At 34.0% G+C, this 122718-nt stretch overlaps 8 protein-coding genes and 2 long non-coding RNA genes across 14 annotated transcripts in view; 5 read left to right on the forward strand and 5 right to left on the reverse strand.

Moving 5' to 3' along the window:
- Positions 1 to 7691: 7691 nt before the first annotated feature.
- LOC126899215 (uncharacterized) lies at positions 7692 to 9023 on the reverse strand. The gene is made up of 2 exons (XM_050673819.1): positions 8100 to 9023; positions 7692 to 7868 (listed from the first exon to the last, which is right to left on the reverse strand). Exon 1 carries the CDS (start codon positions 8973 to 8975, stop codon positions 8112 to 8114), a length of 864 nt encoding a protein of 287 aa, XP_050529776.1. The 5' UTR covers positions 8976 to 9023; the 3' UTR covers positions 7692 to 7868; positions 8100 to 8111.
- Positions 9024 to 23747: 14724 nt separating this feature from the next.
- Positions 23748 to 26766, forward strand: LOC126899335 (uncharacterized). The gene is made up of 5 exons (XM_050674126.1): positions 23748 to 25412; positions 25478 to 25684; positions 25771 to 25873; positions 25950 to 26234; positions 26302 to 26766. Exons 1-5 carry the CDS (start codon positions 24246 to 24248, stop codon positions 26625 to 26627), a joined length of 2088 nt encoding a protein of 695 aa, XP_050530083.1. The 5' UTR covers positions 23748 to 24245; the 3' UTR covers positions 26628 to 26766.
- A 3768-nt stretch (positions 26767 to 30534) lies between these two features.
- On the reverse strand, positions 30535 to 39158 carry LOC126899339 (reticulocalbin-2-like). The gene is made up of 7 exons (XM_050674132.1): positions 38855 to 39158; positions 38387 to 38578; positions 34358 to 34505; positions 34053 to 34191; positions 33295 to 33493; positions 33064 to 33202; positions 30535 to 32187 (listed from the first exon to the last, which is right to left on the reverse strand). Coding segments are annotated over exons 1-7 (966 nt in total). The 5' UTR covers positions 38856 to 39158; the 3' UTR covers positions 30535 to 32039.
- A 146-nt stretch (positions 39159 to 39304) lies between these two features.
- Positions 39305 to 43783, forward strand: LOC126899340 (protein virilizer-like). Its single transcript, XM_050674133.1, has 4 exons — positions 39305 to 40232; positions 40512 to 40618; positions 41125 to 41260; positions 41795 to 43783. Exons 1-4 carry the CDS (start codon positions 40161 to 40163, stop codon positions 41993 to 41995), a joined length of 516 nt encoding a protein of 171 aa, XP_050530090.1. The 5' UTR covers positions 39305 to 40160; the 3' UTR covers positions 41996 to 43783.
- On the reverse strand, positions 43257 to 93801 carry LOC126899338 (uncharacterized). Of its 4 annotated transcripts, XR_007702554.1 has the most exons (10): positions 71589 to 71927; positions 64330 to 65338; positions 52546 to 53868; positions 51590 to 52266; positions 51087 to 51177; positions 48680 to 48764; positions 48356 to 48509; positions 47767 to 48187; positions 43586 to 47629; positions 43257 to 43512 (listed from the first exon to the last, which is right to left on the reverse strand). XR_007702554.1 is itself a non-coding variant. In XM_050674129.1 (9 exons), the coding sequence occupies exons 1-9, from the start codon at positions 93784 to 93786 to the stop codon at positions 44618 to 44620; spliced, it is 6891 nt and encodes a 2296-aa protein (XP_050530086.1). In that variant the 5' UTR covers positions 93787 to 93801; the 3' UTR covers positions 43257 to 44617. The 4 variants fall into 4 exon arrangements, 3 of the variants coding, with proteins under 3 accessions (XP_050530086.1, XP_050530085.1, XP_050530087.1); XM_050674129.1 differs by lacking the exon at positions 71589 to 71927 and adding an exon at positions 93668 to 93801 and having other exon boundaries at positions 43257 to 47629; XM_050674128.1 differs by having other exon boundaries at positions 43257 to 47629.
- Positions 62855 to 69495, forward strand: LOC126899341 (uncharacterized). 2 transcript variants are annotated; one of them, XR_007702556.1, is made up of 4 exons: positions 62855 to 63736; positions 63807 to 65537; positions 66339 to 66805; positions 66879 to 69495. It is a non-coding gene; the product is annotated as an uncharacterized LOC126899341 (long non-coding RNA). The 2 variants fall into 2 exon arrangements; XR_007702555.1 differs by having other exon boundaries at positions 62856 to 64000; positions 64092 to 65537.
- Positions 75462 to 93651, reverse strand: LOC126899342 (uncharacterized). Its single transcript, XR_007702557.1, has 2 exons — positions 92689 to 93651; positions 75462 to 75530 (listed from the first exon to the last, which is right to left on the reverse strand). It is a non-coding gene; the product is annotated as an uncharacterized LOC126899342 (long non-coding RNA).
- Positions 93802 to 111333: 17532 nt separating the features above from the next.
- Positions 111334 to 114827, forward strand: LOC126899412 (importin subunit alpha-3-like). Its single transcript, XM_050674352.1, has 9 exons — positions 111334 to 111448; positions 111520 to 111727; positions 112156 to 112316; positions 112899 to 113125; positions 113320 to 113445; positions 113517 to 113645; positions 113728 to 113832; positions 113943 to 114177; positions 114278 to 114827. Exons 1-9 carry the CDS (start codon positions 111352 to 111354, stop codon positions 114367 to 114369), a joined length of 1380 nt encoding a protein of 459 aa, XP_050530309.1. The 5' UTR covers positions 111334 to 111351; the 3' UTR covers positions 114370 to 114827.
- A 3369-nt stretch (positions 114828 to 118196) lies between these two features.
- The window catches only part of LOC126899413 (uncharacterized), a 34432-nt gene continuing 29910 nt past the window's right edge, over positions 118197 to 122718 (forward strand). The window contains exon 1 of the mRNA XM_050674365.1: positions 118197 to 118205. The gene's annotated coding sequence lies outside the window, so the exon portion shown is untranslated. The remainder of the gene's footprint in view (positions 118206 to 122718) is intronic.
- LOC126899402 (uncharacterized) overlaps positions 119241 to 122718 on the reverse strand; it is a 6483-nt gene continuing 3005 nt past the window's right edge. The window contains exon 2 of the mRNA XM_050674337.1: positions 119241 to 120306. Coding sequence (XP_050530294.1) covers positions 119424 to 120306 — 883 coding nt within the window. The 3' untranslated portion in view covers positions 119241 to 119423. The remainder of the gene's footprint in view (positions 120307 to 122718) is intronic.

The following is a 122718-nucleotide window of genomic DNA, read 5'->3' on the forward strand; positions in this document are numbered from 1 at the left end:
ACTTTTCGTAAATAAAATAGCTATTTAAAAATCTTGACTTAGCGCAATATTTTATTTTCACGGTGATCTCGAAATTTGTGTGTGTGTGTGTGTGCGCGGCTAGAGTCTAGGTTGGACTGCTGGTNTGTGTGTGTGTGTGTGTGTGCGGCTAGAGTCTAGGTTGGACTGCTGGTCCTTTAGTCAATCTTAATAATTAGTGTACGAGCTGGCTAGTGTTTGGGCTTAACCGTCCTTTAGTGGGTATAGTAAAAAGGTAGTTGTGCTGGTGGCTGACAAGGAGCCACCCTTCAGTCTGCTACTTTTGAGCTAGACCGTGCTGACGGGTCTAAACTCTACCCCTTTAGTGGTCCACTAATTAGAGAGATTGGGGCTGATCAGTTTATCCAACGGGAGGACTCGAGAAGAGCTCGAACGGCGAACTCATCGTCAATATATATATACATAAAACTTTAGTAAACCTTTGTGTCTACGTTGGGGTACTACCGACGTACGACAGTTCATTCTATAAAATCTTACATATTATTTATTACCTTAAGTCCATTACTATTACATATTGTTTATAATTTCCTGTGTTTTTCACATATAATTATGTTTTTTATAAAAATTACAATGATATATTCTTAAACATTTAAAAAGTATAATTATATAATAGCTTATTGTTATGTTGGTATATATGTCATGATATCTGATTTATTAATTAAATGTACTTAGTAACAATATACTATATATATCATAACATTATTTTATTACTAATATATTTTTCTAATTAGTTAATTATTTTACTAGAAACAGACAGTAATTCCAACATCCCTCCAGCTACACTACCAGTATTTTATGATTTTTTACAAAAAGGTAAATTATTTGTTGGTAATTTATAATACTGGCCCTGGAAACCAATTGTATGGCCCAGTATCATAAAAACTGCCAAAGTCATTTAATTTTTTTAAATTATTTGAATTTAATATCTACACAATTTTAGTATTGAACTTAATATATTAAGATTCTTTTTTTTGAGATACAAATTATGCTTGATACTAAAATTTTTAAAGATTAAACAAGAAAATTAAAAAATTAAAAATTAAAATTTTGGTAAAAAATTACTTAATGAATTAAACTATAAATTCTTCGACTACAAAAATGAAGATCTATAAATTAATCAATTAAAAGATACAATCATTAATTTAGTTATGGTGTATTATTAAATAAATTAGATTATTTAAAAATAAATTAAATAAAAAGTTTACAAAACTTTATTCAAACATTAAGACTACGGATTTATTTAGGACGTAATTAAAGGATATATCTACCAAAATATAATAATTAATTGGTCAGGTTATGTAAATTAAAGATTTAACTTTTAATAAGATCTTTTTAACTAATTACTGTATTTCATAATAACTGGCTATTTTTAACAATTCAAATATTCGAAAAAATATATACACTTATTATATGTAAGTATAATTTGTATATAATTTAAATAAAGTAACAAAAAATTAAAATTTTATGTAAAATTTATGTAACTCTAAAATAATTTTATTTCATCAGATTTAGTAGGTGATACAACAATGAATGAAGCATCTGAGTTGGAAATGGAAGACCTTTCTCAAAGAGTTACACGGAATTTTATAAAATATATTTAAATTATCTTTTCATTAATAATTATCGACATAAAATATTAATATAAAAAAATAGCATATTATATTTGTTGAACCTTAATAACAAAATAGTATTACATTTGAGCATACTTATTCTGGAGCTTATTTATTTGATATTTCGCCACTAATTTGGCAATATTATCTTATAGAAATTAAAAACTGAATAATAATTTTTTCTGCAATTATAAATTTTTAATATACTTATTTACCCTTACTTTGAGATATTTTATAAAAAAAAAAAATTGTTAATACTAAAATATGTGTAATTTATGTTTTATTTTATTTTATGACAATTATAAAATTGTTATTTATTGTAATTGTAGTTAATGTAAATATAAATGTAGTTATTGTACAATTATAATTATTATTTCAAGAAAAATTGAATGGCTTTCAATGGATTCAATCAGAGATCAGAGCAAAAATGCAATGTGGTACAGTGAACGAAAGAAACGCTGACTGTTCCTAATTATGGTAAAATATGTAAAATGCGATCCAACACAAGCTGCAGAAATGTAATTTATAATATTTTATACGCAATTGATGTCCAGTCAAAAGCATTGTAGCATGGAAAAATCATGGAAGCTAAAGCTTGAAAACAAGTTGAGCGGTTATTAAATAAAATTATCAACAATAGTGGATTGGTAGTAAATCCAGATTTTTCATATTTAGCCGGCAGACCAATCAATTAAATCGAATGTATTATTTGCTTTATGTTAGATTATTATAAAACGGCATAATTTTTTTTTATAATTAATTTTAACTTATGAATACATTATACATTATGAATGACAATCAACATAAGTAGTAAATATAATTTTTAATAATATTTACTATTTTAATAGCGTCCGGTACAAATATCATCATCAATAGTACAGTAAGAAACAATTATTTTTTACTTAATTAATTGTTACCAGAATATTGGTTTATTGACCTATGTAACCATGATAATATAATGTTTTTGAAATTTGAATTGTTGCATAAAAAATTGGAGCATTATTTTTGAGGCCAATTAGGACTGATTATAAAGTTAGAGGTACGGTTGCCAACCTTGACCCCCTCAAATGTCGTCCATTTATTCATTAGTAATTATTAGTAATTATTATTATTAATTAATAATTAGTATTAGTAATTATTCATTAGTAAAAAACAGTTTTTTTATTAGTTAATAATAACATCAAAAATTAAAAGTGATAGAAAAAGTCTAACTGCAAATTTGAAAACAGCGCGAAAGTTAAAAAAGAAAAATATATTTTTACCTCTGATGAAAATTTCTTGTAGTTCAGTGCATTTATTTATAGTAACAATCAGTTTTAATTGAAAAATATTGTATCAAGCCCTTTAAATGTTTATACACGTATTAGTGAAGCAATATACAACTACTTTATTATTTTTATTATTTCTCCGTATACATTACAATATTAAATTATTGAATATCATTTTCATACTAAATTTAATAATATTTATATATTTATTCATATATTAAATTTTTAAATCAAATAACTACTAATCAGAATATAAGTAAGGATATAGGAGATCATGTAGCTTCTGACTAATCCATTAATTTGTTAAAATTACACATTATCTACAGATTTGCATCGAAGCGTTTCTTATGATAGTGATTTTAATCACTGTCAGATATCATTATACTTGATCCAACTATGCCACGTCACCACTGTGCCGCGACTCCCCTGTGCTGGGTTTTTTTTTTTTTATATATATTGTAATAAGTCATTTCAACAGAAATTATAGTATCGTTTTACTATAAAACGGCATAATTTTTTTTTCAGAATTCATTTTAACTTGTATAAAATAAATTTATAGATAAAACTGATCGTATAACACGTTGAAATTTACATCGTTAAAACTTATAATACGTTTAAATACAAATAATAGAGAAGAAACGTCAAAAAACAAAATTTTTAAAAAAACAAAATTAGATAATAATATTGTAAACAAAAATATTGAAAATGAAATTATACCTCAAAATGAAAACGATCAATCCAACTTTACTCATTCACCTGTCACTGAAATAACCAATACAAGAGATTTTGGCAACTATGTTAATTTTACATTAAATAAAATAAAAGATGACGAACTTTGCAATGTTCTTTGTAATCTGTGTGTTCCATATGCAAATTTTCTTTTTCCTCTAATTTCTCAAGGAAATAAAAATCGTTCATTTAAACTTCACTGGATAAATGAGTATCCCTGGTTGTCTTATAATCAAAAACTTGGAGGAGCATTCTGTAGAATATGCGTTCTATTTGGTAGCGATGAGGGAGGTCGTAGTCGTGTGAAACTTGGAAAATAAGTTACAGTACCATTATCTCTTTACAAAAAATCCAAAGAAAATGTTAAGGTCCATCAAGATAATGACTACCATAAGAATTGTGTTTTTAAATCTCATAAGTGTTATGTCTGGAAAATACAAAATATAGAAACGGCATTAGATACTGCTATTATACGTAAAGTTGAACAATATAGGCAAAAATTAATCCCTATTATTGAAACCATACTATTTTGTGGTCTACAAAATATACCTTTGCGAGGGCATAGAGATGATGGCTCAATATTCTCTATTGATGGTAATATTCATAATCATAAAGGAAATTTCAAGGCTTTATTAGAATTTCGTATTTAAAGCTGGTGACCAAATTCTAAATGAGCATTTCAAAACTACAACAAAAAATACTACTTACATTAGTAAGACGACGCAAAATGATATGACTGATTGCTACGGAAATGTTATAAGTGAAAAATTAATTCAAAAAGTTCATATTTCAAAGTTTTATAATATTTTAGCTGATGAAACGACTAATGTAAGTATTTCTGAACAATTTTCTTTTCGTGTTCGATATTTTGATTCGGAGACATGATCAGTGCAAGAACATTTCCTTGGATTTAAAAAAGTTGAACACATAACTGGTGAATATTTAGCTGACACCATTATACAAATATTAAAAGAAAAAAATTGAGACCTTGCACTGCTTCGAGGACAAGGATATGATGGTGCCGCAAATATGAGTGGTGCGTTTAAAGGAATTCAATCTCGAATTGCAATTTTACAGCCTCTTGCATTTTATACTCATTGTGCTAACCATGGATTAAATTTAGTGTTCAGTAAAGCAAGCATGGTACCACCAATTCGTAACACAGTCGGAATTATAATAAATATTTATAACTTTTTGAAGGAATCTGCTTTAAGAAATCAACTTTTGAGTGAAAAAATTACAGAACTTTTACCATCCCAAAAAACAGTAAAAGTTAAAAAGCTGTGTGAAACACGTTGGGTTGAAAGACATGACGGGATTTTACATTTTTTGGAAATACTACCAGCTATAATAGTTACATTAGATGAATTAAGCTTTAGCAATCATACTAGAAGCAATGCACAATCTCTATCTGCAGCCATTTATAAATTTGAATTTTTGATTTCCTTAAAAATATTAACGAAATTTTTAGCCATAGCTATTCTACTATCAATACAGTTACAGAGTATTAATATTGACTATACACAATCTGTAGAAATTATCAATAATGTTAAAGATGTGTTTACTAAAATCAGACAAAATTTAAAAACATTTTGAAGAAACAAAATAATTGCAGAAAAAATAAATGTTGATGTAAAAATTCCAAGAGTAACAAAAACACAATGTAATCGTGCAAACGCTCAGCCACAATCAAACTGATTTATTTTCAACTGATTATTATACCACGTTAACTATGTTTTACCTTATTTGAATTATCTTTTGTCAGGATTATATTCATATTTTCATGAATATAATGATTCAGTTATTTCAAATTTGACATTAATTATTCCTAAATATTACTTTGCTTCTGAAACTATAGACGATAAAATTTTGACATATTTGGCGGCTATGACATATGAAACAAATTTGCCTTATAGTATTGAAGCACTACGTGGAGACTTAAATTTATAGAAAAAATTTTGGAAAAATATTTTTTCAATGGAAGCTTTTAAATATGCATCTATGTTCCCTAACATTAAATGCCTTTTAACAATTCTTAGTGTCATACCTATCACAACAGCAAGTCCTGTAAGGGCATTCAGTTCTTTAAAAAGGATTAAAACTTATCTACGATCGACAATGTACTTATACAAAAAAGTAAAGCATATATCAACGATATCAAAATTTGATATATTAAATTTAGAAATAAAAATAAAAAATTAATAATGTAACTTTAATTGTATATTAACATAAAATAATTGATAATTATTCGGCATTTTTAGATACAGCACAAAAACACTTAATTATATTTTAATCGGAAATTGTCAATACATTACACGATAGGAATTGATATTATGTAAATAACATTTCATTTAATATTATAATGACAATGTTCTTTTAATAAAAATAATTGATGAACTTATATTTTTATTTCTAATACTATATTCTGAGAAATTATGACATTCTCAATAGAAATAAATAATTTTAATCTTATAGATGGAAGACTTAAATCTAGAATGTGTTTGTATCGAACATTTTTGTTGTTACTGATTTGTCAATAATGTATAACTGATATTTTGGTACCATTGAATTAATATGTTTAAGAATAGAATTTGAAATTTGAAAGGTTATTCTTATATGCACCCAGAGAAAAACCTCGATCTGTATAATAAATTCATTGTTCAATTTGATAAATATATCATTACTATTGAATCTATGATATATTTATCAATATGATAATTTTTTTCTTGTCTTGAACAATAATTATTTATAAGAATAATTATTTTGTTCGTATTAATAAAACATTATCATAAACCCTTGATAAAATTTCTCTATCAAAATTGATTGAGGTTTTTCTTTGGGTGTGTTATGATTCAAGTTCTGTTAAAAATCTAATTTAGAAATATGACGTATCTGTTTTGGATTTAAAAAACGCCAATTAATTATTATAAGTAGAATCCAGATTTATAAGCAGTTGAATAAATAAATTTAATTTATGCGATAATATATAATATTTCATAGTAAGAGTACAGAAATATACTACGTTTCACAATTGTTTAAATATTTAACTATTAGTTTTTAGATGCTCCTGAAAAATCAATGAATCAGTTATGTGTTTTAGCCAAATAAGTAGCCAATGGCTACTAGCCATATATCATTTAAAAACGATTTGGTAAACGGCCTTAGAAGATAAGATCGGCGTACTACAGCTTTTCTATAGATGCTATAGATATGTTTATTTTTACTATTGTTATACGCTCCGTGCCGTTATATCTAATTAACTAACGTTACGACAGAGTATTATACACAAATCACAATATTTTCGAAACTACAAAATTTAATATGTATTCTGATGTATACTATGACTATTTTATACACACGTTTAAATATTTTCGAACAATAATTTTTACCAATCGGACTACGCTAAAATTGTCCTGGTTACGTCTAAGATTTTTATGAGTAGTGAAATTCTACTCTACAACACAATTCTCGCATTATTTGCTGCAGTTTCCCGTCTGACCGTATGGTACAATTTATAATATTCGTACAATTTATTTATCTACGCATCGGTAGCTTACCGACCAAAAAAAACTTGATCAAAGACACATTTTAATTAAAGTGGAAAATAATCAAAATCAACCGATATTATAGTGCTTTAAAATTACTTCACTATTGAATATTAATTAAAATGAAAGTTTGAGACTAAGGTACAATAATAATACGGGGTGGGTTAGTTGCATAAATTCAATGGACAAATTAATTTAGTAATAACATTAAATGAAAACAAAAAAGAAGAAGTAATTTCTACGTACATTAATCTCCGCACACTATCGATATTTCGTTTTATTAATTTGAAAACGTTCAGATGTTGTTCACAAAACCACTATTTTTAAGAGAATTTACGTTTATATATATATCATAACCCTTAAAAGCAGCGTTTTTATAGACAACATCTGAAACTTTTTTGAATCAATTAGTGGAACACTGATATAAGAACTTCGTTCTTATATCTACCTTTTATTCTAAGGACGAGCTATAGTAAAATGTAAAATTAAAAATGCCGTAATTATTTTAATTCTGATATATTTTCTAAATGATATAAGTGTTGCTTAATGATATTTAGGTTCAACTAAAAGCTATGTCATATTTTTACACGAATTCAAAAATAATTTAAATCAATGTTATAACTTTTGTGCATTTTTTTAGTATGGTCTTCCGTTTTCATCTTAAATTCTTCATTCATCTATTAAATAAAATAAGTGTTAAAATAAATTTTTCAAGTACAAATTTTTTTAGTTATATTTTAAATTATTTGGTGTAATTTATTAAACTCTAATAAAAAAAAAAATTAAAAATAATTTATAAAATTAAAATGTAAAATTAAAGAATAAAAAGGTTAAAGAAAAGCTATTTTTATAAGAAAAATAAACTATTTTACTAATTATATCATACAAATAGATTAACTTATACTTACAAATAAATGGTCTTATTCACTTTTAATGCGTGTTTCTCCTGTGTCCGAATTAAATTCAAAACCTAAATTAGTATAAGTGTTAATTTCGATAGTATTGAGTTTACTATTCATTAAGACAATTCCAGTATTTACAAATTCTACAATCTCTTTTTCTCCGTAATTATTCGTATATTCCGTATTCAATATTTTCAATATTTCTGTTTCAATATTCTCAATCTTAAAACGATCGATGTCATTTTTTATTACTTGATTAATTATGGATAATTTATTTCTCATGTTATATATTATATTTTTGTCGGTTTCCAAATCGTAGTTTTCCAATGCAGAATAAGGCGCTATTAGATTTTCTAAATCTATGAAACGCTCTAATGCAAATTTTAAAATCATAGGGCTTTTAGTACGAAGTTGCCATATAATAGAATGCATTATGTCTATAGCACACAAAGCTCCTTGCATTTTTTTTGCTAATAAAATTGCATTGGATATAAATTTTACTAGTTTTATAGTACAATCATGACTCTTTGATATGTGTAGTTCATTTTTTAATATTTTCGAACAACATACTCGAAGACATTCAATAGATTGTACTATGTCATTTAAAAAATATGCGTATGTGGCACCAAGGAAAACAGTTGTATGTCGTATTTTTGTATTACAATTATCTAATGTTACAGTCTCATTTAAAATACTCCAAATATTAATAATGTTGTTCTTTAAGTAAATTACTTTATTTACATACGTTAAATGTTGCCATCCGTTAAATTGTAACAGACAATTCATTATTTTAGTATTTTCGATTAAATTTCGGCGTGATTCTATGCATAATATCACACAAAGTAATAACAAACACTTTGAAACAATCTTTGAAGATGTCATATTTTAGAAAAATTTGAATACTTCTATTAAAATAATGATGATGACTATTACGGTAAGTTTTATATAAAATTCTAGTTCCAAATAAAGTTTTTACTCATAAAAAAACACCAGATGGTGTATTTGACAAAATATTTTTTATAATTTTAGCAATAGCTATTTATATCTGCCTTTAATTTTATATTGCCAATAATGATATTAACCGTTTTTCAAAATACCTGCTTCATGAAATTTTTAATAATAAAACTTTCTATAAACTTCAATAAAAATGATTTTACAGAAACCCAGGGACGTATTTGTAGTAATTTAGAAAACAATGTAACAATGTAGTAAAACAATGTAGTAAAATGATCTTTCTATGCCTAACGAAGTAAGTGGCGCATATTTAAAATATGAAAAATCGTTCCCATTAATTTCGTCAGGTAGATTTAAATCTTTTCTACCATTTAAAACATTAGAAATGTTACAAATAACATTATACCCAAGATTATTATCTAAAACATTTTTCAATTTGTATTGAATTTAAACACTGTCGCGACCTTCTAATCTCATAAATTTGTCTACAATTATTTTGACAATTTCAAGTCCTTCATTCAATGGGATACTTTGTTCTTGAAATCGTGTGATCGATATCGAGCCAGTATTTCGTGTGAGACAACTAATAGAAAAGTTTAGAGAAAAGAAGAAAAAGCTGTGTATGGTATTTATAGATTTGGAGAAAGCGTATGACAGAGTACCGAGAGAGGTTTTAAATTGGGCATTAATGAGAAAAGGAGTCCCGAAAAGGTACAGTAACGTACAGATTATTCGTCCTTCACCAACATTAGCATTTCAATATCACACTAGTGCCTGATCAGCACAAACGTCTCTACGACCTACTACAAGTATGCGGCACGCGCAGGTGTAAACAAAACCGATGATATTCTTCTTCATTAAATAAATATTAAGCGACAGTCAGTCGACATTTTACCACGCTCCCGGCTACTCATTTTTTGTTACAGATTATACTTTTATTACTACAACCTTATTCCGACAATATAATTTTAGCTTCGATGCGAAGCTGAGAAGGTATTGGTTTTACAATGATGTGTTTTTTTTTTGTGTCTGTTACCACTTTTTCTCAGCTCTCACCGAACGGATTTCTTTCAACGATACGTCAAAAGATCACAAATCGTATCTAGTCGAAGACATTACCCTTCAAAATTGAAAAAATTTCCCTCGTTTCCCGTAAATGGGGGAAACCTCCAAAAAAATTACAAATTTAAAAATCGCTAATTTTTTCAATTTTTTTTACTAAAAAGTGCCGTAACTTTTTCAAAAATAAACATATCAATATAATTTTTTTTATATAGATGCTTGATGTCTTTACCTATTATTTGGTATATTTTTTTTGTAAATTTGACTTTTTTTCTGCCCACACGGGGGGATTTAAAATGACAACTTTTTCACAAAAAATTTACTTTTTCAACATAACTTTTGAAAATGTTCCGGAAGGTCTGACACTTTTATATATATCTTAAATTAAAGCTAATGTAATATACTTTAATTTGAAAAAAAATTATGACCTCTGGACTTGTTTTCACGGCGAAAATGGCTACCGAATGCTATTTTCGTGTGAAAATTCTCGATTTTATTATTTATATAATATTTAACTTTATAATGCTATAACTTATTGAAAAGTTTATGTCCCCACACAATTTTTTTATGAGAAATAATATTTTTTAATAAACCCTTTTTCATTTGACATACTTTAATTTTATCGAGATATTAATAAGGAACCAATAGATTAAGTAGCTTTTGGAATAAAACACCAATTTTTTTTAAATTAAACACTATCTAAAGATTTGCATCGAAGCGTTTATTTTTGATAGTGATTTTAATCACTGTCAGATATCATTATACTTGATCCAACTATAACACGTCACAACTGTGCCGCGACCCCCCTGTGCTGGGTTTTTTACTATTCATTTAATTATTATAGCATTTATTTTATTAGGAGGTCGTGATCGGAGAGGTGGGGAGCTCTAAGTATTTAATGTCAGTTGTGCAAAAGAGTGGTGTTATTGACGAAGATATAAGACACAGAATTAAGTGTAATTGAGTGGAATACTTTGACAAGTTCTTCAATATTTAACAAAAATATTTCGCCGAGAAAACCATGCAAAAGTGTTCCCATTATTGTATTTACTATGTATCTTCCCTCAATAATTGTTGTCTCGTCTATAAATACCCATATTTTGCTAACGATCACGTTTTTCATGATCTCGTTCATTGTTTTGTTGTAGTATTGGTCAACATATCCCAAACGCAAAGTAGATTCAACAGAGGTATCTTTTCCAGGATACTTCTCGCGGAAACTTCTGAATTGTGAATTGGATAGTTTGTTTAGAGTAATATTAGTGGCTAGCATCGCTCTATTCAATATTGTATTCATTTTTTTTTTTCTGAAATGGTTGATGCGAGCAGCTAAATTTTTGTATTATCTTCACTTTTTTGTAAACGTTATACTGCGCGTTTACGTGTTGAAGCGATGTGTTGAGTTACACTAAAACATTTTTCACTTGATACATTTATTTTATTAGCACTTTATTTTCAGTTGATAATATATCTCTGCCGAAATCCGAAACAAAATTTTGCAAACGAGCTGGGCTCGTTAGTTATTCTTTTGGCATTGTTTTTTTTTGTTTTTGAGCGCTAGTTATGACAGTTAAGTTAATTATTTGTTTATATACTAGTAATATAAAGTACAGATTTAAAAATTTTCGTTAATAAATGTAAGATGCGTACATATATCAACAAAAAAATGCAAAGCTTTGGGCATATTACGACAGTTGTCAGTTAGGTTTAAGTTATCTTTTATATATTTTGTTCACCAGAAGTAAACTATTCCAAATTATATTTTTTTTGCAAATGAGTGAAACCATTTTCAAAAAAAAAATTGTTTTAGGATAATTTACATCCTGTAGTGTGTCGCGGTCTCATCGCACTTCCGGTATTAACACTGGATGGTAACCACAGCCCTTCCTCTTCACGGACGACAGGTCGTGGCTGTGGGGTAGCTGAAAGGCACCGTGAACCGGTCACGCTGATGGCGGCATTACGTTTTTCGTTATTGGTTTATTTTTTTGCACTGACTAATTAATATGTGATATATATATAAACAGAACTCTATTTTGATATACACCTTTATTATCACATAATTATTATTATTTTTATCGTGAACAATATTATCGTGAAATAAAATTCGTGGTCTTATTTATTACCTGTTAATTAATTACTTTAAACTACATAAATAAGTGTACAGCATTATTCTAGAGTTTTTAATACTCATAATACTCATAATACATAATCTAATCTTTAAATAATTTTTAAGTATTCCTAGTCTTGTGTTTTAGTCAACAAATAAAGAATACAATTTCTGTAGTTGCGGATGAGTTAAACTATATAATACAATATCATTTTTTTTTTTTTTTTTAATGAGTTCATTACGTTTAATATTTTATGAATAATAATTATTATAAGTATAAATTTGAATCTTAAACATTCAGTTAATGATTCAGTAATATAAAAATAATCAACCAAACAGTCAAGCAATTTTTGTTTTTCAGTTTTATAATAATTTATAGACAATTATATGATCTTGTTTCAAAAAACATTAGAGCCTTTAAAAATATTCTACAATACTTTTGTAAAGTAATAGTAGTTTAAATAAATAAAAATAAACATATAATGTTTGTACGTGTATTATATTTTTGACAATATTTTTTTTTTATTCAACTTTTTCTTAATTACATTTATTTTAATAACTTAGTACTGTGGTTTTAATATTTGAACAAATTTATTCGTATTAAATGTGAAAATGTTCATATTAATTATAAATTATATATCCTATAGATGTTTATCTTAAAATAGACCAGACCATAATAAAAATTGGTAGATTTGATTAAATAAATATATTATAAGAAATTTTCACTATACCAGTATAATAAGGATATGGGTTATTGTATTTATTCATAAAAATTATGATTTTATCCAAAAATAATTTTATAAATTAATCATAAAAGTAAAGCTTTAATAAATTATTATCCTTTGTCGCATGTAAAATTTTTTTAGAATTAAAATATTCGCGAATATTATGTGTATTGTTGTTAATTATTACACTAATGTGTCGTTAATAATTTACAATTTTTTTTTTAATGTTTGCTAATATAATAAATATTTCTGTGTAGTTGATTCAATTTTCTTTAGTTTTTTTTTTTTGTTTTATCATATCATTGATTTACTTTAATATCTCCTGTGTAAACAAAATTATATTTTATTGATTGATTTAGTATTGAGCCTATTTTAGCTTTGATGCGAAGCTGAGAAGGTATTAATTTTACTATGATGTGTTTTTTTTTTTTTTTATGTCTGTTGTCACTTTTTTTCTCAGCTCTCACTGGACCAATTTCTTTCAAAAATACGTCAAAAGATCACAAATCGTATCTAGTTGGAGACATTACTCTTAAAAATGAAAAAAAATTCCCTCGTTTCCCGCAAATGGGGAAAATATTCAAAAAAATTACAAATTTAAAAATCGCTAATTTTCGAAATTTTTTCACTTTTTTTTCTTAAAACTTCCATAACTTTTTGAAAAATGAACAAATCTACATAATTTTTTTTTATACTAAAAACTTAGATATTTTTCTTTCAGTTGATATAATTTTTTTTGAAAATTTAACACTTATTCTGCTCGCTGGGGGGGGATTTAAAATAGTAACTTTTTTACAAAAAATAACTTTTTCAACTTAATTTTTGGAAATGTTCCGGAAATACGACGTCTTTTAAACATATATCAAATTAAAGATTATTTTATGTACTATAAAATAAAAAAATTTGTCCCGACGGCCTATCTTCTATGCACAAATGGCTACCGTATTCAAAAATATGTTATTTTAACAAATTTTTTTTTTTTAAATTAAACACTAACTACAGATTTACGATGAAGCGTTTTTTATGACAATGATTTTAATCACTGTCAGATATCATCTATACTGGACCCAACTATGCCACTACCCCACTGTGCCGCCACCCATCTGTGCTGGGTTTTTTTTTTGTAATTTATTCGCAAAAAGGCATAATTAAATATTTAACATGTCGTCCACCAAAATGGATGAACGTGCATTTATGATTGAATGCATTAAATTATACAGATATTTACCTGCTCTTTTGGAAAGTAAAATCTAAAGACTAGTAATCGCAATAAAAAAAAATTAGCGATTTTTAAATTTGTAATTTTTTTGGAGGTTTCCCCCATTTACGGGGAACGAGGGAAATTTTTTCAATTTTTGAGGGTAATATCTTCAACTAGATACGAATTGTAGTCATTTGTCGTATCGTTGAAAAAAGTAGGTCAAGTTAGAGCAGAGAAAATAAATGATAGTCACAAAAAATTATCTTCTCAGCTTTGCATCGAAGCTAAAACTTAAAATATAGTAAAATAATTTTAATATGAATAAGAAATTTCTTCTTGCAAGGGGCGACTAAAGTGATGGGATCCTTGATCTTTATTGAAGTTATTCGATATACATGAAATAAAAATCAAAGCAGTTGAAAATTCATTCTAACTTAAAAGAATAAAGAAAAAATGCAAAAAATTAATTTGCAATACGCGGGTTGGAACCTCGTACCCCAAGCTTGTAAAACACAAATTTTACCGAAAAAATTGGCTATTTAAGCTAGTTCAAATTTCAAAGTTATTTTTCTCGACTTAAAAGAAGCAAACAAATTTAAATTAGTTTAACTTTCTATGCTATATTAATTTTTTATTTATATAATATTTATGAAAATCTGTACTCCCCTTGTCAGGTATTTTAAAATAAAATAAAATACAAAACCCAGAATTTTAACACAAAAATAGCAAATTTTTGAATACGGTAGTCATTTTTACCACGAAGACAAGTCCAGAGGTCAATTTTTTTTTTTCACATTAAAGTATATTACATAAGCTTTAATTTAAGATAAATATAAAAGTGTCAGTATTTCCGGAATACTTTCAAAAATTAAATTGAAAATATCTTAGTAACAATACGCATGTTTAAAGTTTTGACCACCCTTGTCAAAGGGGTATGATCCGATTTACAAAAAAAAGTACGGAAGTCATTTTTACCATGAAGATTTCTATAAATTTAATAAATAAAAACCAAATCTACATGTATAATATAATATAATAAGATAAATTTTAAAAAACTTTATCTTTAAACTAAAAAAATTTATTTTGCAAAATTATTTAATACACAAAATGAACATTGTCTAAAGAAAAAGTCAAGAAGGGTAACTGTCCTCTTTTTCCACCTGCAGATGCCAATGCATGTCATTATATTTAAATTTTTTAATACTTTCAATGAGAATACCTATTTTAATTATAGCTTTGTAAATAACTGTATAAATTGTAGTCAAATATAAAAAAAAAAATACTCGCTTATATTTTGCTTTTATCTCTATTTAAGTAAAATATTAATAAAATATATAGTAAAAAAAGAATACTTAAATATTATAAATACAAATTATTTAATTGATATGATCACTTCCAATAGAAAACTGACACAAGTAAGCAATTTTAAATTCTTAACTAAAGTAATAATGTCATATAAGGGAATAAAGAAGGGTAACTAACTTAACAATTATGGGAACAATAATATATAAAGAGGAATTGATATTTTTAATAAGAAACGTCTTGCTGCGAGTCACGAAACGTTTTAGCGTGTGAAAATTTATATTTCGAACGAATTACTTTATATTGTGATACATTATTGTACGAGGTGTGTTCAGAAAATAACGGGAATTTTCGTTTTTTGAAAAAAAATTATTTATTTTCTAAATTAATGTTATTGCCTTCAAAAATGTCCTCATTAGATATTGTGCTATTTTAAATCCCCACCTGTGAAAAGAATAAGTGTTAGATTTTCAAAAAAAATGATATCAAATGAAAGGAAATTACTTAAGGTTTCAATATAAAAAAATATTGTTTTGATTTTTGAAAAAGTTATGGCAGTTTTAAGTAAAAAATACCCAACCAGCACAAGTTTTATGTGTTTTTTTTTTCTGTGTCTGTTACCACTTTTTCTCAACTCTCACCGAATGGATTTCTTTCAACGATACGTCAAAAGATCGTATCGTAGCTAGTCGAAGACGTTCCCTCAAAAATTGAAAAAATTTCCCTCGTTCCCCGTAAATGAGAGAAACCTCCAAAAAATAACAAATTTAAAAATCGCTAATTTTCGAAATTTACTTTTTCAAAAATGACCAAATCATTATAATTTTTTTTTATAGATCTTTGATGTCTTTACCTATAATTTGGGGAGATTATCGTTTCCGCCAAAATTGACCGTATCGTTTCCACCAAGTATCGTTTCCGCCAAATCTGAATAAGGTCGCTTTTTCGTTTCCGCCAAACTAATCTTCTACCTGCCTATCTACTGAAAAATTTGAGAACCATTTAGTTTTATCCATGGTTCATCATGACGATCCAGTATCGCTTTTAACATACAGCCAGGTTAGATAGTGGCCAGTAACAAATTGTTTGGCTTTTGTTAAATGATATGTTTAGTATTTAATATTTTTGCGTGGGGTATTAATATTAATGAGCACAATAAAGTAATTTTTTGTCTTATCACTATCAAATGAAATTTGCCCACAAGAATTTTTGGCCCTCTTAACCACCTCTAAATATGGTCACGTTGTTTTGAATAATTACTTATTTTATCACATAGGCATAACTTTATAAAGAAAATATGACGTTTTACCTAAATAAATTCTAATAGATAATTATCTTAAGTATGTATATATATATATTTGTAATGAACAATAAAAATATAGTTAATAAGAAAATAAAAAGTCATCAAAACATTGAAATAAAATTCAAACATTAACAATAAGCTTAAAAAATGTCTAATACCAGTAATAATATAATAAAAAATAGATCTATACATTTTTCGATAGTTGTTGAAAACTAATTTCATAAATTCAAATCGGCTATTTCATTGTTGTTAAATTTATCACTTGTCTCTTTTGTTTTTCTGAAACGGATTTCAATTTTATTCCGTACACTTTTTGAGACTGCATTATCAAAACTATATATATTAATGTAATTATATGACTAAATATTTTAAATTAAAATTAAAAAAAAATTATTAATAAAAAGGTGCGTCTTAAAACATTGTTCATTAAAATGTGAATGAAATGATTCACTATTATCAGTGCACTGCTATCTAATAACAATAAAAAATAGTAAAAAGTTCGATTAAATGAATAGTAGATAATTATTATCGGATTATTTTGGCATATATTTTAACCAGTGGTTCTCAAGCTTCTAATTATAGACAGGTATATACTATCGGTTTGGCGGAAACGAAAAACCTACCCTAATCAGATTTGGCGGAAACGATGAACGCCCATAATTTGGTATATTTTTTTTATAAATCTGAACCTTTACCTGTCTACAGGGAGGGATTTAAAATGACAAATACTTGATTATTATGATAGTTGCAATTTATTATTCTACTTACATTTTTTTTAAATAAAAATAAATTTTATTATATATTTTTAATGTTAACTTATATTTAAGTTTTTTTACAGCTGTCTTATGTAAGAATAAATAGTAAATCAAATTTCAAAAATTATTCGGAAAATATACATTGGGATTCATTGTATTAGGGTGACTGGGGGAACTAAGATCAGTGGATAATACCGGTCACCTTATTATCAATAAACTCATACATCTAAAATTATGATCATATTTACAGATTAAGGATGATAAAAAACCTTATTCTTATAAGAACGTTATTATCAAAAACGTTTTCATTTTTAAATGTGTGAAATAGTATTCAACGTTTATTTATCTAAAAAATATTTTTTTAAGAAATTTAATTTTAGGTAAGCAAATTATTATATATTTATAATTTATATCAACTATATTTCAGTGATTTTTTTAAAAATAATTTTATCCATATCCGGGGCAGGGGGAATACCATTAATTTACATTAAAAATAAAATATATTTATATATATAAGATTATGTTTTAAAATCTGAGACTTTTGACATAATTTAGTCATATATTTATGCATCCATTTGTTGTAATAGCATAACATTTAGAGTCTTAGAACCAGAGCATAGATTAAATACATGTAAACCCAACCAAAGATATAACAATTTTTGCTAATGTGATTGTAGTTCCCCTAGTCACCTCTATGTTTCTTTACATTATACATTATAATGAACTATTTAGCTCAAAATAGTTATTTAGGTGTAGTTCTAATACATTTCATCTCATTATTTATTCAATTTAATACCACTTTTTAAATGTACTCTGTCTTACAATCATGGTTATTTTAATGATAGTTACACAATATTGATATTATCAAGTTTTTTTTTTTTTTTAATTATAAACAATTATTATTTACAATTGTCGTAACACAGTAAAAATGATAATGGTAGGTGTGTAAATGTGCAAACTATGTGTACGAAGATGAATATGAGGAGGTGGTGCCTGCTGTCAGGTATTCACGTGCGTGTTGTCGTACAGCAGTCACCGTGCTCGGCTGACACTCCGGGTTAGCTGTGGGTGTCGAAAGGCTATTGTTATAGGAAGGGAGAATAAGAGTAACACCTAGGTATGAGGTGCAGACGAAGTGCAAGACACAAGTACTCTGAAATGTCGAGGAAAAGAGTATATAGGTTAGAAAAGGAATAAACAAAGACTTTACTTTAAACAGTAAGCCGGACAGCGACAACCGAGTACTGAGACTGATGAATGACACAAGGCACTGGAGTCGACTGACAACAATGGTCAGGTCTATTGGGTTTTTATAATAATTACAACTATTGCCGATTTGGCAATAAATACTATTTGTTAATTCATCAGTCTCAGGCAGCGGATGTGCTGTCTGTATTTTATTAAAATAATTCTCACGATTATGAAAACGTGACACCATCACACAATCTAGTCGCTAAGTGAATGAATAAGTCTTTACATTAATTATTATTTTAAACACATTATTGTTAAAATTATTTCATTTATTTAGTAAGGCTTATATTATTTACCTAGTATGAGTACATGTGCTTTTAAAAATGTCCTATTTTTTAATATTTGTCTAGAACTATGATAAAAATACTACTGTAAAATAATTATTCATTTTTTGTTAAGTAAACGTTATAAGTTTATTTATAATTTTGAAAAATGTATATTAAATAGAAAATTTACACTAAATCATTAAATTTGTTTTTATTGGAAATATTAAAATAAATCAGCTACATTTAACTATTTAAAAATTAACTTGTATAAATTTTCATTAAAAAAACATTATTTTCTTATCGTCGTGAAGCTTACCATATTTTCTTTGCACATTGTCATGATAATAATTTGTTATATATTTATACACGAAATTGGAAAAAAATGTATTCAATGTTAAAGCAAAGGCTCTTTTTTTGTTAGTGTTTCAAGTATTTTCAAGGCTATAGCAGTGATAAATTTTGTTGAAACTAAAAATAGATACTACATATTTTGAGGGGCTTACGAAAATAGGATATAGAATGAGATAGATGAATATATTTAAACGTTTATATTTTAAAGTATAATATATTTGATAAAATCATATGTAGTATATTTTTTTAGAAACAAATACTATCATAACATTTGTTAGATTAATGTTATTTTAGATGAAAGCAAACAATTTTTCACGGTCTTACATGAACCATAATCTATTAACTCACTATTTTATAACACATGATGTTAAGCGCAAAATCATCGTAAATGAAAACAGAGCAAGCGTACCTAAATTTTTCCGGTTGCGCACAATACACCGGTAGATCTCATCAGTACACTAACTATTAATGTTAATGTATTTACCCGACTACTGTTTTATTTGTTAAATCCCCTAAACTTTAAACAGTGATATCTCTTTTAGACTTTATTAAAATTGATTTTTTTCATGCTAAACAAGATTAATAAAAAAAATTTGGTTGTATTTGAAAAACTAAACTTAATATTGATTTAAGGGTTAAAGAATGAAGATGAAATCATATTTTTACTTATTAAGTAGCTAAACAAAGATTTATAACAAATAAAATAATTACATATATGATAACACTAATATTTTTAAAGAAAAATCGTGTATAGTTATAGTAATATTATTATGAGGTTGCTTATTTTTAATCTTTTTCAAAAAGCACACTTAGTTATTCTTATGTCATATCTTGGGTTGTGGTAGTTTTGAACACCATGTTTGTTTCCACAAATAAAATAAATGTGTCTCCCTAAGGCATAACATATTACCATTTTTATAACATAACCTTAACCTTTGTTCAAAATAAAGTTCTCTTGTTTTTAGATTTGTTAAAGTTAAATAAAATGTTTTTTTAACCCAACTCACCTTCCGTTGCTGAAATGTTTAGAATTGTAACCTCTATGTTAAGTCTTTTTAAGATTTCACTGTCCGTGATTCCTCCTAAAACTACTATTTCTGAAATTTCTGAATTATTAAAAATTGTCTTTATATAATGTATAAAATAATAAGTAATAGTATTACTTATAGTTGATTTTATCAACTCTGTATTTTCATTATTTTGGAGGTGGTAACTGTACTAAAACTTCGTTTAATTCCTAATTTCTCACACACTAATACCACTTCCTTATTCCGAAATGAGGTCCCTCTGTCGCTAACAAAAACTGAAGAATATGTTATTATATGTAATAAACCAAAAAGAAAAAGAGATATATGAAAGCGGAATTTTAAATTTGTACTTACCTCGTATTCCACGTAATGTAATGCTTATTTTAAACAATCCAATGTTGATTATGAGTTCACATTGTATTTCACACGTTGTACACTACGAGTTCGACAGTAAATATGACCGTTTGAGAATAAAGCGTTTAATTATAAATAATGCGAAACCGTTACACAAAATCTATGACTGTATTATTATATGCAGGAGATTCTGATACATAGAGATACACTCTATGTTTTTTATAATTATAATCAAATAATGTATCCTTAGTTGACTTTGTAGAATGAGTATATTGTTTATGAGATTATATTTTATTGAGAGATCGATACCAATATTTCTTAAATTTTCCTCTGGCCTGGCCAAAACAAGATTCAGAAATATTTATATCTATGTAAAAGATTTGTCAAGGCGGAATTGTGGTGGCCCAATGTGTCCCGGCGGTATCGCCTTGAAAGGATGCGGCACAATAATCACCAAGACAAAAATTAAACACTATAACATATTTTCGTAAGTTTCTCTGTGCTGTCTGCCGGCGTGATGTTCGTTAGAACAAAGACACNGGCGCGATGTTCGTTAGAACAAAGACATTAAACCATAAATGACTAGCTACCCAATAAGTATAGAGTTGCAACACACTTAGTCATATAATAAATATTTACCATTAACTGAGAAAATTAGAGTTGATTCGGGTTTATAATATAGGGTCAGTCCATCCCAAATCATCCAGAAGTGGTTGCACGATCACCTCATATTTTTCTGAAATTTTCAGAGTTTATTCATTATGCTATATTAAAAAATTTTTTTTTTTTTATGATCTTCCCATTTTTATGGCTATTTCAATGTAAAAAAAGTTAAAAATAGCTAGATCGTTAAAAAACACACAGATTATTCAATTTCAACTCAATCGAATTAAAATTTTAGATTTGACCCTATTATAACTTAAAGTTTACATTAAAAAAAAAAAAATTATGTGAAATTCTAGACTTTAATGACTTTCAAAAAATGGCGCTTTTTTGTGAAAATTGGCGTTTTTGAGCTCACTTAAAACCATTAAGAAGTTATTATTTTATTGTGATTTTTACATGTGGTATTGTATAGTGTATAATCTATGTTTCAACTAAATTTCAAATATTTAAAACAATTATGTTGGGATTTAGAGGCCTACAAAGTTAGAAATTTTATAAAAATACGTGTATTCTAAGTACAATATCTCTGTGGGTAACCTAATTTCCAAAAAATTTTTTTTTAGTTTTGTAGATATATATCTGTTTTATACACCATAAAAATTTGAAGTTTTAGAAAAATGTGTAACATTAAAAATGTGTAAAATTTAGCATTAGAAAATCAATAAAAATCAAATAATTTAATGATAGTTTTTTGTTGTTTTCAAACCACATTTTTGTAATTTTTTTTGTATATCATTGTATATGTAATATATTATAATTCAATATATTATTAGACACGTTATAAATATTCAATTAATTATTTTAGTTCAAAAATAAAAAAAAAATAAATAAAATTATTGTTATTAATTGATAACAATAACTCTGAAAAATTCAGAAAAATATGAGGTCGTCGTGCAACCACTTCTGGATGATTTGGCATGGATTGACCCTATATATATAAAAAAAAAAATAATTTAAAAAAAATGTTTGAGGTTTAACATATCAATTGACATTTATTTCCACGATAAAATAAAATATTATTATTTAATGAACAAATTAAATTAAATTAAAAGATTCACCAAAACAAAATTCACTTTAAAATCTCTAAGTGTCATTTAGTTTTAAAGAAAAATATTCTAAGTCCAAATAAATTAAAAAATCGACCAAGTCCCAGAGAGTAAAAATCTTGAGTAGTGTCGCAGATTTTGTGTATTTTAAAATCGCCGAAAAAACTGATTTTAATAGGAAAAAATGGGTTTTTATAGTAGACGAGGGTCGTGTAGCGATCCCTAGTGTGATCTTAGAAATTGTAGATCTTAATTAATAGTTAAATGTGATTGGCTGGACCTAATTGAGAACCCACACATAGGCGTTATTTTGAATCTGTACGATAATCAGATTTAATTGCCTAATTTATTGATTATTTATGTTTTAAATAAGGAAACCCTGTTTTGGTGATCTTGTGAATTCATAATATATGACATACGTGTACATAATAACATAATATAATATTTTAATATTATAAATAATAATATATTATTACATATATCCACTTAAAAGTCTATTGTGACTGATCTATTAGCATTAGCTACTGCCTTTGCAAAAGCCATTTTTGTGGAATTGCAAGTTGCTACGATCAAGAATTTTTTCCCATTAAATATAGGTAAGGGATCTAGATAATCTACTACTGTGATCAAAAAGTAAGGTGAAATTGTTTATAAAATGAAAATTCTTTCAAATCTATTTCTTTCCCCTTCAAAGTAATCCCCGCTCAATAAAATGCACTTTTGCCAACGCTTTTTCCAGTCCTCAAAACAATCGAAATAGTCCATTTCCGGTATAGTCTTCAAGACCTTCTTCGATTCAGTTTTTATCTTCTCAATCGTATAAAAACGGTGTTCCCGCTGCGGCTTTTTTAATTTGCTGAATAGCCAATAGTCACATGGAGCCAAATCAGGCGAATACGGTGGTCGCGGAACGATACGAGTCGAGCTTTTGGCAAAAAAGTCGCCAGAACCAATACAGTATGAGATGGCGCATTATTGTGATGAAGGAACGAAGATTTGTTCACCTATAATTCCGGTCATTTCAAACGAATAGCTTCACGCAAACGACGCATAACACTCAACTAATACACTTTGTTGACAGTTTGGCGAGGCGCACAGTGTTCCAGAAAGTTGATTTAGGGGGACAAAATTAAATTTTTTTGTGTCACTTATTAAACTTAAAATAGCATTTAATTGAAAGATAGTAAGCTATTGATTAGATAATATGGGTTTTGAAACCCGTAGCCCACACCATGCAGTGTACAGAATAACCTAACGGTCTATGATAAGGCTTTAAATAACAAGCTAAATTGTTCTTGTGTATAGTGTATTATTTAGTTCATACTGTCCATTGAATAAAATTGTATGAAATATTTTTCTTCAAACAAATTTATACAGTCATGGAAGGTATGTATATTTTGTATTCTTTATTTTAAGCTAGTTTTTACTTGTATAATTAAAGTTATTATATATGAAAATATTAGATAATTTTTTTTTTTTTTTTATTAAAAGGTATGAAAAATAAGTAGATCATAGTAGAGGTTATGTATTAGTATTTTATTATAGCTTTATATGTCCTCTTAAAGAAATTATTTAGTTTTTTTGCGGTAATTTGCGGTTTATCATTTTAGAGCCTATATTAACATTGTTTTTGTACATAAATTGGAGAAAAATTGAATTTTAAAATAAATAAAACAAACCACAAAAATATTTTACTTTAAATAAAACATTTAACATATAATACATTTTACCTTGTTTTAGATAATAATATTTTAATTAAAAACCAAAATATTTTTGAAATGTTGAGAAATAAAAAAATAACAATTTCGAATTCAACCGATTGTCAGGAAGCAATTTTTTTATACATCCGTGAGATCATTGGTGATAAATGGGTCACGATGGAGCATGCGTTTAATGTAGCATTAAAACAAAGAATAAAAGGTTTTATTACCACCCTTATTAAAAAGTGGAGTAGTGCAGGTAGAAATTTAAAAACTTTTCAGTTAAAAAACAAAATCTGGCTTTCATTAAATTTTAATATATTTGGAGAAATTGAGACTAGAGAAAGTGTACAACAACCATCTACTAGTACTGGTCGGGGCCGTCCAAAAAAACTATTTTCGGAAAGTTGTGAACGTACTAAGAGAAGAAAAACTAAAAATTTGGCTACCGGAAGCACTACTCCAGAATTGTCATATGCAACTTGTACAAGACTTCATATGTCCGGAAAAAGAACAGCTGCTAATATAATTAAAGGAGCTATTGCATCATCACCAAACACCATACGCAGGGTAAAAAATTCTTATAAAACTGAAAAAAAAATCGAAAAATATACAGCAGAAGAAAGTTTGGCCATTTTAATCGACAACAAAATGAGTGTAAAACAATATAAAAATATTCGATTAGCGGCAAAAGAAAAAAAAGCGAATATTTTTGCACCGTATGACCACGTATTAAATGCAAAAAAAAATTGCTATCCAAAAAATATCCACATTACTGAAACATCATGTGAAGTGCCTTTGCAGGACTTATTAGATCACACAGTAATTCGAATCTTAAAAATTTCTAACATAAATATTCCCGTAAATATCTTTGATAATATTGAACTTATATGTAAATGGGGTTGTGATGGTAGTAGTGGCCATTCGCAATATAAACAAAAATTTAGTGAATCATCAACTACAACTGATTATGATCTATTCATGTTTTCAATGGTGCCATTACAATTACGGTTTACGGATGAATGTGGAGATAAACATATTATATGGAAAAATCCAAGATATTCTTCTACAAGGTTTTGTCGGCCGATTAAGTTTGAATTCAAAAAAGAATCCGTTATAAGTACACAAGAAGAAGTAGAAGCAGTAAAATCTGAAATTCTTAATTTACATCCCACTATTTACATGCATGGTACACAAGAAATCAAAATTAAACATACAATGATTTTTTCAATGATTGATGGAAAAGTAAATTTTTTTAAATAACTTTTATTTAAAATACCAGCTCATATTTATCATAATTACAATTTTAGGTAGCAAATTCTGTAACAAAAACATCAAGCCAAACATGTTTCATATGTGGCTGTACTCCCATACATATGAATAGACTTGAAAACATGGATAAATTTTCCGTTGACCCAGAAACATTTTCTTTTGGACTATCTACCCTACATGCATACATTCGATTTTTAGAATGTATATTACATATTGCATACAGATTAGAATTTAAAACATGGCAGGTACGGAGATAAATAAAAAAATAATAATACTGATGATAAAATGTAAATAATAATAATAATAATAATAATAATAAAATGATTTGCAGGTGAGATCGGTCGAAAATAAAGTTAAGTTTTCTGAAAGAAAAAGTATGATACAAAACAGATTTCGAACTGAAACCGGGCTATTAATTGATGTTGTTTTGGAAGGTAACCTACCGATAGATTTGTATAATAATTTTATAATAATGATCTTAAAAAATGACTCTTTATATTTTAAATACAGGTAAGGGAACGTCAAATGACGGAAACACTGCTCGTCGGTTTTTTAAAAATTGTGATAAAAGTGCAAATATTACGGGTGTTGATAAAAATCTAATTCAACGATTCGGAAATATCTTATTTGCTATGTCAAGTGGTCACGAAGTCAATGTACCAGAATTTAAAATGTATACTGCAGATACAGCAAAATTATTTATTTCTCTTTATCCTTGGTACAACATGCCTAGTAGTGTACATAAAATTCTTATACACGGAGCTGATGTAATAAATGCAGCACTCCTCCCTATAGGTAAAGTATAAAATCTTTAGTTATTTTAAAAGATTATAATACAAACAATTTTATTTTTTATATAAAGGACAGTTATCTGAAGAAGCAGCAGAAGCGAACAATAAAGAATACAAAAAGTTCAGAGAACACCATACTCGCAAAAATACACGTTATAATACAAATGAAGACCTAATACATATGCTATTAGTAGCCTCTGACCCATATTTATCTTCTATAAGAAAATTACCAAAAAAACCAATACGTGAGCTAACAGACGATGTAATGTCATTACTAATTTTACCAGATACTGAAATAGAAGAAGAAAATTACGAACCATCTGACGATGATGATGAAAATGATGGAGAAGATGGATTAGAAGAGGATAGTGTCAGTTCCAGTGATACAGATCTATAGAGTGAACTTTTCACATGTTAATTATATCATATTTATGTATATATTTTTACAGTTTGAAACATTTACGAAATTTAAATAGTAATATTTTTAATTTTTAAAATTAAATTTATTAAATAATTCATATATTCGGAAATCAATTTTTTTTTTTTTAAATTGATTAAATTTTTTTTTGATTTTATTTGATTTTATGAATGTACAATGTAAAATCTGAACCTAATATTGAAGTAAGTATCAAAATAAGTTGTATACAAAATAATTTTATACTTAAATAATTTTGTCCCCCTAAATCAACTTTCTGGAACACTGTGAGGCGGTAGGAATTCATAGTGCACCACACCACGATAATCAAAGAAAACTACAACATGACTTTGATTTTCGATTGACTTTGTCATGGTCTTTTCGGTCTTGCTTCACTTTTTGCACGATATTCGCTAGATTGGTCGGTAGTTTCAGGGTCGTATGCGTAAATCAAAGTTTCGTCTCCAGTAATGATGCATTTTAAGTGGTCCTGATAGTCGGACAATAAAGTTTCACACACACGCGCAATGCTTTTTTCCAAAAAATTGAGCGATTTTGGCACCAATCGAGACTTGACGCGTTTGAGACACAAAATATCCTTCAAAATGGTTTGGGCTGAACCAAATGATATGCTAACACTATCAGCGAGGTCCCTTATTGTTAATAGACGACTTTCAAGCACCAAAATTTTTTATTTCTTGGTCGTGGTCTTCGTTGGTAGACATTGATGATCGTCCAGAACGCGGTTTATCTTCAACGGGTTCGCGGCCCTCTTTGAACTCGTTGCACCACTTATAAATGTTTTTTTGTGCCATAGTTTGATCACCAAAGGCCTTCCGCAAACAAAATTTGATGCAAGTTTTTTGCTCAACAAAAACACCCATTATAAAAATCGAAAAATTCATTTTTGGATGTTTAAAAAAACGCGTATAACTTGGAGGTTATTAAAACTTTTGACAAACAGACGCTTGGCACATATCAAAAAGGAAGTCCTACCTACCTGTTGCCGCCTGGGCTGTTCTAAAAAAAAAAGATCCCAAATATAAATGGGAATTAGAACTTTGCCGTACGGATTAATATAGGGGCAACTATTAATCAACAAAAATTTCCTATACAATTTAGAATTTGTTTAAATACAAAATATTTTTTGTTTATCCGAAATAGGATTGGTTAACTTAATAAATATAAAGAAATAATTTAAATAACAACACTAATTTTTATTGTTGATGAATTAAATAATTAATAAATATAAACACCCATATTACTTACATTCAGTTTTTAATTTTGTTTGAATACCATGAATAAAATGAACTACCATTTATAAAGGTGATAAACCACCTGTAGCTTTATTGTAATAATGTTATAACCAATAAAAAATAAAACAGAATACAACTATACGAATTTACAATTATAATATGAAAGATATATTTTAAAACGAAAAATTGAGCAAAGTTTTTACTGATTAATACCAAAAAAACAATTACTTCAAATGAAAAAACAATGTAACTTAAAAACTAAAATGTATAATAATAACAACCGGTACACACTTCATTTTGAATAAAAAACCGACCGAACAACACGGTAATAAGCTGATAAGGCGTCTTAACAGGTAATAGCGCACAAGCACTACCAGCTGACTACACCCAATCAGTGCAGTTCTCACACTTGGCGCGAACACTACCTAAGAAAAAAATTTACCTGCCTTCATAATGCCTGGGAGTTTTAAATGATAATTTCACTTTACTTTTTGACCACAGTAGTATATTATACAGGGTGTTCAGTAAGTCAGGAAACGGGTTTCTATTGTTCTCATTGTTACAAACAATGAGAACAATAGAAACCCGTTTCCTGACTTACTGAACACCCTGTATAATATACTACTGTGGTCAAAAAGTAAAGTGAAATTATCATTTAAAACTCCCAGGCATTATGAAGGCAGGTAAATTTTTTTCTTAGGTAGTGTTCGCGCCAAGTGTGAGAACTGCACTGATTGGGTGTAGTCAGCTGGTAGTGCTTGTGCGCTATTACCTGTTAAGACGCCTTATCAGCTTATTACCGTGTTGTTCGGTCGGTTTTTTATTCAAAATNAGGTTCTCAAAGTTTTTTACAAATTTTACTTAATTTATTGATTCAATAAATATACATTTTTGGACACAATTACAAAGGTATAAATAAATAGTACATTTTTTAATATTTGAACACAATACATAAAAAATAATAATAACATAAATAATACTAAAAATAAAATAATTTATAATGAATATATAATTACAAATTTAAGTTATACAAACAGAAATTTAATTAAACAAAACCAGTCTTATATCTAATAATTAGCACTATTCAAGATTCAGAGTCCCGGGAAAACTTCGAGAATTAGGTTATTCCCGATTTTCGGAATTATGTAGAAATTTTCCCGACTCATGTTTATAAATTTTATTTTTTTAGTTATCAACGTGTTAAGGAAAAATCCCGTTTAAATAAATCTACAACCTCTTTGTTAATGAAACATTTTTTTAAGTAAAATTGTTTATAAGAACAAAAAATAGGTAAACCCCAACATATTCTAAAAAAAAATGTTAGGGATATAAAATCGTATATCTAACCTACATACATTCTTTAATCAGTTGCGAAATTATGTTTATAATATTTACTTTGTTTATGATTTTATCTATTTGTATACTAAAAATTGATAGTTATTTTATTTATTTTGATTTAAAACTTCGGGATAAGTTATTATTTTTAATTTAATTATCGTTTCAGATAAAAACTTGGATCAAATTATTTTACTCCAACGATTATTTTGACTAGTGAACCATTAGCCACAAAAAGAAAAAGTTTACTTGGATTTGGAACTATTTTAAAACACGAATAACATCAAAAAAGATGCAGAACATGTTTGAAGACATTGAGCACTAGATGATCATCTACTTACAAATTAATTCGTCATCTGGAATCTGAACACAAATTTAAATATACAGAATACATAACAATGAACGAAAAAAAAATTTTAATCAAAATCAGTCAAAAATACTAAATTAAATTGAAATTTTTGAAATACAAACATGGAAACCAACATAAGAAAAGTAAAAAGCAATAAAAAAAAAAATTGGTATATGGATAGCCGCAGGCCTAATGTTATTCAGCTCAGTTGAGCTTCTTAAGTCTTTAGATATGGTTAACCTTTTACAACCCAAATATAATGTGTCTAGTCATTTAAAATTTAGTCGCAGTATCATACCTAATTTAGCAAAAGAACATGCAAATAGAATCAAAGATATAATTATGAAGAATAATTATTCAAATTTATTTAGAATTTATCCGTATTTATTACATCAGACTTGCGGAAATCTACTGCAAATTCAAATTTTATTTCTTTAACAATGCATTTTGTTTCAGATAAATTTGAATTTGACAGTTTTGATTTGGATGACAAACATTTTTCAGGTGTACATTCCAGATTGTCAATAACTCAAAAGTTTTTTTTTGATTATGACTTTCATAATTTATTTTTCCAAAATACATATGTTATAACAGAAAATGGTCGTAACATGTTGTCAGGTGTAAGACAGTTGAATGTTATAGGATTATTATGCTTTGCTCATACCCTACAATTAATAATCTCGGAGGCAAGAAGGAAAACTCTCCACTTTACAGATAATTAAGAAAATCAAGAAAAATAGTAGGCTATTATAAACATAATGTCAGAGCCACAACAAAATTGCATGAAAAACATAAGTTTCTTGAATTGCCTATATTGGAGCTTGTGCAATACTGCAAAATAATATGGACTAGTGAATTTAAAATGCCAGATCGTCTCCTTGCAACAGAACAAGTCTTAAACGATGACTTAACTACTGAAGGAGAAATGGATACTTTCACTTTAAATAAATAAATAGAAGAATATTGAAATTTATGTAAAAGTTTTAGAATCATTAGATCATGCTACAACAAAGGTATGTACTGATCTTCCATAGTGCGTCCAATACTTTTTGTTATTCAATGGTTATTAGAAGAATACTTTACTAAGAACCCAATAATTGGTTTATTATTTGCCAAAAATCAATTTACAACATCAATAAATAAATTCGAAAATTTTCTTCAAACATTATTTACAGTTTTTTATGATAGAATTTAGATTTAAAGCAAAACAAAAAAATACTATTGGTTAATTAAACTGGTGAGATAATTAAAGAATTAAAACCAGATTTACCTGAAATTCATTCAGAAGTATTAAATGACAAAATAAGTTATGATCATGAAGCTCCATCTTTATAAAAAAATTTGCACAAATAAAAAAAAATCACACAAGTTCAAATACTCAACAAATAAATGAGGATCCAGTAGTTGAAATGTTATTAAATTATTTAAATGAAAAAAAAAACGATTGATCTCAGTATTATGATGAGTAAGTTCCATTATTATGATGGAAAAGTAATGTTCAAAGGTAAGAATATAAGGTTTGAGTAAGATTTAACTAAAGTTAAATTAAATTATACATTACTTCTTTAGATTTTATTTACTAAAAATCGCAGATAAACATTATTCTGGCATACGTGCAATAGAAACACCCAGTGAAAGAATATTATCTTCAAGAAGAAATATTTCTAATTGTAAAAGATCATGTCTATCAACAAAACATGTCAAGGAGTTCATATTTTTGCGTTAAAACAAAAATGATTAAAGAAATAATTGTTTATCATTTATAATTTTACAAATATAGAATATTGGATTGTAAAGAATAACTTGATGAATTTTATATATTACTCATTAATCTACAATTATGTTGCGTAATTTTCTTCTTTATAAGTATTTTATTTGTTTTTTTACCAATTCATTTAATAATTAAAGTTTATTTATTTAACTGTAACATTATAAAGATCAAATTTAAAATTATTACAAGTGAAATTTGTCGAGTAAAATAATGTAAAATTTTTTTTTTATATTTATTAATATAATTTATGTTTAGTAGATTAATAATTCATAATTCCGAGTAAAATCCGATTCCTAAATGAATTATATTAATTCCGATAAAATCCGATCAAAGAAAAAGTCAATTTGAACAGTACTACAAATAATTAATATTATTGTTATTCAATATTTATAATTTGCTAAGCACAAATTTATCTAAGTACTGTTTGAAAATTCAATAAACACTTAAATACTGTCAATATTTTTTTACACAAATATGTATATATATATACACGTCTACATGACATATAGATTAGTATTAATATTAATTATTTTAGTTATATTATGTCATGTTTTTATCAATTGATGCTAAACTTGAATAAGTAATGATCCCTTTAATTTTATTAAAAACATATAATAATTATAACAAACAATAATACGAATGAATTAACTAAAAAAATACAATATTTAATTCATTTTAAATAATCATAATTCATCTTTGAAATCATATGAATAATCACCTGCAGAAACGAACAACAAATAGTTATTCATTATCTCATCATAACTCAATATACCATCATCATTTTTGTCTGTTTGTTTAATAAGATCTTCTGCTTCAGAATTGGACATCATTCTGAAAATAAGTTGTAATTCATCATCAAAAATGTAAGTTTTATAGTTATTTAAAGATAAAAATCAATTAAACTAATTAAAAAAAAAAAAAATTATGAAAATTTTAAGTGATTTAGTACAAAATTCAAAGACAAATTTAATAAATAATACAATAAAAAAAAAAAATCTTTTAAAAAGTCACCATAACATAAATTATCTCATTTATCTTAAAATGGATAAATACATTTTTCTTTGACATACCCAAATCTATAGTTCAAAATATTTTTTCTATAATACAAAAATAAGAAATAAAAGTAATTTGGCTTATTAAATGTCACATATATAACTTGTAATGAAATTGTTTTCTCACTTACAGAACACCCCCTATATAAGATTCATTGTGTCAGTTTTGAACTCTCATAACATAAATAAATTTTATCCAATACTAAGGTACTTGTATGTTCTAGGGAGTAATGTTAGGGGTGGAAAATAATACTCTGTCGCTAATGTGTAACTTCATAATACCACCTGTGCATCTTCTATTTTATTGTGATCTGTTTTCTTATAGCATTGTGAGGTTCAATTTTTTCTTATCAGATAGAATTACTATATTTATTTGGAATAATGTTATAATATAAAAGCTATATGTCTCGAGTAATTGTAAGAATTGACTTTGTTTTGAATTGTGTAGAATTTAAAATTACTGTATTGGGTTGTTCACCTATGTGCATACAAAATTATACCTCTATTTGATGTCATGAAGTGGGTTAAAATTGGGTTTAAAGTTTTGTAGCATAACAGAAGACAGACAAAAAACATGATATTTCAAGTTATATAAAAGCTTTTGAAAACTAATTAAAATTTAAAAAAAAATATCATCTTAAATATTTTTACACACTTGTTATTGGGCATTAACCATAAAAGTATTTCTTCACCATCCAAAATTCCATCACCATTAATGTCATATTCTTGTTCAAACTTTATTTTTTCAACTCTAATCCATTCTTCATCATTTAGGAGTTTGGGGTCATTGCTACCTACAGAACCATTGAAACTTATTAAGAAGATTTTTTATAGAACCAATTTTCTATCTTTCACAAATAAAAACCAATAATTTTTCAGAATTTACCTCTATTATTAATGAATTCGTCAAAAGTGATCTTTTTGTCATCATCTAAGTCCACCTGGTTTATAACATCTTTCAGAACCAAAGGAGTCATATATTCATAATCTTCTGGTGTATAAAATATTCTGAACTCTTCTAGTGTCAAATACCCATCATTATTTTGATCAGCAGCATCAAAGAGAGCTTTTTCTTCAGTAGCTATCTATATTTATAAAAAGAAAAAATATATATACACTTATTTTAGGAAATTCTCTCTGACTTGTTTAATAACATGCAAGTTGAGTTTTATTTTTACTTCCCCCACATACAAAAAAAAAAAAATTAATAGTTTTTTACTAGTTAATTGTAAAACTATTGGTAAATATTAATTTGGTCAAGCTTAATATTTTTTTCTAATCAGTATAGATAATTTAAAAAATCAACTAATGCCAAATATTACATTTTTAAAATGATAAAAAATAAGTGTCATGTATATGTCAGAAAATAATAACTTTAATAAAATATTAACATTCATTTTTAGGTATCCAAATATAAAAGCCTTTTAATTTTGATATATCAAAAACAATTTTTTATAATAGATACAAAAAAATGTTTTTTTCTAATATTTCAAAGCATTTATAACAAAATTAAGGGTATAGGTAAAAATTTAAAACAATTAATACAAATATGCTTTGACTAAGGAAATATTCTCGGGAAAAAATTTTAACGTGAAAGTAATTTTTGTAGTGGGATAATATAATTGATTTGATTATAAGAGTTACATCATCTTCATTGGAAATAGGGATGTCTTCTTCACTGGGAGCATAAGTGTCAATAAGATATTCTTTCCAAGTCAATAAACCATCATTATTTGTATCACTGTCAACAAACTCTGAATCGGATTCTTCAGCAGACAATTGCCTATATTATTATAAATATTTTAATGAAAAAATGTCTGTAAATTATTTGAATTAAAGTCTATGGTTATAAAATTAACATCAATCATTTTTTAATAGTTTTATTTTTGTAACTTGTCTAAATTTTAAATGTATAAAGATTAAAGAATATTAAATTAAATTGGACCCACCTAAAGGTTTCTAATATTCTTTGAGCTAATTCTTTTTTGTCGATTTGTCCATCATGATTTTTGTCTATTTCTATGAGAATTGATTTTAGTTTAGCTTTTGCCTCATTTGGTGATAAATTTTTAAATTCTTCCAGTTCGGTGTCACTAGCTGAAATAAAAACAAATAATTTTTTAGCTACAACTTTGAAGCTTGATAAATCGTCAAATATATATGCAATTAATATAAAATATTAGTCAAAAGTACTTAAGTAAAATGTTTATATAGGAGATAGAAAATGACCTAACTGACAATTTTCATAACATTTGATATAATAAATTTATCTATTCTTACAATAAATTAAAATAATATTTTTTATTACTTATTTTTAATAGTAACCGATTTTTAAGAATTTGTTTACAATACATTTATAATTAATAAAACAAACAATTTTTTTATTTTTTCTAGTGTGTTTACCGAAGTTGAAAAGAAATTATTGATATTGTGTTGATGTACTTTTTTTTATATCTGCACATTTAATTTTTAGTTCTCACTAGACCAATTTTAATGATCAATACATAAAAAAAAGGCGATTTTAATTTAGTTGAATCTATCAACGCTAAAACTCAAAAATTTAGAAAAATAATTCAAAATTACTCTATTCCAATAAGTAGAATTTTCTGCTTTTTATAGTTGGTATAACATTTTTATTTTATAAAATACTAATATTAACGAAATTCTATTAGAAGTATACTGGAGACAAAAAGCTTTTTAAACATGAAGGATTTGAAGAGACTACACATGCATGTGAATTTTTTTGTTCCAAAATGACTGCGTTCTTTAAACATATAATATATTTTGATATATTATATCAAATCAAAGCTTTTAAACTACAATATTATTTTACAATAAAAAATTCAAAAGTTTTACAAAAAAATTTTTATATTGAATTAAGAAAATAATTTAATGAATATTGAATGTTTGAGTGAAATTTTAAAACATATATATTACAATTTATTGCGAATTTAAACAGATTCGCTTCTTTTTATGATAGTGATGTGAATCACTATCAACTATCAAATGTCATCTATACTTGTCCCCCCAGCTATTTCGTCACCGCATTCAAATAGTGGCGCAACTCCACTGTGTTGAGTTATTGTTATTAAAAACAAATAACAAAAAATATGATATGAACGTAATATAAGAATTAGTCTTATTGAATTACACGCATAAAAAAAATTACAACAAAATGTCAATTAAATTGAAAGTTATGAGTTACCCGTTAGATTTGCGCCACTTTGTATAAATGATATAACAAAAAATAAATAAAGTTCACCGTAATACTCACTTTATTAAATAAAATTAATCATAATGAATTTCGTTTCTCGTCATGAATAAAATTGTTATTTATGAAAAGAAACGTAATAATTTTTCCAACGCTAAAATCATTAAAAATAAAACAGCTGTAATCTTATAATTTTCATTATGTATATGAACTCTTGCAAATTATATTAAGTTTTCGAAATTCAAATTATATTATAGAAATTTAGATGCAAAAAAAAATGTTCTTAGGATCAGCGCATATAATAAAGGGGTATAAAAAAAATATTTTGAGGAGTAATTTTTTTCGATATATATGTTGTACATCATGTATAACCTTTTTTTTTTAAGGTCGTGGTGTAGCGGCAAAGTGGATCATTGAGTCGCCGCCTTAGCGTTTGTGTTCAGTTGCCGTTTTTGGTGTTCCCGTATGATCGAATGATCATACGGGAACTTTAACAGCAATACACACTTTGCCCGTACACTGGTTCTCCCTCAACCATAATGAGGTTAAGTCAGGTCGACACATGGTGTAAAATTCCATCAAATCGTTAAGGTAGAATCGACTACAAACGGTTACAATAAAGAAGCTATGATGATGATAGTTAAATATTTTTTACTAGTCAATTCAGTTTGCAAATCCCTTTTAAAAGCTGGACCTTATGTACGGCGTCACCTTACAACAAAACTCACCACATCTGCTTTCCATGTATATTCCACAAATTATCATTTTAAAAATGTACCAAAGGATTCGATTTTTAACGTTCTATAAAGTTACAAATTAAATCGTCGAGTAAATTTGAATAAGATGATTACATTTTTCCCACGAACAAAAATGGAGGAAAAGTACGACGCAGGAGAGACAGATGCTGTTTAACATAAAGTGGTGATACTTATGAATATTCGAAGGTACACGTGTGATAATATTACGAGTGCAGTAGTACAATCTCGGAATTAATAAAACGGAGAAATTATTGTATAAGGATTAAAGTAATAGATTTATGTAAGCACACGTTCTCTCATTCGATAGTGTCGGCAAATTTAGTATATTTCGAAGCTGTATTAATACAATTCTTCTTTATTAATTTTTTTTTTTTTATTAATTATAAAAGAATTAAAATTTTAAGTTGAGCAAAGTACTTACAAGCAAATAATTAAAATAAATGTTGAAATTAGAGAGATGAAAACCAGAGTTTAGAATAGAAGTGTGTGTATATACGAAATACAAAGGTGTTCATTAGGATAATGGTAAGTATTAGAAAGTAATACTCAATAATTCAGCAGAAAGAATTTAGCTATCAGTTTATTATTGAAATTATTATAGTAACATTTTTTTTGCTTCATTTACAGGCACAAATAATTCAAATTATTATAAAAAATCATTCAAATATACAACAATGTATATAGAAACCGCTCACAACAAAAAACTACTATACATTTTTTGAAAATTTTCCTTTAATTACAAACACATTAAACTTAACTTATACATTGAATACAATGAACAATAATGTACTTCAAAAAATCATCAAATTATAAATTATTATAATAAATATATATAATTCCTTACCTACAAGATTACTAATAATGTCATGTAATTGAAGTAGCTCATAGTTTTCCATAATTAAATAACTACTATATTACATTGTATTTATATACCATTTTTTATGTATATTTTTTATCATCCCAAAATTATATCATTTAAGAGAAGAGTAGATTCAACTATTCACTCAAAAAAAAAATATATTTATATTTATTGTTACAAAAAATATTTTTAAGGAGAGAGGAATAAATTTACCCCATCTTTATACCATCACTTCTCCTGATTATTACTTCACTTGAATTGTTTTTAGGTGGTACATAAGCTAAGTATTTGATTTTCGTTAAATTCTCAAGTAGTGCATGAGCACTATAGGTACTATATAATATAATTTTAATGAAAATATAAGAATTTTCAAGTAATATAAAAGATTTATGTAATACAGAAGGGAACATCAAGTAATGATTTACTCGCTTTTCTAAATAATATACATAGTAATTAGTAAAATAAAATTATTACTGAAGAACTTTTAATTTAGATTGGAAAAATATAATTTATTAGGCTCGTAACAATGGTATTGAGCTATATTGAACATAACTTCTATCTAAATATATTTTAATTATAAACATACAAATTATTATAAAAATACTAGTCTAATAATTTTATAGATAAATTTCTATTCATTGGAGGGTATAAAAATATTTTACTTTTTGATAAATAACATTAATATCTAATAATTATTTAATGATTATATAAATTTAAGCTCTAAAAAATAACTCATTTCATCATTTAAAAATAGTTAAGTTGTTTTGACAGTACAAATAATACGATTATTGAAAACAAAATCATCAGTTATTATGAATTTTCAATAGCTCCATAAAATAACTTTAAATAAACAAGAATTATTTTAGAAAGGAATTTAAAAAAAGCTATACTTGCTACAAGTCAAGAAATCAATTTCAAATATATATATATATATATATATGCTGTTACTTTATAACTTATCAGTGTACTACTATACACTTGACTATGACTGAACATCTAAGTGTCTCATAAGCATAAAATAAATGGAAAAATGATCTATTTCATTAAAAAAAATTTCAAAATTTGCTGCGTAAATGTTATCTTTTGGATTGGCCCCTGAAATATCTAGCGCCAACACTGCATTGAGTAAGTTAATTATTAAATTATTTACTTATTATTCCAGCGTGTGGAAAATCTGACCGGTGATCATGTTCAGATAAAGACTTGCGATGTGCGCTCAGTATATTTTCTTCAACTTCATGAGCATTTGTTAGATGACTACCAAACAATACTGCCGCTAACATTTGTTCCCACACAACTGCCATCAAAACAAACCATACACAAACATACTTCATGACATACACTGAAATAATTCCAGTTTTAATGAACAACCAATTACATAGTTATTTTAACAAAAAAAAATCTACATTATTGAGAAATATAAAACTGAAACTATTAGAGTAGTTAAATAATTCTAAAACTATACATTTTCATACAATAACAGATAATATTATATTATTTTACACATATATTTTCTGATACATTATATCAGAAAAAAATATAAAAATATATGTTTAACGTTAATGAAACAACAAAAATATACGTTCATTGTTTTTAGTACAATTTTCTAAGCACATACTTTGGATATTATTCAAGTCGCCTCTACAAGTACGCGACGACTGCTTCGATCGTCGATCAACTTACTGAAAGTAAATCATCCGGTAACGGTCTACCAAGTGAAACATTTGACACACACCGCAATGTAACGATCACCTCAATCGGATTACAACAACACGACAGTTACCGACGTCGTCGACAATTTACATAACAACATACATAGAATACAATATAGTGCGCACGGCGACACCCCAAAACGTATTTATTGCACTCGCTATTTATAAAGAGCAGCTACAATGATAACAACACACCGCATCCCGGTCGAGTTTTGAGAAGCGGCGAATCACTGTCGGTCTTATCAGTGATAAGGTAGTCTATGGTTACGTCATGCGGACGTTCGGCGCAATACCAAACACCTGATGCAACTCGGATCGCGTGATACCACCTCCCGGACATGATATCCTTTACAACTACTACGCATTAGCGTGTAACGTACCAGTCGTCGTGATCACACCGTTGTGTCCGTGTTATTATTCGAAGTCGTCTTGTGATATTTTACAATAAAAACAAACGATGTCGTACAATTATGTTGACTCTGTTACATGGCGCTAGATGACTTATCTCCTTCTTTCTATTGGCGATTAAAACAAAACTCGTCGTGATCAGGGTACGTTCGAGTCACGCCGAACCATCGCGATGTGATAAACCGAAAACAATAACGTTAATCCATGTGACATCTTATGATGGTAACCCCTCGGCCGTTTTACAGATATGTGTCAATCGTTGACATCCGTATTGGAAATGATTTGTCCTGTCCAGGGAAATCGTCCGATTTCCTCCGCCGCCGACCGTCTGTCACCACCGAACAAACCGATTGTCGATGAATGGATATAGTTTTTTCAGTGTATATGACCATTGCTAGATTGGAATAGTACACTTTGTATACACCGATAGTTAACTCGTCCGACAGTAATTGTTATCGTTTCCATTCATCCCGTCGCACCGATGATCGCTGTATGAAACATTAATTATTAAGCTCCAATATCGAAAAAATTATTGCTATTCGATCAAACTGTTGTGTTCGCGTTCGTTTAGGTCGATTTGCTGTTGTGCTTATCGTCCGATTTTTCTTATTTTTTTGTCGCGTTAAATTATAGTTACGTCGGTGTTGTTTTCAATATTATTATTGTAATTTCTATTAAAAAATAATTATTACAATTAAATAAACTTTTTATTCGTATGCCATCGTTACATGCTTACAATATATTATACATCAAATTAAATACACATAAGTAAAATAATTCGTCATATCATCTCAAATTGAAAAAATGAGCTTTTCGACAGAAACATTCGATTTCATCACGTTCGAAACTTTTTCACATGCTTACCCCAGATCCAATGTAAGTATTATGGCACCTCATTCGCCATTGTTCTAAAGTGATATGAGTATTAATTAGTGTTTACTAATTGGTAAACTTAATATAACGTTTGACTCTATACAAATCTTTAACATTATTATTATTATCACGTTAAATGTAACAACTCGAGTTCTAAACCACTACTCTCTTTTGTATATTTTTCTCAATATAACTGACTAAAAATGTTGAGTACAACTAAGATCAAAATTCGTATCAAATTACTTTTTTTGAAAATTAAATAACAATATTTTTGCTTTACAGGAAATATGCTATGACGTGATACGTTTTAAAATGCCAGTACAAGTAGCAGAAATAAGAATTGTGCCTTCATCAATGATGATAGACACAATGACCGGAATTAGAGATGGGTAATATACGGTTTTCATATGTTATTTGATTTTTTTTAATTTGCAAATCTGTACAAACTACATTAATAATTCTAACAGGTCATATATTGTATATAACAATGGATGTCTTAAAAGATTTTTTAAATAACAACATAATTAGTTTTTGTGAATACAAATAGGAAATTGTTTCAAAAATTGAATAATTAATTATAAATTTGACAATTATTGGATAAATTGTCAAATCCAGGATCTTGTTTAGGAATCGTGCTGGGTTACTTGATTCTTCTAGCCCAATGACTTTTTTATTTTACTCGTCAAAAAAATTATTCCCCTATTTCTATGCATCGCTATGTTTTACTTTTATTACTATTTGAAAAAAAAATCTTCAACTTTATAATTTATATTACTTATATTTTAGTATCACCCAGGGAAAACACATAGTACACCACCTTCCTCCTAATTTTGGCCTTGCATTTATCTTATTTTTCTTTTTACTTTGTCCTATTTAATTAATTGTTAAATTGCAGAAACACAAACCCTACAGAATTTTCGGTTCAGTTTTATATTAACAACATTAACGATGAAACAGCCACAACATTTGAAAACTTGGGAAGATTTGATTATGATGAGAAATACAACATTGATTACAAATGCAACAGCAAAGTAAAAAAACCTCATGGTTATGTTTTTAATTTATTCAGGATACAGTTCTAACTAATTAAGAGAGTCTGTATACTGGTTCACATAACTATTTCTACTCTAATGGTCATACATAGTATTTTAACTTTAATTAAATTGAATATAATCTAAATTATGTTAACAAATATTTTTAGTGAGGTTGGTTTAGTATATTCTGTAAAATGCTAACTGAACAAATTTAATAATTGTTAGATAAATAATTTTGGTGAGGATGGAATACCCCTATTTTGATACATTCTAAATATTAAATAATCTATTTAAATTTTCAATTAAAATAGAATATCAATAATTTAGGTTATGGAGAGTGTACTGTACGTATAATTCTTATAGATTAAATTTAGATTTACACCAAAAATATTTAATTGACTCAAAATTTCTATATTTCTTTTTTTACGCTTGCTGTTATTAGTAATGAAGACACTAAATACACAACTTATATGTGCAAATTGAAAAAAAAGTATTTAATTAATATATTTTTTTACATCTAAAAATTTTCAGATTTGGTCGGACAGATTAATAGTGAGTGGACCATATACCTCTATATCTATAGCAATTTTTGGATCAAAAAACTCTAAACATTTGGTATTCAACAACGAATCAGGCAAAGAAACAAATAAAGATCTACCACTAGACTTTGATCCCAATTCTGTTACCATAGATTTCTCTAAAATGAAATTGAGCTCACATCGTAATGTTTAATTGGTGTATTTTTAATCCAAAACTTCATTATAACTATTAAAATAGTAGATTAAAATGAGGAGTAACCCACACATTATTTTTATCTGTAATGTAAATAATTATCAGCAAAATTCTAATGTTAAACTTTCTTGCTTGTTTAAGATATTATTTTAAATTAGTATAGCGCTTGTTTCGCAGTTTGATTTTTTAAAATTTTGAATATAAAAAAATTGTTATTTTTGCTTAATATGTAATGTGTGTCTTATTGAAATGTTTGTTATAAATTTATATATAGCCAAATTATATAATTTAAATATTATACTATACTATTGTATTTGTGTATAAGTACAATTCATACACACTATTAATATTATTGTGTTATTAAAATGTGAATTTGACTGATGGAAAACTCAAAGATCTCATTAAACTAATTATATTATTTATGATATTGTATATTTTTCATGTTCAACTTAATATTTTTTAAATATTACTTTAATAACTTAAATAGTATGTTATGGTTGTGTATTTTCACAATTTTAAATTTAATGGTAAACAAATATATTGTTAAATTTATTTTTAAATATCTTGTCATTTGTACTTAATTTTTTTATTATTTTATCGATATTGTTTTAGATTATAACAATCGATATTATTTTACATAAATTAATAATGTAATTTATACTGTTATGTTATGATTTTTTCTTGGTTTTTATTAAATATTGATTATTATAAAGTGGTGTAAATTATCATCTATACCCTAAATTCCATTATCTATAATGACAAAAGTCGTTATTGTCATACTGTATGGTGCAACTATTTCTGTATCTTGGGTTGAGAATGGCCCGTCTAGAAGAGTAAAAAAAAAAAAAAAAATTACTATTACTAAAAAATTTGGGTGATAAATAGTAATAGTTATGTGGTAAATCATCCGAGTTAAGTCTTAAAGACGAACTGTCATTCTATTAAAAAAAAATTATTTCGTGTTGCTGACATACTAAGAATTCATATAGTAGTAATATTTGAAAAAACAAAAAAAAAAAATATATTTTCCATTTTAGTAGATTTTGGGCCTTATTCGAACCAGAGTATAGATTTGATAATTAACAATATAATTGAAACAAATTACAGTTTACAACCAAGGGGAGAATATTATACTTTTAATCGTATAATTTGTCATACTAACAATATTTAAATTTAAACAAGTTAAACGACGACGACTTTGATTTAAATTTTAAAATGGGTAAAATGAATGAAATTAAATCAATAATAAAAAGCAAACAAATTCAACAACATACATAATAATTTATTAATTTGTTTTCATCTAAAATAATAATGCTACCTGGTGAGTACATAAAACCAAAAAAATATATACATTTACAACGTGTATTTTTTATATAACATCATATAATGTATTTTTTATACTAGTGATACACATGTACAGTGCAATATAAATAAAGTTACCCTTGTGTCAAACCAATACGAATATGCATATAATTCGAAACTGCTATATCTGTACAAATATTGAGAATATATTCGTGCTGTTTAATATAACAAACATTAAACATTACAATAAATTAATACCATATACAATTTATATATTAATAAACATACCTATAAATATATACGTGTAAGTTGTATGTGAATAATTAGGAGAATTTTAGCTTGACAATAAGTAATGTACATTCCCATTAAGTTATCAGCTATAAATAATGGCACAGGCACATGTACTTGCATGTTTTTTATATTTACTTATGAGACACACAAAACACATCCGTATGCGATAATTTTAAGGTACTTGTACTAATCAACTTGTAAACAACAAATAAATAAATTAAATAGTCCACCTACTTGAATACATTTTTTTTGTATATAAAATAACGTATAATATACGCCCTATAATGACATAACAATTATAAATTACAAAAAAAAAAATACTACTTTATATATTTACAATAACAAAAAGTATATATAATAATAAAACTTGTGCGCCTTAATCGAGTGTCTTGATAATGATAATAATAATAATTAATTTTTAAAACCAAATTAAAGGGTTATAAGTTTAAATAAAGTATGTTAAGTATTGTTAAAACTACTATCCCAATGTAAATATTAGAAAAGAATAAAATTGTCATTGTTCTAGTTTGTCTAGTCTACGAGCTATAAACCCCTCAAAGTCTGTTGACAAGTAGACTAACGATAATGTGATTACCTAACGACTATTGGCAAATACACAAGTAAATAAAAATAAATAAATAGAATAAGTTAAACGGAATAATTAATTGTGATAGTTAAATAAATGGTATAAGTAAAATGGTGTGGTACTTGAAAAAATTTAAAATTAACGCCCAACTCGACGATTAACATTATTAATACAAAAAAAATTCAATTATGCTATACAATTGTCGAGTACTGTTGGTGGTGAATTGTGTACAATTTGTACACACAAATATTTTGAATGTAACAACTAGAACTAAAAAAAATAATAATAATAATAAAAATAAAAGTCAACAAAAAGAACAACAAATATTTAACGGATGAAGGTGGTGGTCACGCGAAACTTGTCATTGTGGTCCAGGATTGTAGTATAGTCTTGTCAATACTTTGGTGTATTTTGGCATTTTTCTTATATGGGATCTTTGTTTTTTACTTTTTCTTTTTCTTCTTACCTCCTCCGTCAACCAACTCTACACGCCCGGCCGTTAACATCTTGACAAAAGCCGGTTTGGCTGCGGTTTCCTCTCCTCGTGGCCCCCCCGTCATTGTCGTGCTGTTGTCGTTGTAGTCGATGCATATTGGCTCACATTGAGGTTGGAACCTGATGCTGCCGTCGAACCGATCGTCGCCAAACACGAAAAACGGTTCCTCTTCGCCGTTTTCTTCGCTTCGTCCATCGTCTTTACGGTCGCCTCCTCCTCCCTCTCTGGCCGGGTACACCCGTTTACCGTAGTACTCGATTTGTCCGTTTTCGTTTTCAGCACGGTGGACAAAGTCCGCCGTGGTGTCTGACGGCCGGGCGAAATGCACGCGCAAGTGGTCGGACAGATCGCTTTCGGTCTGCGTCACGTAAGTGCAGAACGGGCACAACCGTTTCCAGCGTTTGGACGAATGGTGAACGGAGTGCTTGTCCAGCTCCGTACGGCCGCCGCATTCGAACGGACATTCGGCGCACTTGTAAACTTCGGCGTAGGCGGCGTTCAGTTCGTAGGCAGTCTGTTCGTCGGATATCTCGTTGCGGAACATCTGACGTCTGTCCACGGTTGGAGTCACCGGCGTCGCTGCTCCGTCGCAACACCGACGGAGACTTCGGTTTGCGTCAGCGGCCCGTTTACTGTTGATCGTTTCAATGCATTTCGTATGTTCTCTGTCTGAGCGACTCCTGCCGTCTTTCCCAGAGTCTTCTTCGCCGCAATCTTCTCCGGACACGACTGTGGCCGCCCCTTCTTTGTCCGCATCTCCTTCCAGCATTTCTTCTTTTATTTCCACTTGGTTTTCAATGGCCGCGCCGCCGTCTACCAGCCCGTTACACGCCGTTGTTTTGGCCGCCGCCACCGCGGCGCTTCGCAATTCTGCGTCCAACGCGTGCTTCCGTTGGTGTTGCACGTAGTTAGCCGTGTACTTGACCGAATAATCGCATTTGTCGCACTTGTACTTGTCGTCGGCTCCGTGCAGCGTCAGGTGCACCTTGTACTGGTCGCGCTTGTCAAAAGCCGACGGACACTTTGCGCATTTGTATCGTTTCTGTTTGGCCACACCGTTTTTAACCGTGGTCGGATAGTAGAAATTCGGATGGCCCAACATTTGCACGCCGAATTCGGCATCGGGACTACCCGACGACGCTTCGGGGCTCCTATTCGCCGAGTTGGCACTTTTGGTCGTTTTGTAGCTGCCAGTCGTGTTAGGACTTCCGACGATTTCGTCATCGTCTTCGAGATACTCGTCGTCGTCGTCGTCGTCGTCGTCGGTTGTCGTTGTGGTGGTGGTGATGGTAACTCTACTCGAGTCCCCCGTCGGAGACATGCCGCCGTCGTCTTGTGACAAAGGTATTGTGGGCGGTGGCGGCGGTAACGCAGCATAACCGCTTTTCGCGGCGACGCCCGTCGCGACAGCGCGGACGGTCTTAGGACGCACCGTCTTTTCACGGGCCGGCAAGTCTTCGTGCACAGATTCGTGTCGTACCAGGTTACCGTACGTGCTGACGGCATAGTCACATCGCCTGCACTTGTGTTTACCCGGACCGCCGTGCAGCGTCAAGTGATATTGTAGCGCGGCCGTCTTGAAGAACCGTCCGGGGCACCGATCGCACGTAAACTGTTTGACGTATCCTTTGGCGGAACTGGTTACGAGAGTCTTGGAAACTGATGATATTGGCGTCACTGTAGTTTTTTCGTTAGCGGAGTCTTCTGAGCTCACAGAACGTCTGGCGGATTCCCGTCGGTTGGACGTTGTTTTTGCCGCAGCATACTCGTCACCGCCGTTCTCTCTGTTGCGCTGCACTTTTTCTTCTTCTCGTCCAACAACAGCACCTCTTTCCACGCACTCTTCTTCCATCTTTATCGTTGACCGAGGAGATTTCAATTCGACCACCGCCGCCGCCGATATATCGACTTTGTCATCGTACTCATCCGGTTTCGGGTATCGTTGGCTGACACCGTGTTTTTCCAACAGCCGAACCGTAACGGATTCGTACTCGGGCCCGTGCACCGGCTTGTGTTGGTCGACAAACTGTCGGGTGCGAGCTGAAAACGAACATTGGTCACAAGTCCACGACCATCGGTACCGATGGTACCGACTGTGGCACGACAAGTCGTCTGCGTTCAGGAATCGAGCCGGGCACCGCCGACAAAACTTTACGGTACCGGACTCGGAGCCCGCGTCAACGGAACTCTTCTTTGTTTCTCCTTCGATTGTATCGTCTCCGTCATCATTAGTAGTTGAGCACACAGTGTCCAATCGGGATTCTAACTCTATCACATACTCGAGCGCTTTGGTTTGCACTAGATCACGAACGGTGGTGTCCACAAAGCCCACGGCGACACCGTAATCTTCAGAATGGACCTTGAGGTGCGAAGAAAGTACACCAGCATTGTTGCACATATAAGTGCACCGTTTACAAGGATGCATGGGCGAATTTTCCAAAACGCTAGTGTTCGAAGAGCTATGCAAGGCATTCGACGAGTCGCCGTCGGCTTGCGTCGCTTCTTGTTTTGGTTGTTGTTGTTGCGGATGATCCGAATGCATCTTCTCGTGTTCCATCGTGTTGTGACGTCTCTGGTTTGTGTGCGGGCAATAACGACATTTGTACACCTTGCCGAACGTTCCATCCTTGTACGACCACAGCAACGGTGGCGTGTCATCCACGTCAACCCCGTCGTCGCCGTTTTCACCGCCACCAACCTCTCCGTTTTTGGCAAACATTTCGTTGCGACTCGTTCGGATAACCGCTTCCTCCGGGTATAACTTTTGCGGTTCTTCGACCATGTGTGCGCACCTGTAGTGTTCGTAGAGTAGACTCAATTTGGTAACGTTGTACACACACCGGTCGCAGTTGTAAAGAGCACCGCGGCGAACGTGCAGCTGCTTATGAGCGGCCATATCACTCTTGGAAGTCGAATAATACCAGCACACATTACAAGGAATGCAGCGATCGGCGGAAGCCTAAATAATGAACATAAGTGGTGTCAGTAATAGTAAAAATGAAACGAATGGAAAACAAAAATAATTAAAAATCAATAAGCGATATAAATAGAATATATTACAAGCAATATACGTAGTGTAAAATGAATATTACTTACTTTAAGTCCTAAGCCATGGGGTATTTCCGTGTGTTCGTCATCGTCGTCGTCGTCGAATTGACCGTCGTCAAGGAAAATACTCCTCCTCTTTTCGGCCGTCAATGGTATTCTAGGTTTTACGCCGGAATCGTAAATAGGCGGCAAAGGAATCGTCGTCGTCGCCGCTGCCCAGTTACTGTTGGCGACTTCGATTTCTTTTCTTTCCTCATCATTATCTTCTCGATCATCTTGTTCGTCTTCATCCATTGGTTCGTCTTTAACTTCTGTATCGTCGAAACCGCGTTCAAAGTCGTCCATCAAAGTTTCCTCGGAGCTTCGAACGGACGTCACCGCCAGACTATCGTTTTGCTCTCCAACACCACAACCGCCGTTGTTGCCATTGTCCATTTCGTGGGCATACTTCATGTGGTCTAACATGGCTCTGAAGAAAAAATACAATAAAAATTAATTTGTGAATGTGTAAAACAGAGTTAATGCTTTTTGTTGTTAATGATATTTTTACTATCCATTGCATTCCTACGAAAAGTACAAATAACTGATAAATAATACAAATAAATCATTCATATTAATACAATTAAATCGCAATTACTTTTTCTTTTCACACCAAAACGGACAATATTCGCATCGATATTTGGTCTCTTCTGGTATTTGATGAGTCAGCATATGTGCTTTAAGTTCCGTAACGTTTTTGACAGTTTCGTCGCACATGGTACAGTGTTTTACATTTTGATCGACAATATTATCTAAGAAAAAATGACGAGTTGTGATAACAAAGATGCAATATAACAACGTTTCACATTATCATTAATTCAACAACGCAATGTGATGATTTAACGTCATTAAACTGAGCAACTAGCATTATAAATCGTATAAAAGACACGCATTGTATTTTCACTTTCACATTTGTTCTCACCTGTAGTCCTAAACGGTTTTGTTTTAATTTTGATGCTGATGGGCTCTCTCCTGTTTTGGTCAGCACCGCAGTTGTTGACGTCCACCTAGAATTATAGTTTTTATTTTAAATATGCCATATTAATAGTATTGTCATTCAATCCTATGACAACGTTACAGTGACAATATTATTATTATAAACCATTACACGATATTATTACAACGTAATAATAAATCAAGTGTAATAATAATGTTGTTTTAGCATTCTGTATGAAAGAACAATACTAGTTTGATGTGACAAATTTATATTAATTCAGCATTTCAGAAATTACTGCGTACATGTTAACTTATACACTGTTGTAATTCGTTTTTAAAATTAGTTTGTAACTTTTTCATTTTGAAGCGTTGTTCTAAATTTAATTGATTTTGATAGATTAATTAAAGTTCATTAATTATGGTCTGATAGCGTTAAATACAACAAATTACGATTTATTTTCGAAATCCAAAAGAGATTTTTCTATCATCAACTTGTGAACGCTCTATCGATTTCAAGGCAGGGCCGTAAAATTATCGCGTCATTTGAAACAAAATTATAATTTACTATTCAGTACGTATTCAACCGTTTTTATCATTAAGTTACCGTCGCGAGTATAATGCCATGTTTTTTTTGTTTTTTTGCATATCCGTTATTGGGTTTGCCGGAAAGAACGGGGTGTAGCACTATCAAAACGTCATCCAATAACCCTGAGAACCTAATAACCTAACATGGATAAGTATCGTTGGATTGTAATGATAAATAAAATAAAAATTGATTGAGAATTTATCAGAAAAAATGATTTTTTACTAAATATTCCTTCTGTTAATTATAATTAATTTTATCATTACGAACAATGATAAAACAAAAAAAAAACGGAAGCACAGTGGGGTCACGGCATAGTGGAGACATTGCATAGTTGGATCCAGTATAGTTTTAATCTGAAAGTGATTAAAATCACTATCATAAGAAACGCTTCGATGCAAATCTGTAGATAGTGTTTAATTTTAAAAAATTGATGGATAATTGCAAAATCAACATCAACTTCTATTAAAATAAAATACAAAACCCATAATTTTAATACAAAAATAGCATATTTTTGAATACGGCAGTCATTTGCGTATAGAAGATAGGTCGTCGGGACAAATTTTTTTTTTCATTTTGTAGTACAAAAAATAAGCTTTAATTTTATATATGTTTAAAGGACGCAGTATTTCCGGAACATTTTCAAAAATTAAGTTGAAAAAGTTATTGTTTGTAAAAAAGTTACTATTTTAAATCCCCCCAGTGAACAGAATAAGTGGTAGATTTTCAAAAAAAATTATATCAAATGAAAGGGAAATATCTAAGGTTTCAATACAAAAAAATATTATTTTTATTTGTTAATTTTTGAAAAAGTTATGGCAGTTTTAAGCACAAAAAACATCCCGATAAAAGGTAATTTTTATCGCAAACATTACATTTTTTTTTAGTTTTCGACAGCCATTTGCACATAGAAGACAGATCGTCGGGACAAATTTTTTTTTTTTATTTTATAGTACATATATTAAGCTTTAATTTTATATATGTTTAAAGGACGCAGTATTTCCGGAACACTTTCAAAAGTTAAGTTTAAAAAGTTCTATGTTTTATACAATATTTCAAGTTTTGAACGCCCCCTATATATGGGGAAGTTGTCCAATTTTAATGAAAAGTATGTCAAATGAAATATGTACTTATAATATATTTAGAAAAAAAAATTTGTGCTGATAATTACATTTTTCGAAAAGTTATAGCACTTTTAAGTTGAAAATTAAAAATCGAAAATCGAAAATTTTAACGCAAAAATAGCGTTTTTTTAACTACGGCAGCCGTTTAAATGTAGAAGAAAAAGTGTCGGGACAAATTTTTTTTTTTCATTTTACAGTACATAAAATAAGCTTTAATTTGATATATGTTTGAAGGACGCAGTATTTCCGGAACATTTTCAAAAATTAAGTTGAAAAAGTTAATTTTTGTAAAAAAGTTGCTATTTTAAATCCCCCCTAATGAGCAGGTTAAGTGATAGATTTTCAAAAAAATGATATCAAATGAAAGGTAAATATCTAAGGTTTTAGAATAAAAAAATTTTTTTGTTGATTTGTTGATTTTTCAAAAAGTTATGGAAGTTTTAAGAAAAAAAAGTGAAAAAATTTCGAAAATTAGCGATTTTTAAATTTGTAATTTTTTTGGATATTTCCCCTATTTGCGGGGAACGAGAGAATTTTTTTCAATTTTTAAGGGTAATGTCTTCAACTAGATACGATTTGTGATCTGTTGACGTATTTTTGAAACAAATCGGTCCTGTGAGAGCTGAGAAAAAGTGGCAACAGACACAGAAAGCTAAAAAAGATTATGTTAAGAAAAAAAAACTTACATTGTTTGAACGTTGTTCTGATTGGCCATTAAACTCGCCTCTTCTGTAATGCGCTTTCACGTGATTCAACACTGTGATCCGATCGCAATCCCTGCGAGGAAAATTAAAATTAATCATATTATCACATTACAAAATGCATACATGCAAAAGAATGAATTATTTTTTTATTAATTCACGTTATGATACGAAACCGTTGAATTAGTTAATTTATTGGAAAAGTGAAAATGTCAAACGTTATATGTTAAAAAACAATAAATATATTAAGTAAATGTAAATTTCAAACGATTAAAAAAACTCTCTATTCTGACGAGAAAATTGTTCTTTTTTACATAAAATATGGTAAATAATGGTTTTTTGTCAATTTAAACATAGTCGGAATCATTGCAATGAACACATTTATCAAAAATAATATACTTATTTTTCGACACTTGTGTAGTGTGACATTTTCACAGTTCGTTTACTCTAGTGTACATAAATTAGACTTGAGTGTGCTATAATATTACCTAAAGAAACATTTTTTACATTTCCATACAGTTTTCTTATTTTCAGTTGAATTCGGCGCCAAAGGACTCCTCATTGTCTTGTCGGCTGTACCAACTTTGAGCTTTTTACCGACAGTTAGGGTCTGATTTTTTTCGCTCTCGGCTTTTAAAGCTGCCGCTGCTGCTAATGCTCTCACAGACAAAGCCGCTACTTTAGGATGAGTTGGACCGTCGGTAGAGGCTTGCACTCGACCACTGGTTGCCGGCTTGCCGGCTGCCGTTGTAGCCAACACAACGGTTAGTTGCCCGTGTGTCTTCTGAGTTCTCTTGCGGCCGCTCGCCCGTTGTTGTTGCTGTTGCTGCTGCTGCTGAGATTGCACTTTCCCGCTAGAACTACCCACGCCACGTGCACCACCGTCACAATCGGTTTTGTCATCGACCTCCATGACTGTGAGATACTTGTTGTATTTGGTGTAGTTCCGTCTGCCGGTCTCGTCGGTCATGAGCACTTTGGCACCCTGATGCGAATCGTCACGGACCGACTTGAGCCGAATGTGTTTGGTGATGTCCCACCGCCAGTTGGAACGGTACGCGCAGAACGAACATTCAAACGGTTTTTTGTTGAGATGGCCAACAATGTGAACGTGGAACCGCGAAGCCGTTGACGCCCAGAAAGTGCAATGCGGACATTTGAAAACCTAAAAAACACCGTGCGCGTTAGCTAAACAATTACTATTTTATTTCTAACGAACAAAAGGCATATTATTATAAATATATTACCAAAAAATAAATACCAAATATATATTGTTACGGCGTCGTAACAGATAAAATCAATTTATATAAATCTACAATGTTATAGATATATTTATAATATTGTGTATGCGGTGGTGGTAAAAATAACGCTTGACCGAATATACATCATATACGGTAATAGAGTCACACTAATATTAGCTTCGATGTTTTATTTATTAACTTACAGTTTTGTACATTTTTCTATCCCTTCGATGAAATTGTTGGTGCGGCTGCAATACCAACGACGAGTAAAATTCTGGACCTCCGCCGGGCACGTTCAAATCGGACTGGTCTTCTACGGCGGAATCGACCGACAAACGTCGACACTTGGTCGTCTCCGCCATATCAACTCCGTCTCCTTCGTTATCCTCTTGGTCATAATCTTCTTCTTTTTCCGGAGGGGGTGCGACGGTATTCCACACGAAAATTTTGTTCTCCATCGGATGCTGGTGGATTCCGTTTTCACTATTAGTGCCGCCGAGATCTCCGGCAGCCGCCATACTCGATTTTGTGTCACCGTTACCGCTATCTTCGTGACATTCGTCTTTTATCAACGCCGCCGACGATTCCGCCGCCAACACGGCCGCGTTTTCTCTTTTCACACCCGCTCTAATAGCGGCCGCAGCTGCTTCGCACGTACTCAGCAGGTGAACTCTTAGTTCAGCACTGGTCTTGCACCGCTTCCGACAGTGTTGGCATCGGGTCGATTTCAATTCTAAAGACGACACGAACGGCGCTTTCTCGCCGGGCCTCGTCTCGTCGTCGTCGTCGTCGTCATCGTTGTGCGTCCTCTGATGGCACATGTACTCGGACAGGCATTTGGATTCGTGTCGACACACGGGACACACGAGGTTGGACGTCTCGTCTACTTTGGCTTTGAGCTTGTCGAAAAACGACGAACCGCTCGGTCGCTTAGCCGAAGACGATGACGACGAAGCGGTCGATTTGCTGCCGGGCGAACCGCTTTCACTGCGACACCGCGGGTCCGCGGCATTGTCTCCGTCGTGTAGAGCCGTTTTGCGCGCTGGCGTGGCGAACCCTTCGTCGTCGATCAACGACACGAAATCGCCAAGCAGAGAACTCCGAGCGGCTTTCAACCGGTTGAAGTCTTCTTCGGAAACCGGCGCCGTAGTGCTGACCATTTTGAAGGCTGGCGACGGAGGACGGTCGGCCGCGGTATTTCTTAAATGCTGTTGTTGCTGCTGTTGTCGGTCTGTAATAGGAATGAGTTTTGGAAGAGGTCTAGGAGCCGATTTTTTCTTGGGAACGGCCGAGGACACGTTTGAGTGCATTCGTTCTCCGTGAGCTTTTAGTTCGTACTCGTACGGCGAAGTATAATCGCACAGAGAACACGCGAATAGATTAACGGATATGTTACCGGCTGTGTTGACAACAGATTTTTTTACGATGCTTTTGACAGGGTTAACTTTGGAACAGCTGTTGGGCGTGCTCTTCGTCTCCGTCATTATCTCGACGACACCATCTTTGGTCGTCTCATAGGTTACTATCTGCGAACAAAAGAAAATTCATTAGGTATTTTAGAATTCTATTTGGGTTTTTATTTACGGTAAAGTTGGATAAGAATATTGACCAATTAATTTTAATATAATATATTTTTTTTAGAAAATTCAGTCGAGTATTTTATAATTAAATAAATAAATTTTAGATCTAGTGCAAAAGTGATTTTTTACTGAGCTGGGCTTAACACACTGTGATCGATAATATTTGTATAAAATAAAACATATTTAAATGTTACACATAAAACGTATACGCTTAACTAACGTAAATTTTTTTTAAAATATTTATGTTATTAGTGAATTGTTAAACAAGTATTTGGTTTCTTCTTCTTTTTAATCATTGATATAACTAATGGGGCGAGCCGGAGTAATCGCAAGAAAACAATTTTATCACCAGAAAAGTTTCATTAAGTTTACAATGACGTATCCGGCCATCTAATACAAACATTGTACAAATACACTAAAAAACAATCCAATATATCACACACAGAGTCACGATGACAACATTTTAACGACCTCATAACGATTATGTCGTCCGAAGACAACAAGCACTCGCTATTACTATAATTACATTGTAACACATTATTATTATTATTATTATTAGGATTATAATGTCATACATAATATGAGCGTATGTAGATAAGAAAATTGACAATTTAAAAAACGACACCAAAATTCCAAAGTACAATTTTAAGTGTAATATTTAAGTGCATCTCTAATTAATGTTCTACGTACTATAAATTATACAGATTTACAATAGTTCGCCCCACAGATATTGGACTCTGGATTACTAGCTGCCGAATTCCGCTAATAATAATAAACAATTAAAAAATAAATTGGTTTACAGCAATTTTTTCTTTATTTCGAATTGTGAAATGCGTTCGCGAATACAATTAAAATTCAATCCGTTCAAGCGACGTTGGAATCATAAAAATGTTTCTGATAATAATTAAAATAAAGCTAGAAAAAAAAATGTTGGACGTTATTTTTGATTTATCTATGTTGGGTTATCAATATAAAACGGTTTCTTGTAAACTCAATGAACAAGTCGATCTTGTAGTTTTATTTTATGTCATATTTAATCGGAGGGTAGCCGATCATCACCATAACGACACGTTCGTGATTACGGTCACTGACGTTTACACCGCGATAAGTACACGATCATAATGGTCATTTACACGAGTATAAAAAAAAAAACCTATTTTCTATATCGAGCTGATAAGAGGTGCTGGTGGCAGTGACCGTTCCCAGCCGATAGGAAAACGCGCAAAGCTAAACAACAATTATAGACAGACTTTATGAGATTTTTCAAAAGAAAAAAAAAACTCAATATGAATAACTGTATGGCGTCGATAACTTTATTTTTTAGATAGTTTCCCCCGCAAATTTTGTTAGAGATATGGGGAAATAGAATAGAATCACATGGCATAGAATATGGGGAAACCAGCTGGAGAAAATATCTGATCAATGAGGCTGACAGAGTTTGTTTTAAATATATTCCGCGAATGGATTTGTTTGTAACTACGTTAAATTTTATTTTTGACCTTTTCATTTAAAAACTGTTAAAAGCACTTTTCATCCACTTCGATTATATTAAATGTAAATTGAAAAATAGTAATTTGCCATTATATTCGGTTATTTATTTATTTTACCATTCTATCAACCAAATACCGAAAAAAAAAGTGAGGCCGCGAAACAATACAACAGTGAACGCGATTTTCCTCAACATCGATGATTTTAAGTATACCGTTTCACATAATTACGGTAAGATTGTAACGCTATTTATATAAGTTTGTCGGTCGGTAATACTGTACGGGAACATCGTATACAAAAGCGCATGTGAAGAAAGAAGTCGACGTTTGATGTTGTCGGTTCGACCGAACTTAATAAATGTCTGTGCGTTAAGGACGTCGAGAAGGCAAAATTCAAAAGGCATTCATACGCCAGTCCTCTCGAGTCTTCTTTTAGTCAGAGCATGTTCCTTTTATCTCTCTGTAGTATTCAGCCCCCATGCTTATTACGTATCGACACGTAGTGTGTTGCGAAGCTTTTTTTTACAAAGTCAACGTGATACGACGTTAACGCTAATAGGGTTCGTAAAATTACTATACACTTTACACGCGTCTCTTGCACGAGTCTGCACTTTCCATCGTAGATTTTATAGCAGATTTATATTACGACTTTTCCGGAAATAAACTTGTGTTGTACATTAATAGTTTTTCGACATTACCGACAACAATGGAGCGGCGCGTCTTTAACAAAGAGATAATCCAAAATCGACAAAGATGTCAGTCAAAAAGAATTCGAGTAGAACGAAAAAAAAAAGCGTATTTTGTGTCTATCATACATTAGTCGCGAGTTAAGACGCGACTTGTCTTTTTAATAATTAAAATTAAATTTTAACATGAGCAATCGATATCGAAAAAATGACTACAGGCGTGTCGAATACAATCGAGTTGTACAGTTATAGAATAATTCGTATTTTTAATTGCTGGCCCAAATTAACAGTATAAATTTAGTTTTTACTGGCTTAGTTCGAAAACTAATATCACCGTGGTATCTAAAACAACTTATGGATACAATTTATCGAAAACCATCAAGTCGCATCAGTCGCATTGCAGAAGCGATCCAGTGCAGATCTCAGCTCTCATACAGTAATAGTAGACCAATTGCATCATGACTAGAGACGTGTATAAACAACAGCGCAGCAACTGATGGATAAGGTTATGTATAATCTTAATAAAGGTAGTATGTGACGAAAGGGTAAGTGCGCTGCGCGCGAGCTTCATCTTTTTAATTGCTCAACTACAACAATTGTTAGTAAACTACAAACGGATGGTGAAAAATATACAATGTTAACAGGTAATTGTGGGGTGCTCGACGAAATAAGTGAATAATACATAGTGTTTCAATTTAAATTCTATCCTGAAAAATAATAACCGAGTAATTTTACAGTTTTTACTTAATAGAATTCTATACACCGCAATAACATTTTTTTCATCACCGAGACACTAGAAATACGAGATAATGCAACACTAGTACTGCAATAACGGAGAAAAAATTCTGTATAATGATACCCACACAAGCGAAATCAAACCGAGTAAAAATCAAATAAAGAAAAACGAACGACTTAAATAACCAAGTGTTAAACACCACACTAACCCCGGTACATTTCTATAAAATGATAACCACTACAACATGTGAATCATCGTTGATCCCTTAATTCGTGATTACAATTTTATGTAAAACATGTTATGTCGTAGGTTAATAATTTGAGACGTTCTTGCTTGTATTATGTATAGATATAATTTGACAAAATTCATTAAGGCATCTCCGAGACGGAGTTGTTTGCATAAACGACCAGGTAATTTGATTAATTCAGATTGCATTAAGCAACGGTTTTCGGACGGACAACTTCAGATCAAACACAATAGAAGCTCTACAGAATAAAATAAAAAACAGACATTTTTTTTTGTTATCGTCAGGCACCGTTTGAAATATCCTATTGACGTTTTCCATTGGATTCCACGAGCAAGGTTATATTTTTAAGATTTTTCTTATGCGTCACTTTAAATACTTAACGTTCTGACCTCTACTAGGCCAATTAAGTGGATTTCCCGAAATTGTAGGCTCTAAAATATTGACGTTCAGGAGGACGCGCGTTATCTACAAAAATGCGTTGTTGGCTTTAAGGATCGAGAACCCGGGGCGTCGACCTTGTCTCTGCTACAATACTATCCACTTGTGAAATAATATTATTAACGAAACAGTAAAAAAACAAATACGTTTCGACAAAAACTGTTGTAGTAACAGGAACGTGTGCCCTTTAACAACCCAACCATCGTTTAGGACACCAGAAGTAAACGCGCATCATCATTAAAGTACAAACGTATGAGTGTGTCATACGCGACTTTTCAACACGACGTTACCGAACGCTCGAGGGGATACCGTCAGAGTATCATTAATGGTAAAAACCCAGTACCGCGTATAATAACGACGAACGCCTAACACGGTTCGCGGCAGCATATCATCGACGGCACAATAACGACCAGATATTATTTCTCTACACAAGAGATGTTGGAAAACGTACACGGCGGTTTGTACGTTTATCGGACTATTTAGGCATACATTAGCTGTATGTTAATTTCGGTAATAGTATTAGTGGAAAAGTAGTACATATCAGCAGCTGCTGTAGTCAAGTAATGATAATCGTGTAGCACTAGAAGTAAAAGTACAGTAGGTAGCATATTAGTCTTTGAACTAGTTAAATGTTATTACAATATTTAAGCGTCGACTAACAATTTCAGCCGTGTTCAACAGTCGCGTCTACAACGGATAAGGTACAAAATATTACCACTAATTATAATTTATAATTTTATTCGATTTGAATAGCATACACACACAAGCTAACGTGACAAAAAAAAACAGAATCAATTATAATAATATTCTGAAAAACAGAACGGCAGAACCAACCCATAAGTGTTGTCGATAACGTTATTACAACAAAATAAATTCAGTAACGATAATCCTGAAATAAATCCACCGAACAATGATCGAATTTTACCTCAAAGGCTAGTGCTCTCGTCCCGTACCGATTATTAAAAAGTATTAAAGTTCAAGGGTATAATTTTAATTGCGTTCAGCACCGAGTACTATGAACCGGATAGAAAGATTAGGCGTAAAAAAATAACTGATAGGTAAGGCTAAAACCTAAGACATTTTTGTTTAATGAATTGATTTTCTACTTTAGACACAACAACGCACAAGTCGAATGACACACATATATTAGTACAACGATACTATTTCAGACAATAACAAAATGATTAAACGTCGTTTATCGTTTGTAATTGGCCCGTCTAATATTGTGTAGTGTTTGGGTAAAAAAAAATAAAAATCATTTTCTTTGTAATTTTAAAACGTGTGTATCGTATTGGCCACCGATGATCGCATACAAGAATATTGTTGTTGTGTACAAAACACGAATAGAATATATATGATATCATAGTAGACGGCCGTGGACCGCGGCACAGGCAAACTGCACGACGGTCGAAAGTCCACAAACGGGTGGCAGTACGTAAACTTGCCATGTTATTATTATTATTATATGTATAACAACATAAACACCTATCTGCTATTATTATTACTTGCCGTTGTATGATATTTCATTACAACGCGATTGCATTAAATAAGACCAAGGAGATTCGGTTTTCCACCGGTTGGCAGTGGAAACAGTGCCACTCGTTTCTTAGTCGTCGAGCGCACGTCACACAGACACGCGTCCACCATAAAATTAAAACACGTCCAATGCATAATAAAAACGCACACACACACTTGTGCTAGGCACAATTGACATTTATTCCATAAAACGTCGTGTGCGCCGCCGCTTGTTATGTGTATGTATGACACAACGACGATAAGAGAATAACCTCGGCCGAAACGAACGCATGTNCCAATGCATAATAAAAACGCACACACACACTTGTGCTAGGCACAATTGACATTTATTCCATAAAACGTCGTGTGCGCCGCCGCCGCTTGTTATGTGTATGTATGACACAACGACGATAAGAGAATAACCTCGGCCGAAACGAACGCATGGAGCACACCGGAGAGAGAGAGATAGAGATACAGATAGGAATTCAGTTGATAACGACTTGGCTATTGCGTGTGCGCCGGGTTAATCGAGTATCCCGTTCCACGGATACTGTAAATGCAATAAATTGGTATTAAAAATAATTTATATCGTCGTCTTTAATTTGGTTGCGACGAGCTCTACAAACGAGTGTTTTACATTAGTTTTCACACTATTCAAACGGGTTGCAAATTTTTGTAAATGATTTTTTATTTTTATTTTAAAGGTTTACAGAACCGCCGAAACGTTTGAAACGACTTTCGGGCAGTGTTGCGCGCTAAAAATTTAACCACCCACACTAGTAGATTATACTGTGATGAGGAAAAAACGACCTTACGACGGTCGCGTCCAGGAAAGCACAAACACACACGCACACGTTATTTTCTGTAATACCGTCGCGTTTATTATTTCTAACTGCGATGATGATTCAATAATGTGTGTAATTCAGTCATTGGAGCGAGGTCGTCGTGTTCACGGCGCGACTACCACCACTACACCGCCACCAACACACAATACCTACTCGAAACGTGTGCGAATCGTCCGTAAAAAAACCGTTTACTCTTTATTCGACACTAGCGTATAAAAAACGAAAATCATTTTCGTGGTGCACACTAAAATTGTCATGTACGACAAAAGTGTCGACGAATTCGAATGCGACCGGATGTAAAAGTACATAGAAATCATCGATATTCGTGACACTCACTGGCGGTGCGCGTATCCATACACTTGTAATATTTAAAAACCAAATCGTAGGTGTACTCACCGTAATCATGATCACTTTTGGGTGACGATATCTTTGTGTCTAGACCCGGACACCTGCACTATAAGCGCAAACTATAACCACACCGCCGACTATATTCGACCGCCGACGACTCTCATCGGCGATGAATTAATTCTACTGTACAAACACTTCGGACGGTCGAAAACGATCGGGTCAGTCTTAGTATAGACGCCGTTGACGCGCACGGGCCACGAGGTTTTCACGTTTATGAACGAGACACTGCCGATAGAATACGGAAAATGTAACGAACGGCCGTCCGGCCGGCACACATATGTGAACGGTAGTAGTAAGTAGACGCACCGGGAACACTATTACACTCGAGTGCGTGCGGTATATATAAAAAAAAGATAAGCGACGGCCGTTCTTTGCGGACGACCTTGATCGTTAGACCCGGTGCGCGTTGTGCCCGTAGTAGAAAAGAAGAAAAATAAAATGCCCGACAATAGAGATAAGTACGGGCGGCATAGACTAGAACGCACAGACGGCAATAGTTACGCGCGATTCGACGGCCACTCTTCCCCGTCAATATCATCTGACCCGTTCATTATCTTCGCGATTAATATTTCGTTGTTGTTGTTGTACGAACCGTTTTCATGTAACTTACACAGGCCCCGTCGTTTTAACAAACGTCGATTATTTATGATAAACAGGAACGCGGCAACGGGGCGACGGTTGCCAAAGAAGCAACATCGTAAAAGAACGTCCGCGGACGCGTTTAAAGTACGTCGCGCTATCACCACATTGTTGATACGGCGGTAGGAACAGAGATAAGATAACACAAGTCAATAAGTGCAACAGAGGCACGACTCGTGTGCACAACACGAGTGAGAAATAAAAGCGTTAGCAGGAAGAGACTACACAAATCTTAATATAATTTTCATATTACTATACATGTACACGAGATGTTAATGGTATACACCAGGCCGTTAATTATATTACTCGACGCGCACAAAGGAAGCCTGTAATGATTTTTTATTTTTTTCAGAAAAAAACCAACTAACATTATCGAATTGTGTGCGTTTCATCGATTAAACGGCGGCAGCAGAGACGTGGGGCCGTTGGATGCGGCTCTGCTGTAGGTTTAAAGGTCATCGGTTCGAACCGAACGCGGAAAGGCCTCTATACGACCCAATTTATAAATGTTCTAACGGACGTAATCGTTGATATATGAAGCAAGACCTATAACGCATCGATTCCATTATTATCATCGGTCTACGAGTTCTTAATGGTAACTACGCGGAGATGTTGTTATAAATATATATATAAACATAATCCAGTGTATTAAAAAATCATACTGTAGAAATAGTATAATTATCTAGTGTAAATGACAATGAGTATAAATGTTTAAGAAACCTCCTCCTTTGGGGGAGGCCGCTATTTATGGTGTTAATGGGTTAATAAAAGCGTTTATAAAAAAAAAAATTACAACACGGCAACCAAATAATATTATTCGTGTTGTCAGTTAAAAATATTGGTTATTATTTTTTACAGTTTTGGGAGCCAATACAGAATGTTGTGGTTAATTTACAAGAGAAACTAAATAATAATTTTTTTTTAATAACCACTACTACCAAAAGAGCGAGAAAATTAATACAACAAACCATTTATATATTTAATAAACTAATCATATTCAATATCTCGAGCAATACTATTTGATGGCATCGGTTTTTTTTGTATTAGGTTTTCTAGGAAACCAGGACACTGTAATTAAGGCGAAACTTTACTAGTCGGCATCTGGTATTACTATGGAATAATATTATTATGTAGATATTGGCTTCGGTTTGATTTATAATTAGATCTTAATTTAAGATAATATGAAGAAAATAAAAAAAAAAACAATAAACATTAATTTTTTCGAAATCTCTTTAACTAAACATAGTACAATTGAATAATTTGTACTGAAACTTAATTTAGTAAACAAGTCGCACGGTACTATTGTTGTCAACAAGCACAACAACCAAATTATTTTTTCAGTCATAAATTAATTAATTTTATTTCTTCAAGCTTACAGAGATTTTTCTTTTTTTATATTAAGGCTTAATAATCGTATTATAGACTCAACATATGTTTGATTTTGTAATCTTTTGACTTCTAACCAACATCAGCGCAGATTAACGAGCCTCTAATGTAAAGTATTCGGCCGTCAAATCGACAGTGTGATATTAATTAACGTTTCGGATCGAGAAGATATCCATTGACACGCCGTCAGCATAGGTAATACTATTGTTCAACGACGTTTGTTTTTTAGGAATTTTTAGAGGAACACGCAAATATCCTATGAAAACAATTGATGCTCGGGATGATTTTGCAACCGACTACGCCCCCCCCTCGCCGCATTCGAGTACTCAGCCATAACGATCGGTTTCGCACGAAGCGATCAGAAAACGTTTTACCAAAAGAGTACACGTCGCCGCAGAACAGTCGAGAAGACCGATTGCGATAACGAAAACACATAAAACGTTCTTCACCGTCAGAGTAACACGTGATATGTTTAATGGCTGAGTGTGCGTATGTTGTTGTTGTGAATAACAGCTTAAAACATATAGCTTTTTGTGTACAGAGAATGCTCCGTCAATGCTAAAAACGCGACGACTACCTTTGATCGTTGTACGCGCCTATGGCGAAGCGTACAGAGTGTGGCGCAACACTTGTGAGGAGGAGGTGGGGAGACTGCAACAGTCTGCGGTAATCGTATTGCTAATGGTACACACACAATATTAGATATGAACTCATACGATATTTCTACGCAGCCATAAAATAATAAGCAGTGGCCGACAAGATAATATTCGCAGAGTACACGGTTTTTTTTTTATGGTATTCATTTCAAGTATCCACAAACATAGAGCGACTATTATGTGTTGCTAACAAACGGTGCTTATTAATAAATTGTAATTAAAAACACGCATAACCCCACCGTTGAAATTTCACAGCTGTGGCCCAAAGACAACACAACCGATTCTTGTCCAACAGAAAATTGTATTCGTGTATACAAAGCACTACGCCAACACGTTTGTCACGCCTACGAAGATCAATCGTTTGTGTGTAGAGTGTGTTTTACCGAATCTATGAATTGGCGTTTATTCGTTTGGACGACTCAACCGATTACCGTTGACCGCGGCCGGAGAACCTCAACAGACTTGATGTTAATATCACGTCGAACACACCGGCGAAGACAGGCCGAGTCGACGCCTACCATACAACGACATGTATAGGAGGATTGCGTAGAACAGAGGCACGCCCGGACACCGTTGAGTCATTACGCGAAACGTGATTACAAATCAAACGGGGCCCCACCTGGTTAAAGCAAAAACAGAGTCAGGAGGAGGCTATTTGAGGATGAAAGTTCAGCACACGAATTTTGATTATACAATTCTCAATCCAAACGCCGAGGACGTACTCTTGAGGTGGTAATTGGAAGGGCTCTGCGATATTGTAAGCCGCATATTGTACGTCAGAAGATGCGACTTCAAGGTTACCACTGCACACGACTATAATCTTATAAAATAATACTTGCAGGTATTGTGTGTTTTTTGTCTCTCATCACATGTACGGATCGAGTGATAAATCGTGTCAGTTGAACTTAAAAAAAAAGTTAATGCATGATCACTGACGCGTGTAAAAAGGATTAGGATTGAGAAAAAGGATCGTAATGTAAAATTACAAAAATAAAATCAAACATTTCGAGAAAATTTTCATGGCTTGTAAAAAAAGTAAATAATTTATTCTTGACGTAATGTTTGATGGTGAAAACCATCGCGCGCTATTCATTTTTTGTGTTAATATTATTATTATTTTTGACAGCTAGTTTTGAAACTGAAAACTAAAATCGGTAAACCTTGTAATTATTACTGATGTCTTGTAAAAATATAACGAAAACATGTCGAATTGGCGTTATGTTGTGTTGATATTCATTAGGAAACACCGTATCGAGTACGATTACGTAGACAAATTAATTATTTTATGTTTTTCAATAAAATGGAAACAACTAGTACGAAAAAAAAAATATATATATATAAGTAAAATAATTTTTTTTATTTACCTCCGTGCCGTCTACCGCAGATCCCGGAGCGTCCGACGCCCCCACTCGATACCTTCGTTTTGCGGCCGGCAACACATTACCGATGGGCGGAACGTGATGGTTCATCTCGTGCACGGTCAAGCTCTGCTTGATGTCGGCCGAAAACGAACAGCTCGAACACTTGTACGCACCGTTGGCCGTATGGTTCCGGTTGTGCCGGTCCAGGTTCCATTTGTACGGTGTCCGGAAGTCGCAGTCGTCGCACTTAATCATTGGCATCGTGTGGTACTTGACGTGTTTCGTGTACCGCGCTTTCATGTGCGTCACGTAGTTGCACTTCATGCACCGGAAGAATTTCTTTTTCAGATGGGCCACCTTCTCGTGCCGGTTTACCAGTATCTGGCTGTGGCTGCCGAATGGACAAACTGAACACCGCACGTACACGGTCCGATCGTCGGTCGTGGACGGCTCTCGCCGATGGTCCTGTTCGCGTTCGTCGTCGTCGTCGTCGTCACGCTCAGACCGCGTTTGAACAGGGACAGCCGACGCCGACATCTTCGATCGTTTAGCAGCCGACGGCACGGCGTTTCCCATGGGCGCCCTGGCGTCCACCTTTTCGACTCGCTGCACCTTGAGCTTGTATGCGGTGGCGGCGGCGGCGGCAGCCGCCTTGCCTTTGCCGGCCACGTGCACCATTTGTATGTGTCTCTGCAACTTTTGGCTGTGCTTGGACGCGTACAGACACTGTGAACACTCGTACACGCGGATTTTTTCGGCGTGCACGTTTTTCTGGTGGAACAGAAAAAATCTGGGATTCTGCGTGTAGTAATTGCACTTGGTGCACGCGTAGTTACGCTTCACCTTGCACTGCGGCAACGACGACGCAGTGGTCGACGCGTACGTTCCGCTGCCGTTTCTTCTGTCGTCCATCCTGTGATTGCGGTTGGCCTGGGAAGGCTTAATGCGAGCCGCCATCGACCGAGGCTCCCTCAGAAGTGTGGCCTTGGCCATACTTTCACGACGGGTGTACCTGCAAAACAACAGAAAATACCATTAAACACACTCGGCGTACTCCGACGAATAATTACTGATAAACAAATAAACGTATCAAATGAATGGACTTAGTAGCATACTGAATTTTATGTAATTCCATGTAACACCAATACAGAAAGAAAATTCGAAACATTTTTAAGCTGGTCATAAAATCGAATATTATAAAAATGTAACAGGTATTAGGAAAAATTTGTGTTACGACTATAAACATTTTTTAGATTTTGTAGCACTAAATTTAAACATGAGTACAAGGTTGGATACACAACCATATACGAAATGCATAATAAGAAGTGTTAAGTTTTACAATAGTAAAGATTCGAGAAAAAGAAAGGAAAAGAAATAACTAAAGTGAAAAAATAACTAAGAGAACAAAATAAAAAATATAAGTATTTTGATCGTTCAATCAATCAATCGTTAATTTTAATAATTTTTAAAACACTTTAATAATTTTAAAGGTGAGACGCGTTAAAAAAATATAAACTTGCTTATGAACAATCATGTAGTTAGGATATTAAAAAAAACAAAGGACTTAGAGATGATTGCTTATTGGTCATTTGTCTAGGTTAGGCAAAAGGTCGAATCGCAAGTGAAAAAAGCTAACATCTCAAATTCTGTCATTATACAAACAAAGGTCATGTAGTTTATTAATATATAATAATAATATATATATAATAGTTAATATATAATATAATAATACATTAATATATAATAGTTTATACTTGCTAGGTCTATTTAACATTTTTGTATAAATATTATTTTATTTTATTAAAACCAAACTATGTAGTTATTTAATACGAAATAGATTAATTCTCTACTTAAGTTTATTTAAAATATAATATGCTTTTTTATTTTAGTCTATTTTTGATTCATGAAAATAAATATATATTTCAAAGTTATTTTAGTCAATTTGATAAAAAAAAAAAAAACATTACAACCGATCGGATAACAAATTTTGTTTATTTATTTTTTTTTTCAAGGAACTTTTTGAAAGGACACGACCAAAACTTCGCACAACCACAAATATAATAAAATAGCTTTATAAAAACTTGTAAAGTTTTCTAAACGTTATACGTCGTTAGCGAGCTATTTAAAAACTTCCGGTTCTTCATAAAATTATCCGTTTAAATGGCCGTAAAAAAGAAAAGAAACAAACTAAATGGCTTATGTTTCATTTCCATTACGATTCGATTGAACACAGAAGTTACAAGGTGAAATTGGAGACCTGTGGGCCAGTCGTTCTGTACTGTGACTTTACTTATCGCGTACATATTAACAGCGGGTTTTGAAAACTGGGACGTTTTTAGTCATTAAACCCAATTTCGGTAGATTATACATGGACTCGTTACGCGTACAAGTTAAATCTACAGAAGAAGTGTAACTGGTGTGTAAGGTGATCGTACAAAGTGACGGGATGAAGAACAGCGTCGGCCGCTGCAGTTGACAGGTAAACGCAGAGACCGAGTGTTGTTTTATTTATAACGCGGTGTAGAATAATATTTTTGTTCGTTTATGCTTAGGATGTTGGTGATTTGGCGACTGTCGAGGTTTTGGCCGGACGGGCGAGTCTGTTCGAAAACGATTTGCGCACAACGGAAGCGTGCAGGTGAAACGACGTCAGGGGGCGGCGGCAGCTGCAGAGGATAAATATAGACGAAGAGGCGGCGGCGGCGGCGGCTGCCATCTCGACTGCAATAGCCGCCGCCGTACCACAATAAGCGACACACGGCGAACCATGTTTAGACACGGTGTAAAAACAGTTGGGCCAGCCCATTTTTTAGGACGATTTCGAAAAAAGAATAAAAAACATTCGACAAGTTTTCAGAGCGACCGCGGACGGCTCGCAACGAGGAGATTCGTGTTTTGTTTTCACCCGTCGGCGGCGAGATCCGTTCAGACGACGTCGGCCGTTTGCACACAATACGCGCGCAGGGGAATCCGTGTCAAGGTTGCGGCGAAACACAAACGGTCGTAATGTGTGCGACAATACGAACCGGCACCAAGACAATATGCGCGTAATGACGAGTGGGTGGTGCTTTGAAATAGTCCTATGTATATTACAAAACACGTCGAGGAAGAGAACCAGAAGAATATTTCATATAGGTAATTGCCGTACCGGCGTCCGTGGGTTTTAGGTTTCGGGTGCTACCCAAAGTCGAATGAAATAACTGAATAAACGAAAACAATTGCTGGGAAAAGCGAAATACGCAGAGTAATTCCGACCGACGAAAAGCCAGTTTTTCACCGTTCGTACACACAACGTATGCGATACAACGACACCGGACTACTGTTGGCATACGCGGCAAATAAACATTTGGTCGGTACGAGCGCATACCTGTCAACGTTTTACGTGTCGTGTTTTCAATGGTACAATGGAAACACTAATAATAATTATTGTTATTAGTACTAACACACGCGTGTGTTTCTTACGGCCGATGGCGCACACGTGGCGTAGTGTCGGACAACGGGTAGCGGCGTCATAGCCGTTACTGCCATGGCAAAACTTGCATTGCCGCTGCTGACCGAGTGGTGTGTTTACCGTCTGACTTATCGATTGCCCCGACCTGGGCGCGTGTGTGTCAGCAGCCGAGAGGCGACACGGGCCGCGCGAGAGATTGTCGTCGTTACGGATGTGTCGATGCGAAGAAACACACGTCGCGTTTAGAATAATAAAATTAAAAAACCGCGACCTGATATCAAAAAAAGTCCAATCGAGCGCACCCACCCAAACGGTGCGTGGAACGGTCTCGTAAAGTTTTTTTGTTTTTAAAACGTCCGTCAAACGATTGTCCGGCCCGTGATCAAAACAAATTGACAGCAAACAACACGATTGCATGACATAATGCACACAATAGAGATGATACACCGCTATAAAACGAGTTACTATCTGCAGACGTACAAGGATTGCAGCTTCGACCAGATGTGTATAATATACAAACACATCTGGACAAATCCGCAACGATATGGGCAAGGCCAGAGCTGCAGCGCAGCGATACGTCGTACATTTACATTCTCAATATCACACGAACGCCCAGTTTTTAAATAAAAATTTGGGTGTTTATTTTCAGATGGCCACATCAATTCTGAAACTGTTATTTGACGCGGAAAAAATTTGTTATCCGAGACTTCGCACTCATGACAGAAGAAAAAAGAAAATGCCATGATATAAAAAACGAACATACAAAAGAAAAAATTGTAGGGACACTTCAATGGTACATGTGTTCGTAAGTAAGGACACAGGTCAATTGTTACAAACAATGAGGACAAAAGAAACCCGTTTCCTTTCTTACTGAACACCCTGTATACATATATATATATATATAAATTTCGTTTAATTTGTATTCCTAATGTTGTGTTTATTTAAGGAATTATAATTCAGAATAATTACTACACGCTAATATATAAATCTGTGACGGCGATTCGTGTACCAAACTGGCGCACGGTGGACTGGCCTGTCTGGTCTATATTGTCTTGGAATCGTGAACGTGTTCCTACAGTCGACGGATAAGAACCGACCAACTACACCGAAAATACCTGAAGCAACAATTACTGTTGAACTTAATTCCATAGGTTACCAGTCGACTCTCAATACCGTCGACTGAAACGCCAACACGGCTCGTAACCGGCAGCTGAATTGAACGGCTAGTGGCGCAAGTTTCTCGCAGGTTTGCGGAGAAATTTGATATCGTACACCGGCGCGGAGTGGTACGCGGAATGTCATGCGGTGCTCCTCTTCATCTTCTTCTTGCAGTCGGCTTTCTCCTGGCGGCCGCACACACAAAATGTTATAATGAAGCAAAAACGGCAATAGAAAACGTTAACAGGCCGTGTACACACATACTACGAAATGTGTTTATACCGAACGAGAATAAGTTCATGGAATAGGTAGAGGCATGTTTTGCCGAAATAATGAATAATCCGCTCTTTTATTTTTTCTCGGAGAATCTCAAAACTGTTTCTAATTGTTTGGTGCGAGTGAACACGTGCAAACAGCATTGATCTCGGGACGCGTCGTTGATGAAAAAACAATACGATCTTTGTGTATTTATCAGTCACCAAATCGTATAAACATGTACTATAAGTTTTACTGAAATGTAGTAAAGAACAATAAAACTATTTTGATCGAAAAACAAAAAAACCTGCTGTGTTCATATTAAAATTAAAATTTTATTTCCAACGTTGGGTGTATTCGAATATTTAATTTTTGATATCGCTAACAATGTCTTGATATATTTGAAAATGACCCCAGTCGTGTTAAACACTTTAAATTTTGGAAGTTATAAACACTGTATTGTACAGACTGGAAGGTGTATTACGGTCTGTTTATTGTTAGCTCTAAGGATCTATCCACCGCACTACTCCTACCCCGACATAAAAATGAATAATTTATTCCAAAAACAACGTTCAAAAATTGTGTTATCGATCGATTATTTTTTTTTTGTTTTTAAACTAGTTAAAAATATGTTTTTTCACTATAGAAACTAACTTTAATACTACTAGCAAGAAGGGAATTAGCGCAATTTTTTTTGAAAACTATAGAACAAAGGATACTCTATTTACTCGGGACAAAAAAATTCTATTTTTTATTATGTTTATATTTTTCAAGATATTGCGTTATTATGTAATATTAAAAGGGGTGTAATACACTTTTATATAAATATATATGTATTATAAACAATGTACTAAAAATAAACTATATCGATGAACATGAAATTAAACGCATAATTTCAACCTATATTGTTGATACACCATTAAATAATATTAAAATACCGGTATAAGATTTCAAATAAATTTCTGTCGTTCAGAAGTTATTGTTAATAATAAAGTACGATTAAAAACGAACGATAGCAGTATTTATTTACAATTAAAAATTTATAATATATATTTTTAATGAAATTTACTCATTTATTTAATTTTAATAACATAATTTAGTTGTACTGGAAACGAATAGAAACAGATTGTTTATATAAAATTAAAATATATACACCCCATATTAATACAAGATTTTTATGAATTGCTCAGCTAAACGCCCGAAATCCCGTTATAAGCAGTTTTCAAAATTATCACTACAAGTATGAATCGAACTGCGATAATTTTTTTATGTTTAATTTCTACCCCTAAAATACGAGTTGAAGTGAAATGTTCACAGTTATAACAACAGTTGTAATTGACGTGTGTGCAACACAAATGCATTCCTAAAAATGGCAATATTGTGTATTTGTCAAAAAGTCAAACCTCCACAATTTATCGACAATAACCTGTTAAATTTCTCTATTCTGTTCGATTTCTAGGAACTAACCTTCCTAGAAAACTAAAGACCAGAAAACTCGGTAAAGAAATCCGGGCGTGTAGTACCGTGCGGTGTTTTACGACATGGTCGGATGGAGGCGAGACAACAACGATGCGGTCGAAGGACACACGACGACGACGACACCACACAAATAATAATAAGCAGAATGGCCGTTATTTCCGTGGGCCCTGATGAGCACGCGTGTCAAGATACGGACTAGAGGTGGTGACCGCTAAAAATGTGTATGAACAAGAGTCGATCAAGACTGCCGACGATGGCGCGCGTTTACATAAATTAACCGAAAGCGTATCGCGTTTCTATGTACAATTCTTATTGCGCGGAGCGTTACTACAATGACGCGTGCAACATTAAAACGTCGGTTTTTGAGGTAAACGACAAAAAACTGCGTTATCGGCCCGACCGCTACCGAAATCGCTGTTTGTCGTCAACAGAAAAGACGAAAATCGCGTCGGCGAACACACGATGGGCATCGATTGCTCCGGATGGAACGGGTTTGGCCCGATGCCGTTCTCGGGGACGACCGCTTTTAGCGGTTCGACCTTGAACGACTGCCACCGCCGCGATCTCAGCTGTCCAAAACGGTATACACGACAATGCTGCGGATCTCATCTTGTACTGAGTGCGTATGGTTCTCGAATAGGGTTCTGGATACCGTCGTCGTTTCGCGGCGACCATAAGCGTTAAACGAGAATTTAGCTTCTATTCGAATATTAGGAATATATTACGGGGCGCAAAATGTTTTCATACAAAAGAGAGAGCTTTGCGCATATAAAAAAAAATAGGCCAATCGCGCTACAGTCCACTTGCATCTCTATTGACTCGGCCGTAGATTAACCCACTAAACACCTCTCTGAGTGAACGTAAAAATCTACCCCCACAATATATATATAAAAAAAAAAAAGAAATCGTGCGCAGATACCTCGGCTTGGCAACAGTGACGGCTGACGGCTGCGATGAGTATTGACACTTCTTGTAATCAACGTTGTTGTTGTTGTTGATCATGTTCAACGCCTTTGTCGATGCTCTGTGCTGTTCGTTACCGGCACCACACGTCGCGCTATTTCCGCCAAACTTTCGGCGACCCGGCAACATGGTACTCCTACGGTAATATACTAGACGCGCGCGCGCTATTAATATTCGACACGCTGCGGGCGGTGAGAAAAAAAACCGAAATATGTGTTGTTGTTTTTTTTCACGACATCGGACGCGACTACAACAGCACTCGATGACCGACAAACCGCGACTGTGTATTACGCGACGACGGTGGTGGTAGCGACCGCCGGTGCAACAAGAGCGTACACAAGACCGCGACGGCGCGTGGTGGGAAACCGGCGGTGGCGGTATCGGCAGCACGGGAAGGTCGACTTGTCCGAGTGCGGCGGCGGTGTGGCGCACATAGGCCGCCCGGTGTACCCGATGGAGACGGTCGACGGGTATAGCGGCCGCGGCGGCAGCAGTTCTTCTTTGACAGGCGCGAAACGTGGCGCGTTTCGCCGCGGCGCTGTCGACGACGTTAATTATAACAACAACAACATGCGGATTCGTATGCTGTGCACAACCAGAAGACCCTCGGCGGCGGCCTCGTTCCACTTGAACTTGTCGCCGAGCGGCATTCGGTTGGCGTATAAATAATATTCAAGCGCTCTGTCGTCGTGCTCTATGAGAAAACACGACGCTGCTTCTTTGGATGCGCTGGCCACTTTTTTCAGCCCTTGAACAGCATCGTTCTCTTACGCCGCCAACAACACTACGCCATCGTGCGAACCCCCCCCCCCCCCACCAAGTGATATGATTTTACGCGCTCGGAACAGAGCACGGCGGCAAAACTATAATGACGCGCGATGATAACAAATTTACAAGTACGTGTTGTATAATTTTAAAAAAGGATTTCGAACAGATTAATATGTAAAAAAAAAATTAACAATGACATTTTCAAACTTTGTTATTCGACACACGGATGTATGTATTTTTCGGGCTCGGATGACACGAAACAACCTCAACCGCTCGAAAACGAATTTAGGTCAAACGTGCTCTTTTCGCAAAGTTCGACGACGGGCACCGAGCTGTTGTTATCGGTTATTGTTTTCTTTGCTAACGACTCTCCAAGGCGTTTAAATATATTTATCACACGCGTTCGTTACAAACCGGCAGTAAAAAATCACACCGTATCGTACACCAAATGCACGTTAAATATTTTTTTAAAAAAAAACCGTTTTTTAAGTGTCAATAATGTCATCGTGTGCAAGTGGCAAAATGTCGATACACTCGACTCGGTTTAGCGCCCGATACGCACTAGTCGTACAACATCAGTCGTATTTGTGAAATAAATATTTCCAAACGTTTATTGTACCGGTAGATAGAACACGACCTATCATGTTTTGCTCGCCCCAGAACGAATAGGTGTGTTTTTGTCCGGGGGCGACTAGGGGGGTACTGTTCGATCGAATTATTACTAAATTACCATCTCGAAAGTGACGTTCAAAATATGGAATAGCGCTCAGACGATCAATCGCAGTATTCAGGTCGCGCGCGATGTTAAATCTCCTCAGCGGTCACCCAGAGTTCGATTTCTGTATGTTTATCTGACAACGGCTAAAAAAAAAAAAACCAATTCCGACGGCTCACTACGATTACAAGTCATTGCGGCATTACCGCGTGCAAAACCTTGAGAACCTCTTTGGATTCTCGGACTTGGTTCGACTGCGATAAATGTAATAGCAACGTTTCCACTAACAGAAAAGCAATAACGCACACGCACACGAAAAAAAAAATGAGACCAAAGAATATAATAGAATACTCGATTGGGAAACTCGTTACGAAATCGTGTGGTATCGCGCGCGGTCTCTGATAGAGTAACGTTAGTTAACATCTGTGTTATATGCGTCGGCCTAAAAAAAACCATAGTTTTTCATAAAATAAAAAAATGCATTTAGGCGCGAGCCAATAGGATTTCATTTTTCCAGTAATTCTATAAACGAGAATTACATTATTCCATATTTTGACACGTGTCATTTTTATGGAGTAATAATATTTATTGCAGTTTTCTCGACGTACTCCGCTGCCGACTCGGTGTTAATAAATGCACTGATTAGAAAATGATCTAACACTATTGGAACTTATCGAGTAGAACATAAAGAACAGTTGCTAAAAAGACTGCACTGTAGTAATAAATAACCCATACGTCAGCAGAGTATTACTAAACTACACGTTACTTTAAACACGAGTAGTGTAATTTTGACGTGAAGTATTGAAAGTTTGTACACAAATATAACTTGTCCCGCGGGGAACAAAAGGGACTACTGTTCCCCCCTCCCATTGATCAATTATTACTATCAGCGGCACATGACTGACAAGAGTACACGGTAAGCCACATACTCCTACACTTAGGACCTCAATCCCCACAAAACAAAAATCCTGGCTACGTCGGCGCCAAGGGCTTGTTGGCGTTCGTTTTGAGTTAGCAACATTCGACACCTGTTGGATACGTGTGCCGTCCAGGTGGGCGTACGTAATAGTCGGCTCGGATTCGGATCGTTCGACAAACGTGCGCACACAAATTACGTCGTAAACATTTTACACGCGATAAACAAACAACACCGGCAGCAGTTACTGTGTTTCGTGACTTTTTTTGTTTGCAAACGGCAGACGAGGCGGAGAGAGGCGCAAACGAAAACCATAAAATAAGTTTAACAATACATAATTAGTCCGGCCGCGATTTACACACAAGTCTGCAAGAGCCCAAGTACGATTTAAAACGAGTTGTGGGCCGGTAAAAAAATAAAGAGGTGAAAGTTAATCGGTCGCGGGCAGAACAAATAAAATTCGTTTTAAATCTTTTACGCGCCGAGAGGAATCCGTTTAGATCCGTTGTGCAAATAACGACATGCGGTTCAGTTACCGGCGGCGTTTTGTTTACCGGCACCGACAACGAAAAACGCCCACACTAAGTTCATTAACGCTACGCTAATTTGCCGACACTTTAAACAAAAGTTATGTCCGGATTAAAAGGGAGGGGGGCAAACGCAACAAGGACCGACGAGCTTTAGGGTGGGTTCATTTTGAATTTTACTAGCCTAATCACGATTAGAGACAGAGTTTTTCTGGTTTTTTTACAATGGCGATATTTTTCATAAGAGGGCTTATCTCGAGGTACCATCCCGGAGCCCATAAAACTGTTAATCAGGGCCTGCTAAAGGCGTATAAACGTGCCTGTTAAACGCGCACATGCGGTTCGTCGGTTAACTTTACCAACGATTACTTTTTAATTTATCCAAAGAGTAAGATCTTTATAGTAATATCCGGTGATGTTATGTACGGCAGTGAATATATTGTCACTGAATAAAATTCCATTTTCATAATCTAGACCTTTTATTTTCGATCATAATCATCTATGATATTCGAATATTACTGTTGGGGGTGGAGCGGAACCCATCAGTTTCCATGGATATGCCGCAACATAATGTGCGCGTAGTTTGGACACTTTTATTTTTTAGTATACTCAACAAAACGTGTTCAATACACGCGATATACGAGATTCTTACAAAATGTACGCGACTAATAACCACAAAATATTAAAATATTTGAATAAACCAATAGCGACAATAACCTACGGTGCTGTAAACTAATCACTGCGTATTCTAGTAGGTGATCCACCCGTTCTAACTAATTATGGGCGAGCCGTTAAATGGACAATTAAACGTCGAAAGCTATCCGAATACGTTACACACGGATCTTACCTGCAACATAAAAAAATAAAAAAACTTTTAATACGAGTAAAAAACACTGGAAACANTGGGGGGGAGCCGTTAAATGGACAATTAAACGTCGAAAGCTATCCGAATACGTTACACACGGATCTTACCTGCAACATAAAAAAATAAAAAAACTTTTAATACGAGTAAAAAACACTGGAAACAAATATTTACTTAAAAAATACAATAAAAATACAACTAAAACTCGAGGTCCGGTCGAGAGGTTAGAATAAAGCGTTTCGAACGCGCCGTTGACAAGCGGTTAGTTTTTAATAAGTGTTTATTCCCATTGAAAAACTAACCCGAGTGAATTACACACGTCTCTGTGAAGACCTAACGCGCACATCGCAAAACGACAGTAAATAATTATTACACGAGTCGTCTGCTGGCCTTTCGCCGTTCTATAGAAGTTCATTAGACAAATCTAACGTGTTACAGGACTTTTCGTTTAGATCCGATTTAACGATTATTGATAAATTTCGACCGACCCAAGTCCACCACCCGTACTCTTTACAGCCGACACGGGCGCTCTGTCGTAAAGCAGAGGGGAGGCATTGGAAATTTCGTTCGGTGAGATGAACGTTGTGCCACAGTAGCTGCTGTTATTAACGAGAGGCCCCCAACTAAAGTCTGCTCTTATCTGGGCACGCTCGAACTACACACGCGTTTTCTTCAAAGTTCGAGTTAATCAATCAACGATGGCGGCGGCGGCGGCGGCGGCACCTATAGAAACATATCGATATGCCGTAGACGCCACTGCTCTGTAGCGACGGTACGAACATAATCCGCACGGTAGGTGTACACATCGAGTTCTAGTCGACGTCCACGCCCGTGGGATTCGTACACAATCGACCCACTTTATGGTGAACAACCAAACGATCGTTTCGAAGCGGTTTTTTCGCCACCAGCCGTACCGAATGAAGTGTACGGGTTTATCGAAAACAAGTACTCGACAGTAGTACACAGCGCGGGTGGGTCGTCGAGGTGGTGTACTTCGGAAAAAGTATGCAAGGCCTCTTTATCGGCTCGTAGATAAAGCGAAACACTCGAGTTTTAAAAGCATCGTCGACGAAAAAAAACCCATAGGAATTCGACAAGAGACTCTATTCGATGATCGATATTTTTTAATTCGACTGTGGTATCAACCTATTTCTTTTTTTTATTTTTATTCTAGAGCATGACCTCACCGATGATGTTTTGCGCAGTTAATAGAACAGTACGGATACCGTTTCGATTTTGCACACTAAACACAGAGAGAGTGAAAACGAACAAACACTGCTGAGCATGGAAAAAAAAGAGTGGATTCGAGAGGATTATTTTTTTAACACCGCGCGATACGACGTTACCGATGGCGCGTCTGTAGGTGTTTCCAATCATTGACACAAAAAGTCGGTAAAGTGATCTACAGTTACTCTTCCTCTCCACACAACCACCTCTTCCTACCAATAATCGAACTTAAAAGTATAAAATTATACAAGCTACAAAAGTTATGGTTTGGGCGCAGTAAGAATTTACCAGCGATTTAGATGTCCGAACGATAATCGTCGGCGATTAAATAAAAAACACAACCACACGGTTAATGACGACAACCGTACGACTACGCGTCGGTACACATATCGCTTTGATGGAGTGGTTACGACGGGAGCTGAAACGTGCCGAAAAGAACACGGTTTATTACGATGCTCGCTGCGCCGAAACTCGTAAAAAGTCACTTATTGTGAGTAACGAGAGATTACGAGCAAACGACTATTACGTGTGATCGTTGCATTGCGAACGGCTTTTGCCGGTACGCGTTGTTTAAACGACGACGAGGTGTTGCCGATGATATTCTTTAGCAATTTTTTTTTCACACTCTACCCCCGCGCACACGGTTCTTTTCAATGCGATGCGGAGTACCGCCGTCACCGGCACCGGAACTTGCGTAATCATTGATATTATATTCCTCTCCTCCTGTTCACCACCACCGCCACTCTTTTTAACTTGGTTTTTTTAATTCGACGGGGGAAAAAAAAGGCAACCAAATTACGCAAAGCGAATGTTAGAAACGCCCGTAACACTTCAACTATATTATAATATTATCTCGGAATGAAACGACACTCGCGGGTCGGGGGGTACACTTAAACAATATTTCAAAAACGTATTAGTGTGTACACCACATACCACACTGCATGTCCGTACACGGACAATATGCCTTAACGATACACACAACAGAAGACACTGGCTTACGGTTCTGCAACGTTTGCAGTGCGATTTCAACAAACAAATAAACGACCCATGTGGATAATACGAAGACGATATGGATGGGCTGAAAAAATGCAACGCAGCCACTGCCGCTTAACTCTTCCGTTTTTCGCACGAAGGAACACACACGCGCATAACAAAAATAACAGTATTATTACTATCGTTATTGTTTTTCGTAACGCGGTTGATTGAATAACTCGAGCAGGATGGGTGTTTCCGACGGTAATAATCAGGTGCGCCCGTACACGAAAAGGATGGCGTGCGGTGCGCGGCGGATCGTTAGGGTCGGAAAGCTCGCAGCTGTTCTCCGGTCGATTTATTCCCTCTAGAAAACGGACAGGTGATACGCGCGTCCGACACCGTTTTATACGACGATTGTCCCCGACCATCAGTCGGTTGATCGGTCGTCCGCGTGGGTCATTACCCCCACAATATATCGCAACCGGCGGCATTATCGCGCCCAACCCAAAAAGGAAAGGACCCGCTTAAACCGCAGTGTGTTCAGCGTTCCGTCACCGGTCTCCCGGTCGTCTTAAAATAACGCAGAACGTGTAACCTTTGTCCGCGTGCGCGCGCAAGACTGCAAAAGCCACCGCGTCAACGGCTACGGAAACCGCGATTACGCGACACCTCCGCCCCGCTCTCAGTGTTGGCTCGATGTCCGTTACACACACGCTGGCACGGCCGACAGACGCAGAAAAAAAAAAGGCACAAGAGGACAAAAATCCTACAGCGACGCGATGGCCGCCGCCATTGTTGCGGTCGTAGGTAATATATATATATAGAAAACCGATCGATACTCGCGCACTTTGGCAACCGCATTAGCGAATGTCGGACGGACAAAGATTTATCGCGATGGGATGGGGTTGCGGGCGGAGGAATCGGGGTAAAGTCGAGGTAGACGGGCGAGGGCGTGAAAGAGTGTGTGCACAAGAATAAGTGCTATGCTCCGCGCGGTCGTTGTCAGTTTTGTTGAGGGTTTCAATTCGCTCGCAACGATCGAAATGACCGTCAGTTAAGCTATTGACATCTCTACACCGCCGCGGCCACCGCATATCACTAGGGTGGACGGACGTCGTGGTCGAGAACGAGCGGTCGGTCGGTAAGCTTTTGTTGTCGGTTCGGCGTGAGAGCTGTCATTCAAAGCTCGAGACCCGAATCTTCGGAAGAAACGTGCGCGGAAGGCCAGTGAAATCAATAGCGACGGCGAACGGCAGTAATAACATTATGCTGTTGGCGGGAAAACCCGGCGGTGGCGAGCTGCCGCTTGCTACACACGCTTTTTGTGGAAACGACGCATTGGCGTGTGCCTGCGGGCCAAGTAAAAAAGTGAAAACAAAATTCGCCGAAAAAGTGTAGACAAAACAAAAAAAGAAATACCACCGTTGTTGGTTGCCACCGCCCCACCGCCAACTCCCAACGAAAAAGAAAACGCGAAAAGCTATAAAAGCGCAAACGGGCGACTTCTCAAACTTCCCTCCCGGCTCCTTTTTCTATTCGCTCCTACGCTGCGCGTCACACACCTGACTAGGCGGTATCGTCCAAATAATAAAACTAGTACTGTACACACGCCGCATTACCGTGTGTGTGTGTGTGTGTGTGTGTGTAAAACCGAACGAGGTGATCGTGTCAGAGATGCGAAATAAAAACGCGGGGAAGACGTAATCCCTGACATGAGCCCGACACGAAATAAGTTTTTACACGTACGGCGGCGGCGATGACAGAGAGAGAAAAGAAAATCCTTTTCGAGTCTACACAAAGACGACGTTCTCCGATGTTTTTTTCGTGTTTACGGGAACCAAATAAAAGTAAACGGGCCGCGATTCCGAAAAATAAAGTCCCGGAGGTGAACGATTGCGGTAATTTATGGAAGCATCTGGAGCGAAAGACGATCATAGTCGTTATGCCGTTTATAAAAAAATAATACACCGTCTCTCCTCTCCTCCGTATCAACATAACAACAATCGAGTTGTTTTGATGTGCGTCTACTTACCGGCGTGGACAATATGCGGATAGTGATCTGTAGACCGTAAGCGCGTTCACATCAATTATACATAATAAACATGTATTACTATTATGCATAATAGTAATAACGAGAACGGCGTAAATGTACTTTCAGCGCACAACAGCAGTGGTTATTATAACCCTTTGGTATTTTTTATCGCGCGAGTCCACTTAACCCAACGTCGTCGATTGCTTAGGGGAGCCCATCTTATATTTGTGAAAAAAAAATTAACAAAGGGCTTGCGCGACGGAATATCGACGTACGCGACCTAAAAGCGAAAGATCGAACACACTTAATACCTAAATAATAAAGTGTTTTTGAACGACACATTCGAGTGTGCCAAAATTCCAAAAGCTTTTCTATAATTTACACGTGTCAATTACCGTCGTGTTCTCACCGATTCCCCGACGTGTTCTTGTACTCGATATTGTCACTCGATTGCATGAAATTAAATCGATAGTTTTTTTTATTCGTTTAATTGTTTACTCGTCATTGAAATTTAATTATCAAACGAAAAAACAAAAAATTTATTGCAAGTGAAACTTGCAATAATGTCCCAATCGTTTGACGGTCGATTATTGTTGAAATCGATCTAAAATTAAGTGTTCCATTATGAGACTTAATCGACCGTTTGATTACCAGCAGTAATAATTTTTTTTTTTTTTTTTGCTAATTAAGAAACTTTGCGCGCGTTCGCCTCACGTCGAATTCGTTATTAATTAGTAACGCGTGATAAGCAGCAACCGAATGAAATTTGGACATCGGTAAATTTTATTGTTTTCGATGTTTACAAATCAATGTTACCACACTCACACCGAGACACGTTGTATAAACACCTGAGGGGGGCCAAGTGCGGAGGCCGTCGCTCTGTATAAAATTAAAAAAAAACAAAAATAATGAAATAAAATCATATCACTAAAGATATTATACACGATGGGTTTTGTCGCCGTCCTCGACCATCGTAACGATTTCGATGACCGCCCGATAATAGCTGAATAAATAAAAAAATCTCCTCTTTTTGCGTCGTCGACAACGACGACCACGTGTACCACCACCAACAGCAGATGATAAAATATTCAAAAAGTTATTTCAATCGATTTCGCGTGACCGCCCGAACGCGAGTGTACCGAACTGTTTAAACGACGTCAAATCACACAGAAATACCGCCGTGATCATCTCTCACCCCTCCCCTCACGATTCCAAAACATCTATCCACAACAATTCATAGGAAGTGTGATGGTTAGGCCTGTTCTCGACAATTTTCTCCGTTTACGATACGACTCTCTATTGGTTCGGAGGAGAAAGAACAAATTGGCTGAACGACAATTACATTAAACCGAATCAAATTAATTAACATCGAGTTTAATTCTTTAATACAAGGTGATTTTTGTTGAGCATACTACCAACCCGACCACCCATTTTGTCATTTATAAAAATGTATAGAAAAAAAATTGAATTTATTTTTATAAACCATTGTAAACTATGTTGTACTAAACTTAGTTGTACTAACAATGGTAAGTTAAGTGCAAAAAAAAATTATTCCTAAGTGTTGATTTTAGGCATAACTTTCGAAAGTTAAACGGGAACGTATTATTATTATTTTTACTACTAAACGGACAATGATCTAAATAAAATATCGAGTGCTCGACAACCAGTTTTGTATTATTATATTTTTGGGAAATTAGCATTTGAAGATTTTGAAAAGACGAGGAGCGGCTTAGCGTTTAGCGACGCTCTATTTTTTTATCAAAACGCATATAATACACAAGCATTCTTCTTAGGTTGCACAACTAAATATGCATAAATTAACTTAAAAAGTAATAATACGATATTGTTTATCGATACCAGTGAAATTTTTATTTACACCGTTCACAATTTAGTAAAAAAAAAAAAGTAATAATAATAATAAAGAATAAAATTTACTTTAGAAAGTTACCCCTAGAAATACCCTCAGGAATATATATTTTTTTCAATTAACTTTACATTTACCAACAGTTTATAAAATTGAATTAAATTTTAATTTATACAATTTTAAGAAAAAATCATTTATAATAAAAAAAAATTCATAGTACGGTTAATAAATCTCATTCGGTAATTATTCCACTCGACGGCTTTTATTTCGACACAATATTTTCCATTAAATCATGTAACGCTGTTAATTTTAATATCGTAAAGCGACAAATGAGCTGCTTTGTGCGATGCAAAAGATTCTTCGAATAGAGAGAGGCCTCGTCGAAAGCGCATCACGAAAGTCGGTGGCCACGTGTTGTTGTGAATTCTTTTGTGCAAACAGTCTTCACTGTTTGCACAAAAGAATCGCGTACGAGTCTGGGCGTTGAAAAAATATTTGGTCGCGTAGAAAAAATTTGCTTTTCCCCTGGCCGGCCGAAAAACGTTTGTGGCGGTTACACGACTTCTCAGACACAATAATAACTCGCAGAGTAAAAAAATCATATAGTCGTAAACCGTTTCGTCCTTTCGTGTCGCGACACGCAAGACCTTTACACTCGACTCTCGGGCTCACCTCGGCGACAATATCTATTCAAAGAGACACAAACACATACATAACTCGTACAATAATATAAACTTGTAGTGTACAACACACAACGAACGTATACGTTATGCATCAGGCAAAGACAAACGCGCGCCGTCGACGACGCCGTTGCTTCCCGTAATTTAAAGCGTGTAGTTTTTGATTTTCGTGTAAACTCTGTGCCGAAAATCGTTTTGAAATAAAACAAATTTACGGGCGAAAACGAAACGGTAATTTTTTATGCTAAACGTATTTCTGACGGCGGTAATACTCGAGAGAGACTTGGAATGATAGTTATTATCGTGCCGATTAGTAGTCACTTGGGACTATACTTAGGCGACGCTCTCCTAGAGAACGAATCATCGCTGTTTACCGCGCCGCCGGTTATCGACGTCCACTGTGTTGGACCCCTCGCCGGTGGTGTGACCGCACCTCCTCGGTTGGGTCACCTAAAAACAATGTCGTTAATTACGCGTCATCAAAAACGAATGTGTTCAAGTGGGATTTTCGCGGTAAAACGCGGTTGTAAAATAACAAAAAAATATTACAGCGGTCGTTAAACAGTAAAAAAAACAGCGTTATTTTACAACGTCAAACATTTTTGAAAACCCATGGACGTCGCCGAACAGCAGACACGCACACGCAATGACACAACAGCGCTGCCATCGCGTATTATCCGTTCAAACCGGACGCGAACGCTGTGTAAATAATTCGGTCGTTCGAACGCGACACACACGCGGCGTTCTCGTCGGATGGGCGTTGGTTCGAACACGCGATACTGGTGCAGACGTGCAGGCCGAGGGGCAGGGGCGACGCACAATACTCGGGGGGCCGGCGTTACAGATGACGGGGATACGTCGGAAAGAGCGCGACAATGGAAAGACACTGCGGCGGCGGCGGCGGCGATTGAAATACACAGCAACGACACCACCGCGTAAACACTCGTAAACGATCCCGTCGGTCTTGTGGTCCATCGATTACCGACAAGCAACCGAATTGAATCGCTACCGGTGCCCGCAGCACACACGCAAACAGCACACAATAGCTGTTTACTAATGATGATGACGATGATGATGATGTGCACACGCAGTTTTCAATGAGCCACTACAGAAGACTTAAAAACACACACACGAGCGACAAACGCGCTCGACGTTTGTGCTTCTGCTCGGCAAATATTACACATGTACAAACACGTACGTACACGCACAACATACACCATAATATAGTATAATATGCGTGTGTACAATGTGCTAGAGAATGTGTACGAGCATCTATTATGATATTGTGTGTCACCGCCGCAGCGGTGCTTTTCGCTATCGGAGGGGTTTTCAACGAAAACACTGTAACTAACTGCCGCCGCCGTTGTGTACACTCATCGGACTCTTATTTGCGCATTACTTCGAGCGCAATTGTCGATTTGCAGTAAAACGTATACGAAATGAGATATTGTCATTGTCGATTGTTCGAGAATTCATTAAGATCCTTATCTTCCTTGCGATACGAANACTAATGATGATGACGATGATGATGATGTGCACACGCAGTTTTCAATGAGCCACTACAGAAGACTTAAAAACACACACACGAGCGACAAACGCGCTCGACGTTTGTGCTTCTGCTCGGCAAATATTACACATGTACAAACACGTACGTACACGCACAACATACACCATAATATAGTATAATATGCGTGTGTACAATGTGCTAGAGAATGTGTACGAGCATCTATTATGATATTGTGTGTCACCGCCGCAGCGGTGCTTTTCGCTATCGGAGGGGTTTTCAACGAAAACACTGTAACTAACTGCCGCCGCCGTTGTGTACACTCATCGGACTCTTATTTGCGCATTACTTCGAGCGCAATTGTCGTTTTGCAGTAAAACGTATACGAAATGAGATATTGTCATTGTCGAGTGTTCGAGAATTCATTAAGATCCTTATCTTCCTTGCGATACGAATACATTGTGGTACGGCCAATGCTATGTGTACAATATGCGATGATAACGGTGATGTATATTGCACTGAAAAAATAAAAATCGATTTCCCCTAGCGTTTCTCGTTGTAAACGGAACGAACGTTCTGATCGGCTCACCGGAAACCGGACAACGTTACGAATGCGTTCGCACGCCTGAAATTGCAATCGCCAGTAATTCGTGACGACGGCCGGTCGGTCATACGGTGTGTGTTCAGCAGCGATTTGAATAGTTGCCACCGACGTGCTGAGAGTCGGCGCACGGGTCCGTACACGCGCTTACGAAGGTAACACGTGAACCAAACCGTATATCTCGGGTAGACACAACGTAACCCGAACGGTTAAAACCCATGCCCGTAATACGAGAACGCGTAGAATAACGAGGCGACGATCGTCACGAGTTTCGCCGGTCGATAAAATTGCAGGCACACTTCCTTTGAAACCGCTCGACGTCGTATCTCAATTGGACGAAAACGAGAGCAGACGAGTTTAATTAGCAGCCCCATAGTCCCCCCCCCCTCACACAAGCCTTTAATCGCAGGGACCGTGCGAGACGTTGTATTATAACGGTGGACGACTTTGTTGGTGAATACGAAATCCACTGTAATCAATCGCTTCATATAGTCGAGCACTGGCCTACCCCGGCCGATTAACGGTTGGCTAGTACTACGACGATAACGTGTTCTTAGGTAGCAGTTATTTTTTTTTTAATTTTATTGTTTTCGTCGATTCACAATAAGAGCTCGAAATGCGAAAGTCCAGTCGGTGTGGGTCTACGGAATTTCCAACAAAACACCTACAACGCCACGACTTTACATTAAAACGATAAAATACTCTTCCGGTCAATAATTTTCCGTTCATACTCGGAATTTTCAAAGGATGTTAAAATGTGTTGACCGAAAATATTGCAATAAATATATACAATACATAAAAAGAAATATATATATATATATGCGCTCAAACAATACACCAAAAACAAATTTACATGTTTGTGCGTTAAACTTTTTGTTTTACAAAAAATTTTTAATGTTATTTAATCGCCTAACTTCTGACGCCCATCACACATTATGTATTTTATCAATTCAACAATTGTGAACTGTCATTTTTTACAGATGTATCGAAAACGTCCTCTGGGAGGTGACGTGCCGAGTAAATGCCTCACAGTACTTGATGAACAACGTTTCTAACAATAACGATTACTCCAGTGGCGTTCGAGTAAAAGACTATGTTTGAAACAATAAATTTTTAAAAATCTAGAATAAAAAAATTACAGTACTATACGGTAATTACATAAACCGAATAACGGTTGATAAAATCGTGTTACTATTAAAATAAAAAAAAAAAAAGAAATATGTCTATATAATTGGACTATTATATTATCCTACTACAACAATAAAGACTTTTTTCTTAATACTACAGACTCGAATCCTTCAACACCGCGAGTATATTCTTGTCTAAATGCGACGGAAATTCGCTGTACGCCAAGTTAATTCGGTTGGCAATAATAGCGGCAAAACTCGAGATCCGATGTTGAACATGTCCCCGACCCTGCTGTTAAGACCTAATGTGCGTTAGGTACACACACACAGAACGGAGTATTTAACGCGATACAGCTGTGTCGAACGCCGAGAATTCTGCACACGTTGTATACGGTCGACCTTGAAGACTTATTTATTTAGTAGATTCTATTACTCAGACAGCCGTCGTCGTCGTCGTCGTCGCCACCGCCGCCGTTCCACTCTTCCGACAATGGTGCGGGCTTCGTTAATAATTACTGGCCGTTTGTCACCAACACTAATGCGGGCATCGGACGACGGGATGAACGGCCTCGACGAGTCGCGCTCTCGTCGACGAACACACACACACACAAACACACACGGTCCACTTTTCCCTGTCAACCCTGACGACTATCTCTTCGATTTTTTCCGCCCGCTCGGATGTTCGGTAAACGGTCTATTGAACGGCGACGGCTAGTCCCTCGTCGGCCGGTGGTCGGTGACAATACCACACGGCCGTGAGTTTCCTATTTCGAGTGCCCCAGAGGTTTATCGATTGCGGTCGTCGCCGGCAAAGGCAGAAAAGCAGAAGCAGCTACTCGAGTACTCTCACCGTACGCTCTCTGTTTGGTGGGGTTTTTGTTGGGCGCATTCACCACCGCCGCCGCCGTTCAAAGTCGACAAAGACTAGCGGTAACGGCGGCGGCGGAGTATAGCGCGGCGCGCGCGCGCGCGCCGTTGCCACGGTCGATCGTTAAAAATAAAGAGGACCCTCGTACGTGTCGCTGCCATCGGCAGCCGCCGCCGTCCGAGTTCGGTTATAGCGACGACGATCGGCCAAAAGCCAGTAAGGCGAATACATACAGGGTATGAAATGCGTATATAAACACATACCACCGAGAAGAAGAAGAACGCGATCGCATAAAAATACGACTGGCTTTGTTATAAAAAAAAAAAAACACACATTTGTCATGTACTTACCGGTAAAGAGAAAACGTTATGCCGCCGCAGTTTCGTTACTCACGGGCAAAAATGTGCCCGTCGACCGACGTGTCGCACGACGACAGCAGCTGCTGCCGTTGTTGGCGCACAGATACACTATGAATATCGCGCACGCACACGCAAACGCACCGTACAGTACCAACGGGTGTCTTTCTGGCACCGCCGCGTACCACCACTGTGTAACGCACAAACGTATACTGTACACACCGGTGCCGGCTGCAACGCACCACTACCATCATCGACCAGACAGCGCCATCGACTGCTGCCAGCAGCAGCAGCACCACCGCCACCGCCGCTGTTGTTCGGTCCCACACGAACGCACTGCGGGAGCGTCCCTACTTTTCCGCGGCAAAGAACCCCCGGCCACTACCGCTACTCCGCCATATCTACGCAGCGCACAAGAATATTTTACAAGAACTACTCGCAGTCGCGGTGTGTGGGTACGGTCGCTCTGATATTACCACTCTGGGCCACCGCTGTCGAGCCGTTCAAATAGGGTGTGACGTGTTCAAACGAGAAACTTCGCAGTCACGTCCACGGCCATCGACGCTACCCCTCCCGCCGCCATCCTGGCGTAAAAGAAATTCTTGTGTAATTTTTTTTTACGCGTTAAAAATAATTCGAATAAAAACAACCGGCACCTGTCGAGTTAATATCAAGGCGTTTTTGGGTGTTGGTGTTGTAAAGAATTTTCTGCTCAATTAATNATAGGGTGTGACGTGTTCAAACGAGAAACTTCGCAGTCACGTCCACGGCCATCGACGCTACCCCTCCCGCCGCCATCCCTGGCGTAAAAGAAATTCTTGTGCAATTTTTTTTTACGCGTTAAAAATAATTCGAATAAAAACAACCGGCACCGGTCGAGTTAATATCAAGGCGTTTTTGGGTGTTGGTGTTGTAAAGAATTTTCTGCTCAATTAATTTTTTTTTTAACGAGTATTCGTCAACGACATAGGGTGCGAGCAAACTTTTATTGTTTTATGTTTAAACAACACTTTTATGGACTGGCATATATTAAAGTGACAATAAAAACGGCAACAATAATTGAAAGCGCGCGAGGTGCACTCGCGCGCTCACATAAACAGACACTATCCGTGTCAAGGCGAATGCAATAATGTTTTCAAGAGCAACACCTTCGCTCGGCCGACCGGACGACCGCGGAGTGATCGGTCGAGGGTAATACGACAACGCATTGGCTAACTGCGAATATGTAAAAAATTCGTAGTTAACCTATCTTCGAAGGGCGCCCAAGACGAGAGAACACGCTGCAGTCAGTTGTAAGCGCGCCTCTTCGTGTAGTGACCAAACCGGTTCTTTTCGACCGGTGATGATGATGATGATGAAACCGTAAACTATTTGTCGGTGACGACGACCGCACCGATGGAGAGGGTCCTCGCGAAACGACAAATGTAAATTTTGTACGGCAACAATATGAATTGTCACGCGAAATGCGCCATAACACAGCAACGGAACAGCGCCGCGCGCCGTTCTAATAGTCCGTCGTACACACACCGGTGGTCGTTTGACCGGCGTCGGCGAAGATACCCGTTATTTTTCGTGGGTGTACGCCGCCAAAGACGCGCATTGAATACGCGGTACTGCCTATGATATTGTTGGAGCCGACAACGCTCTGGTGGCACCACGAAATGGAAATTTTACACACATGAAAACAGAACAGCGATATTGCAATGTATTGACGCGCTGTCGGTCCGATTATGAATGTGTATGAGGAGGGGGAAACGCAACCCGCTTTTGTCATATTGTTTAGGATGTCGTCCGACGTTCGGTGATATCGAAGAAGAATCACGAGGAACTGCTCACGTCAACAGGGAGTGGTCGCATCGAAGTAACGGCATCCTTTAGATATACACGAGTTCAATCGCGTCAACGGTGCAAAAATTAATAGTGTAATCTGTGGAGGAACATATCATTGGATGTGCGATTTATTAAGAAAAAACGGGCATTGCCGATAGTAGTGTTTAATCGTAAACGACGACGACAATACAGGGGGAGGGGTCAGCTTGTAATAAACAAATAACCGAAAAACGTTAACGCTTTTTACACATATAAGCATACGCGTACGCGTTAATTTTATTTATGCTCCCCGAATACACACATTCATCTCGCATTGTGTTTAGTGGGTGGGGTTGCGGGCGAAAAAGAAACCGTAAACGAGGATAAGAATCCTTATGAGAGACAATCGACAACAGCGGCTATTACCGCCGCATCATTAGCCGACACTCGAAAGAGTAAGAAAAAATAAAAATACCGTCGATCGATATCGATGTGACGACGGCGGGCCGAGATGCTCTACCCGAACGCGACCGCAAAGGCAGCTGCTAGTAACAGATACACGACGTTGCAAAACTCGGACGGGTAGTGTGTGTGCCGTTTCTTCGAATGTATGTCGAAGGCCACCGCGAGCGTCAAATAACGAAATGCACGCGAAACACGTTAAACATATTTTCTGGGGACGTCAAGACGCGTCGCCCTTACACAACCTGAGCGCGTTGTCGTATCGACGAAATTACGTGTCATGGATTACGTGCGTCGATTAGCGTACGGCCGCGATTTTGGAGAGACGCGGTGTCGGTCAATACTTGACGGCGTCGATAATAATGAGTTACTATTTGGTAACAAGTGGCGCGTGCGGGTAGTGGCTGCACAAACGAAGAGGTGGCGGTGTCGTCTTCGAGGGCGGCGCGCGTACAAAACGCTACGCGTAAATTTACATTTAACGACCGACAACAATCGATTGGAAATTAGCCGTGCAAGTGCGCGACGATAACCGTCCCATGTATTGCGTGTGTTTTTATTGCTGGATAATTATTTGATTAGTCGATAAAAAAAATAATAATAATAATAAACAATTGTAAAAAACAATTATAATATTGCTCAACAGTTTTGACAATCGTGCTGTAAAAATTAACGATAAAAGTAAAATCACAAGAAGGGCGGCGGCGACCACCGCTCTCTCTTTTATACCCGACATATGGTTCTTGATAAACGCCGTTACGCTGGCGCCATTGTCGTTGTTATAGAATTCTCTATGCGACAAGTCCGTTATGTCGTCGCCGACAATGCGTAGAAAACATTGGTAGTAAAATCGTACAATTAGATAAAAGCGATAAGAAAGTAAAAGAAAGAATCGCTTTTTAGAAGGGGTATCCACCATCGTAACGCGTTTTTATAAATATGGATTATTTAAATTCTAGTCAGAATCTATATGTATTGTTATTGAAAAAATGTCTTTAGAATCGAAGACGAAAAATGACAAAAAAATTACATTTAACACCCACCCCCACCTCAAGTGTATAATAATTGAAATGAAAAGGCTATTGATAATGGCTGTACGAGGGATGAGAAAATTAGAAATTCAATTAAACAAGTCGTTGGATATAATCGGAAAATCGATTTTTTTAACAATGGTAAAAACCCAAAAAATTGTACACCGGGGAAGGGAAGCCCGAATTAAGTTTAAAGAGATTATCTGACTGTTATATTGTTATAACACAAGGTAAACAATATTAAAAATAAAGGCCCACAAATTTTTTAGTTTACATTATTAAATGTGTAACAACCATTTTAACCGTTACGAGTAACAGAAAAATGATAATATATATAAATACATACAATAATAACATAGCAGTTATCATAACAATTTACCGTGTTTTTTAAGAGTCAATCGACTAATAACTGTAACGACTAGTAAAGAAATCAAAACAATGGTCGAAAATACGAAACGTTTAACAATCGTTTATTGTAAACTTGAAAAATATTTATAGACTAAAACGCGTCATTGGCAATAACATGTTTTCGCCCCATATATTCCAATGGAATCGTTTTTAACAAATTATTGTTTAATTATCAAAAGAACAATCGATCGCAACCGGTATATCGCNGTTTTCGCCCCATATATTCCAATGGAATCGTTTTTAACAAATTATTGTTTAATTATCAAAAGAACAATCGATCGCAACCGGTACTCTNATTATTGTTTAATTATCAAAAGAACAATCGATCGCAACCGGTATATCGCAGTCGGATAGGTAAAATACGACCCTTCGCGTCCAAATAACGCAAAATTATGGGCTAGAACGATTTTGATTGAATATACGCAAAAAAAAAATAATAACGTTTGTTTTTGTAGTCTAACGAAGAAAAAGGTTTCTATTGATCGGCAATTTTTCACTCCCCGCGCCAAATATTTTTTAGGTCCCGTCCATGAAAGGGGTGGGCAGTATCCCGTGTCGCACACAGTAGTAGTGTAGACCAAATGATTTTGTCAGCTCACACTGTCGAGTCAAACGAAATGAAGACGTCCAATAGAAATCATGTGCACGAGTATATAGTGTATGGTATGTGCGATATCATACGACGGTCGACACTACCGTGTGTTGTGTCCGCGAACGTAGTCTACTCAAACGAGATCGGAGGGGGTCGACAAAAGTGTGAACTTTCAACAGAAAAAGAATACACGGATATACATCACAAAGCTCAGTTAGACAAAGAAACAAATAATAAAAACAACTCAAAGAAAATCTTTGACTGACGGGGGTGTTCTTTTTCTTTGTTTCGTTTGTTTTCTCCGTTATTCAACACTCGTTCGATATTTCCTAACAAAGGACCAATACGACGTGCAACCCGAACAAATACAGCCGAGTGTGTTAGTATTTATTTCTCGTAATCGCTCCGGTATAGGTTTTAATTAGTCGTGTCGTACTATATAATAATAAGAATGAAAAAAACGGGCGTCGGCAAGTGTTGCGCGTCCGTTTGGAAACCATAAGAAAAAAATAGTTCGCTTAAAACACACACATTTGTTCGAGTGTTCAGTGTACTCGATACACGACGTATCGACACAAATGCGACCTATAACCGAAATGGGTTCACGACAATAGGGTCACGCAGAAGAGTTGTCGTCGTCGTTATTATTATCGGGAAAATATGTAAATACTTGTAATAACATGTAAATATATGTGAACACGGTAAAACACATGGCTGCCGTCAACCGACTCGTCCCCGGAGCGTCTTGACGTTTGTAATTTTTTATAATGGCTGTTAAACGGTTATTTAAATCGTGTGCGCGTACCGAGTTGTAAAAACCCACAACGACAAAATCGAAAAAAGATGGCGCGACAATTATTGCCGACGACATAAACAACGCTGCCGATCAGCGATTACGTTGCCAATTAAATATTTTCATTTCGGACAAGACACACTTATCGTCCACTGTCGTCTGCCGTCGTCGGTTAAAACTCCGAAAAACCGGTCGTCAACATTCGGACCCGCGTGTCCGTTTTGTAAAAGATATTCGATGATTTTGAAAGGGCGAAGTGACGACGGAGTTTGTAGAAAAACATAAAACGTACGACTCGATATTTCGACGATGTCAACACACCAAAATGCGAATCGCATAAAATGTGCGCGTTCGAAAAAGCTAAATCGAAAAAGATTTCGATTACGACATAATCTATGGGGTGTGAAACGTATTGGATGCCGAGGCAACGGCAGACGAGCCAAAAATAGTGACGAATCCGTCAATGGAATTATGCCTAGAAGTTAAAAACGCGACCGGCGCGCAAAAAAAAATAATAACGACAAGTATGCTTCTATTTAACGAGTCCAACAATATCGGCGGCACCGATACAATACGTCAGTTGTAAAAACACATACGAACGTCATAAAAAGCCGAGTTCTCAACTACTCGTCTATTTGCCGAATAAATATAATCCGTGCGCGAAATTTATCTGTGACGAATAGACTAAATAAACTAAATATAGACTAAACGAATTCTCAGTCCGACTACTCGTGTACGCCTTTTGAAAAACGTCGATTCCTTAGACTAGAAAAAACCGGCCGCCAAAAGCCATTGCCGACCCGACAGCATATCGAATACAGCGTTACGTCAACGAGAACATTGGAAAGGCGCGTTGAACACATTCTGGAAACCGTTTTTTACGAGTACAGAAAAAAAACAACTTTTCATAACCTCTTTGACATATTTTTGCACACTCACTCGACCGTCCGTAACTACTGGTTTTGGCGGTCGCCGCCATCCGTTGCCCGTGACACGCCGTCCTGCCGGCCACACGAGATCCTCCGGCCGCTCGTCAAGTTACGAAAAAACGCAGTACGCGAATCGCGTATATGGAATTCACAACGCGCACTAATACGAAAAAACACACTCGAACGAAAAATCCCAGTCGATAATTTATCGATCAGTACACACACTACGCGGCCATCGTCTACTAGCTTACTGCCGTCCACAGAGAGAAGCGACGCGCGGACGACAACGCTCGGTGATTCTAAGAAAACGTTGCGAAAACCCGGTCGGGGTGTTCGCGGAATCGTAAAACGGGGTAAACCGAATTGGTCGGTATCGATAATAATAGATTACTGCGGCGAACGAAACATTTCCTAGTAACGACCCACCAGAAAAACCATGGCGATAATGAGAGTAGCAAGAGAGGCGGCGGCAATCCCAGTAGCCTGATTAACACAAATTGAAGTTGTCGCCGATAACAACACCGCTGCCGTTGGTTCGCTATTTCGATTGTATTACGAATGTGAAATACGCACAAACGCCGCACGCTCAGTCCGCAAAGTTCGTTCCCGTCAACTCTATTTGAACTTAACCCCTACGGTCGCCAACGATCACGAACGTCGACGATATACGAGAGTGTAATAAAATAAACAAAATTCTATTTGCGTTTTACTAATTGGTGGCCCATTACGAGGCCTGCCTAGGTTAAAATAAAAACAAACGTTTTTCTGTCGTTTTCGTAATAATTACAAGACTACTACTAATTGACCGCGGTTAACGCGCCAATGAAAAAATTAAGAAACGTTTCGTGTACACGATGACAATGTACGGACCGCAGAAAGGCATCGGCGGTGCAACTAGTTGTGCGCTCTCGACCTTGGACGACGCGTACAAAGGTGACGCGTGACCGTCACACACAAAGTACTATGTAAATTTTCTGACAATTTCTCACCTGAAACGACCGCGTCCGACCAGCGATTTTGGTCGTTCTCCGACGGTCACACGGCGAACGCGATTGCGTTGTATCCAATTGAATATAGTCACCGACAGCAGCAGCACACGAAAACGCATCAGCCCCTTCGGTCAGTCCTAACGAGTTTAATCTCTGCGAGCGCAAGCAGTTGTATTGAGGTCGTAGCGATACGGCGCGCACAAAAAGTATAAAACGAATTTTATTACCCAATATTACTATCGATTCGACTAAACGGAACTGAAGGCTATCCGGTGATATTTTCACCGGGTAGCCCGGTAGAGGATATCGAGTCCGAATTTCACAGTGTTACATTTTTGTTTAAACGGGTCACGTATTTTTAATTCGATGATTTCGTGAACACGACAAGTACGACCACTCTCCGACATTACCCCGTCTTCTCTTGTGCCGATAAAGTTTTCCTCAAAACGAGACGACCTTATCAATATCTCGTTTGGCAACGACGATAACGGACGCGATAGAGGTCGGATAGACAATAGATAATAACGTTTAATAATCATCGGGTGTAATTAACGCGTGTGAAAAACACGGAGCGCCAACAATTGTAACAAAACCTAGCGGCTCTTCGGACGTTTTAACGAGAGAGATTACCTATTGCTCGACAAACAATCGTTGTGATGTATGCGCGTGTGTGTGCGCTCCAATAGTAGTACACAAATGCCACAAGGCCACGACTCGCGTAACGATGATTGTCGAACCTGTGGCCTAACTATTGGCACGTTAACACGCTCGGCATGAATCTGTACCGAGTCTAGTTACTAATTGTTATTGCGGTGTACTTCTCGTGCTCTAGAAACGGAGCTCTCGGGATCACAGGCCGATAACGCGTTATCGTTGTTATGCGTCCCGTGTGTGATTTATCGCAGAGGTATGCGAAAAACACACACAAACAAGTTATAATGCGCTGCATTAACCGATTACATATATATTAATTGAACTAACGTTGTGTATTGGATTAATAATTCGTTATTGATGATTACGAGGGTCCGATGTTCTTTTTGAGTCGCGTGGTCGTTATCTTTTTAACGCGACCGTTCGTACATTGCGATCTCCGATTCGTGCAGGACATCGTTTAGATAAGTTTAGAGATCGTCGAGACGGCAGAAAATAGTCGAGGTGCGTCGTTTAAAGTCGAGACGGTCTAAAAGCTAATACGGCGTACGAGTAATCGTTACGGCGAATAAAGTTCGTTGATTTTTTTATTATGTAAATGTCGCCGGAATTTTAAAACTGTTTTTGGTTGTTGTTTTTTTTGGAAATTAAATCGCACGTCGAGCGCTGAATTTAATTAATTCGCTGACGTTCCCACGGACTGGTGGATGTGGTTGATAATTTTTAAAAACGTTAAACGACGAGGCTCTCCGTTACATACGCGCACGATCACGCGCGCCGTTCACACTGCTGACGTCGAGTGTTGTATACCAATTTAAGACGGGACGTAGAAAAAAAATTAAACGCAGGAAATTGAATGAGCGGAGGTCATCGTAAGGGACCCGCCGCCGTCAAGAACCGTCGCAGTCGTTGTGCGTAGAATTAACGTACGCGCGCGTTTAAAGTTAGTGGTGGCCGCCAAGAAAATCAATCTATTACACATGCGACCGCGTCAAAGGTCAGCGGACAAAAAACCGAGACATCATAATAATGGTCGCCGAACGCTGATAACGTCGATAAAAACGTATGCTTTTCCAATGATGTGTCAATGTACACACGACGCACAAAGCGACACGTCCGTGTTCTTCCAACAGTTGAACACCACCGAATAATGAATAATAATATTACGGTCGTATTATTTTGCGAGACGTCAATCATCGCCCCATAGTCGTGTAAACGTACATCGGATAATGGATTGCCTACCTGTAGCGCCTGACCGGATCATTGTGAAATGCGCAAAACACGGCGAGCGACGTAACGCACTCGTTTCAACTAAGCTTATTATTGTAATTTCGGTTTTTTCGAAGGCCGCAAAGATGTTAGCAATTATTCGACGAAAAAACCAAAATTTAAAAAATAAATAAATAACAATAAAATAATGTTAATCGAAATAATAATATCAATAAATGTTATCAAATTTTATTATTATTATTATTATTATTAAACGCTACCGAAAAGTGTCGGTCGATTTAAACAAAATTAACGATCCCATATAAAAATGTTTTTTATCTCGTCCGTTAATCGAGAGAAACGTTTCTGTGACCCGTCTGATCGGTACTTTTTTTTATTATCATTATTTAAATGCGATTACCGATCCTTTGTAAACAATCGATCTTCACGATATCGTCACATTGTAGAGCACGTGACCGACACTGACCGGGGCTCGCATTCAAATTCATCTCGGAAACGAACCGGCGGCGACAAATACATGCGCAATTGTATGGATTTAAAACAAAAAAATAACAGATTCGTATTCGTGTCGTCGAATACCGAGGAAACCGCTACATTGAACAGACGCCGAACATTTTTTTGTGTTTCGTCGAAATCTCGACACGGTGTCAGTGCCGACTGGAAACTGACCGACTAACTGGATAGTAAACGGTATTTTTTAAAAAAGGAGCGTTTTGGTCGGAATCATTTAACTTGAATATACANTTTTGTGTTTCGTCGAAATCTCGACACGGTGTCAGTGCCGACTGGAAACTGACCGACTAACTGGATAGTAAACGGTATTTTTTTAAAAAAGGAGCGTTTTGGTCGGAATCATTTAACTTGAATATACTGCAAAGTTTAAAATATACGACAAACGCAGTGAAAAATAATAATAATACAACACTATAACGTGAAAAACTTACCTGACGATATGTGTGTTCTGACGACGAACCGTTGAGGACGGAACGCAAGAGCGAGCATCGATACCGGGACGACGCGAGAGACTAAGGAACCGATCGGACGGCGTACCAAACGCTGTGCCGGCGGGCACTCGTAGGCGCGGACACGTGTTGAACGCCACCGAATGGTGTTTCCGAGCCACGCGCGCGTCGGTCGTTCGAGAACCGCTCGTAAACGACCTTTGAGTCGACGATTCCCTTCGATGTTTTTTTTTCGTGTTAAACAACACACCGTTCGCTTCCGAATTCGGCCACTTCGGCAAATGTTCCTCGGCAGCTTGTGTCGACCGCCGAAGCTGCTTTACGATAGAACGGCACGCAAAACACTACCAGCACTCTTAGTCGTCGTCCACACAAACTGCGAACACTGCGGATGGAGCTGCTCCCATAAAACTACTACTACACTGCGGTTTCGTGATTGCTGCTGCTGCTGCTGCTTGTTGTTGTTGTCGATGTCGTATTCATACCGCTGTCGGTGCCGCGCGACGATATCACAACGTTGTTGCGCGCGTACTGACGGCCTACGGATGACGGGGCGATGGCCGACGGACGTATCCCCTCGGTCAGCGGCGGAGGGAGCGAAGCGCGATAAGCCTAGTCGGAGAACCGATGGGCCGCCGCAATGTTGCCACCTTGACGGCAGCGGAAAAGTTCGTTTACTCGCGCGATAACAACACAATACGGCCGTATTGTTATTGAGGCGGCGGCGGCGACGATGACGATGGCCGTCCATGCAGGCCCCCCGCGTCAGTGTCCCGCACTACCAACACACGGCCGTCCCTTTCCGTCGCTCGGGAACTATGGTAGATTACGAGACTCCGGTGATGCGACACGTACACGTTCTGTGGCGGGGGCAACCGGACGAACACACCCGCGCGGGTGTACGGCCCTAACACGGGATACGCGATTGCGGCGCCTTTAATTTCTCTATACGACGGCGTGTATTCTGTCGACGATGAGCTCCCCGACGACTCCTTTTCCTACAGGTGATGTACATAACAGGGCGCGCGCTCGCATACGCGTAAAAGAAAACTAAACACACTCAAACCGTTCGACGTGCACACACACACATGTAAACACGTTTCATGGTAAAAGTTCGAACCGCCTGGTGATTGCTTTGCTGGCGGGCGGTCGGTCGTTTGTCCGGCGTACAAATCTGGAGTTGTTCTTCATTACAAGACGTTCGACGGACACCGCTGCGCACGACTCTTTCACTTCGCGCGTTCTCTTCTAGATCTAATATTGTCCAATACAACCGTGTGTGTTGACAGGCCGGACTTGCAATTAACATTCGCACACGCTAATCTATAGAATTGAGACCGTTGTACGCGTATCCCCCGTACGGAGGGAGGGGTGTGTCGTCTCGTTAAGTGTAACCGTAGAAACGCGCGTATCGGATAACGCCACGGTCGAATACGGCGGACCGCGATCAGTTTACCGTAATGATTACACGACGCCGCCGAGAAGAATATTTCGCCATTACGACCGGCCGCTGGCGAGACCGCGAGAAAAAGTAATCGACAACCGGATTGTATGGGTAGAGTATATTGGCTGCGGCGACCGTCGTGGGTCCCTCCGCCGCGCTCGCGGTTTTTTTAACGTTCGGTTCGTTAACGCCGAACATATTTAGCGGTCGTCTCGAGTTTCTCGCCTCGCTGCTGCAAAACCGTCTTCGGTCGACACCAGCTCGTCGTCGGTCAGCGAAATCTTTCTGGGGCATGTACAACACACGTATGTACATTGTTATTATTCAACGAGTATTAAGAATATAAGATACGGCCGACACAAGTGCGTGAACGACGACCACAGCCGCCTTCTGTTGTCCATCAGAAAAATACACATAATAACGCGTACGTTTTTTCTGCGGCCGATAACGTGGGCGCGCGCGACATTATCATCGAAAATATATCGTTTGCACTTCACACGGTCCCACGATGAGGGCGACGCGGCCAACGATTTATCGCGCACCGTTCGGAATAATTGTGGCGCGATAACGTATACGAATCGTACAGTGCCGTTGTCTCTTCTTTCCGTGCGTCTGACGCACATCACTCAGCGATAACAGACTTATAGGCCGCACACAACGCGGATATCGTGGGCAACCGCCGCGCCAGACCGACCAAACTCACGCTGTCGTTGTGATGATAAGTACAACACACGAAAAACAAAACGCAATCGTTCGGTTTTCCAACACAACTGTGTGTAATATACTCGGGACGTAGACGACGTACAAAACAAATGGCAACCGGACGACAAAATAATCTTGTACGTTTTCACTGAAAACCATCGGATTATGACGTTCAGGATGCGCGGGACGGGGAGAGAATAGTGAAAATTTATTGTTTTTCGCAGAAGCCCATTTTGAAAAATTCCTTTGAAAAACAAATTTGTTTTCGTACGACCGTGAAAATAAAGTTCGGAATTATAAAATTTTAATTCAAAGGTTCGACACCGGAGAACAATTATATAGTTAATATAAATTTCCCTAAATGACACAGATGCCGCTTAACGCATTTAGATATCGCGTTATATTTATATTAAAAAAACAACATTACTATGAAAACAGTTATTTTATATTTATTTAAACAGTAACAAGACACACGATATGGTTAAAAATTGTCGGGATACGATGAAATTGGCAATGAATAGTAGTTTTCTTCCTGCGAGTTATTTATGTAGTTCTTTTTTTTTTTAATTTATCGAACATTTTCAACGAATAACTTTTTTTGTATACATTAAAATATGGAATGGAAAAACACATTTCCGTTAATTTCGGTTTTAAACGACCGATTGTAATTTATGTGCTGCTGGCTACTAATGGGTCAAATAAAAATTACGAGTTGTTGGCTAATATGTAGAATTTATTTTTTAAATGGATACGACATAGTTCGCAATGATGGATACACAAACATATATTTATATTTTTTCTCAGTACACATCTACCCACGACCAGCGGTGGACGACTAGTAGTAAACTGTTAAATAAATCATTTTACCAAATAGGATGTCGATTCTACACGGTCTGAAAAAGGCGGCTGCTGCCGTCAACCGAACTCAGATTATACGCGGCTTCATGAAAAAGTCACGGAATAACAAGGAGTGTCTGGTCCAAGAGATGCAAAAGTCTACGGACCCACATTGTGGCAAACCCGATTTCAACGCAAAGCCGCCACCTTTGTTTAAGTACGGGTATTGCAAAGTTCCTCCGGGCGACAATCTCATCAGATGTCCGCCGAAGAAGACGCAAGCCGGCGGACCGGAGTGCTGCGACAAGATGGGGCCTAGAGCACCCGGCTGCACTAATAAATAGTACAAATCCAATTAATCGCAAACGGTCGGACAATAATATTCCATTGAAAATTTCGTATAAATTTATATTAATGCATCTTATATCAATGCATCAATGAATAAATAATAAACACATTTTGATTTTTTGTGTTTTGTTTGAACAATGAGATAAATTAAATATGAACCGTTATCCGTCTTATTTCGATGATATAGTTACTAAAAGGCCTATTGTCGTGAAAGCGCCTCGTGAAAATCACAGACTCGAACCTTAACGTTTTTTGGTTCACTTACACATTACACACATGACGGGCGACTTATTTGAATGGCACTTTTTTCTGGTAACGCTGTTGACGACTACAACAAAAAATTTTACTAACTATCATTTTTCCGGTGGCATACGAGTGTCGCTATGAATTGACTAAGTCGCGTGACGTACGCTGTCAGCGCGTACCGTTTAGGATGCGATTAAAATTGTACAAGTTCATTGTATTTTCACAATTAAAACGTATTAACCATCGCATCGTTTCAATAATACATTTCCCAATCTGTTTCACAAATAATAAATAGAAAAATAAAAACGATATCGGGTCCAACGTTAATTACGTATTGAAAATTATTATATAATAATTTCTTACGGCGTTGTTAACCGCTTCTTATCTGTCGTATTGTTTCACAAATTAATGAAAACCGGAAGATAAAAACACGTTAACTATTCGTTGCGAGACTGTTTGATTAAAAAAAAAATAGTAGTTCCGTAAATAATACAATTATAACGGTTTAGTTACGATGAGAAAATAATAACTCGTGTAACAACACGTTATTAATCAATGTCGTGTTATCTATTAGAGGGCACTATATAATATATAGTTAGTAGACCCTAAGGAACTATACTTTTATTTTTTCTCGACACCCTTTTTGCAATGGTTTTGGGGTAGCCTACAATATTTTCTTTTTTCAATTAGTGCCTAGAGTCTACGAATAATTAAATTCGGCACCGTTATTAATACTAATAATTTTGCACAACTATTACACTAACATAACAGTTCACTATTATTCGACATGTATGTCAATAATTTTTAAACGAGCACCTCGAGAGAACGCCATGAGCAATGCTCTCAAAATTTGAACGTGTACGATTTCCCTAAAACAATAATTGGACTATGGAACGGGGAAGGACGAGTCGGCCTAGGGCGACAAGACGTATCCATAGAACAGGGTAATATTGCCGTTATTAACGAGTATTGTCGAGTCGAGCTTTTCACCGAAGTTTGCGCGCGGAAAACCATAGTGACGGCACGAAATATTTTTTATCCGAAACGCGCGCCCGGGGAAACTGTCGTCTAGCCAGTACCGCATTCATACACTACGACATTTGATTGCGTACGTGTCCATCCCTCCTCGAGTCCAATGATATATTTTACTCGGTAAAAAAAACGCGCGCGTTAACAGGTAAAGATTTTTTTTCACCGCACACGCGTACCTGTCGTCGGTTTGGGTTATCGCACGGCGGGCAGACGCAGTTTTACCGCGCGCGGTGTGAGTTTTCTCGGAAAATCATCTCTCGTTTGTCACATACGGCCACCTTAGCGGATGTTTAGCTGTGTTTTTATCGTCGTCGTCAGTCTTGTGTATTCCTAGGAGATTCGAGTGAAATACTTTTCTCGACCCGACACATCCGCGTTGTACTGAGTGTATTCGTCCGAGTTCTTTGGAGCCAAGACGGGGAAACAATATCCCGAAACACTGTAGTAACGAAGGTCCGAGACAGATACCGAGTTGTTGGATTTGATCGTGGAAATAGAACTAAAACGGCATAATTTGTAAAACGATAATCGGTACCAATTGATTACCATTGCACCAGCAGAGATAACTGTTAAACAATAATATTGCATAAAATTAGTATTTATAACACTGTGTTATACATAAGTCAATATAATTGACATATATCTCATACAGTCGAAGTATTAAAAATTTATTTTTAACGAATTTCGTTAATAATACCGATTTTTGTTTTTTAGCTTTGATGCGATGCTAAAAGGTATTAATTTTACTATGGTGTGTGTTTTTTTTTTGTCTGTCGTCACTTTTATCAGCTCTCACCGAACTGACTTCTTTCAACTACACTTCAAAATATCACAAATCGTATTTAATAGAAGTCATTACCCTTAAAAATTGAAAAAAATTTCCCTTGTTCCCTGTAAATGGAGAAAATCCCCAAAAAAATTACAATTTTTAAAATCGATAAATTTTGGCATTTTTTTTTTTTTTCATAAAACTGCTATAACTTTTTGAGGAATGAACCTATTAAACAATTTTATTTTATATAGAAACTATAAATATTATTCTTTCATTTGATATAATTTTTATGAAAACCTGACTATTTACTTGCCCACAGGAGTGAATTCAAAATAGCAACTTTTCACAAAAGTCAATTTTTTCAACTTAACTTTTGAAAATAATCCAAAAAGACTGCATCCTTTAAACATATGTTAAATTAAAGCTTATGTTACGTACTATAAATTAAATAGAAAAATTTGTCCCGACGACTTATCATCTACGTATAAATGGCTGACGTAGTTAAAAACATGCTATTTATATTTCAATTTTAAATAGCTATAACTTTTTTAAAATGTATGGATCAACACAAATTTTGTTTTTAAATACATTTACATATATTTTTATATACCCCTTTTATCCGACATACTTTTTTTTTAAATCGGACAATTTCCCCTTACACAGGGGACGTTTAAAATTTGAAACATACATATACAAAGAAGAACTTTTAAAAATACTACGGAAATCCTGAGTCTTTTAAATATATGGTTAATTAAAGCTTGTTACATACTGAAAGTTAAAAAAAAAAAAATTATCCGAATTTAACAAAATTTATTAAATATTTAATCATATATTACACTTATATATCGTATAACTTGTAATCAGGATATAAATAAGAAAATAGGATATCATTTTTCTTTTGAATAGTCCATTTTTAAAAAATTAAACACTATCTATAGATTTGCGTCGAAGAGTTTCATATGATAGTGATTTAAATTACTGTCAAATATCATCTATACTTGTTTTTTTTATCAGTTTTTACAGTACAGTTGACTCGCGATAGTCCCACTAGTCATTGGTATAATATATCACGAATCGCCGTTAAGTCCTCGCTGTGGCAATAACGTGAGTATGCATTTGTTCTAATTGTGATATTATTACAGTTAACCCTACGTTTTTTATTATTAAGTGATGAGACTCACATTACCATTTATGAAATTGTAAAAAATAGAGAAAAAATTGAAAATTTTATGGAATCTGTTGAAGATGACTCCAAAAGAAAAACTCTTAAATGATTTTTTTCTCAGTAATTGTCTAATATTTTCTCAGTATTCAAATTAAAATCATTAGTAATACAAAATCTATTGAGGCTTCTTCGACTTCTGTTGCTATATTTAATGTTAATCTTGACAACGCATTTAAATGTGTCATTTGTTTTGCAGGTCTATATTAAACAGTATAATTATACATACATAATAAAATTGCTCAATGCTGTAATCTTGAAACTACTATCATTGCTGTACTTTTGTGTGAATTAAAATATCATTTTTTGCTTGAGAATATGAACATAATGTAAATTATAACCGTTAATATATTTAAGGAGTTTTTTAACGCATAAAAATTTGCTAATGCTTTTCTGTGCAATTGAGAATAATTTTTTTCAGCTGATGATAATGAGCTTGTTGTAAAGCATACAGGTATTTCATCTTTACCAAACTTTTGGCTACATATTGCCACAACTCTATATATGGACTTGCATCAGCATAAACAATTATCGGTATCTTAGGATCATAAATCCTTAATAGTTAACAGTCTCTTACTCTAGTCAAACATTTCACGACATTTTTGTATCCATTTAAATTTTACCCCCTTTCTTAAAAGTTGATAAAGTTCATACAATTCGATACTCAGGTTAGGAATAAATTTTCAATAATAGTTTAATAAAAACTTAAGTAGGCTTATAGTTCATTTAAATTTGTTGGTTCTTATGCATATTTTATAATTTCTACATTTTGTTTTAATGGACTTATATCATATTTATTAATCATATGACCTTAACACTACACTTTTTCCCAACAATTTGCACTTCATAATATTTATATGTACATTGAAATCATTCAACCTTTTTAAAACATGCTCTAATTTTTTCTTACACAACTCCTCAGTTAACGCATCTATTAATAAATCATCTAAAGAATAAAATATATTTATTTTCTAAACCACCTAATATTTAATACATAACTGACTAAAATATTTCCGGAGCACTAGTACACTAGTCAACCATTTAAGGTATTTATTGTTAAATATTCTTTACAATTCCATGATATATCAACTGTTGATATGCACCTGATAAATTATTAACACAAAAGACTTTACAGTTTGCTCAACTAGTAAAAAATTCATCTGCTCTAGACAAAGAATAATGTTCTGTTTGTATTTATATACTAATTGTTATCTTTCAATCAATACAAATACGTATACACCTATCAATTTTTTTGGCACTATAACAATAAGACTTGCCAATTCACTAAATTTCACTGGTTCTAACACTTTACTTTCCACTAACTAATTTAACTCATTATTAAATTTTTTCTTTAACTTAAAGGAAAATTATATGCCTTATGAAATATTGGCTTAGCTTATGGTTTTAATACTATATTTGCCTTAAATATTTATACTCTGATTTTGCTCTTTACTTAAAAATCTATCTGGCCATGAACGTCCTAACAATGGTACAATATTTATTTTACTATTTATAACAAGTAATTCCAATTCCAATTCAAATACATAATCTATACTACTAAATAAACTCACATTTAATTTATCAAGTATTTTTATATTTTCACTTGTTTCCAACATTAATTCAACCTTAATATTATTTAACATTTCATCTCTATAAATCTTTTTATGTGTTATTTCACTTATCACCGATGAAAATGTTCCCGTATCAACTTCCATAATTAGTTTTGTACCATGTATCATAATTTCCATTGTTGTTGAACCTACTGACAACTGGTTAATTGCATTATCATTTTCTACCATGATAATTTGATTACCTATTTCATCGCACAGCTCTTGAATTNTATCATTTTCTACCATGATAATTTGATTACCTATTTCATCGGACAGCTCTTGAATTGTATTTTGAGCTTTTGACTGGCTCTAACTACAACATCTATTACAATTTGTATTTATTTGATCTTTTAAATGTTGCCGTGAATAGTAACNTCGCACAGCTCTTGAATTGTATTTTGAGCTTTTGACTGGCTCTAACTACAACATCTATTACAATTTGTATTTATTTGATCTTTTAAATGTTGCCGTGAAAAAAAGCAAAATACCCACTTTGTAGCACTTTAAGCACCTAACAAACTGTTTTAGACTGTTCTTAACTTTTTAATATTATTTATTCCATTTTTTCAATTATTCTTTTTATTTTATTGTTGAATTGCAAATTGGTTTAAAGGTACCTAATATGTTACTTTGAACATGTTTTATTTAATGTAAATTTTTTTTCTTTTAATAAAATTGCACGTAATTTATTTCTCTTATGTCAAATATAAATTGATATCTTAATGCTTCATTTAAAAATGTATCAAAATTTACATTTTAGTAATATTATTTCATTTCGAAAATGTGGTCTGCAATGCTTTGCTCTTCTTTTTGGTCTTCCTTATGAAATTTGTACCATTCTGATATAATATTTTCTTCTAGAGTATTATGTTCTTTAAATGCCTTAATTAAATCTTTATATATTTGGATTTTAGGTTCTTTAGGATAAATTATATTCTTTAAAATGGAATACGTATCATGACCAACAAACGTTAGTAATGATGCTATCTCCTTCGCATCATTGATATCATTCATTTAAAAAAAAAATTGTTTTAACCTTTCCGCGTATTCCAAAAATTGATCCTTTTTATAGATTGTTCGATACTGCAAAACATTTTAAAAAAGATTATTTTAAAACATTATTAAAGCATTATTCAAATGTAAAAAAAAATTATTTTTCTTCGTCGCCATCTGTTAGATTGGAATTGGATAAAGCTTAAATACGACACCATACTGGTAAACGGTCACTAACCAACTGACTTCATTATCAATATACGCATACAATTAATAATCTATATTTATAACAATATATATATTAATGTACAACTATAATAGTGAAAACATTTTTAAACGGCATACATATAAAATGGTCACTAAATAATTTTTTTTCGTTCCTGTATCATTTGATAAAGTCATTATAATGGCTTTGTAAGCTTCAATGAACTATAATTATATATTTACATTATTTTATTATTTTAATATTATAATTATAGTTTTTATAAAAATGCCATAAATTTTACTATATTATGATTATATTAATGTAATAGTACATATTTTAACAGCTTGATGATGGCAATACATTTTGTTTATGGCAGTAAAAAATTTATAGAAGTTATATAGAAATATTTTTACTAATCTTTAAGTATTGTAACATTTTAAATTAAAGTTATTAATTCATTATTACATTAAGTACTGTAAATATTTGAACATTTTATTTATATCTAATAAAAGTATTATTTGTGTTATATTTAATCTTAATAAACCAGCCATAAATAATTTATTTTGTCTTACATTATTTAGATGTTTTTGAATGAACATCTCATAGACTTGAATTCAATCAAACAAAGTATGTTGTAAAGTTGTTAAATATCCAACATGTCATAGATGTTACACGCAATATAGAGTCATAATATAGTGTTTTACGGATATAGTAAATGATATTTTCATATATTTACTTAACATGTAGATGACTTTTAAAAAAGTAGCTCTAGCAGGCGTTAGCAATCCCATAAACATCTTAATAATATCGATTGAGACTCTGAATAATAACATTATATATTTTCATTAAACAAACATCATTGAGATGTTTTTATGGCGGGATTTTGCAAAGTGGGTGGGTAGGTAATAGTATCTATTTATACGATAAATTAAATGAAAAATATAGTGTACCTAATTATTTTATTTTTATCTTTTAAGAACATATACGAACAACAACAGCATTGAACTTTTTTTAAATAGTACTGGAACAATTTTAATATGATTAATATGTTAAAAAAACACAATTTTAATCCAGTTGAGCTTGTAGTCACCAAATATTGAAAAAAACTCCTTGAGAAATTTAGACAAATATCTCAAAATTACGCTACTATAAAAAATATCAACATATATTCGTTTTTATACTGAATTGCACAGTAAAATCATATAACTAAGATGATACTGATTGAACTCCCCCTGGAGTTCAAAATTTGAAACATACATATAAAAATAAGAACTTTTTCAACTTAACTTTTGAAAATACTCTAGAAATACTGAGTCTATAAAATATATGGTAAATTAAAGCTTATATTACGTACTATAAGTTAAAAAAAAATTTTGTTTCGACGACCTACTACTATGTGCAAATGACTGTCGAAGTTGAACAGATTTATTAAATATTTAATAATAGATAAATTTAAATTTATTCATATATTGCACTTATAAATCATAAAACTTGTAATCAGAACATAAATAAGGAAATTCAGTTCATTATTCTTTTGGAATAATCTATCACTTTCTTAAAATTAAACATTATCTATATATTTCCATCAAAGCGTTTTTTATGGTAGTGATTTTAATTACTGTTGGATATCATCTATACTAGATCTGACTATGTCATTGTCACACTGTTCCGTGACTCCACTGTGTTACTGTTGTGGAGTGGGTGCTGTTATTTTTATTACTACCCGCCACGGTTATACAGACGGCTTTAGCATCTTCAATCCTTTCAACTCAAGAATATAATAACGGAAAGCCATTATGGATAAAATGTATTGGGGTTAGGATATGTGTCGCCCTCTAGTGTTTAATATAACTACTTTTACTTTTAAAGAACTATTATCAGTAAATAATTGTTTGTTTTCTACTGGAAATTTATTATATTGTTTTACAAAACCGTTATTGCATAAATTTTACAATGTAACTAATAATCCCGTTTAATTTATTTAACAATACGATTATTTTTATAATTACATTAAAACGTATAACATTGCTATTTGATAGAATTTTCTGATATAAATAAAAATTCTTAAAACAATTAGTTATATTTGTTTTTTTTTTCATGGATGTCTTACTGTTGGCCGCCCTAGAATTGCCGCGAGGCGTTACTTTAGAGCGACTAACGTTGCAATAAAACTCCTCTGCTTACGAAGCATGCATCTATTCGGTCGGAACTCCTCAATCCATCTGTACATGGCCTCGTTCAAGGCACCTGCAACAGCGTGCTCTTTGTCCTTCAAGACTCGGACCCTGCGTGTGGTCCATCTCACGCAAAGTCGAATCAGCACGACCAACGGTGCAGTACCCCCAATAGGCACTCCACATCGTGCGTGTCGCCTCTTATCACTCCCATACAGCCGGACTACAACTGAGCCGGTTACGCGACGTCCCTCTCAGTCGAGTTGATAGTAGTCAGCGTCTCCTTGATGTTTTCTTCCACTATCCACTCATTCACATCTAACAAAATGAATGCCGCAGACATCACCAGGCGATATCTAAGTTTGTCCACACACTCTTGGCATTTAAGAGCTCTTCAAATTTCATCTTGGGGTATTTGGAAAATACATTTACTTCTAAATTTACAAGTACAGCAATTTAATATTATATATTAATATTGTTATTAATAAAAATATATATTATTGAACAAAATAAAACTGTTTAGGATAACATTACTGGTTTAGAACATATATGTAAAATTAAATGACATTTGATTGAATAAATATGTGTTTGAGTTTCGTAATATCTTGTTTCATCTTGCTAATGCAAATATATTTTGATACATTTAAACACATATAATTGAAAAAAGTATTTTAAATATCTAAGGCAGCGCTATCTATTCATTTCGAATTAGTTATTTTAGGTATTTACAGCTGGACTGCGCCACATAGCATGACCTATGAATCGCTATATCAGTATCGGCTCAACTCATTTGGCGGTATATTAAATATAACTACTTGTCGGCCTATTCGTACTTGATCAACTCGCCAAATGTAATGTAACATTAAGACAATGGCAACGAGAAAATTTGTTTAGTTTCGATACAATGCTGAGAACGAATTGATTTTACTTTAACGAAAAAGAGAAATAATGCTCTCTTTTTTTAGAGCTGTCCATAAAAATTCTCAGTTCTTAATAGCCTAAATTTGTTGGTCTATATGACAAAGATAACATGTTTAAACTGGTTGAACTTTTTAGCGCCGAAAACTTAATAAAGAAACTCAATTTTAGGAATTTAAAAATATTTTCTCAAAACTAGGCTATTGTAAAAAAATGTCACTTTCAAAACATTTTTTTCATTGAAAATGTATAATAATCATACTACAACTATGAGTTAATAAAAATATAGAATTTGAAATTGAGTTATGTAGCGATATTTAATACCAGCTATTGATTAGGAGCTAGACCTAATGTGATATTTACAACATTCATCTGTAATTTTTTTACAAGCCAGTTTATTTTCAAAATTCAATAATTTTTGTTCTTTTAACAGTGTTAAAAGAACTAAACCAGATGCCTAATTATTTTAGTAGGTGATTTAATTCGTAATATTAAGTTCAATTATTTCGTTACTCTTTTTAAAAGTATTTTTCTAGTTTGTGAAGCTAGAAAAATTATATAATACAAATAAAAATATTAATTATTGTATTAACTTAGTGTTACATAAGAAATGTGTTGCTAAAAAATTTTTCAAACATTTACGTTTTTATGGAAATACTATAGTCGTCACGAACAAGTAAAATTATTCAAATACTCTATATATAAAGTGTTCAGTAAGTAAGGAAACGGATTTCTAATGTTCTTATTGTTTGTAGCAATTAACTTGATTCCTTACTTACTGAACGTACTGTATACATAATTATATTCTTTTTGCCATGACACTAAATATCTAACAATTAAAAATTTAAATAATAATAAATAATAACAGGAACTAAATAATATTGTCTTCGGTTAATAATTTAAAACAAATTGGTGTGTTTGAGTCTATTGCGATGAATCTATTGGACTTCTCCGAACTAAAGAAGTAGTAAAGCGAACAACTGTCTAATTAAATACACTTTCTGAGGCTTAATCATTTTTTAAAACGTTTAAGTACATTATTCATAGAATTATTTTTCGTGTGAATTTTAACAAATATGGACAACAATAATTTACTGATTTAGTTACAAAAAATGTCGGAGTGGATATAAATTGTGTGCACATATCGACTGCTAGACGTGATAATTTACACCATCTTAATGTATCAATATCAATACATTTTATATGATCCATTAGAATTGAAAATTTCAGTTTTTTTTACTCTTTAGTTAACATTTTTTTTTATTCGTTTTAGCTTGAGTAAAATAAAAACGACGTACACATTTTTTTAACCAAATTTATATATATTTTAAAGTGAAATTATTTTTTATACCCATTATAACTAGTTAACTAACGCAACCAAAAATTATGACTCTCTTTTTTACAAATCATTTATTATTTATACGCAAAAAAAAGATCATTCAATCATATTTTATGATATGACTGTCTTACCATCGTCTCAAACTAATTTTCTGGATCTGTGCTTGTGTAAAACGAGACGGTATGTAAAATTTGACCGTTGTGGAATACTAAGTTAAATCATAGGAAAAATTTGTTGTTATAAATGCAATCTTTTGGATGTGATTTATTAATACATTTTTCATGATAATCGAACACGATTATTGTTTTATTTTCATAAAAAACAAACTAAACTTTTTATATTGTTAACAAGCTTATTTGCACAAACTTTTGTTTAGAAAAAAATCAAACATTTTTTGAATTTTGTGAGAGTTTCAATTTATCTACATTTATTACACGATATCAAACGTCATTGTTTTTTGTTGTTTCCATAACGACAGAAAAGTAATGAAAGTTTAATCTCTCGAACATTCTATTCGAATTGCACGTACGCGTGTGTTAAACTTGATATTTCTAATCGATTAAATCGAGCGAAAACAAAACATATCGTCCCCAGGTGTTTTCATATTTTAGGTTATCTTGACCAGCTTTGGGGTTAGGCTAATTGCACACTCATATACTCGAATTTTATGCTATAAATAACCAGCCGAACTCACGGTTACTATCCCACCCCTGAACGGTAGTTTTTTTCTCGTCCAACTCGTTGTTATACCTTGACGATCGTAGTGCCAATGAGAATCGAGTAAAAAAAAAAATTTATTCTGGCTACAATACTCGTCTATCGCGTAGGATAAATAGTGTTGTTATTTTTTTGTAAAGTAAGACTAATGAATTTTTAAGTGACTTTTTATACGATCTCTTACATTGTGTACGCGCCTTTTTCATTTGCTAATCGGTTTGTTCGTGTTCTGTTTGTTTTCGACGTGCGTCAAAAAGCAAAAAAAAAACAAAAAAAAATACCATGAAGTTGAAAAAAATGGTTCGTTATACACGTAGCAAGAAAGATAAAAAAATCCGAAAGAGGATTGTCGTTTCTGACGTGGTGTATCCGTTTAACGGTAACTGAATGGGGCGGGAGCCGCAAGCCCGTTATTTTGAAACAACACTAGTTTTTTGAATGTATTTTTAGGATTGCGGGACATATCGGAATCCGTAAAACTGCAATTGACACTGCGTTGTTGCTACAAGGAGATTTCGAGCAGAGTTCCCGAACGGAAGTTGAAGGCCGTTCAACTGATTAGGAAACTGCTGTCGGTGGGCCGTGAACCGCCTATAGATGAAGTCGTCAACAGCGGAGTGTTGCCGCACGTGGTTCGGTGTCTAGAGTACCGCAGCAGGTGAGCTACATTTACGCGAAGACACACATCGATGACACGGGGCGAGCGCGTTGTGTTGGTGTGTGTCCTTTTCCATATTTCCTAGAATCGAGCTCTACCATATTTTTAGCGTGCGATTTACAAACAATTTTGAAAATGTATTCTTCTCCTCCAAATTGTCCGTTTTGACTATTAGCCGACCGTTGTTGTTCCGTAATGATCCGTCTATTCGACTATTGGCTATTGAAATTCGAGATTGAGGAATCCCGTCGTAAATTTCAGACGCCAACATTTTGTCGGTAGCCGAGCACTGTAGCCAAGATTAATTTTTACAATTGTAGGTGGAGAGGTTCGACAGTGGAAACATTAAATGCAAAAGAAATTCTTAAGATTACCGGAAAATGAAAATAATTGCGTTTTTCTAAAAGAAAATTATTTTCTTTTTACAGCTATACACTACAGTTCGAAGCGGCTTGGGTTTTGACCAACATTTGCGGTGGTTCGTCTCTTCAGACACAAACTGTCGTTTCGGCAGGAGCCGTTCCGTTGTTTTTGAATTTACTGCTTGTTGGAAACTATAAAGTATGCGAACAAGTCGTGTGGGCCATAGGTGAGTCTCGTCTTGTATTACGATCAACAGTTATGAATCGATGAACAAATACTAACGTGTATTTCACGTGTGCATATATACCGACTAACGACCCTGTTGTCTTGCGTCGATATCGATTTATAATAATCGATATAAAATAAAATGACTAACAACAATAGTAGTAGTAACAACTTTGATATATTCTCTTAACCGACCGTTTATTTTTTCACAATTTTCAATTGTGTTTTTTACTGTTTATATCAGCGGCGATTCGTATTAATGTGCAATTCTAAAAGAAAATCAACCTCTCCTAACCATTGCATCGAACTGTAGGTTACAATTGGTAATCATTAAGGTCATGCGACAATGTGTTGCATAGCTTTTAGAAGAATCGAAAGTTTGAACGAGTTTAAGGCGGTATACAGGGACGTTAGCGGAAAATAAATTTTCTGTGTAAAGCAGCTTGTCAACAACAAAACTTGTTATTTAATAACCGTTAACGTTAAAAAAAATCAGATAACGATTAGTTGCATTATTTTTGTGTAGTTCAGAAAAATCACACCATATATATATATTTAATATAAACGTTTGATTTTATGGCAGGAAATATAATCGGAGACGGCTCCATTCTTCGGGATTATCTGATCGGTTTGAATTTTTTACCAAAACTGATTCATTTTATCGATAGAAGAGTGCCGCCACCGTTTATGCGTCATATATCGTGGACTTTGTTGAATATGTGTCGTCAAACTGAGCCTCCGCTAGACCTGAGCGTTATCGATGAACTAATCCCGGCCTTTAGTATTCTGTTGCACAACGCGGATTCGCGAGTAAAATTTTTGTTTATTACTTTCACTAGGCATTTCTTGTAAAAATCATTTACTGTGTTCGTCGTCGCTTATGTACACGATGACGACGGCCGGTCGACGTGCCCCGTTAACGCGCAACGCGTCGGTACGGCTCGACGATTATTATATCGTTATTATATTATTATTATTATACGGTCGATATGTTTGAATAATAGGTCATAATCGACGTTCTGTGGGGCGTGAGTTATTTAGTCGATTGCGGACATGAACACATCGACCGATTCCTCGACAGCGGACTCGTGTCCAAGTTTGTTTCCTTTTTGGCAGATTCAGAACCCGAGGTAAAAACGATTTTTGTAATTAAAAGAAAAATAACATTATTTGAGTATATTTGGCGGTATGTGTGTTTCAGGTGCGGGCGGCGGCCATGAGAGTAGTCGGTAACATCGGAACGGGAACCAATGAACAAGCTCAGACGCTCATCGATGGCGGTGCGCTGACCGTTTTGCCGGACGTCATGTCGTCCGCGAAAACATGCAAAGTAAATACCGTCAGAAATGACGTACTCTACGATTACACAACCGATTTCGATAATCACACAAGTTGTTTAAATATTTTTCAAGGAAGCCATTTGGTTTTTGTCGAATGTCATGGCTGGAACACCGCAACAAATCCAAGCCGTTATAGATTCCGATCTGTTACCGACAATAATAACTTGTTTACAAATAGTAAGCGTTTTCAACTCCTCTTCTCCTAATCCACATCAACATCCTCCTCCTTTTCTTCATTATCGTTTAAACTCCACGAGTAATTGGCACGTCGACATCCCAATTTTCAGAGAACGTACGACACCCGAAAAGAAGCGGTCTGGTGTGTTCTGCATTTGACTATAAATGGTACCGTCGAACAAAAATTAGCGGCCATACAGGCGGGAGCGGTCGAACCTCTGTGCGAGTTACTAACGTGCGACGACGGTGAATTGGTCCATATGGTATTGGTAGGCCTTTTGAACGTGATAATGACGGTGATGCCCGAAAAAGAAGAATTGTGTTCGGAAATAGAAAACTGTAAAGGTACCGTGATTTTCCATTTTTAGTCGCTGTGTGTTTAATAAACACGATTTCACGGTATCACCCGACCAAACATAACGTCTCACACCGTTAAAATTTGCAGGTCTCGCGACAATAAAAAAATTAAGAAATAATTCCAATCCAGAAATCAGTCGATTGGCAAACGAAATAATGAAAAATGTTTTCATCAATTGATTTTTTTGGAGAAAGTTGATTAAAAATCAAATAACAATAACGACGACGACGTTGCGGAGAGTTCTAAAATACGAAACTGTTAGAAATTTCATCGGTTAATTTTTATTCTTTTGTTTGTCAGCGAATACACTTTTTTTTCGAAACGATATTCATTTTTTGGTTCAAATCACATGTAATTATTATTATTTTTTTATTTTAATTATATATTTTTTGTATAACTTGTGTGTGTGTACTTTATTCGAAGGGGAGCGAACGAGAGAGCGAAAGTAGAGGGCCAAAGTCCATTTTCAATAGTTAATAATAGAACGGAGCGGTAAAAACATAATCCTCAACGATAGTTTGGCTTTCGACTAACATTTTCTCGGTCGAATTATGTTAATAATAACATTTTTATCGTAAATAAAGACGAAACAAAAACCGTGTGTAATCAATGCGATTTTAGGAAAAAAACAAAACAAAAATAATTTTAACTAATAACTTCGGCTATCAATTTTGCCAACAGTTTGTCACGTCTACGATACACAACACTTAAATAACATTGTTCGTTTAGGGGACCGGCAAAAGGACTTCAGAATGTATTACGTCACGATAATCGGAAAAAGGCCTTGACTAGTTATAGTTGGAATATGACCTTGACGTAGTTTATAGGTTTCAAGTCGCCTCTGACGCGATGTTCGCTTGATTGATTGGTTGTGTCAGTAGTCGTAAATACTCGAGTCGTAACTACAGTAGTCGTAACTCTAGTCCGAGTCTCGTATTCGGTTGTGATGCGTTTCATTACGTCCTGATTTTCAAAGAACTTTGTTTTGCAGACGATCTTTTTCGAAAAAAATTTTTGGAATCGCAAATGACCCAAATGATATGCACAAATCATCGGCCATGTCTCTAATAGTCTCAACCGACGATTTCTAAGTACCTTTTTGTTTTCTTTTATTACTCGCTTAATGTGATATGACGTTCATTAGTCGACGTTTTCTGCCGATTTTGGACAACAATGTGGTGGTTGGATTACAACTCGTTGTATATATTAACATTTTCTGACGACAGATATCCAGACTCTGTCCTATCCTCAAATGCTTTCTTCAACATCATCCACGTTTTCGCCTTTTACAATTTGTTCAAAAAATTCAGACACAAATAATAATTACAAAATTCTAATTATATTATTAATAAAAAATTAAGATTATAATAAAAAAAAAAATCACTGACATTCTAAATATAACTAATAGTCGGTCTATTCGTACTTGATCATCTCGCCAAATATAATTTAACATTAAGACAATGGCAATGAGAAAATTTTTTTAATTTAGATACAACTTGAAAATGCTTTGATTTTACCAGAATGAGAATTTTTCCTTCTTTTTTTTTATGAATTGATTCAACATATTATCGCCGAAAACTTAACAAATCAACTCAATTTTAGTAATTTAAAAACAATTTCTCAAAACTAAGTTTGAGTCTTCATCTCTTTCGTTTTTTTTTTGTGTCTGTTACCACTCAATCCCAGCCCTCAGTGAATCGATTTTGATCAACAATACGTCAAAAGATCATAAATCATATCTAGTCGAAGACATTACCCTACCAAGTTGAAAAAATTTCCCTCGTTCCCCTTAAATGGGAGAAATAATTTTTATGTAATTCTTGGTGTTCAAATAGATGATACAATTGGAATATTCAAAACTGTTTTCCTTATAGTTATATCCTATAGTTTTTAACTAATTAGTAATAATATCAAAAATTATTGGTGATAAAAGACATATAATTGTTGATTTGAAATTAGCACGAAAAATTGAATAATAAAAGTATCTTTTTTACTCTGATGAAAATGTTTAGCAGACCATTTATTCATAATTAAGAACAAATTATTACCTAAAAAGTTCTGGGTCAAGTCATTCAATTTTTTATACACGTTTTCTATAAAAGTAATAACTACTTTATAATTATTTATAAATTTTCCAAAAAAATTACAATACTAAATTATTAAATATCAATTTCATACTGCGTTGAATATCTTTAATAGATATTTATTCATAAATTATTTTTATAAATCGACTACTAATTAGGAATAATGATAGAAATAGGAGTAAGTTTTGCTTTTAGAATAATCAATCAATTTCTTAAAATTAAATTTTATCTATAGATTTGCATCGAAGCGTTTTTTATAATAATGATTTTAATCGCTGTCAGATATCATCTATACTTGGCCCAACAATACCACGTCCCCACTGTGTTGGGCTGTTATAAATTAAATTACCCTTAGAAATTTTAAAGTGAATGTTGTTCTTATGAATCTTTTAATTTAAGTTTATTTTTTTAGTAAATAATAATGTTATATTCAGTGCATTTAACACACAGAATTAATGTTGGATCACTAAAATATTGTTATATGTCATTAGACATAAAATGAGCATAAAATGACATAAAATCCATGTTTTCAAATTATAAACATATCTATCGTGTAATAAACCATTAAGATAACTTATAAAGTTTTAAGGGTTTAATTTTTATTTTTGAATTATTACACATCAAGTATTTAAAAGCTTAAATAAAATAAAAATCGGTCCGTTTTAATAAAACAAAAATTGTATTAAAAAAAATTTTAGCCACAATTTTAAATTTCGATTTATTAATTTTAATTATTTTATTTTTTGTCAGTTCAATTATTAATAGGTTGTATTTTTTATTTTTAAATTTGGTGAACTAACGCAGTGAATTGCCACATAAAAATCAAATTGAAAAATAAAAGAATGTTTCAGCATGAAAAACAATTTTTTTTTAAAATAGTGACGCATATAAGTAATTTTAATTATTTCAGTAGAGTCAAACGAATAAATGTGTTTTAACTTACTATAAACAAATATACAATGTGTATCAAGTCGGAATTGACAGACGGTTATCACAAGTGTAATGGAAATCGTTTGAAAAAATGGGCACTATATGAGGGATTAGAACTCGCGGCCCAAGGTATCACAGAAACCAATTTCATAATAAGGCATTTAGATTGATAACGTGAAATGTGGCTGAGGATAAACGGTACTGTGTCATGTGATTCATTCTTTTATCGCCGTGAAACACTAAATTAATTGAAAAATAAAAATAACATAGAGAAATTGTTTTTTAATTAATTTTAGATACAAATCTTTCCATTCGTCAACCATGACGTATTTTTATGTTCACTATATACCTATATCTTATAAGGTATAGGTGGTAATTTCATTTTTTAAATGATAACATACAATGTGCTAAAAGCAGCTTATTTTTATATAGCCTAACCTATTGGTGTTTTATAATGACAGCGGTCTTAATGACTGTTAGATATCATCATTATCAACCTGTCCCACAAACTATGTCCAGCATCAACTATGCCGCGAACACACTATGCTGTGTTTTTTTTTAAACTCTGCCTTTTCTTAGATAGAAAGTATTTTAAAGAAATCAATTTTTAACATTTTATAGTATCACTAAAAAACTTAAATAATACATAATTCCGTTATTGTTATTCACAATACAATGACAGTCGAATGAATTCATTTTGATATATTAAGAGTGAAATTGTTTTGCTAAAAGTTGAACAATAAAATGTGTCAAGTTGACGTTTTATGAAACATTATCTTTTGAATTTAAAGAACTATAGTAGTGTTTGCAAATTTTTTAAGGAAAGGTTCATTATATACACAGTGATGACGATTGTCTTATCCTTAATGTATCACCCTGTATATTATTATATATATTATAATATAATTTCATTCGTTTATATTATTTTTATCTATTATATTAACTAAAAAATTTGAAACTGTAAAAATTTATATCTAATAAACGAATGAAATTATATTAAAAATTCAAACAACATTTAATATTTAAAAAGAACCTCAGACATTTGACTAAAATCAAAAATATGTGTTCCCATTTGAAAAAACAAACTTGAAACTCTTAAAAGACATAAGGGATGAACATAAATAGCATTATATCAACAATATTTAATCGAAATAATTTTTATTTGAATTATTTATATTTTGTGAGTAATTAAGTGAGCTATGATACAAAGATTACTCTATATTAGTCAAATAGCCTCACATATTTTGGAAATAATAATGATTTAAATGAATACATGTGTTTGTTTTAAATCTCACATATGCATTTTTTATTATAACAATATATATTATTGATGTTTTACAGCATAAGGTTATAACTTTAGCTGAATAAATAAATAAATATTCTTTATACTACTGCAATAGCGAAATGAACACACCACGAATAAAATAATTTAAAAATTTTATGTATTAATCGAATTAAAGAAATGCTAGGAAAAATATTAAATAAAAATGAAATTAGAAAGTTCGATTTTCGTTATTTGTAGATAAAATTTTTATACAATATATTTATCATGTATTAATATATAAATATATATATATATATATATATATAATTATATATAAAATAATTTGCCTATAATTAATTGAACTAGATCAGTTAATAAAAAAAATAAACCAATAATTAATGTGCTTTTCATTAATTGATATCAATGATATATTGATATCAATTGATCAATTAATATGAATAATAAATACTAAATATCGAATTTTAATCAATTAAAACATAATTTGTCTAATATATATTAAGAAAAGATGTTTTAAATAAAAATATTTTAATTTATATAATACAAATTTTTTTTTCATAAAATTACACAAATTAAATTCAGATTTTTAACACCAAATATTTATATTTTCTGTATTTAAAAAATAAAAGTGTCAAATTAAGAACAATTTTTTGTGTATTTGTATCTGATACTTGATTTTTGTATTTATTGATATATTTTTCTATAATCAGCTTAACATGAAATAAAAGAAATTCCACATAATTGATTTTTAACAGTTGTGTAAAACTTAATTTAAAATTTTTTTATTTAAATGATGAGTGAAAAAAATGTGAGTCGTTTATAAAAATTGAAAATTATAATTAACAATCTATAAGATTTTAATATAATTAAAAAAATAATGAGGGTTCTATAGAAACGTAAAATTAGGGAAATTAAAAATGTGATAATTATTTAAATTTTATTGTATAATATATTGGTTTACTAATTTACTAAAACCTAAATCGTAATCAGTTTTAACAAAATCTTCACAAATTTGTTTTAAATGTGAACTTATTTTAAGAAATACAAATTTATTAGAATCTAAGGTTTCAGGATCTAAGGTTTCAAGATCTAGGGTATCAGGATCTAGGGTATCAGAACCTAGATTATCAATATGATGTTTTGGTTTAATTTTAAATGAATCTATTAATTCCAAATCATTTAAAATTGGTATGTCAAAATCGCAATTGTTCACAAGAAATTGATAGATTTTAGTATTTGAAAATGTACTAGATAAACTAGATAGAGTTTTATACACTTTTTCAAAATATCTTATTCCTTTTAATATATGATCCATTTTGAATGAAAAATTATATTGGTTTTTCATTGCCTGCACATATGCTGATGTAATTTTTGAAACTTGTTTTAAACACGATAGAGATGTTACCTCATAATCCCATATGAATGCTTTTTTCAACAATGCAAGAATTGCGAGTAAAGAATTTAACATGATTGTAGCTGATGGAAATGTACTTTTCAATGCATTTGTACAAAAAATTAAAGATCCGTAGCTTTTATTTGCATTTTCTATCATACATAAATGTTGCATAGCAGTTAATGAAACAGTAATGTTATTTAATACTGCACTAAATCTACACTTCAACATATGTGCAACGTCTTGTTTTTTGCTGTGAAAATTGATTTCATTTACTTCATCATGTTGTATTTCATTTATATCTTTAGTTTGACTGTTCAACCGAATTTTCGTATGATATAACGATTGCCAATATATCTCCTTAAATAGTGTATTTATAACATAGATTCCGAGATCTTTAGATGAGTCATATGTTGGTGGTATGAGTCTATAAGCACAAAAAATACAAAATAAAGAATTACGATTTATTTATTTCAAAATCGATTGTTATTTATAAAAGTTTTTTCATTAACTCTATTTGTGATTCCATAAAACAAAAATATGAACATTAAATGGTGTGTTAAAAACCTATAAGTTAACTTCGTCGTATAAAGTATATTTGTCAGGTAACAAGAATGTGCTTTGTCAAAGTGATATAGGACTACGCTAAGGCATAGCCTCTCATTTTTAGGTCCATTATAGTCAGTGGTGGTTTAGCTATGTAATTGTAAGAACTATTATGCCATTCTACATTTTATTTCTATTGATATTTTTTCTAAGGTATATTATTCTATGTCTATTTAATAATGTTAATGTGCGAGACTACAACAAAAAAGTATATTTGTTTTTAATAATTTCTTTCATTTACACAATGTTTATTTATGTAAAATCACATATATAATAACATTTTTTAAGAATATTCTCAGTAATACTTTTGAAAATTTCTTTTTTTACTTTTAGCTTTGGTGCGAATCTGAGAAGGTATATGATTTACCATTATGTGTTTTATGACATTACATAATAATATTCAGCTTTATTCAGCGTATCAATATTTTTCGTTTATACATCAAAATAAACTGATTTCTGAATCTAGTTGCACTTATCGTTGCTGAAAATTGAAATACACTGTAGTTATAAAAATTTTTAAAATATTTAAAATATGACATTATTAAATTATGATAATTTCTTTTTTTTTTTAATACTGATCCTAATAAAATATTAATAGGGTATATTAAAGACGATAATGATCTTTGTTATGGTATACTTCTTGTTATGGTATATTTCGTATATATACAAACGCCAAGTAGTTTTTTTTGGACAACCAATTTAATGTAATTATACAGAATTCATTGCTGGGACCCGACTGCTCTCAAGAGCCCAAGGCCCAATTAGATCCTTTGTGGACCGTCATTATGGATAGATTATAGATTCTAGTAGGAGTAACCGGCTACGCCGGATGTGTTTTACAAAAAAAGTATTACATCAGAATCATCAGAATAAATATATAATAAATATTTAATTATCAAAATGAGTAAAAGTTAAAAAGGGACAATAGTAAAATATAATAAATATACTGGTGTCGTAGAAGTTATTAAAATAATATGATAATATTTCATTTTTAACACTATCTTTAGTATAGACGATATTAAAAAAATTGTGTTATAAAGTTATAGGATACATTATTCAATATAAAAATTACAAATAAAAGAAAGTAAATTAAGATTTATGTAATATTAGAATATGATACATCAATAAAAAAATTTCATTAGCATGTAATACTATATAAGAATTGATATTATTCAAAATTAAGAAAGATAAGAGTATAATATTGTGTTATTTTAAATTATTTCCAATAGTTTTTCTTCTTTTTAATTGTTCTAACAGCTTCCGATTCCTCTCTTCTTGTAAAATGACCGAACCATTTAAATCTATTTTCTCTCATTTTATCCATGATTGACGCTACACCTATACTACCATATATATGTTTGTTCCTTATCCTATCTTCTCTAGTTGCTCCACTCAACATTCTAAGTATTTTCATCTCTGCTACTTGTTCTCTGCTCTAATTTTTTGTCAACCTTCCAAAACTCTGAACCATATATCATAGTTGATCAACAGTCTTATATAACTTACCTTTTTGCTTCATTGAAATTATTTTATCGTATACCCACCAGATACTTCTCTTTACTCAACCACTCGCACTTAATCCTGTATCATATATTCTCGTCAATACCACCGCTCTTTTGCACAAATACTTAAAATTTTCCACTTCTCCTATCACGACCTTGCTTATTTTCACTGATCTACTCATTTCACCTACTTCGTGGTTTCCTTTGTCAAACTCATACTCTATATACTCTGTCTTACTCCTCCCATATTATTAAAATTTTAATTTTAAAATTACGTTTTAATTATAATATATATATATATATATTATTAATAAATAAAAATAAATAAAAAACCCAACACAGGGGGGACGCGGCACAGTGGTGACGTCGTATAGATGGATCAAGTATAATGATATCTGACAGTGATTAAAATCACTATAAAAAAAAACGCTTCGATGTAAATCTTTAGATACTGTTTAATTTTAAAAAATTGGTGGACTATTCCAAAAGCTACATGATCTGCTAGTTCATTATTAATATCCTAATTAAGATAAAGTATGTAGAATGAAAAAGGGATTATTAAAAAATATTATTTCTCATAAAAAAATAATGTTGATCCATACACTTTTCAATATGTCATAGCATTATAAAGTTAAAAATGTAAAAAATAAAATCGAGAATTTTCACACAATAATAGCATTCGGTAGCCATTTTCACCGTGAAGATAAAATAAAGTCCGAAATTTTTTTTTC

Source organism: Daktulosphaira vitifoliae, unplaced genomic scaffold (genome assembly GCF_025091365.1).
Source record: "Daktulosphaira vitifoliae isolate Bord-2020 unplaced genomic scaffold, ASM2509136v1 Scaffold_2, whole genome shotgun sequence".
NCBI lineage: Eukaryota > Metazoa > Arthropoda > Insecta > Hemiptera > Phylloxeridae > Daktulosphaira > Daktulosphaira vitifoliae.

Bases quoted from the DNA above. Each gene is read 5' to 3' on its own strand.
- LOC126899215 (XM_050673819.1), bottom strand. From the start codon at position 8,975: ATGACATCTTCAAAGATTGTTTCAAAGTGTTTGTTATTACTTTGTGTG.
- LOC126899335 (XM_050674126.1), top strand. From the start codon at position 24,246: ATGTTGAGAAATAAAAAAATAACAATTTCGAATTCAACCGATTGTCAG. The intron at 25,685-25,770 runs GTACGGAGATAA...AATGATTTGCAG, and splicing joins TAGAATTTAAAACATGGCAG to GTGAGATCGGTCGAAAATAA. The intron at 25,874-25,949 runs GTAACCTACCGA...TTTTAAATACAG, and splicing joins AATTGATGTTGTTTTGGAAG to GTAAGGGAACGTCAAATGAC.
- LOC126899339 (XM_050674132.1), bottom strand. The intron at 33,203-33,294 runs GTAAATTCTGAA...ATGGTTCTGTAG, and splicing joins CGAATTCATTAATAATAGAG to GTAGCAATGACCCCAAACTC. The intron at 32,188-33,063 runs GTGTGTAAAAAT...ACTTATTTTCAG, and splicing joins TGGTTAATGCCCAATAACAA to AATGATGTCCAATTCTGAAG.
- LOC126899340 (XM_050674133.1), top strand. From the start codon at position 40,161: ATGAGCTTTTCGACAGAAACATTCGATTTCATCACGTTCGAAACTTTT. The intron at 40,233-40,511 runs GTAAGTATTATG...TTTGCTTTACAG, and splicing joins ATGCTTACCCCAGATCCAAT to GAAATATGCTATGACGTGAT. The intron at 41,261-41,794 runs GTAAAAAAACCT...AAAAATTTTCAG, and splicing joins ATTACAAATGCAACAGCAAA to ATTTGGTCGGACAGATTAAT.
- LOC126899338 (XM_050674128.1), bottom strand. From the start codon at position 71,761: ATGTTGCCGGGTCGCCGAAAGTTTGGCGGAAATAGCGCGACGTGTGGT. The intron at 52,267-52,545 runs GTAAGTTAATAA...GGTGTTTTTTAG, and splicing joins ATAGAAAAATGTACAAAACT to GTTTTCAAATGTCCGCATTG. The intron at 47,630-47,766 runs GTAAGTAATATT...TTCATTATTTAG, and splicing joins CCCATGGCTTAGGACTTAAA to GCTTCCGCCGATCGCTGCAT.
- LOC126899412 (XM_050674352.1), top strand. From the start codon at position 111,352: ATGAAGTTGAAAAAAATGGTTCGTTATACACGTAGCAAGAAAGATAAA. The intron at 111,728-112,155 runs GTGAGCTACATT...TTCTTTTTACAG, and splicing joins TGTCTAGAGTACCGCAGCAG to CTATACACTACAGTTCGAAG. The intron at 113,446-113,516 runs GTAAAAACGATT...TGTGTGTTTCAG, and splicing joins TGGCAGATTCAGAACCCGAG to GTGCGGGCGGCGGCCATGAG.